Source organism: Tachysurus vachellii, chromosome 12, assembly GCF_030014155.1.
Source record: "Tachysurus vachellii isolate PV-2020 chromosome 12, HZAU_Pvac_v1, whole genome shotgun sequence".
NCBI classification, from domain to species: domain Eukaryota; kingdom Metazoa; phylum Chordata; class Actinopteri; order Siluriformes; family Bagridae; genus Tachysurus; species Tachysurus vachellii.
Genome location: NC_083471.1, coordinates 12,606,200 through 12,750,378, shown reverse-complemented (window position 1 = coordinate 12,750,378; position 144,179 = coordinate 12,606,200). Strand labels below are relative to the sequence as shown.

At 38.7% G+C, this 144,179-nt stretch overlaps 4 protein-coding genes across 11 annotated transcripts; 3 read left to right on the top strand and 1 right to left on the bottom strand.

Moving 5' to 3' along the window:
- Positions 1–28,827: 28,827 nt before the first annotated feature.
- carnmt1 (carnosine N-methyltransferase 1) lies at positions 28,828–35,774 on the top strand. Of its 2 annotated transcripts, none has more exons than XM_060883759.1 (8): positions 28,828–29,037; positions 30,530–30,725; positions 30,888–31,054; positions 31,692–31,832; positions 32,666–32,844; positions 33,120–33,233; positions 33,413–33,516; positions 33,598–35,774. In XM_060883759.1, exons 1-8 carry the CDS (start codon positions 28,886–28,888, stop codon positions 33,790–33,792), a joined length of 1,248 nt encoding a protein of 415 aa, XP_060739742.1. In that variant the 5' UTR covers positions 28,828–28,885; the 3' UTR covers positions 33,793–35,774. The 2 variants fall into 2 exon arrangements, with proteins under 2 accessions (XP_060739742.1, XP_060739739.1); XM_060883756.1 differs by having other exon boundaries at positions 30,530–30,750; positions 30,835–31,054.
- A 525-nt stretch (positions 35,775–36,299) lies between these two features.
- Positions 36,300–39,064, top strand: wu:fa19b12 (uncharacterized protein LOC560551 homolog). The gene is made up of 2 exons (XM_060883161.1): positions 36,300–36,783; positions 37,862–39,064. Exons 1-2 carry the CDS (start codon positions 36,385–36,387, stop codon positions 38,027–38,029), a joined length of 567 nt encoding a protein of 188 aa, XP_060739144.1. The 5' UTR covers positions 36,300–36,384; the 3' UTR covers positions 38,030–39,064.
- A 436-nt stretch (positions 39,065–39,500) lies between these two features.
- On the top strand, positions 39,501–76,069 carry trpm6 (transient receptor potential cation channel, subfamily M, member 6). 7 transcript variants are annotated; one of them, XM_060882897.1, is made up of 39 exons: positions 39,501–39,569; positions 49,875–49,954; positions 50,046–50,084; positions 50,316–50,490; positions 50,574–50,787; positions 50,886–51,010; positions 51,416–51,587; positions 52,055–52,229; positions 53,120–53,243; positions 54,763–54,835; positions 54,953–55,044; positions 55,132–55,266; positions 56,252–56,308; positions 56,414–56,554; positions 58,084–58,188; positions 59,902–60,167; positions 60,311–60,539; positions 60,870–61,016; positions 62,377–62,508; positions 62,712–62,840; positions 63,920–64,171; positions 64,482–64,656; positions 64,998–65,112; positions 65,969–66,162; positions 66,614–66,746; positions 67,708–68,585; positions 68,731–68,807; positions 68,893–68,992; positions 69,103–69,149; positions 69,596–69,660; positions 69,784–69,809; positions 69,913–69,963; positions 70,092–70,157; positions 70,385–70,674; positions 71,742–71,824; positions 72,408–72,613; positions 72,722–72,773; positions 74,650–74,759; positions 75,259–76,069. In XM_060882897.1, exons 1-39 carry the CDS (start codon positions 39,567–39,569, stop codon positions 75,318–75,320), a joined length of 5,595 nt encoding a protein of 1,864 aa, XP_060738880.1. In that variant the 5' UTR covers positions 39,501–39,566; the 3' UTR covers positions 75,321–76,069. The 7 variants fall into 7 exon arrangements, 4 of the variants coding, with proteins under 4 accessions (XP_060738880.1, XP_060738882.1, XP_060738881.1 ...); XM_060882899.1 differs by lacking the exon at positions 39,501–39,569 and adding an exon at positions 40,962–41,065; XM_060882898.1 differs by lacking the exon at positions 39,501–39,569 and adding an exon at positions 40,977–41,065 and having other exon boundaries at positions 60,870–61,004.
- Positions 76,070–77,390: 1,321 nt separating this feature from the next.
- On the bottom strand, positions 77,391–104,906 carry rorb (RAR-related orphan receptor B). The gene is made up of 10 exons (XM_060884100.1): positions 104,632–104,906; positions 89,936–90,021; positions 88,958–89,099; positions 87,492–87,878; positions 86,661–86,782; positions 84,970–85,102; positions 83,572–83,679; positions 83,374–83,484; positions 82,665–82,777; positions 77,391–82,018 (listed from the first exon to the last, which is right to left on the bottom strand). Exons 1-10 carry the CDS (start codon positions 104,636–104,638, stop codon positions 81,860–81,862), a joined length of 1,368 nt encoding a protein of 455 aa, XP_060740083.1. The 5' UTR covers positions 104,639–104,906; the 3' UTR covers positions 77,391–81,859.
- Positions 104,907–144,179: the final 39,273 nt, after the last annotated feature.

The following is a 144,179-nucleotide window of genomic DNA, read 5'->3' as shown; positions in this document are numbered from 1 at the left end:
TTGACACGCCATGGAGCTTGAGTAGCCTGAGTATGTGTAGATGGAGATGGAAGAGTCTGAGTAGACCTGGTAACAACTGTAGCAGTCTGTGTTGAGACATCAACCCCCTTAACAGCAGACGTGTCGCTGGGTCGACCACGACTCTCCATATCCTGGATATAATGAGTAATGACCTCAGTAAAAAGATCAGCAGTAGGTGAAGGTGTGGAAAGGTCGGTTTCATCCAGAAGGTGTGCGACCCATGCAGAGATTGAAGCTAGAACACACCACAAACAGGGCCTTAGTAAGCATATGCAATACATGGCCATTGGGGTAATGAGTAAACCAATGACCACTGCACACCATATTCACAGAGACTGAACAGTAGAAGAACAGGTTTTAATCATATAGAAGAGAAAAAGTGCTAGAGTACAAGGAAAATCCATACATACCCATGAATAAGTGTGTTATGTTGAGTTGTGTTGAAGAAGACCCCAGAAAAAGAGAATAAGTCAAAAAGCACATGAAACCAACTTATAAACTCCATGGCCTGATGACGTAGGTCCAAAGTCCATGAGACCGGGGCCCTCCGGATGGAAAATAATGGAAAAATTGAGAGGGCCTAAAGCACGGGCAAAACTTTCCAATGTGGAAATAATGGTAATTTCTGAAGCGGGCGAAACTGTGTACGTGAGCGGAATTATGATTGGATAACGAAGGGGGTATGGCAAAAGGGGGGGGCATGTCAGAACTGTATATAAGCTTGTTGCAATCAGCAGTGCTTCGGTGCAAGTATCGTCTACTGGACAAACTTGTATCCCTGGTACCAGCTGGTTAATTGCTGTCTATACGACTGTCAATAAACCTACCTCAACTGAATCCAGTCTTCGTGAGTTTGGCTGATCATTTCTTCTTTGAATTTTTACTTAGAACAGTTGTTTAAACTTATAGTCAGATTGCAGGAGCTAGCCTGGGCCAATGTAGGTTGGAGTCGGTTTTCTACATTGTTTTGGCGAGCCAGCCAGGAGAGTCCGCGGGGACCCCCGAACCCCGGACGTGGGGAGCCATAGCGCCGCCGTCCAGACCAGACAACTTTGGCCATCATAGAAAAAGGTAAGCAGAACGCCTGTTAGATCAAAGTATCTGCTATAGTCTTGTGTGGTCTGTACGGCCGGAGCGGCCCCATTTCTGGGACGGATCAGCTCCGTGACTCTCCTAAAAAGAACCTAGTAAGCAGTTCGATTTTTGTTTGATTGACTTATAGAAAATCCAAAGGATTGTTAACAAGAAATCCTTGATTATTGAAATCCAAAAGATCTTACTAAAAGTTGTAATTGACTCATAAAACCAAAAAAAAAAACATTGCTCGTTTTCATGAAAGATATAAAGACTGGATTTGGGAGAGATTATGTGAAGTTTGCAAACATTGATTGGTAAAAAGTGTATGTGAGACCGCGGGTAATAAATGTTTGTGCACATGAAGGTTATTGTTTCATCTGCGGCTACCGCTGTCATTGAGTAAAGACAGGTCTGAACGGGCAGATAGTGTAAGTTAAAAATTTCCCAAGATACCGCTGGGGTATGTTGCAGCACAAAGGTCAATAGAGGAGAAAAGTAGATTCATTGTCTTTATACAGGGAAGAGAAAGAGCAAAGGTGAGCAGAAAGGAGTAAGTGAAAAGGCTCATTGCGGGCTGTCAAGTGAGACAGCAATTTAAGTGTTTGTTTCTCTGTATAAACAGCTGCCCCAGGGCTGCATGGTCGGAAGGATCTGAGATACCGCTGTGAAGGGCACAGGGCTGCTTGGTCAGATCGGTGTGAGGATATTGTGTTAGAAGCTTGTGAGAAAAGCGCTGAAGTGGAATTCCATTGATGTGTATGATTTTTACGTGTGAAAAAGAAGCTGAAGTTGCTTTGCATTGTGTATGATTTTTACGTGTGAAAAAAGAAGCTGAAGTTGCTTTGCATTGCTGTATGTGTGGTTTTATGTGTCAAAGGCAGATCTGCATTACTGTGTGTATGTATATGTGATAAGAGTGGGTTTGTGTGGCCATGTGTGATTGCTGTGTGTAATTTTCTATGACAAAAAAGCTAATTTTCATGCTGTGTGTAATTTTCCATGACAAAAAGCTGATTTCTCTGCTGTATGTGATTCCTATGACAAAAAGTTGATTTCCCCTGCTGTGTGATTTTGTATGGCTAAGCTGATTTCCCTATATTGTGTTTCCTGATAAATGTTAAAAGTACAGTAGGAATACTGGCTTATCAGGTTTGTAGGATTTAGTGTATTACCAGTGCGTTTCTCAGTGTGTGTAGGAATTAGTCTTATTCACTAACTGTCGTATTTGCTTGTATAACTGTTGATGTATTACTAGGCTGACTGTTGATGTATGTGGACTGTGGACTGTGCACTGCCATAGAAATAGCCCTTAATTTGCATATAGTGTCTTACAGCTCATTTAAGTGCTCAGTAATCTGAGCAGAGGGACTCCGAAAGAGCCCCAGTAATAGATTGCAGGAAAGAAAATAATATAGAGATTAAACAAAGATAAGTGTTATACTACTGTAAAATACATTTAATAGGACTAAGACAAAGTAAATATAGCCCCGAATGACGCTCCACATGTTGGTTCCCTGCTGTGTAGGCATCGAAGAAGGCAATAACGTTAGCATAGCCTCAGAAATTTGTCGCACAGTAGCTCCTAATCATCCAATTGTGCAGCTGTTGTTAGAAAACCCATCTTATGATTTAACAGAGAACAGACTAGAAGGCGATAAGCTACACCTCATAAGATACAGATTAATTAGATCCCACAATCAATATAGACTAGTGATAAGATACGTTGAAAGCCTCATTGAACCAGAAGAAGAACCCCTGAGGTAATACTCCAAAATAAAACGTAGGGTTAAAACTGGACCCACATTGAACATAGAATAATCAAGTCGCTTACGTATGACTACATGGTGGTACACCGTTTTAGCATTATACCCAAGTTTTTTGAGATTTGAGGAAGAATATAGAAGCCAGGTCCCCCCAAGAATATTGACGGTATCTGCCGACAGCCCACTAGTGTTACTACTCCTTACCAATCCAGGTCGTGACTTAATAATCACCCAGTATTACATCGAAGGCCGACGTGTTAGAAGATTTAAGCTCCAGGATTTTCCGGGAGGTTACATAGTGGTAGTTACTGAATTTTATGACTGTCTGCAGTGTAGAAACAGTGAAGCATCAGAAGAAAACTAGTATCTAAAGGACGAACAGAGTAAAAATAATTATCACTTGGTACGGTTGGCTCCCTCTGGTGGTTGAGAGTCTTGTGGCGGACAAGTTGAATAGTTAATGGCACCACAAGATATACTTATAGAAACGAAAGGCATAAGAACACACTTTTGGGACGAGCGCACATTTAAAGATAAGTGTGGAGTTGAAAGGTGGCAGTCGAGAGAATTAATTGCTGCTAAATTGTGGTATCTGACTAAGTGGAATAACTTGTTGAATTTACAGGTTGAGTTTCCTGAGATTGATTGGACGCAAACGTTCAAAAAACTTTGGGAACCCACACTCCTAAGTCCCATATTACGGAGACTAGTGGAAGATCCTAGTGCTACTAAGGCCACCATCCCTTTGTTTGATTTTATAAAGGATCCAGACAGTGAAGAAGACGAGCCTGCGATAGATTTCAATCAAGCTCGACCTATCCAAAACAACTACTGCTCAGGACTTACAGCAATAGTTACTGTAGAGTTAAGGAGTGTGAATTGGGAGAGAGGATTGGCAGTATCATCATTGATAGATAAGATAAACACATTATCAGAGGTATATAGGAGGAAGAAACCAGTCAGACCAGCGATAACTGTCAAGCAGATAAACGTACATTTGGTTTGGTCAAGACACAACCAGAACTTAGGAGAAAGAAGCAGCGCCCACAGAGCGCGACAAGGGTGCGTCATGGGGAAAGTAATAACAACAAGTCAGCCAACACCGGCGGAAGTGGTGATTGCTAAACACAAAACAGATGAAAAGTACATTAAAAAGTGTATGATGAAATGGCATGACAGGACACAGGGAGTGTTGCAATGGCCGAAGGAAGGGACATTTAGGCTAAAAAGGTGTGAAGAAGTGAAAGAAATGTTGCGACATTGGAAAGTAGGGAAAGAAGATGATAAGACGAGAGGAAAAAGGATAAAGAGGCTAGAAATACGTAGCTGTTTTGAAGAAGAAGGCAGAGAAATAGAAAGAAGAGAAGAAGAAATACAGAAAGTGATACAGAAGGAAGAAGAGGAAGAAAAGAGACGACAAGAAGGAGACGGGTGCAGTGAGGAAAAGCTCCCACCCTATATGACACATCGTGGACTGCAAACACACAGGAAGCGATACCCAGGTGTAACACAAATGGTGGTGCAAGAAAACGATGAGAAATGGACGAAAATTGAAGGAACAATAACTGGAAAAGTTAAGCTGTCCGGAGACGTAGACGGAGTGGAATCAACAGGTCATCAGGACAGTATAACAGAAGATCAAGATGCACCCATAACAGCTAAAAGAAAGCTGCAGCTGGCTGGACTAAGAGAAGAAAGCAACAATTATCTGAAAGAAATAGGTCTCTCCACCAGCACACCCTCGGCACCAGAGGAAAGCGAGATGGAAGAAGAATGTCAAGCTAACAACACCCGAGATGAAGAACACTCCGCAGAACAAGGACGATGGAGAGAAATATCAGAAGAGGAAAGCACCAGAATCAGGACAGCACCAGATAACAATGACACAAGAAATGCAAATGGACTTGTTGAAAGAAGAGTGAAGGGGACACTGTACATAGAGCCAGAAGCCACAGCATTGAGAAGAAAAGAAGATCAACAGATGCAGGAAGAACTGGTAAAGTCACTCAACCGACTGGAACAACAACTGAAACACACTGAGGAAATCGATGCATATGCTAAAAGGACACTGGAGAAAAGTTCTGCAGAAATGGAAAAAAGAATGCGACAAATAGATGAAGCAATTCAACGAGAAGATGACAACCTAACCGAACTGGAAAAGAAAGAGAATCACAGACGCTGGGAGAGTAACTGGCCCAGTAGTGGATGCCGGAAAGGTCAACAAGAGAAGCCGGAGAGTCCACAACAGAGAAAGTCAGGTAGACCGGTAAGGGCACCGCGAAGATATGGGACAGAAGAAGACCTACCAGCCACTGTGATGGAAGAACCGGAAGTGAGCCAGTGTCCCTTAATAGCAAAGGGAGGAGAAGTGCGTTATGTGCCCTGGTCATTTATGGATATGACTGGGTTAGCAAACCAACTCCCAGACATATGCCAGGGAGGGCAGAAATGGATAACAAAGTTTGAAGAAAAAACAACTGGCCACCTGCTGGCAGTCGGAGATATCAAGGCCATACTGGCCCAAGTGATAGGAAAAAGCAAAGCGACCGAAATATTGTCCGAAGCAGGATTGAAGAATACGATGGAATCAGAAAGAGATGACGACTTAGCCTTCGGAGCCTACAGAAATCGCGTGTGGGATGCAATACGTGACATGTACCCCACCAAGATGGACCCAGGTAAACTGGAAGCCACAACAATGGGCGAAGAAGAAAATGCCTTAAAGTTCATCCAGAACTTCCAGACCAAATGGCTAGAAGAGAAGGGTACAGCCTATAACCTGAATGAGACAAACCAAGGCTTGTTCAAAATGATGCTAAAAAGATGCATGCCAGCGGCAGTGCAAGAAGCACTAGAAAATGTGGTCGGCCTGAATACCCTACCCTGGGAAACATTTCAAGCTCATCTCCTACATCACATAGAACAACACAGGAAAAAGAAGAGAGAAGCTAAAGATGCAACTGAAGCACTAATGACACAACTATACAAAACTCAACTAGGAGAACTCACCAAAGCCAGAAGAGAAAAAGAATAATCAGGAAAGATACAAGCCTCACTGCAAGCCCCAACAGTTGAAGCAGCAGTACTGGTACCTGCTACATCAAATATAACTCAGATGGCACCGACCCAGGCACCCCAAGTAACGACACAGACATACATGCAGCAACCTACGCTGCCTCCAGCACAAATACCCCCAGGTACTCAACAACAAATGATGTCACAAGCAGCTATGCCCCCAATACATGTCCACCTCGGTACTCAACAAGGGGCACCACAAAACCGCCCTATAAGGGGACCAGGCCCGAGACAGGGGCCAGGACGATGGCAAAGATGGGCCCAAGGCCCAGGACCAAGACAGTTCGGGAATCCCCAGGCTAGTGGAAACAACCCACGAACACAAACCCTTGAATGTTGGGGATGTGGTGGAAAAGGACACACCAGAAGAAACTGTCAGGTCAATGCATGGGAAAATCAACCAGGACAGCCAGAACACAGAGGTCAGCAAGGGATAGTAACTGGTCCCAATCAATGGTCAGGACAAGCAGGACCCTGGACAGGGCCTGCAGCGAATTGGAGTTGAGGATGCCCAGAGAAGCCGGAGGGGGAGAACATGCAGTACGTCACCACACTGCATCCAAGGCAGGAACCAACAACTATGGTGTCTATTAACGGTACGAAATCAGTTCCCTTTATGATAGACACTGGTGCCACTTTCTCATGTATAGGACAGGAAGGCTCCGGACTCCCCCTCTCACGTAACTCGATTAAGACTACTGGCTTCTCGGGGACAACACAGATATTGAAATTCACGGAGCCCCAGACCTTAACAGTTGAAGACACCACGATAGTGGCACCACTCTTATACTCACCCCAATCCCCAGTGAACTTACTGGGAAGAGATTTACTGTGCAAACTAGCAGCAAAAATACACTGTAGCCCAACAGGAGTCTGGGTGACTTTCCCAGATGAAACGTTGGCAGGTCAACACCTACTAAAGGAAGCGGACAAGGGAAGGACACAGGATACAGTGTATTGGCTGGAATACATCACCCCTGAAACATCTGGACTAAACCAGACCTACATGAAATGGAAAACGTGGATACAGGCCATGCGGCCAGACTGCAAGGAACCAAAAAGCCCCTTGCATTGTACCTTATACTATGACTATAACAGCGAGAATGAAGAGTATGGACAACTGTGGAATGGATTGATGGAAACAAAACAGTTCGAAATAACGACAACAGATGTGATAATAGGCCCACAAGGAGTAGCCGCCATGACAATCCTGAAGGATGAGCTAGAAACGTGGCATCACATTCCAAGTGCAGCCCCACATGTCTCTCTCATGGTAGCAGAGGGATTTGAATCGAAAGATTTAGGACCAATGGTTAGGGATGCAGCTCAAGTCAGAGAGTGGAAACCGACGCATAATGCTTACATACACATTTCACCAGATGGCAGGTACACACGCCTCGCACAAAAGGCAGTAGATAGCGTGATAGCTACACACACATGGATAGAGAGGCACATGCCGTTGTCATCGCATACACTAGCACTCAGGACAGAGAATGGAGCCGATGAAGACGAGTCATTGCTAGAAAGGGTACCAGATATCTTGTGGACAAAGCATCAGACGGATGTAGGATTCGTTAAATCAGCAGGTCAAGTCCAAATTCAGGTTAAACCCAATGTTAGGTTACCTTATCAACGTCAATACCCGTTGTCAGTACAGGCAAGAGAGGGAATTAGACCTACCATTCAAGGATTACTTGAAGCAGGCGTCCTAATTCCAACTAGCAGCTCTTGCAACACCCCCATATTTCCCATCAAGGGTCCCATCATGTGCATGACCTACGGGCAGTCAACAGAGTAGTACAAGCAGAGATACCTGTAGTGCCCGATCCGCACACCCTCCTGTCCAATATCCCAAAAGACTCAAAGTGGTATACGGTAATAGATTTATGTTCAGCTTTTTTCAGTGTGCCCTTACATCCAAATTCAAGACATCTGTTTGCGTTCACATACGAAGGTAAACAGTATACGTATACAAGGCTCCCACAAGGGTATTGTGAAAGCCCATCAATCTTCAACCGTGTGTTGGCGGAAGACTTGGCCTCGATTGACATTTCTAGCATTCTAATTCAGTTTGTTGATGATTTGTTGATATGCAGCCCAACCAGAGAGCAGTGCAGAAAGGACTCACTAGCAGTGCTCAACATGCTTGCAGAAAATGGTCATAAAGTCAGCCGAGAGAAATTGCAGTTTTGTAAAGAGAAAGTTGAATACCTTGGTAGGATGTTACAAGGAACAGATAGGTCTCCTACACCAGCTCATGTGGAAGCGGTACGCACCGCCCCAAAACCCCAAACAGTGAAACAAATGCTTTCCTTTCTAGGCATGGTGGGCTATAGTAGACAATGGATCTGTGACTTTGCGTTAAAAACAGCTCCTCTGCGTGCACTGATACATGCAGCCGATCAGAGAAATGAAAAAGCATCTCTTACTTGGACCTCAGAGGCCCTCGCAGCATTTGAGCTGCTAAAAGGTGATCTGTGCTCTGCACCAGCATTGGCTGGACCAGACTATAGCAGACCATTTCACCTGTACGTCTCTGAGAAACAAGGCTTTGCGACTGCAGTCTTAACTCAACAACAGGGCCAGGGAAAGCAGCCTATCGCTTACTTTAGTACGTCACTTGATAACGTTGAAAAAGGAATGCCTCCTTGTTACAGAGGGTTGGCAGCGGCTGCCTTTGCTTATCAAAAGGCATCCACGATAACTATGGGCCACCCAACAACCCTGTATACGACCCATGCACTGCATGCCCTCTTGACTAGCCCAGCATTCGTAATTACCCATGCACGGAAAACAGGATATGACGTAATTCTGTCAGCACCTGAATTAACAATCCAGAGATGTCGTACGGTAAATCCGGCAGACAGAATGATGACCCCTTTAGAAGGAGAGCCACATGATTGTCATGCTGTCTCCAGTGCGCATCTAAAAGCGCGGCAAGATCTCGAGAATCAGCCACTGCCACATTCAACTCTGACTTATTTTGTCGACGGTTCGTGTTTTAGGGGAACGGAGGGGAATGTAGCTGGTTATGCGATCGTGGCCCCCAGCCTTGACCTATCATCCTTCGAAACCGTCCAGGCTCTGCCCGTGAGTCAGCCCTGTTCAGCCCAATTGGCAGAACTAAAAGCATTGACAGCAGCATGTGTATTGGCCAGTGGACAAACATGCACAATTTACACTGACTCAGCATATGCTTACGGAGTGTGTCATTTATACGGACCAATCTGGGCCCAGCGCGGGTTTCATAGGGCAGACGGCTCACCGGTTACGCATGGTCAGGCCATCTCAGATCTATTACATGCCATCAAACTCCCAGCTAAACTAGCTATTGTGAAGTGTGCTGCTCACAAAACGGATGGCACATTCGTGTCCAAGGGAAATGCGGCAGCGGATGAAGCCGCTAAAAAGGTGGCATCACAACGAGTAGATATCCTAGCAGTTACTGTCCCGCATGACACTCCTCCACCAGAGGCCAACTTGGCATCTTTAGCTGCCTCACAGAATACAGCATCAGTCCATGAGACTACACGTTGGGAGGAAATGGGAGCACGGAAACACAGGCAAACTGGCCTATGGCGAGGGCCACATGGACACTTTGTTGCCCCTGTATCACTTTTGACTACCCTGATCAACACTGCGCATGGTTTGGACCATTGGTGGTGAAAAGGACCATTGGTGGTGAAAAGGCTTAAGAGAACATGGTGGTCGCCATTTTTAGGCCCAACGATCGATCATGTATTAACTAGCTGTGAAATATGCGCCAAACGTAATATCAGGAAAAGCTTTACCGCTCCAATAGGGCACATCCCACAGCCCGACGGTCCATTCCGACATTTAGTGATTGATTTCATCGACATGGTTGAGAGGAAAGAAAGGAAAAGATATGTTTTGGTGGTAGTGGACAGGTTCAGTAGGTGGGTGGAAGCCCATCCTACAGCACATGCTGACGCTGAGACGGTGGTGAAATTCCTTTGTAGAGAAGTGATACCTCGATTTGGAATTCCCGATAAGATCAGTTCAGATAATGGTATGCATTTCTTGAACAAAGTTGCCAGCAAAGTGACGCAGGCCTTGCGGATAAAGCACAGGTTTGGATGTGTGTATCATCCGCAGTCGCAGGGTATGGTGGAAAGGGCTAATGGGACACTAAAAGCAAAATTGGCTAAAATCTGCGCAGAGACCAGATTGACATGGGTACAAGCACTACCATTGGCATTGATGAGTATGCGCATGCAGACGAATCGCATCACACACTTGACACCACACGAAATGCTTACGGGTCGACCCATGCCGGTGCCGTACTTGAGAGGTCCCTACAAAGGCCCCCCACTCGAACAATTAGAAGAGGAACTGGCTAGTTATGTAAAACACCTAACCCAAATACACAGAACTTTGTTTCAACAGGTAAAAGGGGCAACAGAAGCGAGATCGATAGAACTACCCGACGAACTACGAAAAGTAGGACCAGGAGACTGGGTGTACATCAGAGCCTTCAAAAGGAAGTGGAACGACGTAAGAAGGACAGGACCATACAAGGTAACCCTAGCCACACCAACAGCCGTAAAGGTAGAAGGTAAGGCTGGATGGTACCACCTCAATCATTGCACACGTGCTCGAGACCCAGCTGCACCCTCAGCCCCAGAAGTATTCACCAGACAGGCACAGGACCCAGCACCGGAGACACCTGAAGCACCAGAGACACCTGAGACACAGGAAGACGAAGACACACCAACAGAGGACCCACCACCAGAGGAAAGACGGCCTGACGAGACCCAAGAAGGGAGGGTGCTGCCAGAAGAGCACTCTGAGCCGTGTCCGGCACCGCCAGAGGTGCTACCTGAAACATCAGTAGGGGCCCCGGGAGACGACAGGCTGGGGCAGCCCGAGGAAGGAACCTCCCAGACAGCGATCAGCCCACAACAGGAGAATCGCTGGAGGGTAGGAGTAGAGCAGGCACTAGATGAACTAAGACGCGAAGTGGAACAGATTCCCGAACTGCCCCAAGCAGCAAGAACACAAGAACGGGCTGACAGCCCAACCCTACCTGAGGCTGAGATACCGTCCACTATTAACAGGGCAGAGTGGGAACAGATACTTGCTGGGTGGGACAGCATAGATCAAGGGATAGAAAATATAGTGCCTGAAGATATAAGGGGTGGACCAGCATCCAGAACAAGAGCAAGAACTCGGCAACAGGAACACAGCCACCGTCGGGAACCCCAGAGCAGCTGAAGATGGCCCCAAGTGGCACCAGAGAACAAATGAAAATGACCCAAAGAGATGTTAGAAGAATAAACGCAATGTCTGCAATATTAATAACGATGGCGATAGCAGCTATACTCATAATAGCAGCAGGGCTGCTGAGAACCATAAAGCGAACAAAGGTCCAGATAGACTGTACTCAAATGTGGAAGATAAAAACTGGAGGCGCAAGAGGCAGTAAGGTAAAATCATACGCCCACAACACGACCAGCAAGAGCCAGGAAAAGAAGAACCCAGAAGGCACCCAGCAAACACGGGTACCGCGTGAAGCAAAACAAACAATACTGGAACACTTGGAAGAAGTCAACCATGGAACGGAAAATCTGTACCTTAAATGGCTGATGTTCACTGCCAAAGAAACTGTGAAAACAGACTGTGTAATATCCCCAGTAGGGCCCCAGTAATATCCCCAGTAGGGCCCCAGTAATCCTGATTGGGGCCCTAAGGGTTCTGCCCATAGGACAGATAGAGAATCCTGTACCGACTCTTCCCCTAGGACCAATCACGAATCCTGTGCCGACTAGATTGCCAAGGAGGCGGAAAAGGTTCAGCTATGATGAGGATAAATCCGTTTATGTAGACTGGGCAGGAATTCCGGTAGGCATCCCGGATGAGTATAGAGCATAGGGACAATCGGCCGTGGATAACCTCTTAGTGTTCTTTCCATGGTTACAAATGAAGAAAAACGCAGAGTGGATCAACTACATATGGTATAATCAACAGCGATTCGTAAACGCCACAATCCTAGCTTTTCAAGGAATCGAGCGACAATGACATGCAGTATCTGTAATGGCATTACAAAACAGACTTGCCATCGATACCATGAGGGCGCCCGATGACGGGGTGTGCAGTCTGATTGGAGATGAATGTTGTTCAGTAATACCAATGCATACAGGGGAAGGAGGTAACCTTACCGTTGCCCTCAAAGCATTGGAGGATCTGCGCATGGAACATGTGCGAAACACCCACAAACCAGATACAACCGGAGGAACTTGGTGGTACTGGCTGTTTTCAGGAAGCTGGAGAGCTATTCTAACACGAATGGGGACGGTGCTAGCAACATTCTTGTTAATACTAATGCTGATTACTTGCTGTGTGATACCTTTGATTCGTAAAATGATTTCTAATGCCACACAATCTATATTTGGACAGAATCTGCAGATCGTAGAAAATATTGAACCAGAGTACATGGAAATGAAAACCTTCGGGATATATGACATCCCTAAAAAGGCACTGGCCTGCCCAGACAATATAAAATTCCTGTAAATAAAATGTATTGTGGTATGTTAAGATGGAAGAAAAATAAAAAAATATATAAAAATAAGTAACATAAAAAAAAAACAAAAAAAAAAAACAATGAAGTATATACAAAGCACCTCAAGTTAAAACCTAAGTAGTACACATTGCGTAGAACTATTTATAATCTAGAAAACTAGAATGGTGTTATGTGTTGTTTGTCCCCGTGTTCTTTGTGTCCTGTAAAGTAACAGGAAGTGTGGAGAAGAAAATGACGAATATGGGACAAAGCAGGGACATCCTGAGGGACGAACTGGGAGAGTGGAGGTTGACCCACTGGGACAACCCAATTCCACAACAGGCAGACTACATCACCATGGACAGAAAGTGGGTAGCAGCACGGGAGAAACAGGTGTACGGGCCCTTGAACGAGGAAGGAGTCCAGATCTGGGTAACATACACGAAATACCACCTGATGCGAGAGGTATCGTATGGACTCAAGGTGGGAAACCTAGAGTGGCATTCTTTGAACACACCAATGTGGAAGAACATGGAAACCATCACGATTTGTGCAGGGACTGATAGACTATGGGGTGACCAACCCGTAAAAGTAGAACAGCTCTTGGAAGCCTTACCAAGTGCAAGGGCTGGAAGGCAACCTAGGGAACGGGGTGAAGTGCTAGTAACCTCTCCCCTGTTCCCCACCAAGCCTCTCTACGTGGTGCAAAGCCACCAGGGGCAGAAGTACACCGTTCTAAGAGGCGACAGAGAACAACGAAGAGAACCCACACACAAAAAGTAATAGATAACCTTCACTTATAATGTATTCACTAATGATGTATGTAATAAGTAGGGCACATCAGTAATCTAGTACTATAAATGATTTGTAATCGACATGACGTGTAATGCATAATTAATATGACATGAAAACATGTAAACGCATATAACATGCTGGGATGTATATGTTTAAGTGCAAGGTCCAGGTGATGAATACACTGTCGAGCATAAAAAAGCTGACAAGGTGAGAATTTTTCCCTATCAATTGGCAAGTATGGGAGGGTTTTTTCGCTCACCTCTGGACCAATGTTTAGACATGAATAATGTATGTATGATGTATGTTGTGCTAGCATAAAATATGACATGCTTCCCTTTGCCACCCATAACTCCATCGAGTTTGTAGCTCTGCAGCTATAAAAGGAGGGAATTATGTGGGATTTTTATAAGATAAAGATACACCACGGCCCAGGGGAAAGATGAGATGAGAAAAACGTGCATCAAGAGTCAAGTGTTATACTGGGCATAGGTCAGGAAGCAAGCAGGTCGTCGAGGTCAGTGATTGATTAACCACCCCTATAGGCTAAGAACACACAGAAACCAACTCACACGCACACACAGGCAGAAAAGACACGCACACACAGCATTAAGGAAAAACTGAGCAGAAGGGTTTTAATAAAGAAATGCAAAATCATAAGGAGTCACTTCTTAACATAAAAAGGTTTGACAGCATAGCGAGGAGGGTGTTGAGTCCTTTTATTGACACGCCATGGAGCTTGAGTAGCCTGAGTATGTGTAGATGGAGATGGAAGAGTCTGAGTAGACCTGGTAACAACTGTAGCAGTCTGTGTTGAGACATCAACCCCCTTAACAGCAGACGTGTCGCTGGGTCGACCACGACTCTCCATATCCTGGATATAATGAGTAATGACCTCAGTAAAAAGATCAGCAGTAGGTGAAGGTGTGGAAAGGTCGGTTTCATCCAGAAGGTGTGCGACCCATGCAGAGATTGAAGCTAGAACACACCACAAACAGGGCCTTAGTAAGCATATGCAATACATGGCCATTGGGGTAATGAGTAAACCAATGACCACTGCACACCATATTCACAGAGACTGAACAGTAGAAGAACAGGTTTTAATCATATAGAAGAGAAAAAGTGCTAGAGTACAAGGAAAATCCATACATACCCATGAATAAGTGTGTTATGTTGAGTTGTGTTGAAGAAGACCCCAGAAAAAGAGAATAAGTCAAAAAGCACATGAAACCAACTTATAAACTCCATGGCCTGATGACGTAGGTCCAAAGTCCATGAGACCGGGGCCCTCCGGATGGAAAATAATGGAAAAATTGAGAGGGCCTAAAGCACGGGCAAAACTTTCCAATGTGGAAATAATGGTAATTTCTGAAGCGGGCGAAACTGTGTACGTGAGCGGAATTATGATTGGATAACGAAGGGGGTATGGCAAAAGGGGGGGGCATGTCAGAACTGTATATAAGCTTGTTGCAATCAGCAGTGCTTCGGTGCAAGTATCGTCTACTGGACAAACTTGTATCCCTGGTACCAGCTGGTTAATTGCTGTCTATACGACTGTCAATAAACCTACCTCAACTGAATCCAGTCTTCGTGAGTTTGGCTGATCATTTCTTCTTTGAATTTTTACTTAGAACAGTTGTTTAAACTTATAGTCAGATTGCAGGAGCTAGCCTGGGCCAATGTAGGTTGGAGTCGGTTTTCTCCTACAGTATACATGAAGTTCAACAGTCTGCCGCAGGGAAAAGTTGGAATGGATGGATGGAATGGATTACTGTGGATTAATTCTGTTATTTTCTTATATTTAAATGGAGAACTTTACACATTACACATAAGATTCCATACCTGTATATCTTGAGTGACAGGTGTCTTGTCCAATGATCGGTAAGTTTCCATTCAAAAACGATACACTACCGTTTCTGGGTTGTCTGACTTGTCGTTGTGTGTTCAGATTTGTTAATGTGTTTTCGGATTTGTTAATGTGTTTTGCACTTCTCAGAAACCATACTCTTACTAAAAATGACGTCTGACCAAATGTTGTTCTACGTTTTGCGGCTATACAGTTTCCACTAGTTGTGCCTCTAGTTCTTATTCCGCTCTTTTCTTTCACTACTAATTGACAGTATTTCTAGTGCAAGGTTGTTCATACACTTAAAAATTAGTTTTAAAAATTAATAACTTACAAAACTGTCAAAACTCAATATATTATGCTTCCTTAGAATAATGCAATAGTGCCATCTTATAGGTTTTTGGTCCATTACTTTTAATGCCTATTTATATAATGACCTAATAGGTGTAATTGTTGTTTGATTGGCCTGACCCCAAACAGTGATGCAATATGATAGATGAGAAAATATCATGGAATGCATAAGTTGCTGTGCTGCCTTAATGGGTATATATTGTCTTATCAATCGAAAGCAGTTTAAATTAGTCTTGACAGTTCTACACAGCCTCTTTACATGACTATCAAACTTAAGATGAGAATCTAATGTAACCCCTAGAAATTTAAATTCATGTACCTCAACTATATCCTTCTCATCAATCTTTATTCTAAAATTTTTATTGATCTTTTTTATTATTGAAAAGCACATATTATTGAAAAGCACATGATGTTATTGCATCATGTGACAAGTTACAATTTTCTAATTTATTTAAAAGAATTTCATGGTTCACATTATCAAAGGCTTTTTTCAAGTCCAGAAATACTGCTCCCACTACATTACCTTCATCTAATGACTCTTTTATTGTTTCAATGAGGTAGCAGTTTGCCAGCTCTGTTGAGTACCGTGGTCTAAACCCAAATTGTTTGGTGTATAGAAGGTGGTTACTTTCAAGATAATCAACAAGTTGTTTGGCTACTGTTTTTTCAAGAACCTTTGAGAGTGCAGGTAAAATTGAAATCGGTCTATAATTCAAGACCTGATCAGGTGCTCCAGACTTAAAGACTGGGGTTATAATAGCTGTTTTCCATTGCTGAGGAAATTCATTTGCTCTAATAGATAAGTTTACTACATGTGTAACTGGTAATAAAAGGAGAGAACTATGTTTTTTTTACAAAAGCAGTATCCAAGCCAAAGTTATCCTTGGCCTTAGATTGCTGTAACTGTCTAAAAACTTCAGCAATTTCACTTTGGTCTACCTCTTTTATACAAAAAGATCTCGTTTGGTCTCTCAGTATGTGTTTTAATTTGGCCTGGTTGAAAATTGTTAGCCAAATCCTCAGATGATTGGATAAAGAATCTATTAAATTGATTTGCAATTTCAGTCCTTTCATTAGTAACGATTCCATTTATATTTAATTACGCTATTAATTTTCGTTGTTTAGGCACTCGATTAGTTAAAATATTTAGATGTTTCCAAAGTTCTGAACTGTTCCCTCCTGAGTCAGCCATCAATAAAGTATCAAAGTATCATAAAGTAGTTTGTTTTTGCTTTGCGTAACTCCCTAACTACTTTATTTCTTAATCCCTTAAAAACAAGTATATCTGTGTTAGTTTTTGTTAATAATGAATGTTTGTGCGCAAGGTCTCTTTTTTCATCAGCTGGAGAATATCCTTATTCAGCCATGGTAAAGCCCTTCTACGTTTTGGATACTTCAATAACTGAGTATGTTTCTGAATCACATCTGTTAGTGTTTTCATCATTGTAGTACAGCAGGTATCTAAATCATGAGTTTGCCTAACATTATTCCAATTTATGTTCTGCAATTCATCTTCAAGTTGAGTTCTTTTATTCTTGGGAATACCTATAAATTCTAATTTATGCCGAATATTACAAAAGGAATATAGACGATTTTTGGAGAGCTTTCTAACAATTAAAATCATATTGTGATCAGAAAGACCTGTGATTAAGTTGTAGGTTTTACTCACTCACCCAGTTCTATTTGTGAAAATCAAATCAATAAGAGTTTTACAGCTTTTTGTTAATCTTGTCGGTTCTTTGATTATTTGGTTGAAATTATGTTTTAAGTAAATCGTTTTTAGCTTTTGCCTATTACTATTACTTAACCAATTTATGTTAAAATCTCCTTGGAAGACAATTTAACTGTTTAAGTAAGTCATCTAGATCATTATAAAATGATACACCATGTGAGGGGGGATTATATAAAGTACCAATATTAAACTTCATTTTTGTCGACAACACTACAGTGATGCCCACACATTCTAAAAGTGTGTCCAATTTAATTTGGACACATTTAAATGTTTCTTTAATATAAATCAACACACCACCATCCCTGCCAGTTAGTCTATCTTTTCTAAAACAAATATAACCAGGTACATCAATCATATGTGTTGGAGTATTGCTATTTAGCCAGCTTTCACTTAAACATAGGTAATCCAAATTAGAATCTATCAGTAAATGTTGAATCTGATCTATTTTTGATGTAATACTTTGAATGTTCAAATGCCCTCCAACAATGCCACTTGGTTTAGTCTTCGGGTCACATATAACCTTTGCATGATTCACAGTCTGAAAGAATCTAAATTGTCTTTGTTTACATACCGCATGACCAGTAGCCCTGGTGGTAACTACACTGCAGCAGTTACTAGGCCCAGAATTGTGCTTGTAGTCTGGCCCGGTGGTAACTGGACTGCTGCTGCTGAGGCCTAGTTCTGGCCTAGTAGTTGCTGGGCTATTGCTACTACTGCCTCTGCTGAGGCCTGAGCCTATCCTGCTGGTAGCTTTGCTGCCGCTGCTGAGGTCTGAGCCTGTCCCGGTAGTAGCTAAGCTATTGCTAATGCTGTTGCAAAGGCCTGGCCCAGTGGTAGCTTGGCTCTTGCTGCTAATGCTAAGGCCTAAGCCTGGCTCAATGGCAGCTGGGCTGCTGCCACTGAGGCCTGAGGCTGGCCTGGTGGTTGTAGATCTTCCGCTGCTGAGGCCTAGGCCTGGCCTGGTAGTCACAGACAGTTTGCTTCTTACATCCACTGGTTCATGTTCATATTGTTGAAGAGTAAGACCATTAATACACACAAATGTATCTGTTGGTTCCTTCCTTCCAGTTGAATCGTCCCAAACCAACACTGCTTTCTGTAAACAGTGTTTGGACAAGTCACTGTTTTGGTCTGGGTTAAAATTTACTGATGGGCCAGGATTTAATTGTATATCCCCACTTAGTAGCAGCAAAACCAGTAGAATCTTGTAATCATGCCATTTACTTCTCTTTGTATATTGTGTTCTGTCTTTAGTAGCAATTCCAGTATAAGGAGCTTTCTGACAAAAAATAGTATAAGCAATATAATGTCCATATCCAAAAAAATTTTGTCTTGATATATCATTTAAAGGTACAGAATGTGCAGGAGCAACTAATTGATTTCTAGTCGAAAAAAGGCCTTGAGCTGGTGAAACAAGCAGGAACCACATACAAAGCAACATTGTCCAAATACATCAATTTTCTCTGTACCTTTTGTTAGTTCTCGTCTTTGATGCATGCATTTCTTTGAGCTGAAGTATCTTTGTTGAAAAGCATCGGCTAAAACTGTTACAATCTGATGTAAAATGCTGAATAAAAGGATAGGTGGGGAGCCTAAAAACCCACACCTGTCCTTGGCGGCCATCTTCCAATTTCCATTAAAGTCCACTCAGTGTTTTTCTCAGTGAAAGTGACTCTTTTAGATCTTCAGTAAGAACTGAGGAAAGTCAGCCAAGACTGGAGTAAAACAGTAAGCTTTAACCACTGTGTGATATTATTCAATTACTAATCCACATTATTAGGATCATTCATTAAATTATTTATCAAGTCAATTATATGGCAGCAGAACAAAGCAGATACAGTTAAAGTGCATCAGTAAATGTTCATATCAAACAGCAGAATGGAGAAAAATCTCTGAGTATGGACATGACATGATTCGTGGTGCCAGATGGGCTGGTTTGAGGATTTCAGATACTGTTGATCTCCTGGGGCTCTCTCACACACACACACACACACACACACACACACACACACACAAAAAAAAGACTGTGTTTGACCGTGATAAGCAGAAAAGCATCTCAGAGCCCACAAAACCTTAAGATCACACCAGGTTCCATTTATTTCAGCTGACATCATAATAGATCTTATTTGGACAGGAAATATGATCCTTGCTTACTTTATGAACATTTTTCTGTGGAGGAGGAGCAGCAGAAAGAACAGTTAATCATGGATAATTTATAGCAGATAATTAAATTTAAATCTAATAAATTTCTGCAAACAAAGCCAATGTAAAAATGTGTGTCTATGAACCATTTCCACTGGCAGATATTTCGGAAGCTAGAAAGAAAGTTATGTGAATTATGGCATGGATAATGTTCGTAAATAAGAAAAGTGTAAGCAGCATGGTCAACTTTTTGCCTGGGATAAAAACAAGAAAAAATGTGAAAAAACACTTGAGGGTTCATTTTTGGGGGTAGCTTTAGGTGTTTTTATATATTGTTTTTTAAAAAAGTAGTTATGACAAACAAGACAATGAATGAGGTAACAGTGAAAGATGTAGAATTGTTCAGATATTCAGGCTCTGTGAGATGGATTGCAGCACATATGTCACTTTCAAAGTTGAAACTACTAGATGATGGACCACCACACCAGCTCAGGTAATGGAAATCACACACACTTTATCAAAAATAGGTTCAAAAACGCAAACAGCACTGCTAGACTGTATGCTGTGTGATAATACATACAGCAATATGTAATACATAATAGTATAAGTGAGCTTTGTGAAGACATGGAAGACTTGGATTTGGTTTATAGTTTAATACATTTTAAACTAGAAATGCATTTTTAATGTAATTTAATGCTTTTTATTTCCAAGAGATACAATTGGATTCACTCAGTTAAATGCCTGAAAATGGAAAAAAGTTTTAGAAAAGAGGTTCTCCATTGTGTTCTCACATTTTCCTTGATGTCTTTGATGGTGAATTATGTTTGGTTTCAGCATTGGCCTTCCCAAAGGCATAATGGACAAGAAAAGCAGGTCATAATTTAGCATACTTCAACATTTACTTATTTGGTACACATTTTTTATTAGAATTAAGGTGATGAAATGAGAGTTAGATGGGGTGAAGGCCTCCTAACTGTGAAACCTTGGTGGTACCAGGATTCTACCTCACAGCATATGTTTGATTTTGTTCAGTCAATGAGCAGTATTAGAACTAGTAATCTGCAATTCTGTTTAAACAAATGAACTGTTCAACAAATGTTCTTACCTGAATTTGATTAGCATCTAAGAATGCACTCAAATGTCCCTTTTGTGTAACTGTGTACTAGTTGTCAAGGAAAGGCAGACAGTTCTCAACCTTATGTTTCTTGCACTTTCCCACTTTTCCTCTGAAACTGTCAAAGTGTCTAAAGAATTTTTGTTTATTGATCCCATTATTTTGCCTAATTGTCTGAATCATTTTTTTGATTCATAAAAATTTTGTTGTGACTTCACACTGAGTTTTTATGACATGCCGAATATGATCAATAATGGCTTTACATGACATTTTGCAGACACACAAACGGGGACGGATTTGACAAGTCAATTATAGGCAGAATTATAATAGACATTATAAAAAGAACAGGAGAGCAAATTCGGACAAATTCGGACAACCCAAAATCTGTTCATTTTAGATGCAGGAAGGATGCTGTTGTACACTCAGAGGGGGTGCATATGAGTTATGAGGGCACACCTATACCACACTGACAAAAGGAAACCTCAATAGCTCATTTACATAGTGGTTTTTACACCTACTATGCATGTGACATCATTCGCACCATTATGCTTTCTAAATCGACACCCTGAAAATCTCATTAATTCTTTCATTTTAACTTCTGCTTTCACGTTCTGTGGGATACCACAAGCTGAGTGTGGGGTATAATCTCTCCAGAGAATCCTAGATCTGCCCTGATGTCTCCATCTTGTGATATGTGCTTTACAGAGATCTACCAGGAGCTGATCTTGCGGCAAGATGCCCAAACTGCATCAACTGGCTCCTCTTGATATGAAAAAGCAACATCTCTAAGACTCCAGACTGATTTCCAGTCTGTTGAGTACTTAAGAGAAAATACTTCATCATAATCCAGTAAAGTATCAATAGCACTGCTGACATGCTTGTCAACTTCCACAAGTTAACACTTCAGTGGATTTGCTTACCAAAGATTGTCCATGGCCTGAATTACTTGTTACATTCTCTCATATTTGAGACCAGAATTGTTGTTCCATTATTTTTCACTTTTTCTTCTTCCTTCACCAATGCTGCACAGTGCTTTGAATAACCTTTTGCTGTTGACACACCATAACTTTTTCAATTTAACTTTCCTCTCAAATCCCACTACTGCTAGTATGTACATCATTTTCCCCTAAGTCCCCTATGGAGTCAAGAGAAGGTATCCTCCTAATTGTTGGTCTCTCAGCTAGGGACTGATGAGTATCCCCACACCTTCATAAGGCATATCTCTTGTGGGAACTTTGGAGTATGAGTAGCAGATCCCTTACAGTAGATATGTAGGGGATGTAGCTCAGTGGTAGAGCGCATGCTTTCCAATCCCCAGCATCCCAACTATGTTTTTGGGAAGTCATGACGTATTGGTTAGAGAGTCTGACTCCTAACCCTAAGGTTGTGGGTTCGAGTCCCGGGCTGGCCACGACTGAGGTGCCCTTGAGCAAGGCACTGAACCCCCCAACTGCTCCCTGGGCGCCGAAGCATAAATGGCTGCCCACTGCTCCTGGTGTGTGTTCACGGTGCGTGTGTGCACTTTGGATGGGTTAAACGCTGTAGCATCTGGTACAGGTCATTTAGATTTCCAGTTTACAACTTATTGAGGGTCTGCATTCCACAGTGTCACACACACACAACTGGCTCCAGAATGGCTGGATCCTACACAAAGACCAGATAACCCTATGCCGCTTCTCTGATTGAACTCATAGGCGCCCTCAACCAGAACACACACACACACACACACGCACCCACCTACAAACGCATACACATACACACTCACACAACACAATGGGACATTCCTTTTACTAATAAAACGAGAACACAACACACATGTATTAACATCAGTTATACTTTAATTACTGACCCTGGCATGTTAAGGTATACCTGTTCTGAGGCTGTATGTCCTTTTAAGGTCTGATGTCAGAATGTATACAAAATTATCTGTTTTTCACTTCCCTAATGCAAATGCATTTTGTTTTGCGTTTGATTTTTGTTTCTTTTTCCTTTATCAGAACACAATATCGTAGTAACATCAGTTACACTTTGATTACTGATCTGTGTATGTAATGTACCGCTGCCTTTATACCATCACTCCCCTTCATGTTTAGTATGCAAATGACCACAAAATTACTCGGTTACTCATTTTTCAAACAATGGTGTATTGTATTTGCGCCATACCGTCTTAATACACCTTGGATAAAACTTTAAACTCCTCTAAAGTTTTATAGCCCAAAACATGCCCACAGACACATGAAACAAAGGGAGTTTTTCCCTCCGAAATTTCAGGCCGTAGTATTGGCCATCTCCCCAAAGATGGGTGGAGTTCGGGACCTTTAAATTGTCACAAACACCACCAATCCGTGGTCAGACTTTCGGAACAGCTTGGAGACGACTCCATCTTCCTTCAAAGAACTTCCAGCAAGCTTCACTCCCAATAACGACAACTGCTCTGATCTTCAGGAGAACTTGGAAGAACATCTGACCCCACCCTAACTGACTCTTCAGAGATTTCTGAGGAAGGAAAAACGGTTACTTGCGGTTAAAGGAAACGGTTACTTGCACTGGCTTGCTGCACAAGAGTCGGACTCTTGTGCAGCAAGCCAATGCAAGTAACCGTTTCCTTTACCAACCAATTTAGATGCGTATTTTAAGTATGAACCTTGTATTGAGTCTTAAGGTGAATTTAAGTTTCCGGTGACGATTTCCCAGTAAGGGTGTGATTAATTTTGAAGTTTAAGCTTGCCATTCCTTTCCTTCCTTTCCCTAATTTCTTCTTTCCAGTCTCTTCCTCCCTTTCCCCAATTTTAATTTCTTTTGTGTATTTTTATTTTCATCTTTGTTTTCTCTACTTCTTTTGTTTGTGTAGTTAGCTTTATGTTGTGTTTGTCTCATTCATTAAACGCCATATTTTTGTTCCACAAGTGATTGTCTCTGAGTATCACTCAAAAAAGTAAGGTACCTGCAATATCTGGTCTGAACTACATGCTCTATTAAGTTAATTTAATTTATATTACGGTATAAAGTAAAAGGGAAGTGCGTCTTTCTCGGCCGGGAAGATACCGCCTTCATAGAATTAATAAAGTTACACGGCCTGTTCGCCAGACGAACAGACCAAATAAGTGTAACCTTAATTCCATTACTATCAATTTCAACTTAGGTTAAAATATTTAGGAGTCACTATAAGACGTTATAATTACTTATAAATATTTAGCTTGCTTCGCGAGCCAAAATCGCTACAACGCAGAGAACAAATCCTGAGTATGGGTCACCATACTTAGCCGTATGTCACGTCACTTTCACTTTAAAGGATATTGTATTTGAATATTGTATTACTAACTAAACGCAACCTCTTCACCAACTAAATACATGCTGTATTTTTTCTGATTGCATGTACAAATCAGTACTTTTTAATTGTGATATTTGCCAAAACAGGGTCGAAAGGTCTTTACTTTGGTATGCAAACCTTTGCACACACGTTTTTTGCAAAGCCTCAAGAAGTCAGATAAAGGAAATGAACTGTGTTTTCCCATCTACTTTACTGTGTGCTGAGTTTTACTGAAGAGGAGCAACAACATATAATGATCACTAGCCAATCAGTCCCAGAGAAACTTGTTTCTTGTCTTAAATGGTGCCTTACCCCTTATTCATAAACCAATTCTAAGGTGAATCATGGATATTCTGTATCCTCTAGGGAAGAGAATTTATACACTTCACAAAATCTCTCATTGCAGTGAAATGAAAACCTCGGATTTTGTCCAATTTGCTTTTAAACATGCCTACAAAATAACAAGGCTTCCATAACAGTACACTAAATATTGAATTGGGGGAAATTTCATTACATTATGGACAATTTCCTTGTCAATGTTTGCCGCATCTTCTCATTGCTCAGAGAAAAGAAAAGAAAAGAATCTCCATTTGTAAGAGCATGACAGTGGTGTGGATGAGTGTATGAGGCAGAGGAGACAAGGCCAATTTGGCTGATGCATCAAATGGAGTGAACAAAAAGCTAATCTATTGAAGGGGAACAAAAAAAGCCTAAGCATGAGGTAGCAGAGATAGAGATAGAAAGCTCTGGAGATTGCATTGGCACACAGAAAATTACTCTGTTGAGTTGGAACAGAACAGGAAGCTAGAGACAAATGGTTTGGCACTGGGACACAAAGCTGAATGGCGCTGTGTGTGTATGTGTGTGAATTCAACAGTGTTGTTTGATCAGGAGCCCTGTGTGTACCTGTAACTGTGTGTACTTGTACTGTGTGTGTGTGTGTGTGTGTGTGTGTGTGTGTGTGTGTGAGTTTGTATGTGTTTAAGGAAGGATTGTACTCAGATTGCCGCATTAAAGTTTGATCTCAACACTTGTTATCCTATACAGAATTATCTAAATATGCACAAGGCTGATTGTTTTTTTTTATAATAATTGTATGCTAGGCTACTAAATGATAAAACAAAAAAGTGTTCTCCTTGTTGTTGTTGGATCATGAGTTCAAATCCTGAAATCTGTGGCCAAGAGCCAAGGGAGAAAATCTGATATAGGTGAGAGGGATACTATCCAATCATGGACTAGCCATCATGTGAACTCATGTATGTGGAACACTACACTACACTGTGATGCAGTTTGAAAAAGTGCCATTGGTTGGCTGTGGCATGATCGGAAAGAGCAGACTATTAGGTGGGAAATGCCTGGGGAACAAATTAAGGGAGACAACATGGGTAAATGCTGGCTGTAGTGATTCTTATTAACTGATCCTCTGATGCATACAGTACACTGTAATCATGACAAAGATACTGCCACTCCTTATCAGTACCAGCAAACTAGATAACAAACTTATAGCTTTGTTATATTTATAGCTTTGTTATATTTTGATAACAGCATTTAGATTTGTTCTAAACAAAAAGATCTGGCAACGAGGAGGATTAAGTTCACGTTAGCTATGTACAAATAAAACAGAGAATTTAATTTACTTGTGAGACCTAATGGTATGTAGTCACAATTAGAGTCAGATATCAGGTTGCACAATTTGGTTGAATATTTGCAAATATTCTATCTTTACTCATGCTGCAATGTTTTTAATGATTGCCACTGAGCTGCACCCTGATTGGTCAGAAAATTCAAAACGTGTTTAATCTAGTCACTTTTTTGATATGTTCATCCTTGATATGTTCAACTGTGGAGACTATGTCCAACTCCAGAACCATTGCTATGAACAAAAATAAATAAATAAAAGAACAAACTACACATGAAAGCAAACAAAAATGACAATCATATGTTGTGTATATTAATTACAGGAGACAATAGGCACAGGCCAAATCTCTCCAAAAGGGTAGGAATTGTCTGTATTTGACCATAAGTTCAGAGCATCTATTGAGCCATACTAAGAGCTAGTAAGAGGTTATGTAAACAGCTCTGTGTGTGTGTGCGTGTGTGTGTGTGTGTGTGTGTGTGTGTGTGTGTGTGTGCTTTCTGTCCTTATGGAAACCAACTGCTGTGAATGGAAATTGTGGAACAACTGAATATTTGTTTGGTCAGTGTTGGGTCAAGGTCAGGGTTTAGGTGAGGGCATATCAGTGTTTAAACTACAGTACAGTTGTTATGTAAACTGAAACTGTGTGTGTGTGTGTGTGTGTGTGTGTGTGTGCGTGCACTATCCCAGTTCCCTTTGTAGAGGCACTGAACTTATATACGGTTCATTTTCCACAGGAAACTGGGAGGTCATCCACAGGACCTGGGAGGATCTTGTCAGACCTTGCATCTTCCTGTTCTGCTTATGAGCCAGAGATGTTTGATTACCTGATCCACCCAAACAGGGAGAGAAAGAAATTGGCTTAACTGATTTTATCCACTTCTTGACATTTAGTTACTTGCAAACCTTTTGGCACGGTGTAAGTACAAGACAAGAGAACATCCATTTAACACTCTTTATTCTTCTACACTTGTATAGGGTGATGATTTATAATCCCACTATCTGGTGTCCAATCCGATTTAGTCTAGTTTCTGTCTTGCTTTTGTCATCTCATTGAGGATTTTTCCCCCCTTGCCTCTATCACATCAGACTCTGGTCATCAACTATGTCTGGATTTGTGTTCTGTAACAATGAAAATTGTTAATATCACTATGCAAATTAAATTGTATTAAAAAATGGAATAAAGGAGCTTACTGTAGTTTTTCTTTTGGATTTGGGTTTGTATTTTCTCATTTTTTACATATTATAATTTTTTATTCTATATTTTATCCCATGCAAGCTAGGTTTGTAAAGGGGGAAACTACAGTTTGGGTTCTTCTTTATACTCCAGTTTAAAAAAAATAAAAATAAATAAAAATATAAGTGTCTCATTTTTAACTAACCGAACTGAACGTGAAGAGCAAATTACCAGACGTGCCACACTGACATCTAGTGGTATCCCACCTTAAACGGTAGTTTAGCACTTTATCACTGTCTGTTTCAGAAATTTTCTAAATAACTATATGATTGAAATCAGTCCAGTTCTGATGTATAACGCACATCCTTTACAGAAGATTTACAAAATTCCAGATGAACTGTAGATGATGCAATGTTCAGGTGCTAGTGGAATGAGATCAATCTCTCTCTCTCTCTCTCTCTCTCTCTCTCTCTCTCTCTCTCTCTCTCTCCCTCTATATATATATATATATATATATATATATATATATATATATATATATATATATATATATATATATATATGTATGTATGTATGTGTATATATATTGCTGTTTTACTTCTGCAAAGCTGATTTGACACAATGTGAAATTCTCCTATCATTAGACTTAAAAGTTAAGATTTACCTCAGATTGTTACAAATTGCTAAATCTGAAGACTCCTTTCAAACATCTCCTTGCATTTGAGTCAGGACCACTTGAGTCAAAATAAAGACAATTCTTTTAGACATATATTTAAATTTTTATTTGCAAGATTGTTAAAATTACATTTGGTGGTATGGCTCTGTTCTGAATTCCCCATCCTTTTCATGAGCTCCATGAAAGCTAGTCAGGGAACAGCAGCAGCTTCTGGGGACAATCTCCCATTTAAAACTGGGAAAGCAGCAAAAAAAAAAAATCCCCCCATTTAGAACAGAGAATGCATCAGTGACAACAGAATGACATTGATTAAGTTAAACAAAAAGTTTCAAGGAGGAGCTAGGGGAGGAAATGGGTTGCAGCAATGCAGAGGAAACAGCCAAGCAGACAGACTGAAAATGCATTTAAATAGGGTGCCCTGTTTGAAAGGGACCAATTGAGCACTTAGGAATCAGATCAGCTGATGGGCTGGGTTAGAAATTTTTGATAATCAGCTGATAGCCGAGCTTGACTATGCGGCCTGCCTGAACTGACGCTGAACGCTATATTTAAGAGCCTATGATACTATTCACTGTTATAGATTGATTCTGTGTTTGACTTGAACTCGTATGTGTAAGTGTGTTTGAAGAAAATAACTGTGGGGGTGTTTTCTTCTTCAAAATTATCAGCCTGCATACTGGATCCCTTACCCACATGTTTCTTTAAACAGATACTAACAGTAGCTATGCAACCCGTTCTAAAGATAATAAATTCTTCTAGTCTTGCCAGAGTCCCTGTCTGCACTTTGCACATAATTTACATTGTCCATCACCTGATTTCAATCATACCTAACAATTTTCTCCCCTCTCTCTCTCTCTCTCTCTCTCTCTCTCTCTCTCTCTCTCTCTCTCTCTCTATCTCTCTCTCCCTCTCTCGAGTTATATATACCACTCCCGAGCTCCCAGTGTTCTGAGTTCCTAGCCTGATCGTCTCTTCTTACTGAGCTACTTCGTCAATCCTGATGTTCTACCCCTGGTTGGAGTCTTGTCACCCGTTGGTCACCCTGCCAGGAATTGATCTACATGGTCAGACAGTGTCTCATGGGGTTGCTATGGATGAAGCTGCCCCGAAGACTGTCATGCCTTCTTTTGAACCAATATTGTGTCAGTCAGCTGTATGGTCTGGTCTTTATCAGCAATCAGGTCTGTGCTGAACTCAGAGTTCACGATGACCCATTAGTTTCTCAGGAGCTCTCGGTTGCACTTTTATAAACTGTTGTAGAAAGGACATTATTACATTTACATTATTACCTGTCTACTGTCACCCAAATAAGGATACAAACAAGGTTTCTTCCTCTTATCCTCTCAGGGAGTTTTTCCTTGCCACTGTCACCTCTGGCTTGCTCATATATAGTATATTAAATTTTAAATTCATATTTTAAAATTAATTTTAAACTTTAAATATATGTATACATTTATTTATTTTATATATATTTATATATATAACTTTTTTCTCTTCTGTTTCTATACTTCTGTAAAGCTGCTTTGACACAATGTGAATGTGCATGTGAAATGTGAAATCACTGTATTTGCTTCTGAACAGTCAGTCCATAGCGTCGCACATCGATTATCTCTGCTATCGATTATAAGAGTCTGCTGTGTTTATCCGTGTACAATGGCCGACGGCAGCATGGGAACTGAATCTGCAGAACCAAACCGAGAGGAACCTTATCTTTACCGAGGAAGAACCAAATGTTCCCCGGAGGAAGAGGCGAGACTGGAAAGACAACACTTCTGGAAAATTATCAACGCGTTTAAATATTACAGGTACCGCCATTTTATTAACCCCTCAAGTCTTTGCTAGGCTGTTAGCTAGTAAGCTAATAAGCTAATCAAAACCCTCCTTTATTTATATATTTATAATATTAATAAAAAAAAAAAAACTTGCTGCTTTTTTTTTTTAATCAAATGTTGGGAATATTTGTGAATATTTAACAGCTGTAAACGAACAGACTAGGCTCATGATAGCATGAAACCGGGTTTAGTAAACTGCGATTTAGGTTTAATATTAAACGGCTCCATTCTCCCTACACAGGTTCACTACTCAGGCTGTAAACCAAGGATCTGTGCAGCCTATATAGTGGCTTTGAGCTTAAATTGAGTTTAATTTGTGATCCGTTTTACTTTAAGTTTGAAGCAATCTTTATTAGTAAGAATTAACTTAATAGTACTATAAAAAAAACTGGTATTTACACTGGTAGTAATATACTTATTATTAGGGGTCAAGCCCCGAAGCGGCGTAGACCCCTATTGTTATCGTTAGTTTTCTTCTTCTTCTTCTTCTTCTTCTTCTTCTTCTTATTATTATTATTATTATTATTATTATTATTATTATTATTATTCCTCTTCCGTCATTGAAGTCAATGGCAGCCCATAGAACCGTACGTAGGAAAGTTATGAAATTTGGCACACATGTAGAGGCCAGTCTTAGAAGTTACTGTAGCAACTTTGGTGTGTCTAGCTCAAACCCTCTAGCGCCACCAACAGTCTAAATATCCAATTATGTTCATGTTCATAACTGCTAGAGGCCTAGCACACACGCACTCATTCACACTCGCACACTTACTCGCACACTCACATACTCGCTCGCACACTCACACTCACATACACACACTCACAGTTACACACTCACTCACACTCGCTCACACTTACACACACTCACACTCGCACACTTACTCACACTCACACACTTACACACACACTCCCACACACACTCACTTACACACACACACACTCACACCTACACACACTTACACACACACATTTAGAATTTTCACGTTAAGTTCAGTATTTTACCAATAAAATGCCATATCGCTACGAAACTTGGTATGGTTCATCAGCAACATGTTCTGAGCGCATCTGATCGGCTTGACCCCGGTATCGCTGCTTGCAGCTATATTTATTATTATTATTATTATTATTATCATTATTATTATTATTAATAATAATGATAATGATAATATAAATATTATTATAGGGTAATTACGTTGTTGATAATTTATTTCTTCGTTTTGATAAAAAAAATAAAGTATTACAATATAATAAAGAACCATGCTAACGCCATGTTGAGTTCTCAGTTCTGATTGGTCAGAAGGTGTAACAGTTACTGCTCTGTGTGTCAGTCCTCATCATACCATCTTGTTGTTAATTAATTTCTACAAATCTACAGAAGCAATAAGATCTTGTATTATTCTTTGTATGGTGATCCTGCCCTCCCTCTCTCTCTCTCTCACACTCACTCTCTCTGTCACTGAAAAAGGACCCATGTTGAGGAGAGTCTGAAGCGGTGCGAAAGGCAGTTCCTCAGTCTTCCTCTGCGCCATCAGCAGCTCCTCTCTGGCTTTCTGGATAAGCTTGGCGAGATCCGACGCTGCATGGAGTGCAACCACCAGGTCCTTAAAGCCATCGTCAGGAACTGCACGCACATGTTTGAGAACATGGAGTATGACGAGGATGTAGGTGAATCCCAGTCAGAATCAGGTTAAGTAATATGTCAGTTACAAATGGCTCACTCTGACACAAGCAAACATTCGCCACTGCTTTCTCACACGTTCATTTCAACAGGATGCATCAAGCGTAGTGCTGTGCTCAGCGTCAGTGTTTTCCCTGTTGGACAGGACAACGTAAGGAGAGCTGGGCCTTCTTCAACATTCGACATGGACAAGCTGAAATCCACCATCAAGCAGTTTGTGCGTGATTGGAGTGAAGCAGGCAAAGCAGAGAGAGATTCCTGCTACATGCCCATCATTGAGGAGATACAGAAACAGTTTCCTCCTGAAGAGTGGTGCGTATTTGTCACGATATATCTGTGGCTCAAATTAACATAGTAACATTTTAATTCAAATCCATAACACAGGGTCGAGCCCTTAGTTTATTAAACATTCGTGAAGCAGCTGCAGCATCACTTTTAGGGGATCAAGCATGAAACACAGAAACCCTATTGTGATTGTAGGGATTATTAATTGAACTATTTTTTTTCTAACTATTTGTCTCCAGTTTCTTTTTCTTTATGAAAAAAAAAATATTTTGCCATTTTTTTAATTTTAAAAACTGATGTTTGTGAATTCCTCATAGACTATTCATCAGAATCCCACAGTTTCATGCAGATCATCTTCAGACAATAAAAAGCAAAAGTTATTCTGAATTTTGGTTGGAAACAAAAATAATTTTGATGGATCACACCATTTTAGGTACAACGTGTCAGCAAATATGGGAGCGAGTACACCAAAATGAACATGGGGTTATATCTTTGCAATGATTCAGAGAAATGGCAGCAAACTTTTGTTGTTTTAATAACCATAATTGGTTTTGTGACACCTTTTTGTTATTAGAAGTGATTTAGGCATTATTGGGTTCCAGAGGTCAGGATTTACACATGCTCATCTCAAGATCAAATAATAAGACGAATCCTTTCTCCCCAGCGACGTCTCCAGGGTGAAGGTACTGGTGCCTGGAGCTGGCCTGGGTCGTCTTGCATGGGAAATCGCCTGCCTTGGTTACTCCTGCCAGGGCAACGAGTGGAGCTTCTTCATGCTTTTCTCCTCCAACTTCATCCTTAACAGGTACAAAAACTTCACAAAACAAAAGTTTTCTTTTGGAAAAACCTGACCTTTCTGAAATCAGTCCTCAAACCTGTTCACAGCAGAGAGACACTCTACTGTTTTTATATATGTATATATATATATATATATATATATATATATATATATATATATATATATATATATATATATATATATATATATATATATATATAATGTGTTACACCAGCTATGTTAATGTCTTCATTTTGTTTGGTCAGGCTTCCAGCTATAAGTTAGAGTTTCTGTAATAATAACTTACACTTGGACCTGCATGGTGGCTGCTCCATAAAAATAGATTCAAAAACAAAGGTGAAGCAGCAACTTTGATTGTTCTCAGTAACCTGACATGGCGTGCGTCTCAATCAGCTCCCTCAGTCAAAGTGGCTGTCAATTGCTAAATCCTTCCAGTGCCCTTGAAGAAAAAAAATCCCAAAATGCACTGAAAAAAACAGGGAGCCTCAAATGCTCATTGTTTACTCATTTTCTGAAGCCTCTCAGCTTGAAAAATAAAATGGTGGACAAAAATCACAGCCAGCAAAGCAGCTTGTTATTGTTGTCCTATTTCGAAAACGACTTTTAATGATTTTCTTTTAAATCCACTAGCTAGCCTACGATCATGCTTGAAGTGCCTTGACAGAAACGTTAAGTGAACCAGGCTAAGCCCCAACACAACATACTGATTCACCACTTAGGGAGCTAGGAAACTGATTGAGATGCATCCATGGATCATACTACTAGCTGTAAATTAGTCTCTTTTTCATTTTGCTGCCTGAGGAAATGAACTTGACCCTGAACTCTCCTTTAATGTTGAGATGCGAGAAGGAGAACTCCATGACGTTGTACCCTTGGGTTCACCAGTTCAGTAACAACAAGATGTCTGCAGACCAGACAAGAGGTGTGACCTTCCCAGACGTTAACCCCCAAAGTCTCCCGCCTGATTCCGACTTCTCCATGACAGCTGGCGATTTTCTAGAAGTGTATACAGATCCAGGTGAGGCGTAAATTAACACTGATCGTCTGTTGCAATGCTGAATTTATCATGGTGTCTGCCGAGGTGTCATGCTTTTAGACACTAACATTTAAACTAAATAATGTAGGATATTTTAAAGGTATGGAATATTTTGTCATTATCAGTATATCCTAATAGCATAACATTAGTGATGTAATTATCTCTGAATATACAACTTTTCATTACATTTATCTATCCACTCTGTGTCTTGGTGGTGTGGAAGTTAAACGCAAAAAAAAATCACATTTTTCCTTCAGACACGTGGGATTGCGTTGCTACTTGTTTTTTCATCGACACCGCCCACAACGTCCTAGAATACATAGAGACCATCTGGAATATTCTTAAACCTGGTGGTGTGTGGATCAATTTGGGTAAGTTCCAATACATATCAAACATTAAACATTTGATGATTCAGGGCAGGTTAAAATCTCTGATTACTCTGACTACTGATTTCTAAAGTAGGTAAAAAGTATGAAAATTATTTACTCGTAAGTAGACCGATATGACACAATATGAAATGGCAAATCAAATATCAAAAATTCTTGATCAGGGCCTCTGCTGTACCACTTTGAGAACATGGCCAATGAACTGTCCATCGAGCTGAGCTACGAAGAAATAAAGGAGGTCATGTTGAAATGCGGCTTTCAGCTCGAGGTATGACTACAATCTAAACCAGTGAACAGCATGTAAACAAGCATGAAATGCTTTTGTTAATGCATGTTCTCATCTCACCAGATGGAGAGAGAGTCAGTGCTCACTACATACACGGAGAATGAGCGCTCCATGCTGAAGTACTTGTATGACTGCGTGTTTTTCGTGGCGAGGAAACCTGCTCCACTGCTCTCCAACACCCAAAACTGTAAAGACCTTGAGCTTAAAAACTCAAACAACCACTACAACGATGTGACGTCGGACACCGGGAGCCTTTAGACTTTTAGTCGTTTTAATGTCTAGAATATTGAATTAGACCCTGTTCCATATTTTTGCAGGATTTTTTTTTTTATGTTGCAGTTTAAAAACCCCACCTTTGTTGACTCCGCTTCAGTATGAGGGTTACTCAAGATTACTAATAGGACAAGATTATGGAAAAAAAAAACAAGCAAAAGCCTGGAAACGTCAGCTGCTCCTGGTCAGAGATGCCTGTGGGGTGTTTGGGATTTAAACTTTTGATGATGCAAAACTGGCTTCCTGAAAGGAACTGGTAGGCCAAGTCGACTAGTGTGTGTTCAGAATATGATTGGACACAGCTCTACTGGCAAAACCAGAAATGCCCGAAAGATACCTGGATATGAATGCAGAAACTGTATATCTCTCTTTATATTATAGCAGTTATAGTTCAAACCCACCACTGCTGTGTTAACCAAGTCCATAAATCAGCATGTTTAGCACATAAAACCTGGCCATTATACATTACACATAATAGCGAACGTTACTCTTTACATTAAAGCGACTCGCTATTGCAGCTATTTCCCTGAACTGACATGTGAATGCAATGCATTATGGGTGTGCCCCACAATCCACTCTATTCTGCTCCATGAACCCTCTTAAGGCTGCTTTAATAATATATTTGTATGTATATAGTCAGTTTGAATGGAGCCCTGGTACAGTTCTTCAGGAAGGAGAGTCACAGTATGGTGTGGACTAATATACAGCACGGGTGTTTAGTCTTATCCAGAAAGGGTGTGGGTGCTGTTTTTTCAGTCCAACCAAACAGAAGCCAAACTTAAGTCTCTTGAAAACGAAGATTCAACTGATTAAACAGGCAGAAACAGCTGTGGCTCCTGATTTATTGGTATGAAAACCTGCACCCTCACTGACCCTTTATGGGAAAGATTGGAAACTCCTGAAGTACTGATGCACTGTGAGGAGGTCTTTGGTGCAGTCTGTGTTCCTGTTCATCCCAATGCTGGGGGTTGAGGAATGTGTTCTGTGCATAACACGAGTTCTTCTCAAAAAATGTCTTTATAAAAGACACATTGTCCTGCTAGAACAGAATTGGGACAATTGTGTGCTTTGTACTTTGATGCTCTAGTTCTCACAAACCTTTGGTCATATAGTGTAACTAAAACTGAAAGTATCTATGTGGTGGTCTCAGTCTGCTTCCAAGTAATGATTTGCAGTGAAGTGAGTCAGACATGTAATTTGTTCATGTGAGCCAAAGGATAGAGCTGTAGTGCTTCAAAAATGGGATTGACTCCGGAGATTTGGACCGATGGTCAAAAAATAAATAAACAAATAGAAATGCGACAAGCAAAAAAGTTTAAAGTAGTTCTTTCTACAAGTATAAGACCAGCTATCAAATACCACCTGTGTGTTCTTTCTACAAGGGTGATTTTTCTTTTTAAATACCCTTACTGTTGTTTTATTTCTGACAAATGATGTAGGACACCTTGAAAAAGTCTTTCCGTGTTGCTCAGCCAACTTTTGATCCAAAAGTATCAAATTCTATCTTATTCACCATCAGGCTGGCTTTACACCTATGGAAAAGACTCAAACCTTCCATAAATTTCTATATAATCCTAGAAATTTCTATATAAGTCAGCAGGTGAGTTGATTCTCACTGCAGTCAAGCTCTCATGGAAATAGACTTACCACTAACACTTCTGTAACTATTAGACATTCTTTTTGAAGGATCTCACCTAAATATCTGTCATATTGTTGAGTTTTTACTGTTTTTCAGATTGAAGAGTGTTGAGAGCTGATCCGTGTTCCATCATGATACTCATGTTCTAACAGCCTATGTTGTATTTTTAATAATTTATTCACATTTCTGTTAGATTTGTCATTGGATGATTGTTGCCTTGAGAACATTTTGGCTGTCTAAATTGGAACAGCTCTAAGGAAATAAGTTGTTTTAAACTTACTGTATCGTATCTTTTTTAATACAATAAAGGCCTTTTTTTTCTTCAAAATGTGAAATAAATGACAGCTGTCATGTCAGTATATTTTAATAAAATGTTTTTTTTCCTCTGGGAATATTTTGCACTGAAAATTCTTATTCAGAATTCCATGTTATTAAAAGAAAATTTTTGGGAAACAAACACTAAATAATATTTATCTGAAATGATGAGGGATTTCATGTATACATCTGTGAATTTGGGTGGGAAAAGGTGATGGGAATTAATTGAGATTGTTGAAATCTTTATTTGTAACTACTAAAAATAATACTACTAATAGTAATAATAATAAATGAATGTCCTGTTATTTATGCAAATAAATGCTAACCTCACAGGAATAGCAGAAATACAACACACACAGAATCACCGAGTAGGTTTGAATATTTAAGATAAACACTAGATGATCTTTATTGCATTTTAAAATTAAGATAAACACATTTAATGTATTTAAATGTAACGCTTTCCTTTAAGAGACTCGGTTTGTTTGCCGTTTTGTTCTCTGGTCCTCCGGACACACGGTGGCGCTGCTCTGAATTATACAGTGTACATTTTGTCTGAACAACTTGATGTGAAGTTGCGTTTTGAGCTACAGTCTGTTTACGTCTCTTGAGCTTTCTTTCAGTCGATGCAACAAATAACGGGAGAAGTTTCCAGAAACCTCTCACCCATGATGAGAAAGCGGAGAGCCGAGAGCTCGTCAATCCAGGAGTCTCCTCTTCCTCTTCATCCTCCTCAGAAGAAGAAACGTAGCGGTGTGTGTGATGCAGGACGAGAGCTGGAGCCTGCACTTTTCACCACTGTATACAGAGAGGGCTGCAGAAAGAGACCTGGATGCTGCGAGGACCACGAACAACGCTGCAAAATAGTGGCCCCAGGAGGAAAACTGAGCAACGTTACAGACGACGTGAAGAAGGAGACAGAGAACGAGCGCGTTTCTAGAAAGTTCCGAGGCGCGTGCGATGCGTGCACACGCGAGATGACGTCAGAAGAAAGCACGAGGTCAAACGTGGATAAGCGTACAAAGGTGACTTCATACGATGTTTGGTAACAAAAACGTGCTTTTCTTATTCTTCAGTGTGTCTGTTACTTTACAACCCGCGGATTTATAACAGGAAAACAATAAACGAGCCTGGGATGTTAATGCAATAAACATATAACGTTAGACCAAAGGGCTTTAATATAAATCTGTTAAATTATAGACTTCACTCAGGGAACTGTTTTATTTCAGCGGGAAAAAATACCCTGGGTCTCTATCATCACATGCATTTAGATTAATTTGACTTTACTTTAGTGTTTCTAATTAACTTTGGTATATTTATAGTTTTTGAGATTATTATTATTATTATTATTATTATTATTATTGTTATTATTATTATTATTATAGGACAGATTTGATTCAAAGGATCAGCCAGTTTAGCCTTCAGCTACCATGACTAAAACAACCTGTGACCAATCAGAATTGAAGATTAAAGTTCTTTGTACACTTAATTGCAGTAGGTTTGCTGAATTTACACAAAAAAAGTGGTTGATTTGAGGTTTGTACTCAGCAGTGCATTGTGTAATGTGGTTCTGCCTAAAAAAGTGACCAATTCTTTAATAACAAACAACAGTTTAGAGCGCTCTTATTCTAAATGTAAATCTATACATGTGAAGGTGCTGTTAAAGGAATCCTTTTGAACCACAACATTGGTACAATTTGCCACGATAAATTATCACGTTTATTATTAGTTCCAAAGGGACATTTTTATCCGTTTATAGTTACATCGACGGTTGTGAAACAGACTTTCCCGTAGAAGAAAAACTAAAGTTATGGCTTTTATGTTGACACTGGAGACTCCTTCCCTAATTGTTACATAAGCAGGTCCTTTGAGAAACCTTTCTGATATGAATAATGATGTTTTATCGTTGTTATGTAGTTGGTTTATATTATTAGGCTTCAGTTACCTAGAGATTTTGCTTTATAATTCTCTATTGATTTGTCTTTCAGAGCTGTTGTTATGGAAAGTTATTCCATACTGCTGCTATAAAAGTGACATGACTATGGTTTGTTGAGTATTGACCATTTCATGCAAATTAATTCCATTGCATCTCTGGTGTTACAGGTAACGCTTCATGACGAAAACAAGGATGAGCTTTGTGCATTTAACTCCTTCCAGTTCTGGAGAACTCCTCTGCCTGCGTTAGACCTGTCACTCCTAGACACTCCATCCACCACTGTGCTCAACAAAGACATTTCTCTCAAAGATACCTCGGAGGAAATGGAGACATGATGCAGCAGCATCACACCTTATAAAACTCTTGTGGTGAAGTGATGCCTTATAAACTCTTGTGGTGAAGTGTTTTGATTAGAGGACAAGTGAGCTCCAGGAATTGACTCTGTAAAGAAAAAAATAGAGGGAATACCAATTCCAACTCCAGTATAATATTCCAGTTTTGCTTTCAATCTGAGTTAGGGAGAGTTTTAAAATTTTGCCACTTGTTGTTTTTTCTCTCTTTCTATTTTCTCTCCAAAATGTAATGTTCTATGATTAGAGTCATTGTTAAAGCACAAACTGGATTAATGTTTGTTAATGGGACAATGTGCTGCTGTCTCAAACTTGAGAACATCTCAAATTCAAATCCCAGGACTGAGCTTGTGGATCCCGAAACCATCTGGGAACACAGGTGTTCAGGTGTACCGCCTGGATGGGACACCAGAGCATTATAAATACACACACATTCACACACTTGCTCACACCGCAGAGCAGGTAATCATAGCCACTGTATCTACATGTTTTAGAGAGGTGTGAAACCAGAGAACCTACAGTATTATGTAGAATTCCACACAGACAGGAAGCTGATGATGACGATCGAATCCTGGAGCTGTGAGGTGGTGTCCTTATCGAAGCCAAATGTACACAATACTATTATTTGGTAGCTACATTAGCCTTGTAAGTCTGCATCAAACAAATTTTTGTATCCGGTTTTCAGAAGGGAAGTCTTAGGTGATTGAAGACTTTTCTCAACACTGTTGCTTCCAGCCTGAGCAGCTTAGTTCTGTGCTTGAATGGATGCTGCCTTGTGTTCGGGTTGCTTTGTATATAGGCAGCATCTGCAAAATTGTAAATATAATGACTGTGAATCCAGATTTCTAAAATCAAAAATTACCTTTTGCTTTGGATATTTTGGATTATTTCTTGTTATCTTTTTGTAAGCTTGACCATTCTAAGTACTTCTTTTCATCCAATTCTTGTGTATTTAAAAAAACAACAATGTCTATTTGGTCTGTCTACTGTAGCTGTAATAAAATGTGAACTTTATTCCTATGCTGCTGTACTTGGTTTATGTTCATGCCTTAGTTTGAGATTTTTTTAAAGCTTAAAGAAGCCACACTTGGAGATAAATGCCTACCTTCTTGAAATCTGACATTGTATAGGTGAGGGTTTCTAATTGAGAAATAAAGATGATCAGCTTATTGCTTTAAATGGAGTTTATTTAGAAGCTGCTCATGACTGCAACACCAATCAGCTAGTTGCTTCCAATGTATCCAACTCCTGTTCAAAGTTTAACAAATAGTTATGTTAAAACCACTTAGTGTTTTGCTTTCAAACGTTAGCACTTTCACAATGAAACAAAATAATTTTGAGACTGCCTCCGTGTTGGGTCAACCTCCAGAGACCTTTGAGCCGAGCAAAGGAGGAAAAACGAAGTGGAAGTGTTTTCTCTGTTTTTCTTTTTTTTTTCCCCATTGAGTAACAGCCAGTGATAAACCAGACATTGTAACTATTGCACTTTTGTAGCAAACCTGCTTAGTAAACCTTGTCTAAAATGGTAAGCTGCATTTTAATTTGTTGCTTTAACACTAAATTGTAGTCTAATGGTAGGATTGGGGAACACTTGAACTCATACACTGCACATCTACATTGTTACTCTAAATAATGCATTAAATGCTGAGCAACTGGAATCAAGTTTCACAAAATTTGCACAGCCATAAAATGTAACATTTAGCATTCATTTACAGAATACTGTTCTCATCAATATCTGTATTAGATATATAATGCTTGTAGTCTATCAGTATTGAATTATTCTGTTGAACATTCATAGCAATACACTATTAAATTACCTCTTAGGATATTGAAGTGTTCTGTTTGAGTAACGGTTGTGACTGTCTAAAAATGTTTTTACATTTTATGTAAAAATGTTTTATAGATTTTTTGCTAATTCTGCTAACAAACATCTATTTAGAGTTTTAGGATGTTTGTGTGCGTGTGTTGTGTATTACATATCACAATTTTGGTGATTTTAAATATATTATATTCTTATATATATAATAAACAATATAAAAAATTTTTATCATGCAATAAAGATCATCTAGTTGTAAAATGTAGCACTTTATTTGTTAAAATATTCTTAAGTGGGTGCATCAATTTTGTACAAACCTTTCTAGGAGGGAAATATATTTTAATTAAGCTTTATGTGCTATGTGTATTTATTTGAAATAAGTTATTATAAAAGACCCAACACTCAACCCAGCATAGTGAACTATAAATGTTGTAATAAACGTGAATGATGTGTTTGTGTATGAGAGAGAGAGAGAGAGAGAGAGAGAGAGAGAGAGAGAGAGAGAGAGAGAGAGAGAGAGAAAGGGAGACAGAGAGACAGATAGACAGACAGAGTGAGAGACAGAGAGAGAGACAGAGAGAAAGGGAGACAGAGAGAGACAGCGAGAGAGAGACAGAGAGAGAGAGAATTTGCTCCACATCATACAGATTATGTCAGTGATAATGATTAACTTTTACACTAACTATAAGGTGACACTTCTCAATACTGTCACTATTAGTGCTTGATTAGTGATTTGGAGTAATGTCATTAGTTAGTTCTGTTTAAAGTAAATTGGGGCACAACCCATGAGCAGGTTTGTTTGTCACGCTTTCATGCTAATCTTCACCTTTCCACCACTTGTCCTTTTGACCCTAAGTCATCTAGAAGCACCAGGGCTGGGCGCGTTCAGTCAGTCAAGCAGGAAAGTCTTTGTTTTCTTTAAAAACAAAGAAAGAAAGCTTGCCGACTTTTTATGAGGGCGACAGTGAGGTTGTTCTAATAAACAAAAGACGTTTTTGTATTAGATGTTGCATTAAAAACCCAGCTACAGGATTAATGCGCACACACTACAGCAGTACCCAGTGTCTGACTCAGAGCTTCAGAGCCACGCCCATTTTCGTTCCTGCTCTCCTCAGCGCGAGCTCGTGCGCCAAAAGCGCGAGCGCCGCATTCGCGTGAGTGGAGATGTCAGACTGAACGCGCGCACTCGCTCTGTCAAGATGCAGGTGAGAAAATAATTCTAAATAAAAGAATTAAAATAAACAAGAACAGCTCTGGATACCACTAGTTACGCTCGTTTAACTTAAATTGAGTGCTGAGGACGCCTTGGAAAAAAAAGAAGAAAAAAAAAAGTTCCGGTTGAGTTTCACTTTGGATCCTCAAGTGAAGCGTTTTTATTATTTTTTATTTTTTCACATTAAGTATATAGATAATGCACCATTATAATAATAATATAAACTATTTTATAAATTGTATTATAAATTATAATAATATAAACACCATTTTCCATCTTTACTAATCTATCTATCTATCTATCTATCTATCTATTTTTTTATTTGTTGTTTATGTTATTTTGAACTTTTAGTGATATTATAATATAATATAATATAAACTTATAGTGTCTTTATAATAATATATTTAATATCTTATTTGTGATTTTGGTACTATCGGAAGTTGCACCAGGGCTTGTTGGATTCTGTAATGACACTTGTTGTACTCTTTGTGTTACCATTCTTTTATTGCTTGTTGTTTGAGTGCTGTATGGCCATATTTCTAAAGCCAGGTTAAACATTTGGGTCATCGAAATTTGATTGATACAGCAATTGAATCAACTGTTTGGACATTTGATGGAAGTTCATTCTAACAACTGTATGCCAGTTCAGAGTACAGAGAAGAGTCTTGATACACGTCTTCCTTGTGTTTTGAGTGATGCCAGAGCCATACTTGTGGCTCAAAATGAGTGGTGCAGAGTGCATTTTTATACCCAATTTTTATCATGTTGGTGGGGACTTGTCTGATTGTGGGTTTGTAAGCAAGGAACAGTTTTTTAAATATGATGTGTTCAGCTAAGGGGGTTATGTGGGACAACACAGTGTTCAGCTGCATACTGAATCAGTTGCTGGGATCTGATAACACATTTGCCAGCAGCAACAGACTGAACAAGCCGCTGAGGTCAGTGTTTAAAGCCTCCTGGTGTAATGGAATAAAGTAGAAGAGCAGAGAAGGATCGGTAGTTGGCCACGGAGGTTGCAATGAAGAGCCAGAAGCTCCAAGAAAATCTCCTGGAAAGTAGCTATGCTGTCTAGAGCAGACACAGGTTCACTTTAGGCAGGTGAATATGTGTCTTCTTATCTGTTGGTCGGTCTAAGTCACCCAGGAATGGACACAGTAATTAGATTAGATTAAATTAGATTAGATTAGATTAGATTAGATTAGGTTCAACTTTATTGCCATTGCACATAGGTACAAAGCAACAAAATGCAGTTAACAAGTAGTTCAAAGTAGTAGTGCAGTACAGACATATAGTCATGTGAAAAAGTTAGGACACCCTGTTAAATCGTCAGTTCTTTATTAAGAAATGTGAACATGTCATTTTCTGATCTTGTTTCAATCTGTTTACTTTGTTTTCACTTATTAAACAAAAGAAATTGACAAAAAAAATGAACATTTCAACGTTAGGACATCCTATGTCCTAATAGCTAGTGTTTCCCCCTTGGCTGAAATAACCTTAATGAGAATTTTATTGTAGCCATCTACTAGATTTTGACATTGACTGGAAGAAAGTTTCCCCCACTCCTCAATGCAGAATTATTTCATCTGTATGATATTTCAGTTGTTTCTTGCATGTACAGTCCATTTCAAATCAACAAACAGGATCTCAGTAGGCTTTAAATCTGGGCTTTTTCTAGAATTCTGTTTTTTCAGCCAGTCCTTTGTGGGTTTACTGGTATGTTTTAGGTCATTGTCATGTTTCAAGGCCCACTTCCACTTCAGCTTAAATTTTTTAACAGTTGGTCTCACATGTTCCTCAAGCACCTTCTGATACAATGCAGAATTTATAGTAAATTCTATGATGATGAGCTGGCCAGGTCCTCTTGCAGCAAAGCATCCCTAAGCCATTGCACTTCTACCTCAATATTTCACAGATGATATGAGGTTCTTTTGCTGAAATTCTGTGTTTAGTTTACGATAAACGTGCCTTCTGTTATGGTATCCAATTAATTACATTTTAGACCCATTTGTACAAAGCACATTATTCCAGAAGTCTTGGCGTTTGTCTCTGTGTTCTTTCACAAACTTCAGTCTTGCTCACATGTTTTTCTTAGGCAGCAAAGGGTTCCTCCATGCACACCGCCCATGATAATCAAATATGTGCAGTCTCTTTCTGATTGTAGATGCATTTTGACATCAAGCACTCTGTAGCAAGAGCTTGCTGCATGTCCCGTGCTGATCTTTTAGGGTTTTTTGGAGACTTCATAAAGCATCTTGTGGTCTGCTGTTTTGGCAAATTTGCTTGTATGGCCATGGTGGCAGTTGTTTTAAATGTTCTCCACTTGTAAATGATTTTCTGGGCAGTGGAATGGCTGATTATAAAGTCTTTTGAAATCTTTTTATATCCCTTACCAGACTCATCAACAATCCTCTTTCTTACTTAGAGAGCTCTTTGGATCTCACCATGGTGATGCCTTACTTTAACAATTAAGAGCAGACCAAACTAAATATCTGATATTTAAATAAGGCAAGTCTTCTTTAAAATGTTCTGTAACAATTTTCTAGTATTCTGCACCTGATGTGATACACTTGTTGGTAATTTTATCCAATTTAAGTACAAATAAATGTGGGGGTATCCTTACTTTTTCCAGAAATTCCAGAGAGTTTTTAATTACATTTTATAGATCATTTAAAAAAGACCTGTGGTTTCATTTGTTTAGTTATATTACTTCAATCTTCCAATATTGCTAAAATGAACATGAAATGCCCATAGGTATAACTCTTTTATTATACACTTGTGTATATTCTGTATGAATATACAGAAAACAGTTATACAGTGTCACTTGAAAGTTTGTGAACCCTTCAGAAATTTCTATATTTCTGCATAAATTTAATCAGATTTCATTTCATTAGATTTCAACACAAGTCCTAAAAGTAAACAAAGTGAATGCAATCAAACAAATGAGCAAAAGAAAATTATACTTCTTCATTTATTAATTGAAAAAAAATATTGACATATTTGTAATCATTACAAAAACATTACATATCTGTGACTTGCAAAGGTATGTGAATCTTTGTTATTTGCTATGAGCCCTTCTGCTGTAATAACTGCATGTAAAGTTTCCGGTATCTTTTGATCAGTCCTGCACAACTACTTGGAAGAATTTTATCCCATTCATTAGTACAAAAGAGCTTCAACACTGGGATTTTGGTGGGTGTCCTCACATGAACTGCTTGATTCTTGGTCCATCCATAATTTTTCTTTTGGATTAAGGTCAGGACTTTGACTTGGTCATTTCAAAACATTATCTTTGTTCCTCTTTATTCATTCTGTGGTAGACAGACCTGTGTGCTTGTTATCGTTGTCTTGGTGTATGACTAACCTTTTTTTTTGAGATTTTCTTGTTTTGCCATTTTCCTTCATAATTCACTGGTATTGTTCTGAATTCATGGTTCCATCAATGATGGCAAGCTGTTTTGGACCTAATGCAGCAATAAAGGCCCAAAGCATGATACTCCACTATGTTTCACAGAAGATATAAGGTTCTTATGCTGGAATTCCTTTCTCCAAAAATAATGCTTCTCATCATACACCAAAAAAAGTTTTATTTTGGTCTCATTCATCCAAAGATTATTTTTCCAATAGTCCACTTCATGGGCAGCAATGTTATTTTCAGAGAGTAGTGCCTTTCTCCTGCAACTCTGCCTTGCACACCGAGTTTGTTCAGTTTTCACCTGATGGCAGACTCACGAACAATAACATTAGCCAAGAAGCCTTTATATGCTGAGATGCTGATTTACCCTGGGTTTCTGTTGGAACTCTGAGCACTCCTCCAAGTGGACACATCACAGCATGAACCAACAGACTATTACAGTACATGTCTTGCTTTTGGAGTGATCTTTGTTGGTTGACCACTTCTGGGGAGGGTACAAGTGGTCTTAAATTTCCTCCATTTGTAAAGAATCTGTCTGGTTATAGATTTTTGGAGTCCAACACTTTAGCAATGATTTTATAACCTTTTCCAGCTTGATGAGCAACTATTTTTCTCAAATCCTCAGAAATCGCCCTTGTTTTTTTCTATGATCTAATTTCACAAACATGTGTCATGAACATGAGACTTTGATATATCTCTGTTCTTTAATTAAAATAGGGTACTCAGGGAGACTTGATTTTCATCCCATTGACTGAAATTTGAGTTTCACATAGTTTTGCCTCTCATAGATATATAATATTGGAATACTATAATATATTTGCCTGATTTGTCTGATATGTGTAATTGTAGGCATATTTGTGCAAAAATATAGAAATTTCTAAAGGGTTCACAAACCTTTGTACAACACTGTATATGTGAGTATACAGAGAATATATATAGAGGAATATATTGAAGTTCTGTGGGGTTTTTCAGGGAGCAGGGGGAACATACTGACATTTTGGGGTTTAAGACTTCAGAAAGAAGACCGCTGTGGGGTAAACGTTGTTCCTTAGCATGCTGGCCTTGTATTGCAGGCATCTGAATGTCTTTCCAGAGGGTAGGAGGGTAAACAGTTTATAGACTGGGTGAGAGGCATGCTTGATGATGGTGTGAGCTTTATGCCGATATTGCTTACTCTGGACATCCTTAGTGGCAGGAAATGGTGTCCCAATAATGCACTGGGCAGCTTTAACCACCCTCTATAGTGCTTCACAAAGACATGACAGAACAATTCCCATACCAGACTGTAATACAGCTGGTTACGATGCTCTAAACTGCACAGTGGTAGAGGTTTTTTAAAAATAGCTCAAGAAAGGTGGTTCTTCCTCAATACTTGCAGAAAGAAGAGTTTCTGGAGAGCCTTCTTGATCAGTCTGGCAGTGTTGGTGAACCAAGAGCAGGGAGGTGGATCCCCAGGAACTTGAAACTGGTAATGCGTTCAACAAATCATCCCATTGATATGAGTAGGGGCGTGTGTTATCTCTATATTCTTAAACTCCACAATAAGCTCATTGTTCTTGCTGGTATTAAAAAGCAGGTTATTGTCAGTGCACCATACAGCCATGTGCTTCATCTCCTCCCTGTAGACTCTTATCATTGTTATTGGTGAGGCCAATCATTTACATTTACATTTGCAGCATTAAGCAGACACCCTTATCCAGAGCAACATACAAAAGTGCTTTTAAGTCTCTATCATTAAATACATTACCTCTGGTTCACTAGGGATTAAGATACCATGAGCCTAAAACACTGCTCAATTTGTTTTTTTTTTTTTTAAATACACCATACAAAAACAGGAGAGAAAGTGCTAGTTCATGTATTTCATGAAGAAGTAGGTCTTCAATCGTTGTTTGATGATAGCCAGTGACTCAGCTGTCTGGACCCCTAGGGGAAGTTCATTCCATCACCTCGTTGCCAGATCAGAAAAGAGTCTTGTTGTATACCTACCTCTTACCCTGAGAGATGGTGGGACCAGTTGAGCAGTGTTGGTAGCTCTCAGGTTGCGAGGTACAGTGGAGGAGTGATAAGGGCTTTGAGGTAAGTGGGAGCTGGTCCATTTTTAGCTATGTAGGAAAGCATCAGTGTTTTGAATCTGATGCATGCAGCTGCTAGAAGCCAGTGGAGGGAGCTCAGCTGGGTTGTATGTGAGAACCTAGGCAGGTTGAAATCAAGTTGTGCATTTTGAAACATTTGCAGAGGACGAATTTGCTTTCATAGGTAGACCTGCCAGCAGTGAGTTGCAGTAGACCAGTCTTGAGATGACAAGAGACTGAACAAGTACGTGAGCAGCCTGTGTGGACAAAACTGGCCGAATCCTTCTGATGTTGTGGAGAAGAAACCGACATGAGCATGTCACATTATCAACATGCAAGGAAAAGAACAGCTGGTTGTCCATGGTTACCCCAAAGTTGCGAGCTGTCACTAAAGGGGGAGCAGATCGTTATGCAGGGATATTTCAAGATCATGACCTTGAAATGAATCACCTGGGATGATCAGCAGTTCAGTTTAGTTGGGATTGAGCTTCAACTGATGAGCCGACATCCACGATGCTATGTCTGCTAGACATTCTGAGATCCGAACAGAAGCTGTGGTATCTGAGGGCAGGAAGGAGAAGATAAGTTAAGTATCAACAGCATAGCAATGGTAAGAGAACCTGTGTGAGGAAATAACTTTACCAAGAGAGTGAGTATACGGGGAGAAAATGAAAGGACCAAGTATGAGCCCTGTGGGACACCAGTAGAGAGTCTCCATGGAGCAGATGTCACTCCCTTCCATGTTACCTGATATGAGCGTCCTACCTGATGCTCAAATTTCAAGACTCCTGAGGGTGGACAAGATAGTCTTGTGGTTGACTGTATCAAACACTGCTGAAAGGTCGAGGATCTCATCAATTGACAGCTTGGCTGATATAGCAGCATGTAGTTTCTCAGAGACATCCATAAGGGCTGACTTTGTCGAATTTGCTGCTTTAAAGCCAGACTGGTTGGGATCTTGGAGGTTGTTCTGTGAGAGATTATAGACTATAGATTATAGATTATGTGTTTAAGAATTTTTGAAAGAAAAGAGAGAATTGATACCGATCTGTAGTTACTGATGTCTGATGAATCCAGAGCAGGTTTCTTCAGGATGGGAATAACCATTGCTCGCTTAGTTGGTACTTGACCAGATATTAGGGATCCATTGCTGATCGTAGTGATGAAGGGTAGAAGGTCATGCAAGAGGGTCGGGAGCATAGTGGAATGGAGTGGATCCAATGGGCAGGTGGAAGGATTGCAAGGCTGGATGAGTTGTAAAATCTCTTCTGCCACTACGGTTGAGAAATAATACACTTAAGGAGTAGGGGAATCCTGACTGTGAAATGTAGACTGTGCAGTGGTTGTAGAAGTGAAGGTCCAGCAGATTTTCTTAATCTTGCAGCGGGTAAGAGAGAGATGCTGAAAGTTGGTTTTGGGTAGCAGAGGGAAAGTGATGGTGAAGGATACTCTGTGATGATCAGAGATGTGATGTGGGGTAGCAGTCATGTCTGTAGCTGGGAAAGGACGAGAGAAAACCAGGTCCAGGACATTTCATCCCTTGTGTGTGGGGAGGCAGCTGTTGAGTGTCAGGGAGAATGAGTCAAGAGGAGTCAGGTGACAATTACTTTGGTGTTGTCTGCATACTTGATTATGGTGTTAGAACCATGCACAGGCCTGCAGTCATGGATATAGAGAGAGTACAGGAAGGTAATCAGCACACAGCCTTGGGAAATGCCAGTGTTTAGTATGATGATTGAGAAGGTGATGTTATTTGACTTAACATGCTGTGGTCTGTTGGTTTAGAAGTCCAGTAACCAATTGCAAAGGAATGTGTTGATGCCAAGTTTAGCGATCAGCTTGGAGGGGATGACTGTATTAAATGCTGAATTGAAATCAACAAACAGCATTCTTGTATATGTGTTCTTGTTTTAATGCTGTGTGATACACCACAATACAGTAATGGTGTATTAATTGGAACCTGGTAATGGTATATACGATCTTCCAGGTCACCAGACACTTACTGTTCTAACCAAATCTACAAGCTGAAATCTGCTAGATTTAATGTGACTGGCTATAACTCTCCTTTTCCTGATCTTGTACCAAGGGTCCAATTTTCCCAGCACTGTTGCATTTGTCAAATGACAGATACATAGAGGGACAGTTGCGTCCACCAGGCTTCCTTAGATATGTCAAGCAGTCAGAGCAGCTTTGGTTGACATATTGGTTGAATTGGGCATCACTCATGAATAGCAGTGTAGAAAGCAAAGACCTAAAAATCCTTGGCTATCACACTTCACTGCATTCCATTTAAGGTGCGAATGGGATTGATGGATGGAGGTAGTGCTGACGGTATAGGATAAATCTCACACTCTAGTCATACTTCTGGAAGTCATAAATGCTGTTGTTTTTGATGTGTAGTAATCCACAAATTGAGATAGCTTAGTGTACTTATTGCCCTTTCAGCACAACCCTGATCTTGCCAAATAGAGTTGCACAGAGAGCCTTTGTGGCTGCTGTCCTTAGTGCTGATTCTGTGCCACCGTGGATTCAAATGTGGCCATACCAATAACTCCTAATGAAGTCTTAGGGCTTTCTGTATATGTGACTCTGAGCAATATTGCTGGTCTACCAGTAATTTTTTACATTTAATTCTTATTATCATTTGCAACAATGTGTATTAGGTATAAGAGTGTTTTCATTGTTCATTTATGCAAAAAGGCAGAAGATTTGCAGAAGATTTGATGTGTCAGAAGCCTGTAATGTGTGAGTCTGAGAGACATTTTGTCTGTAGGCATTTTGTCTGAGTTAATCTGTAGGCAGTATTTTCTTCACTTCACACCATTACATAAACATAAATATAAATAATAAATAAATAGCTTTATGAGAGATGAAAAGCCAGCCAAAAGGAGTCTAATGGAAATATGACAAAGAAAAGGAGGCTTTATCCTCAGAAATGATAGAAATCTACAAGACTTAATAAATTGTTCTTAGTTAAATATGTTTTTTGTGCATACTGCTGTTTTAAATGTAACTGCTATTTTATTCTTTCGCAAACAGTGTAAATTGTCTCAATGCCATAATTATTAAGAGAAATATCTCATATGAATAGCCAGATAGCCAGATACCTTTTGCATTCCTATTGAATTCTGAAAGTGGTAAGAAAACGATTCCAAACCTGTTCTAGCATGACAGAGCCACTGTGCACAATGTAAGCTCTATGAAGACATGATTTATCAAGTGTGTGTATAAGACTGACTGGTCAGGTGTCCACATATTTTTGCCCATATAGTATATAAAGCACTGCCATTTAGATCATCTGTGTTTCCTTATTCCAGTCTGGAAAGTCATGGATCCAGATGACCTTTTGTAAGAGGGAGTGTGTGAGGTTTTTACCAGCATCCAGGGACCACCACAGGTACATTTCATGTTTTGCTTCTTTGTTTGACAGTTCCTCTGGGGTTGAAATTGTCTTTCATTTTAATTAAAGGCTTTCCTGTATTTTTCAGGTGTTTTCCTGTTTGTCATGTTTGCCAAAACCTAGTCAGGTATGAACCTTATTATTGGTTAATAATACCTTGGAATTATTATTTTTTTTAAAGAATTTCCATTATTACAATTTTTTTTTATTTCCATGATTTTATTTACAAGCATGTGTTTTGCTTATAATCTCTGTTGGTTATAATATTTATATTTATTTGTAGATGATAGCTTTATGCAAAAAATCATAGAATAAACAGAAGTGTTTATGTATAGATTTCCATCTGTCACTCTCTCAGGTGCTGCTGTGGGAGGTTGATCAGTGAGCATTCAGAGCTTGACTTCAGTACTTGGCTTCCTCCATCTGGGGAAGAAGAGGTGTGGTGTGTTGTTCAGCACACCAAAACCAGCCCCACTGATGCATTCGGCTCCATTGACTTCCCGGGCAGAAACAAGTGTTCCTACCGTGCTAAGGTTTTCTAAGCTTACAAATGAATTGTGTGTATTTTTTTTGTGTGATATAATTTGTGACTTACTAGATGTTGTTTTCCTCTCAGTATCTGCGCCTGTCTTGCGATGCTAAACCTGAAGAACTTCTCTGTTTAATGCTGCAAGAGTGGAAAATGGCTCAACCCAAACTGCTTATATCAGTGCATGGAGGAACAGACAACTTTCCCTTACCTCCAAGAGTGGGACAGGTGTTCAGCAAGGGCCTCATCAGAGCTGCCGAGACTGCAGGAGCCTGGATTTTCACTGATGGCTTCAATACAGGTTTGTGTGTGTGTGTGTGTGTATGTGTTTGTGATTGTCCTTCTTAATACATTTATGTGTGTATGTAACTGGGTTCATTTTCTCTTTCCTTTACTTAGGAGTATCAATGTATGTTGGCGACGCTGTAAAACTCTACAGTATGCATGAGCGCAGGAAGAGATCTGTGATTGGAATCACACCGTGGGGGCTTATTGAGAACCATTCTGACCTCATAGGACGAGACGTGAGCTTTTTACAAACTTATGATCATCTCATGACAAAAATGCTGGGAGATGATAATAATTCAAAATTTGAATTGGATGGTGTAATGTGGTTTAATGTTACCTGACAACTGTTACTACCCTGAAGTTGATTATTTTTCTATCAGAGCATGTCCCAGTATGTTTTATTCATCCTGTGCTACAGCAATTTTCAACCTTTTTTTTTTTTAATTTGTTAAAAAATGATTGAAGAATCATTGGTAATTTTTGCATGTTACAACAAAATACTGTTTGGTATACCTTAAACATAATTAAAAACTGGCAAACCCTACGGTAAAGGTTACCTTCATAACATTGACTGAATGTCTGAATTTGCACTGGATCAATTGAATCACTCTGTATATTATTACACCTCTGTGAAACACCAGGTCCTGAGGCACTACCAGACTTTGGGGAATCCACTGAGTAAGCGCTCTAGTCTTAATGGCCTGCACTCACACTTCCTGTTAGTGGATGATGGAACTCTGGGTAAATCTGGAGGGCAGCAGGAGCTGAGGAGAAAGTTGGAAAGGCATATCCAACGACAGAGGATCCACCCCAGTGAGTTCTAATAGGGAAATACTCTGCTATAGGATTATATACAAAAACATTAATTAGCTCAGCAAGTACAATACTTAAGAGTTGAAAAGTTTTAAGAGTTTCCAAAAAAAGAAAAACAATCCATACATTGCTTAAAATGAAGGTATACATTAACTAAGAATTCTAAATAGTGAATCTGTGCATGTTAAGGATTAAACCTGAATATAATTTCAGCAGGAACAGATAATGTGTCCTGAACTGAGGAGTCACTTTCCCGCTCTGTTCTGTTTTTCTTCTCTTTGAGAAAGTTTGGCAGGATTGGAAGGTTTACAGGGCATGTGGTTGAGCCACATGTTTTTACCTAGACGGAACATGAGGGTTATTCTCAAGCAGGATTGCAAGATTATACTGTTCTTTAAATCTATTATCAATGTAAAATGTTTGGAAGATCTGATGCATTTACATGTATGTTTGTTTTATTTTTTCAGGACTGGATCAGAGAGTTCCCCTGGTGTGTGTGGTGGTTGAAGGGGGTCCCGCTGTGCTCTCTACAGTGCTGGAGTATGTGAGCAGGTCTCCTCCTGTGCCTGTGATTGTGTTTGAGGGCACCGGCCGGGCCGCAGACCTGTTGTCTCTCATCCACAAACAGACAGCAGCAGACAGGTGGGGTTAAAATAATGTTGCTCTTTGAAAAATAACTTAAATATTTAGTAAATAGTTTACAAACTGTATTAGTAAAGGTAAAGTAAATAAAAATTTAGCAAGTTGGTCTGATAAATGATCTCAATTGTTCATTTACATTGACCAATATAATATACTGTACAGTATATATACTGTTTCAGATAATGCACTGAATCATTTAAGATATTTGAGTTTTGCTCTGTAAATGAAATTAAAAACAACAACAACAAAAAAAATCCAGTCGAACAAAATTGATGTTTATACCTGTATTTAATTCACCTTACATACCAGTATGTGTGTTTTGAATTACACCTGTCTCTGGGGAGTGTGTATCCTCTCCCTGAGGGATAATGCTCTAATTTCTTCATGTTCTGCAATCCTGCTGGAAGAATAGCCGGTCTGATTGGTTTTGTAAACGTAGAATAGACAGAAATTTATGCGAATGCATGCTGAAAACATCTCCAAAAACAAATAGTTTTTGGAGACAATTTTATTGTTTGTATTTTGATTAAAATTATTTATTACTCAATTGTAATAGCAATGCAGCAGGGTTTTAATCTGTCCATCAGTGTACTCTGCTCTAAGAGGTCAGCTTCTAAAACTTTCATTTTCATGCTAATATCAACATTCTATATACACTAGCTAGCAAAACGGAGTCTCTGCCATGCAACAAATAACAGCATTGTATTCAGAGGTCTTCAAGTCTAACATTTGCCATCTCCATTACTTCACCACTGTATGTTTCAAATTCTTTAATGTATGAGCAATACCCAATTATTTCAACCTTACCTAAAAAAAGTAAATGTTTTTTGTATGCATCTACCTACATAGTGTCTCTAAAACATTCTCTAATGTTTGTTTATGTCCTGTAGGGAGCTGGATGTAAATATGAAGGAGGATTTCCTGAAGCGCATTGAGAATGTATTTGGTGTTGCAAAAATGAAGGCATATCAGCTTTTCACTCTGCTTAAACATTGCATGGAGCACAGAGATCTGGTAAGTATCTAGAAAAATTCATCCCACTATTCATTTATACACACAGTTTATACACACATTTTGCAAGATTTTATCTATTTTTCCTTTTTGAGCTCACCCCTTTCCCACATAAGGATACAAATCTCCGCACTTAGAATCTGGTTCAAGCATGCTAACTAGAAATAATAAAAATTGACTAATGCACTATTAAATTATAATAGAAAATAATAATTTGGAAATTTTCTATGATATAGGTTTGTGTGAAATTTCAAATTTTACTTATCTTTAAATCTTGTATATTAGGGTAGACATACAGTCATATAGATACTAGAAATTACTTACAAAGTGACTTTTTAGTTTCACTCCATCGAGGGAATAATTTTATTTTTTAAAATGTTTTAATTTTATTTATTTATTTATTTATTTATTTATTTATTTATTTATTGATTGATTGATTGATTGATTGATTTTAAGTGCTGTTATTGTTAACAACTGAAAATGATTTTTTCAACCTTTATTTCAGCTGCTCTGAATCATTTCTCTTAATCTGTATAAATGATCTCAGCATATATTATTTTCTCTGATTATTATTATTAAAGTCATTAAATTCAGTGATTTCTTATTATATCCGTCTGACTGTTTTTTGTTTCACTATTTTCTTTTGTCTGTCTGTGTTTTGTTGTTGTTGTTTATTTAATAATAAACAGCAGTTGTGTCTTCATGTCACCAGGTGCACCTGCACAGCACCTGTCTTTTTCCCCCTCAGTGTCAGTGTAAATATTACCCTGTCGATTGCATAGACACTTGTAAAGACGACTCTACAAAATCTCAAACTCTAATGTGACAGTTATGTTAATGTAGGTTGGATAAATTAGATTTTTGTTTAAAAAATTTTTTATAAATCACAAAGGACTCCAGATGTTACGAAGCTTCTTTTGAGTTTTGTGGCTCTTCAGACACAAAAAATCGCTGGTTGTAATTCAATCACATCTCTCTCATGTTTTATAAACTTCTCAAACACCTTGCAGTTTCGTTGTTTCACTTGCTTTATCAGTGGTTTTGCCTTTTCTTCCCGTCACTCTGTGTGTGTTGGTAAATAGTAACTGATGTTGGGATGGCTGATCTATCTGTGTCAGCTTTAAACATAGTTCTCTGGTGTCTGTGCTGTGGCTCATATACATCAGTCTCAGAGCAAAACACCCAGAGACTTGAAATTTGCTGACTTACAAACTGAACAGAAAACACTTTATATGCAGTATCTGTGTGTGTGTGTGTGTGTGTGTGATTTGTAAGCAAAAAATTCAGACCTATATGCATTGAGTCACACATTTTTTTATTTTAAGAAAAAGAAACAAGATGATGAAAAACATTTTGCTCGTGTTTAATTTACCATACAGTATTCTTTTGGTCTACAGATTATAGATTATAGATTGACTATAGATAATCTGGAGGATTATCTCTAGGCTAGAACCATTAATTGTTCAAAACCTCTCAAAACCCAAATCTATTTATTTATAAAAGGTCTGGTCTTTTTTTTTAGATCACGATTTTTGACTCTGATTCAGAGGACCATTTGGAAGCAGATGTGGCTATTTTGACAGCTTCACTAAGAGGTACAGGAACCAACAGGAACAGGAAGTACCTGTTCAAAAGTAAAATACTTTTGCATAAATGTGTTTGATTGAACTGTTCATTTGTTTTTATTATTCATGGTGTATTCTGTCCATCAGGCACACCAGCAGAGAAACTGAGCATGACACTGGCCTGGGACAGAGCTGACATTGCTCAGCAACATGTATTGGTGTATGGACATCACTGGAAGGTGCAGTATGATATACAGGATCAAACGTAATAATAACATGATATGCTCAGGGTTGTTCTAATGCAGTGCCGTGGCGGTGTGTTTAAGGTGGGGGATCTGGAGCACACCATGCTGAACGCTTTGCTGATGGACTGTGTCAGTTTTGTGAAGCTGCTTATTGAGAACGGAGTGACCATGAAGCACTTCCTGACAGTGTCTCGCCTGGAAGAGCTCTATAACATGGTAATACGTCCGAAACATTTCAGTTACCTTATTGCAACTATTACATAGGGGTTCTTTCGACTAGCTGAATACATTCAGTATGAGGAGATACAGTTCAAGGAAGCAGCTAAATGTTTGTTAGTCTTCTAAGTCTCTATGTTTGTTAGTCTTCTTGTCAGTCTTCTGTTATATGTCTTCAGACTGTCTGTCTTCTGTTTTTAGATTGTTTTGGTTTTCATTTACAGCTAGACTCATTTTAGGATGCTACAGATTCCAGACTTGAGCATAGTGTTACAAATCTCATAATGAGTCTTTATCTGCCTTAAAAAAACAAAACACAGATGCTGCTGTAGCTACTTGTATTAGCACATCTATCCAAGAAAGGCTGCTTATTAAACTATAATAGCAGGGTTTTGACATGAGCTACCATGCTGTGAACACTAAGTTTTATAATGAACAAATACATTTTTTTTTCCTTCAATAGTTTTAAATCATACACTGATTGATTTTTTTGGCATATTGCTATGATTTATGTGCCTTAATCAATAAAGCTGAAGTACAAAATGAGGTTTAACATGTTTACTGTTGTTTATCAAAATTTACATGCACTAATAAAATACCAGGTTTTGCTTTAATAATGGAATAGAAGACGATTTAATTTTATTATTATTATTTTTAATTCCTCTTTATACTCCTTGAAATATTGCAGTACATAAACTTGAGTTGTCTTGCATGTTTTGCTGTTCTAATATTCCCCCAGTTTCCCTGTTAAGGGCTGTTTTTAATGTTTTTAGCTGTAATGACATTTATTTGATGAAATTTTGTTTCACTCATCTGTATACATCTGAAGGAATAATTGATTTGATTATTTTTGTATGGAAAATACTGATCTTTTTTGATCAATAATGTATAATATTTTTTTAATTACTTAATGTTATATAGACACAGAACCTACACATTTTTGTTCACCATGAAATTTAGAAAAATTTGTTTCTTCCCTTCACAGCGGCATCAAGGTTCCATAGATCACTTTTTACGCCATATTGTTGAGGATGCCAAACAGGTAGGAGGAACTAGGTTAAAAGCCAATTAAAAAAGGCAAACAAGATTGCTTAGTTTGTGTTAGAGATTACATTATATGTTATTTTTGCTTTTGTGTCATCTCCAGTGTCGACTTCCTAGGAGATATAAGATCTCTTTGATCGATATCGGCATGGTGATCGAATATTTGATAGGTGGAGCTTATCGGAGCACATACAGGAGCAAGAGCTTCAAAGCTGTATATAACAATATTCATAGTAAAATGAAGGTCTGTCCATAAACATCACATCACTCAACATACTCAACATTCAGAAAAGGCATCAAACTTAGTAAAAACTGCTGTTGCACACATCACAATTTAGAGCTTGGTGACCATACTATAAAAAACATATGTAATGGCAGATAGTTCCTTCGCAGACTTCTCAGGAGATCTGAAAAGAACAGTATTACATTGGTAACCTTGCATTCTATTTCAGCCCTATGTCAGCAGGTGGGGTTTCACCTGGACAACACATATTTGCCAGGGATTCACTCCCCAAATGTGTCTCTCTGTGTGGCTTCCATTCCAGCATCTAATGTTTGGCTATTTGTTCTCTTTAAGACACATCTCTCATCTTGGCAGTTTGGTCTAGGTATTGTATGCCGTTATTCCTGGACGATTTGGCTGTGGCACATGGCTCACTTTTGATTCCAGACAAGTATTTAAATTCACTAGGTGAGTTTTCTAGGGCTCTGAGTGTTGCAGCAGAAAAGCTTTCACCCTAACTTCCAGAGATGAAAAGTTTGAATCCTAACAATGCCACAGTGATCCGGGGCCATGGAGAGCAAAACTGGTCATGCTGTCGGGGTGTGAGGGGTTGCATACTCTGTCCTCATCAGTCACAGCTACACTATAAATCATAGGCATCTCTGAGCTGAGTGCATGCAGAAGTGGGCAGATAGTGTACTTCATCGGTGTCCAATCTTATCCACAAAGGGCCGGTGTGGGTGCAGGTTTTAATTCCAACCAAGCAGAAGCCACACCTGATTCCACCTGTTTAATCAGTTGTTCTTGGCTTTTAGTAGACTCTGTTGTGGCTTCTGTTTAGTTGGAATAAAAAACCTGCACCCACACCAGCCCTTTCCGATTAAGATTGGACACCGTTGGTGTACTCCAAGTGTTTTACACCAGCCAATGATGCAGCATGAGAAGCAGTTCAAACAGATGAGGCTGGCTTCATGTGTCCCAGAAGAAGCATGATAATATATATTATAATAGGTGAGAGTTAGCTAGTGTGGGAAATTGGATAAGACTAAGTTATAGAGAGAAACAGAAACAAAATTGATGTAAAATGATAACATGAAATTAATGTGAAGTTTTTCTGCTGAACAACCACAGTCGCAAGTTGTTTCACATATAGTTTCAAACGTGTAAATAAGGCCAGAATAGAAACACAGAACACGGTCTCCTATTTCTTGCGTTTTATAGTATGATCACCATGTGACTTAGGGTCCAAAGGTCTTGCCGTGTGTGTGCATGCATATAAGAAGGTATCCAGGTGTTAAAACATCACTTCTGGCTTAAGCTTAAGCATTATTTAGGATTTAGGCAAGAGTTATGCATGAGTTATACACTAATCACTACAGAGCCTTGACCCCCGAGAAGTTTGATGTCCTTGATTGTTACCGATTTATTTTTTGCTGCACTTTAATTAATTATAAACATTACGTTTTTTTTTTATATGACGTAAGTAGATTTTAAAATTTATAATATGACAGATTTAATAGAACTGTTTTATTGAGCTGTTGCTATGCTAGGAAGGCAGTGAGGACCATTCAGTATCCAGAAGAACTGGCACAGAGACATCTGAGACAAATAAACAGCCTCAATTCTACAGAACTGCAAATCCTTACAGACGCCAGGTTAGTCAAATACAAAGAAAAACATCCTTACTGTAAATCACAGCAATATTAATCAAATGAAATATGTATTATTATCAAAAGATCTTTTTATTTATTTATTATAACACATAACAGGGTGTCAGTCTGATAAAATATAAAATGCTTCTAACTTAATGAGGACCAAGAGAACTAGTACTAGAATAACTACCTGATGTCATAACCGACAAAAAGACAGGGTTGTGAACACAAACAGATGGATTTAGAGTCCATCAGGAACAGGGCCTAATACCTGCATGGGAATTAGTAACTGGGAAAAAACACCTAGCCAGGTTGAGAAGCAAAGACTAATATGATCACAGGAAAGATTGACCCAATGGTCACATAATGGAAAATGGGCAAAAAGCAGAGACTTGAGAAGAGGATAAAAGAGACACCAGACAGGTGCTTGAACCATCTTGTCTATTGAGACTGTGGTCCAAACAGACTGGTTTATGTCACCATTCTGGAGGTCTGAAGGTTTTGAGGTTAGGCTTCAACTACAGAGGCAGCATAATAAAAACTTTCAAGTGACAGATCATTTGTGGGTATCCACATATACTATGTGACTTAAATTTAGTGGACACCTGACCATCACAATTGTTGTTGAACATCCTATTCCAGATTTACTCCCCCTTTACTCTTTTTTTTTGCTCATTCCAAACATTTTTTTTGCTCATTTCAAAACACAAGAGCATTAGTGTGGTCAGTAACTGATGACAGCATGGAGTTCTGAGGTGCATTCAGCATATCGTGCATCTCATAAATGATCAATTGGAATAAGGGCAGGGCTATGAAGCCACTTGAGATCTTCCAAAAAGGTCTTTAAGGAGCCTGCATTGTGCACAGAGAAAAAAGCTTGGAGAAAGCCTAAATATGGCTGGAAAGGTCAGGTGTCCACCTACATATTATTCTATATGGCCAATTGCATGAATATAGGATCTGGCTTCAAGGTTCTGAAGCTCCAGATTAGGTAGCTACAGTAAGTACAATGTCAGGTTGAGTGTGCTGGAGATGGTAGGTGCTTAAACATCAATTGCCCCTTTCCACCAGAACCGGGTGCTGGTTCAGAGCTAGTGCTGGTGCTGGTTCAAAGTTGGTTCCAATGGCGAGCCTTCAAAGCACCGGTTTGCCTTTCCATGGGCTACAGAGCCATCACAAATCCAAGTCTTACGTCGCTGTATACAACGTTATACAGTAACATTAGCGCAGCAGCGGCAAACAAAAAACACAACATCAATGGCAGATGTTGCTTTACTGTTCATGCTCATGGCTTTGCTAACCTACATTGACATCCAAACGCGGCAAATCCTGATTTAAAATGATTAAAAATGGCACTAAGGAAGTTCTCTTTTGTCTTGTTGGTCACAGTAACCCTGCTCCCAGCCCCTGGCACAAGTGGTTCTTAAGGCTAGACCAGCAATGTTTTGGTGCTACTTAACAAACACTTTTCCTGGTTCAGAGCCGGTGCGGTGTCGAAAAAGAAAGAACTGATTTTAAATTACTGATTTTAAAAACTAATTATTAAAATAATAACTGATTTTAATGAACCAGCACTCAAACTGCCTTGGTGGAAAAGGGGTAAATGAGTTAGTAATCAGAAGTCATCAGTGTAGTAGGGAACTCAGAGGTCAATGCAGGCAGAAGTGCTGCATGAATAAAATTTCATATGTACATATTTTTTATTTTATGCTCTAGATGAAATCAGAATCAGTGCCTAGTACAGTGGAGGCAGTAGAGGCAGAGCTCGGCGGCTCGTCCCTGTTTGTCTACAGTTTCAATGACCTGTTTGTGTGGGCAGTGCTAAAGCGGCGGCAGCAATTGGCACTCTTCCTCTGGCAGCATGGCGTGCAGGCCATGGCCAGAGCTGTGGTGGCATGTAGGCTGTACCAGGCCATGGCTAGTGAAGCCAAGGAAAGCAACATGGATGACAGCATTACTGACGAGCTCAGGAAATATTCTCTGTTAGTCTTTGTTTGTTTTTTAGACTGTATACAGAATATATAATAAATAAATATTATAGTTTTTTGAGATTGATAAATGAAACAAGGCTAAACTCTGAAGATTTTTCATAGTGTTATGTCTGCATGTGTTTTTTTTTTTCAAGAGAGTTTGGCCAGCTTGCTGTGGATCTACTGGATAAGGCATTCAAGGAGAATGAGCGTATGGCCATGAAGCTGCTGACCTGGGAGATGACAGATTGGAGTAACTTCACTTGTCTGCAAATGGCTGTGGCCTCTGGCCACATTCCCTTTGTGACCCACTCATGCACCCAGATGCTTCTCACAGACCTGTGGATGGGTCGCTTGAACATGAGGAAGAACTCCTGGTTAAAGGTGTTGACTGTTGTGTTGTACTTTTAATTGGCTTTAAAAGTAATGTTTTAAAGGTACACTAAGTAAAAGATGCACAGTAAAGATACAAAAGATGTTAAGAAAGGTACAGTTTAGTAATGTTTTTACTGCTAATGAAGCATATCAAGGCCACCAACAAATGATTGTGTTTATCTAAAAACAAATCCCAAATATCAATGCAATACACTGTCAGGATAAATTTATTTTAGTGCTCTTCTCTTATGAACGAATTTGAATGTCCTGTACTTTTCAGTGTCAAATATATTGTTTGCACCAATAACTAATCACCATTATTCTGCTACTATAACACAGATCATTGTGAGTATACTGATTCCTGTGGGCATCCACCTGCTAGAGTTTAAGAGCGAGGCCGAGATGTCCCATGTGCCTCAGAGTCAAGAAGCTCTTCAGTTTGGGAGGGACACTGGAGATCCAGGAGGAGAAGATGTAATGCAAGCAGTGAGGCAAACATCTCATCATTGTTGTTCATCAATTTCTCAGTACTGCTTTGAATACTGAATGATACCTCTGTTTCATTCAGCTAATTTAGTTTGTAAAGACAGGCTGATAATTGGCTGTACAATATACCACAAAATCACATAGAGATTACAGTATATTCAGGTAAAATTGAATGGCTGATCATGTTGCAGCATGCAGATGCAGGTCAAGGCTTTCAGTTAATGTTTACATCAGACATCATAATAGGGAAAAAGTCTGATATCTGAAACTTTGATTGTGGTATGGCTGTCGGTGCGTATTGAGTATTTACTACTGACCACTTGTGATATTCACACAACTCTTTATAGTTCACACAGAATAGTGCAGAAAAGAAAAAAGCTTTAAGTCAGCGACAGTACTGTGGGTGAAAATGCATTGTTGATAAGAGAGATCAGAGGAAAATTGCTTCCAAGCAGGATACAGTAACTCTTAACCATGGTGAACAGAAAAACATCTCAGCATTAACATACATCGAACCTTGCGGTGGGTAAACTACAACAGTAGAAGACCGTATAGGGGTTCCAGTTCTTTTCACCAAGAACAAGAATCTGAGGGTATCATGGGCACAGGCTTACACCAAATAACCCAGACTTTTTCAGTCTTTAAATGTCCAGTTTTAATGAGTGTCTAGGAGATCAGGTTTCTGAAATACTCAAACCAATAACTGGTGCTGCAGGACACCAAGAAAAAAAAGACAAAACCGGTCTAGTGACGTCCTCTGAGGAGCAGAAGTGAGGCGACATCCTCCACAGGATACCAGAAGTGGAGCAACGTCCCTCACCGGAAAAAATGCGGAGCTGATGTCACTTTTTACTGATGTCACAGGAAAAAGAGCGAGAAAAAAAACAATTGTTTAAGGAGGATCTACTGGATGTGCTCCCACAACAAGCCGGTCCAAGCTGGAAGCTATCCTGCTGGGTCTGAGTATAGGCAGAATCCTTCTGTCACATCGGGAGGAGGATGACAGACCCAGATTCAGGATAGTTCAAATAAACGGGGTTTTAAAAAATAATATACACAGAACAGGAACACAGACAAACTAGACAGGACAAAGGATGAGGAAACACTGTTGAGGATTCTGCGCAGCCAGAGGCATGGTTAAATACTATTAACAATCAACACATAGGGAACAGGTGTGCAGAGACGGGAAGGAGTAAACAAGGGCGGGGCAGACACGACACAGAAAATAAACAAAAGCACGTGGCCAAAAGCCTGGGCTGAATCCCGACAACTGCATGATTGTGCATGTATACGTGTGTTCTTATTAAAGTGTTTAGTGATTGTAAATATGTTCTTCAATTGTGTTTGATCTTCTCTGAAGAATGAGAGTGATGCTGAGAGAGGGAGGAGCCATGTAAACCACAGGCCAAATCTCAATGCATGGTGGTTACCATGGTCCAGGAAGGTCTATGACTTCTACAATGCACCAGTGGTCAAATTCTGGGTCCACACAGTAAGTCTCCTGCCTCCTGAGCTCCCAGTCATCTACTCTATGTCCATCTTATTTCTTCTTCCTTTTTGTTCTTTTTCTGACCCACACTATTAACTTGTGTATCTAAGTCTTTAATCTTACCTTTTTGCTCTTTCTCTGTCTATATCTCTCTCTAACTTCTCTATCTATAACTCTGACATGCAGTATATTCTGTGTGTTTGTAGATGTCCTACCTGATGTTCCTTGCACTTTTCTCCTACACGGTATTGGTGCGGATGGAGCCGAGACCCAGCGTCCCCGAATGGCTGGTTTTTGCCTACATCTCATCCACAGCTGTAGACAAGATCAGGGAGGTGAATCTGAATGCTCAGAATTTACCTGGGATTATTGCTGTCTCATTGCTTTAATGCACAATGTACTTGCTGGTGATATTATGCCTTCTTTCTATAGTTCATCCACAACTCATGTGTGATACAATTAGGCTTAAAATTTCTTTGGTAAATGTCCATCATTCAACATCACTGGGTCTTGGAATAGCAAACAGCATGCAACTCATTACACATGTGGAAAAACTTTACTAGTTCTGGAATGTAAGGAAGTAAATTATATAAGAAATTATAAGATGACTCATCTGACAATCTGACTATTAATTGACATTTAAATCTTCAAAAAGTCAGGGCAAGTACAATGTTTGAACTTTCTATTTTTTATATATATATATTTTCTTACGTAATTGTGTGAAAAATCTCAGGCATATTCACTGTCATGCAAGTCGCTTTAATTATTATTACAAATTCTGACTTGAAGTATTCTGTCTTCGAGGGCCAAGTAAGAATTAAATGTATTTTACTATCGACCTTCCTTCAGTGTCCTAAGCTGTTAAAAAATAAACTGAAGGCCCGCTTTATTAGTTTTACTGGAATCAAAGTTCTTGTCTTATCTCCATACCAGTTTTCTTGAAGAGACCGCTTTCTTTTTACGTCTGTTTGTCTGTCTTTGAGTGTAAATTAGCAGCTGTGTTGCTAATCATTCACCCAGTGCAGTTGTTTACAGTACGCTTCAAACGTGACAAACACTATAACTGTTTAAACTTAAATATGCATTGGTCAGATGTTATTGTGAGAAAAGCAGTGAGAAGTAACAAGAAAATGAAACATTTATCTTGTATGCGGGAACTGTTTAGCTACATCTCAAGCCAGTTGTCAATGTTTGATGACATTTTTCATTCCATAACTTCAGTTAAGACACCAGTGAGAGAGAGAGAGAGAGAGAGAGAGAGAGAGAGAGAGAGAGAGAGAGAGAGCATTAGTGTACACAAAACACAAAAATGTAGCTTTTTCAGCCCTCTCGCTGCTTTTGCTCACAGGTATACATGCTATTAAAACCTGTTAAATGTTTTCTACTATCTGAAAATATGCTCCCTCTTAACCAGGTGTGGGTGTCTGAGCCTAGTCAACTCAGCAAAAAGCTGAAAATGTGGTTCAGCGAATACTGGAACATGAACGATTTTGTCGCCATCATTCTTTTTTTCACGGGCATGGCCCTGCGCTGGTACAAGGGTCTAACACACATCACAGGACGCATCATTTACTGCCTGGACATCATTTTATGGTTTGTGCGTCTGTTAGACCTGTTGGCTGTTAACCAGAAAGCTGGACCCTACCTCACCATGATCTCCAAAATGGTATTTCATTTTTGTTTTATTGATACTGTCTAGATGCATCAGTACCAATATCAGTGATGTAAAATCAGACATCTATCAATATAAAGATCAATAGATATTATCAGTTACTTATTATCAGTTACTTTTCCACCTGGCCTGAAAAAATGGATTTGATGCATCCTTACATTTAAGAACAGATTCTTTTTTTTTTTTTTTGGAAAAAAAAAAATTCTTTGGTCAGGTTTTATCTCATGGTGATGGTTTTCTATGTGTATTAGCTGAAAACATTGTTCTCATTTACATGAAATTTGTGTGTCTGAGCATGTTACAGATGAAGAACATGTTCTACATTGTGGTCATCATGGGCATTGTACTGGTGAGTTTTGGTACACCACGGTGGGCCATCCTAAATCCCCACGAGGGACCATCCTGGAACCTGCTGAAGCAAGTGCTCTTCCAGCCCTACTTCATGATGTTTGGGGAGGTCTACGCTGGAGAGATTAATCGTGGGTAACAGAAATAAAGACCTCCTTCCTGAGAGAGAGAGAAAGAAAGAAGGATATTCAGACAGAAAGACAAACAAACAAATGGTTGGAGCCTACACCTCTCCAAAGGCACATACATTTATATCAATAGCTCAAGCCTGCTGTGAAACACATAACATTTAAATACAACAACATTCATTCATTTATTTATTCGTATTATTTAATATAGACATAATTTGTGGATTTCTACGTTTTCCCTATGAGGGCCTCATCCTACTGTGTATACTGTATGTAGTAGAAATATGTATACTTATTAATTATGGACAGAATAAGAATTTGATTCTTTATACATTTTTTTATAGCCTGTGAAGAAAATCCCAACTGTCCTCCTGGATCATTCCTCAACCCACTGCTTCAGGCTGTCTACCTCTTCATGCAGTACATAATCATGGTCAACCTCCTTATTGCTTTCTACAAGTAGGCACCAGCTGTACAGCATACACTGGCTTACAGAAACTTTCAAGCCCAGTAGGATTAATCAGACTTGTCCAAGTAACATATGGCACATATTATGTATATTCTTTTGATTTTGGCAAGTAAGTGTTTAAAAGTTGATAGAAGCGTAGAAGTGTTAACAATGCCAATAGAAACTGCTGAGTATTGTAAGCTAAATGAATACAATTTTATCATTAAGGATTAGGATATAAATTCTCAGAGTGTGGAAATTCCAGTAAGCAAAGTTGAAACATCTGTGAGGAAGTGGAAGCTGTGTCACACCACCAAAAGCACTACCTAGACAAGGATGTCTGTCAAAACAAGACCGTGACTGGTGAGGGAAGCCATAATGAGCCCAACAGCCACCATGAAGGAGTTATAGAGTACAGCAACTGAGAGTGGAGCACCAGAAATTTATTGAGGACTGTGTGAAAGTCACCATTGCTAAAGAAGATATATATATAAAAGCACAAGAGTGATGAAACCAAGATCACAAATATCAAATTTCTATGTTTGGTTTAAACCAAACACAGGCCATGCCTCAATTACCACCTGTGCTACAGCAAAAAAATACAATTGCAATACAGAAAAAATTCTTAAACAATCTGTTTAAATAAGACAAATCTGGAAACCTTTAAAGGTGGTTTAATACATCACAAGGCACTGTCAATAAAACAGATATCACAATGCAGCTTGCACTCTGTTTCCTTCATTAGTGCCAACAGTGAGAACACAGATCGAATGATTTTGATTTTGTCAGATTTCAATTGAAATTGTAAATGTTGGAAAAAGAGTATAAACAACTCTCTTCTCTTTTCTATGTTTTTCCTCCCCATAGCAATGTTTACATTGAGATGAAGAACATATCCAACCAGCTTTGGAGGTACAACCGCTATCGTTACATCATGACCTATCATAAAAAGCCGCTTCTGCCTCCGCCTCTGATCTTTCTGAGTCACACGGCCTTGTGCATCAATGCAGTCTGGCAGAAACATAGACGGACATCTACACATGACCAAGGCTCTGGCCTTAGTGAGTGTGTGTGTTTGTTTGAGAAGCATTTTTCAAATGTCCCCACATGGACAGGAATTTCTGACTGGTTTTAACTTCTAGATTGTTCATCTTTTGGTTTGAACCTCTAGGTTGTTCTTATCTTGTAGAAACACTGTTGCCTTTATTTGATGTGCCAAAAGGTTTCCCTGTGATTGTTGAGATAAATGTTAGACAGATTTAGGTACAGCATTAATTCAATGCTTTAGTAATTATGTCTGTAGAAGGTCATAATGATAGTGAGACAAACATCATTACTAAAAATCATCAAGCATCATCATCATTTTGAGATTAATATGAGAAAGTCCATGCCATAAAAATGTCTAATGAAATTCTTATGAGTCACTATTTATTGAATCTCTCTCTCTCTCTCTCTCTCTCTCTCTCTCTCTCTCTCTCTCTCTCTCTCTCTCTCTCTCTCACTCTCTCTCAGAGCTGTTCTTGGCTCCTGATGATCTGAAGAAGCTACTGGAATTTGAGGAAAGATGTGTGGCTGGCTATTTTTGTGACAAACACGAGAGACAGCACTGTAGCGAGATTAACCGGATCCGCGTTGCTGCAAACAAGTGTGTTCCCCCCAAAGAACACCCCTCCCCGAACACTGACTTGACACAGATCACTTATTTACCTTCAACATATAGACATATTTTTACTTAAAATATTTACGTGAAAGTGATGGATGACCTTTAGAGGTCTCCAGTCTGAACAGAGAGCTAGAGGTCAATGATCATGTGGTGAGCTAGCTCGCAAGTACACATATATAAAGTGCCTGTTTGCTGAATCACATAGACGACACTAGACGACACAATATATTTATAAAAAATACTTGGGAAGCTACTTTAAATTTGGTCACAATCAAAATTCTAATTTTAATCTTTACATTTTACATTGCTGGTTCCTTCACTCACTTGTTTTTTGTTGATTCAAATTATTTTAGTAATGTTCATTAATAAGTGGATTTAGTTGATTAATTTATGTTCAATTATTTACAGAGTTAGGTGTTAACAAAGCATTTATTCCACAGTATCACAACTATTAATTAATGCATAGTCATATTTATACTCAATTAATAGTTAATGCATCATACAGTATACAAGTGACTAAGTTGGGTTGTATTGAAAAGAAAACAAGCCAGCTACAATTAAATATTTGTTTCTTAAAATAGTTCAGAAGCTTTATGCCCATTTCAGTACGCCACATAACTATCCAAAAGACTAGCTCACGAGTCAAGGTGCAATTCAAGGCACTTTGCACTGATTTTTAACAGCCATGCTATGCTGATAGTCATGCTCATTTTAAATAAAACATTAGCAGCACTTACTAACATGAACTGAGCTAAACAAAATGGAGGTTACTCATGACTTGGTATTGGTATGGATGTGTACCAAAAATAATTTAATGATACTTTATCTAAAAAAAGATGGTATCAGTGCTGTTGCTCCTTAGGACCATTAAGTATTAATAACCTTAAAACAAGTCTACTAAAATACAGTAACCACTCCTATATTCTGTGTGTGTGTTCATCAGGGCAGAGGAGATGATGGATACATTATCTGAGGTATCTGAGAAGGTCCAGTTCATCCAGGAGAGCCTTCAGACGCTGGACGCTAAACTTGGCCAGCTGCAGGACCTGTCTGCTCTTGCTGTGGACACCCTTAACCTCCTTTCAGCATCTGAAAACAGGCAGCAGGAAGCTGTCCATCTTTGTCCCAGCCCCCGAATCACAGTTACACCTTATTCTTCCATTGGGAACGTCACCCCAAGCCACACCCCTCTGTCTCCAAAGGCTTATTGGAGCAATCCACCATCCCTACTGCGTATCTCAGCCAATAGCAAGTCATACAGCACTTCAGAGCATCCGCCAGGGAGTACAAGCAGCTTCTTTGACAGCAGGCTCAAGTGGGTGCTTGGAAATTTGGAGGCAGAGCACAGCAGTTCAAGACAGAGACTTGGCGGAGACTCGTCCATAGGATTTCGTCTCTCACATGGATCTCTGACCAATTTGTGGTCAGACCAGCATGGGTCACCTGGACCTTCATGCACCAGCTCTCTCACCACAGTCTGGGATCATGAGCCACAAATTCCACCCAGCCAGGAGGAGTCCATGGAGGAGGAAGAGGACAACGACGACGACAATGACAACGACGACGACGACGATGTGTTTATTGACACCAGAGCCACGAGGAACAGTGTTCTGGGCATTGTGAATCCAGCTTTCTGTGGCGATAGTGATTTAGCTATGCCCAAACAAGCTCACTGTGGCAGGAAGTTGCCATTTGCAATAGACAGCGATCTGGGGCATAGCCGCTCACTCTCTGTTAGTGTGGAGACATTGGCCACGCCCACAAATAGGCACAGTGTTTCAGGAGAACCCATACCATTGCATCCAGGCCCGAAGAACAGAGGTACTGTGTCCTTGACATCAGATCTGAATTCTCCAATTTAAAAAAGCATGATGTGACATTCATTCATTGTTGTCTTACTAACTGAAACTTGACAAAACACTGAACCTGTTTACATTTATTTGTATTTTTTTCTTGTCACTGACAGATCTTTACAGAATCTTAGAAAGGAAGCGATCATTTGGCCGAAAGTGTGTCAAGATCAAAGAAGGAGAAGCAACCGATGTAAGAAAAGCCATTTTTGATTATATATTTTTTGCCTTTATTTTCACACCAGATCATAAACTGTGTAGTAACATTGGCTTTGCAGGTAAGAAGACTGGAAAGGGATTTGACGCGGAGGAGCAGACGAAAAGGGAAGGGATTGGCTGGACGCAAATTACGATCATCTGTCAGTCTGTCTCAGCTCAGTACGCTCATTGTTTATTCATTACTAGTATTTGATTTAATGGAATTACTAGAATTAATGCAGTTACTTTGAGTCATGCAGCCATTTGATTGTGATTGTTTTTATTTTTAGCTTTCGATCATGTGGATTTCTTGCAGAAATCACTCAGTTTGGCTCAGGTAAGATGATTTTCTAGTATGTTTTGCTTAATATTTTTACTGAATACGAACAACGTTTTGTGAAGATGGTTTATCTGAAGGATTCTCAAATCAGAATAAGGATTTTACACATTGACTGGAGAGAATCTGGATTAAAGGGCCATTGAAAGAAGACTGTAGATATCCTGAACATAAGAGCTAAGAATCTTATGCAAACTTGCATTTTCTTCCTGTGCTTTGGGGTCTGCAGTTTCCTTTCCAGTCCAAAAACATGTTATAGACATCTCTAAACTGTCAGTAGTGTGGGAATGTTTGTGTGAGTTGGCACCCCATCCAGGGTGCATAACACCTTGTGCTCTGTGTTCCCTAGGATAGACTTCATGTTTCGTGTTCTGTGTTGGATAAGTGCTACAGAAAATAGAGGTATGGATTGATGGACATTTAATAACTCAATTTGTTTCCACCAGAATACAAGAAGCCCCAGCCAATCAGTTTGGAACAGTTGGGTGCACTCAGCCAGCCGTCGTTCCTCGTAAGTCATAAAAAAAAATTTACATACACATTTCTCAAATGTGTTTTTTTTTATACATCTCAATTTCAATTTGATTTAACTGTCCTTAAAAAATATGTCCTATATTTTCTATGTGTTGTACAGGGTGCAGAGCTGGGCAGCAGTCGAATGTAAGTATACAGTACACAAAGTTTCTTTAGTATTGAAACATTCAATTTAATCATAGAGTTTGAACTTCACCTCATCTTTGTCTTTGTTCTGCTGCTGTTTCAGCTCGAGCTTCATTGTTTAAGTCAACTGAAGATTTGGACCCACATTACTCAGGCAAATTTGGCTCAGTTTACACTGTATTTATTTTTTCATGCCTGGCTGTCAGTCATGAGAGGCCCTTTTTGACTCCCCTGGTCTTCGTATGACATATGGTCTATTTTCTGTTTGATTTGATTTTGCAGCTATGGAGAGAAACAACCTGATGAGATTAGCACACACGATCCCTTTCACACCGGTGTCCCTGCTGGGTGAGTTACACGAGACTGTTTTCTCTGAGAAAATGCACTGATTTGTTATTGTACTTTATATTCCACCATGTCACTGTTGTACTCTCAAATTAGATTGGTCAATTTTTTATTCTATAATGAAGCGGAATCAAATGAAAGAACTCAAAATATAAGAGGAGCTTCATTTATTTACTCATTCTTGGATCTGATTTTAATGTTAAATCTGTGTCTTTACTTTGGCTGTGTAGGAGGAGAGGAGGTGTACATCTACACTCTGGAGGAGTCAGATCCAGACTCCATACTCTCCAGCACCTCCTCGTGGTGTCAGAGGGGTCATGCGGCCGTACTGCAGCCCGTGTCGGAGCAGGGAGTGCTGGATGGTGGGCTGCGCCGTGCTCAGTGGGTACTGTGCACCTGGGCCGAGGAAGATGTGCTAAAACCCGGCTGTGTGTACGTGGTTAAGTCTTTCCACGAGCAGGTTGTGCACACGTGGCAGACACGGTTACCCCACAGCACCACCCTAGAGCTCTGCTTACGGGTAATAAGAACATCTATTTATCTGGTATTATATATTATCAATCATGTTGTCATCTGTACCCTTTCACTTGGTTTATTTTAATTCAGTTCAGTTTCATTTGAATAGCACTTTCAACCATGGACATTGTCAGCTTTGCAGAAATATATCAATTCAGGATAGAGAATTTTAGGAGGTTAATGTTTCCTTTAAAGGCAACATTTAAAACCTCTCGAATAATATGTGTGATTTCAGTTTTATCAGTATTTTTCTGTTCTATTTATTCTATTCTGTTCTGTTTAATGTATTTAATCTATTTCTATCCATAAGGTAAGTGGTTTTATTCTCTTCTGTCATATTACATTGTGTTGTCTTATAATGTATTCCATTCTATTGTCAGAATAGAACAGATCATAATATTCAATTCTATGATACGTTTTCTATTATACGTTGTCATTATGTATTAGATACCCTGTCCTCTCAATTCCTTTTTAATGGTACAATGCATTCTCTTCTTTTATGTTATATTCTGCTCTGTCATAATGCATTCACTTCTAGTCTGTTATATTATCTTTAGTCAAAATGAATTTTCTTATAGTCTGTTGTATTTTATTGTGTCATAATTCATCAGTAGGTCAATTCCATTATTTTCTTTTTTTATTCTGCCATGTTCTATTCTCCTTAGTCATAATGTATTCTATCTTCTCTGTCTTGCTCTCTTCTATTCTGTAGCAATGCAGTCTGTACCTTATATATAGTCATATTATATCCTAGGTTATTCTATTCAGTTCTATACTGTTCCATACTGTTCTCTTCTCTCTTTTCATTTTCATATTTTTTACACCACTCTGTCATTCCATTCCATTTCCATTCTGCTCTCCAAATGAATTATTTTATAGTTATTTATTTTATACTTATTATATATTCTATTCTCTCGTACTGTTTTCAGTTCTTTTTAGGCAATAATGTATTCTCTCCCATTCTGTTATGATCTATATTAAATCTGAATTCATTCTAATTTATGTTGAATTCTGTTAATTCAATCTTTTATCTAATTCTATTCTATGCTATTCTATTGTTGAATCCTGTAGGAAATCCAGCAGCAGAGGGCAGCCCAAAAGCTCATGCAGGTCTTCAATCAAGTCAAGCCCAGCTCTGATGCTCAGTCCCTCAGGTTAGTTAAAACCCTAAATAAGAGTGTATATGTAGGTGCTTGTAGAGTGTATATATAAATATGGACTCAGAAAGTGCTTTCATTTGAATAATAATGTGCTGTGGGTCTGTAACTGACAGTCAAAGCTTTTATTAGGCTTTATAATGAAAATACTGAAATAATGATAGTTTGTGGCATTTTATATGTGTGAGAATGTGTGACTATGATATGTGTGAATATGTGTGAGTATATGTAAAATGATGTCCAGGCAGTAAATGATGCGCCCTGTGATGTGTGTTAGACCCTTGTACCAGCGCAGGGCCATGCCCGTGAAAAAAAGAATGATGGCGACAAAATCGTTCATGTTCCAGTATTCGCTGAACCACATTTTCAGCTTTTTGCTGAGTTGACTAGGCTCAGACACCCACACCTGGTTAACAGGGAGCATATTTTCAGATAGTAGAAAACATTTAACAGGTTTTAATAGCATGTATACCTGTGAGCAAAAGCAGCGTCTCTCTCTCTCTCTCTCTCTCTCTCTCTCTCTCTCTCTCTCTCTCTCTCCACCCCCTCTCTCTCTGGCTCTGTGTTTTCCCTTCTTTAGATTTCTGGATCTGTCCCTGGTGTCCTGGCAGGCTAAAAACCAGTGGCTAACCATAGAGAGGAGCATGAATGGTGACTTCAAGAAGTACAACAACAATACAGGAGAAGAAATCACGCCCTCTTGTGGCCTCGAAGAGATGGTGCTGGCTTTCTCACACTGGACTTACGAGTATACAGAGAGAGAGCTGCTGGTACTGGACTTGCAAGGTCTAGATATTGTACTATATCTATATCTACATCTTTCTATGTACAGAATTCCTGTCATATGATGTTTAACATGAACTTCATAAATCTTCATGTTGTCCCTTTTCTCAGGTGTGGGAGCGGAGCTGACAGAACCATCTGTGATCAGAGCGATTGATAACAGGTTCATTTTCGAGAAAGCTTATTGTGTAACTTAAGTAGAATATCTTATACGCATGTTCAGGGTAGCTTTCTTTTGATATTTAACCATCAGCTTACATCTCATCAACTCAGATGTTGAGCAGATGTTGCTCAACATATTCAGATCTATTCCTGTTAGTTCCTGACTTTTCAGAAAAAGTGTATTTCACCTCATTAAAGAAAAATGAGCTTTTTGAACGCTTATTTATAGCCACATAGTTCTCCTTGAGATTGTCCATAGGTTGTATTTTGCTTAATAAAGTTTATCATAAGTAAGAAAGGACATTATTTACATTTACATTATTTACTGTAGAGTGTCACCCAAATGAGGATGGTGTCCAGGGCTCTCAAGTTTTGAAGACAGGCAAGAGTGACATTTCCAACCCCCCAGCAACCCCCCACCCCACCCCTACACCGAACACACACAAAAAAAAGGTTTTTACCAGGATCACTGACCACATTTTAACCAAATACAAAGTATTTGTTCAATTTCCATTTAATAATGTGTGTGTGTGTGTGTGTGTGTGTGTGAGTGTGAGAGTAATGTTGCTCCCATTTAAAACAGTTCGGCTCAAGCCCAGCCATTTTTAGGGTCATGATTGAGGACAATGTCCCGTCCAGAGACAAACTGTTCCATGTTGAGGTTTTGTTCAAACCGACCATCGAAAATACCCTCGCTAATGAATATGTTTTTTTTTTCATTGGTTGTTGCGTTAAATCTTACCCAGATACAATAGTGCTATTTTCTGTTTGGCTATTGTGTAACCTCGTTTTTTTGATTGGCTGATAAGTGTCAGGCTCGACTAAGAACTCCAGGGGAGACACGCTTGATTCCTGCTTGGTTCCATAGAGACAGCAGTGCAGACAGATACATTTTGGGTGCTGAGGCATATTAAATATATGATAAATAGTCAAAAAGTTTTTCTGCGTGAGAAATACGATGTATGGCGGGAGAACGTTGCAAAAGACCAAAATGCGTGACTGTCACTGTCAATGCGTGACACTTGACAGCCCTGATGGTGTCCCTTCTGAGTCTGGTTCCTCTCAAGGTTTCTTCCTCCTGCTATCTCAGGGAGATATTTACTCTGGCTTTTTAACATTTTTATTCTGTTTCTGTACTCTTGTAAAGCTGTTTTGAGACTATGTAAATTGTTAAAAGCACTATACAAATAAATTTAATTGTACACCAAGTAAACACCAAGTAAATCCAAAGCCAAAGAACTTGCAAAAGGCACAAAACACATAAAGCAAGCCAGGTACCAAACTCACACAAATGAGAGGTCTAGTCCATATGCTTTTATTCAATTTAAATTCTATTTATTTGTAAAAGGATTTTAACAACTGGCATTGTCTCAAAGCAGCTTTACAGAAAGATCGAAACAGAAAAAATGACTATTTATCTTTAACAATTACCCCTAATGAACAACCTGGAGGTGACGGTTCCAAGGAAAAACTATCTGAGATGATATGAGGAAGAAACCTTGAGAGGAACCAGACACAGAAGGGAACCTCATCCTCATTTGGGGGACACTGGAGAATAAATAATATAAATGTAAATAATGTCCTTTCTACAACAGTTTGTAGTTGAGTGGAATTAAGCAACGAGGAGCTCCTGAGGAAGTAATACTGTACTTTTATATTGTGGAAGCAGGAAATTGGTGAAGAAGAAATAGCTAGGGGAAACGTCTGGCCTTGGTGCTGCATTTAACAAATAAATGTTAAATGTCACCTGGTCATAGATTATTAAGTGTTTGATTCCTGACTTAACTATTACTTTCAGCTGAAACATGCAAAAAGCACAAGATTATCTGATTTTGTGTGTTTGGTATAGTCGATGAATATGATCCTTTTCTTTGCAGCTCATCCAGTGATTTGGCGTTCGGCACAATCAATTTGGATGAGGATGCAGTCCGGAGTTTTGTCCACAATCATACCTGCAACTCGTGCTGCAGGAAGCTTGGCCTTACAGGTGAACTCTCTCTCTCTCTCTCTCTCTCTCTCTCTCTCTCTCTCTCTCTCTCTCTCTCTTTCTTCTCAGAACAGCAAACTTTATTTCAAACAAGTCAAAAAGTTCATTTTGTTTCTAAAGGAGGTGAGAAAACAACAACATAAAAAAGTCTTAATAAACTGGAAATCATTGCATCAGCACGAGTACAAAAACACGCAGCGTGGAGGCGTGGCTTCCTATGTTTGGCATGTCGAGAGCTTTCTTTGATTACATATTTAATAGCCCTTTGTGCGTTCACTTTGATTAGATATTAATCACAGTCTTGAAGACGAGACAAGACGACGAGTCTCGTACTGAGAGAGCACACTGTTCAGAAGTGAGGGGGAAAAACGGGAAACAAATAAACAAGCACAAGAAGCTGAATCAAAACAAATTATTTATTAGAAATTTTGGTATTGTATCTCAGAGAGCGTCATTCATTTATTCATGCTTATGTTTGTGTGTGTTTGTGTTTGATTAGATTTGTGGAAGAACAGCAATCTTCACAATCCAGCCTCCGAAGACTGTGTCAGCACAGTTTGACCTTTACCCCAGATGTGTTTATATATTTTTTTCCTCACCTGGTGTGTTCATTCTGGCCCTTTAACACATCCCAAAACACAAACTGTGTCTTCTGCCACAACTTCATTACTCGAGGATGTTATTAATATCTGGATTTTCTTAAAGATAAAACTGTTCTAATATGAGTCCCTCCAGTATATTACCAGAATTTCAAGCAAACTCCATGGTATTCGCAGGAGCCTGCAATGTTTCAAAATGGCTGCAGATTTTCTGCAGGTTTGGACTTGACATCAGAGCACACGTTTAGTCAAAGATTTCTTCGATTTCTGTGTATGAACATAATTACAGCTATCATAGAACATAATTCCATATGTCTTTACTTAGAAGAAGAATCCCATGTTTGCAATTTCACCAAATCAAAAGACACACAAAATGACAGAAATATCAAGCAATCCTTGAAGGACTACAGTTTATTATTAGTATATTAGATCAGCATTTCTAACCCTGATTTTTGTATGTATTTCCACACTGCCACATAATCGGTTTATTGGATAGCTATACACCTGAGCAGCAGTGTAGGTGTTCCTAAAGTGTTATTAAAGTGGTGTTATTAAAGTGACCTGTAAATGTGTAAGTCCTCTCAACTATTATGCTACATTTATTTCAGAACACACATGATATATTAGGTACATGATAAATTCTTTGTGGATGACTCTGTAAAGACGGCGCACTGTGTGGAATAAAAAAGTACTAATAAAAAAAAAAAAAGAGCCGGAGGTCTCAGTGTCCGTAAAATTGTCTTTAATTCTGTTCCCCAACAAAGAAATGTATACAAAAAGCGATAAAATATCCTTTAACAAAAGTCCTGTGCCTGCTATGTACAAGTCAGAGGAGGAGACGGTTTAAGAGCTCAAACCGAGCTTCGCTTGCACACAAGCTGTGGATAAACCCCATAAAACACACAGACACACAGCCACACATCTTAGTTGAATCATCATGCATACAGAGCACATACACGCACACATACACACTTGGCAAGTTACCCTGTTCTTCCTGCCCTGATCCACAACCTATGTCTCTGCAGCGTTGTGTCATCAAAGATGTGTCATTAAAAACAAAGACAAAACTTTTTTTGTCTTTCAAATTCCCAGTTGCTAAATGGTTCTCAAGTAAATGATGCATTCTTCATATTTATTCCTCAAGCGCCATTTAGCTTCATTGCACCCCAGCTATGGCACTTCAGAGAAAAAAAAACATCCAATGAGCAGCACGTTATCATTTACAAATTAACCAGTGATTGTAAAGGAATTGTGGTTTTTCCTTGTAACTTCCAGAGGTATACAAACATAAGCATATACATGTGATATATTTCTTCCTGTTGGGTTTCTGTGTGTCAAAACATTACAGTCGCTTTGATTTGAGCTTAAACAGACGAGTAGCTTCCAAAAGTCACGTTCAAGAACTGTTTATATATTAAATCATTATTATTTAAGAATACAGAATGTGTTTAAAAATGAACATTAAATCAAGGACGGAATCGTGGAAAAAGCCTACAGCAGTTAAGATGATTTAAATCATTACACAAAGTTCAATGATGTGTGAGAACATACTCATGTCTGACAGTATCATTGGATTAAACTCTAATCTTATTGTGTACAATTGGAACCAGTTATGTGTAATTATAGGGAATTTTCCTGTTGTAGCTGTTACTGTTAGACGCTATTAGTCTCTCTCTCTCTCTCTCTCTCTCTCTCTCTCTCTCTCTCTCTCTCTATCTATCTATCCATCTATCTCTGTAATTATTCACACTGCCTGACTTTGATAAAAATATCATAGAGTAAAATATAAACAGTTCTCAATGACTTTTGGTTCTCTTTGTCGTAACTGTTAAAAAACACATTATATTATTAACAGAAAAAAGTTAATTAAAAGAAAAAAGTTTCAAGTCCTTCATAAAATGAACTAAGTGCCTGTTATGTGTGTGACAGTAGACTCAGCAGGGTAACATGTATTCATTCTTACTATATAACATTCACAACAACACCCCACCCCCAAAACCCGCCCCCTGACCCCAACCACGCCCTTGACAGTATCACGTAAACCAAACACAAAATCCTGACTGTTTTTCCTTCCGTTCCATCGCCATGAAACAGCATGCAAGGATAACCGAACAACAGGCTAGGATTTAATAGAAATATCAAAATCAGGATAACAACAAAAATAAAAAATAAAAATAAATCCAAATAACAATGCAAATGGGACAGAAATTCAGAGTTTAGTTATTGCTACAGTACAGTAAAACCTAAAACAGTGTTGAAACTGTTTGTTTACAATGTGATCGCTTCTGTCCTAAACCAAGAAAAAGAAGAAAAAATACATTGTCGCCACATTTACTGAGCGCTGAAATGGATCTGGAGCATATTCAGCATAATTATACACTCTATAAATAAACTAACTTACATAGAGATCGTAGGAAAAGCATAATAATAATAATTAATAATAATAATTACAGTGTTCTATTTTTTCAACCTCTCTTTTCTCTGTATTGAGTGATTTCATCACTTTTAACAGTATTTACAGGCCACTAGGCCTTTCACGAGTATTTAGTAAGTATTTACCCTGTCAGCATTACACACACACACACACACACACACACACACACATTCACATACACACACAAAGCCTTGTCTGGGTAGGTCATATTTCAGGCAGTATTTCAGAAATCTTAAAGATTTGTTATTTTTTTTTTTCTCGAAAGTGTCCATTTTCTTTTTAAAATAGGAGACTCTTTCTATTGAAAATAACAAATGCTGAAATCCCTGAGATGGATGCTTTCCAGGTGGCATCCAGAGATGATTGTCTTGAATAAGAAAGAAGCAGAGTGTTTACAGAAAAACCAATCGGGTGTCGGCATGGACAGTGTGTGTAGATCCTCAGCTTTTCTTGTTTTGCCTTTCACACCTGATCTGTACTGTAACTGCTTTTTTATTCGTTTCTTCCTTCATTTTCATCGGAATTTACTGATTGCACGACGCACTAGTATCTGCTGAGAGTGGAGAGATGGACCAGTGGTTCGGACGACTAAACCTGGTTTGGTGGCCATTGCAAAATATCAGAATCTGTATGAGTAATCATATACAGTATGTAAAGAATTTAAAAGAAAAAAACTACAGGTTGTGCCGTTATAGAAAAATAATCAACTATGGGGTTTAATTCAATTTACACCATAGCAATTTCCCAGTGTTGCCAATTTTTTATTCATTAAAATGGTGGATCTTATTGCCAATGGGGTCCAAGCACCAAAGTGAACCACAGAGCTTTTCACACAGTGCAAATCCTGGGTACAGGAACGTTTCACACTTGGAGTTTAGAAGCAGTGTACAGTGTTTTCTGGCTAGTTGCTTAGCAACAAACAGAAATTGAACAGTGCATGAAAAACATATCATGTGAAAACCAGGAAGCAGCAACACTTATTGTCAGGCAGCAGAAGAGTGCAATGTAGCAAAAAGGAAATACATGACACTGAAAAATTACCAGAAGCTGGATATCATCAAATGCCTGGTCAACTAGACGACAAACTTGAAAAGACCAAACAAGATAAGAAAGATGTGAATGATAAACTGCTCAGGTCCCGAACGACAGACCAGATCTTTTTTCCTCACTGACGTGAAAGCATGAGACGAGCCGTTATTTAAAGCGGCCATGCGCTTGATTTATCCAATCCTGGTTGTTGATGCGCAAATATGCAAATAAGAATGCGGAGTTTAGGAACGAACAGTGTGAAACCTCAGATTATGAAGTGCCAGGATTAACTGTTAACCCCAGGTAAAGCGTGAGCTTAGTGAAACAACTAACAATAACCCAGGATAATGTTATTATTGTTGATAAATTATTAAATACCCAGAGTTCACCAGGACCCAGGAGATCTATGGAAAGCTCTGTGGTGGGAAATTCAATAAAGCTCAGTAATCTTCATGAAAATAATCCATATTTACTGAGTGGGGCAATAGAACAGATTTTACAAATTAAGAACCACACTGTATTAAAGTATCATGATGCTTTTACTGGAAATGTAACTGGACGGAAGGAAAATCTTTTCAAATGGCTGTCTGAGTGGTGTTTGATTGTTTGATTTAACTTCAAGGTACTAAATGGGGTTGTTGTTAAACTGCTTTTGCCTGAGAGAATCGTGAAAATTGTAAACTAAGAAAGAACAAATATATGCTTGACACTAGGACCTGCTCAGATTTGTCCTACTGGAACTGTTAAAAAAATGAATAGTAGAATGCTACATGATTGTCAAAGCTACAATATTGCCACTGAAGAGCGTCTATTAGACAAAAATGTCTACACAAGACTCGACAAGCATGTTCCATGTGAAATGCCTGAAACGACGGTACCATTTTTTTCTTTCAATATGGAATATTCCTGGCCATATTATTCTAAAACATTAGATTAAATATTCTTTATCACACTGGCAAAATAAACACGAGCATGGTTGAGACGTATAATTGTGACGCAAATGAAATAATTACATACATTTCATCATCATTTACTTGCAATCTAGTTGGCAACTATATACTTAGCAAGCTAGTTAAAGAGTTAATCCTTGGAGGCATTCATTATTTCCATTTAACTTAATTAAAATAAAATAAATAGGAAAAAATACCTAACAGCATGTTCTCAATGCTGTGTTTTTTCAGCAGTTTTCTTATGGGAATATTATAGTAGAATAATAGAAGTTAAGAAATAATTGATTGGTCACTGCTAGTTTTATCTTTAGCTTGAGCTTGATCTTTAGCTTGATCAGTATTAATTCTCACGATTTGGTTGCCTGGAATATTGTGTTTGTATGCAATAGCATATTGACTGCTATGTTAGCTAGTTTTGTGATCTTAGACAGTGGGTGCATTCCAAATCTCATACTTATGCACTATTTGTCGGCATTTCCTTCTAACTGTTTTAGTGTCAACACACTCACAAACACACACAATTTTAAATATCGACACTTCAAGTACCTTGATGATGCACTAATTTAACCCCAAAAAACAAGCGTGGAATGCTGATAGTCACAGCTTTGCTTACATAGCGGGAGAGAGGCAGGGCTACTGGAGGAGAAAAATTGTTCAAGATGGGAGACGACGCTTCGCTGGACCAGACGTCTTGTATTTTTAAAAAGTGATAATTTTAAAATTCATCGTATACTGCTGAAGCTAGCGGCGTCCCATTACGTGCGTTAGATGTCATTTACAATCGACTGGGTAACAACTTAAACTTCCAGTTAGTAAATAAAAATGGGTTCCAGTGTGTTTGAGACAATACTACTCTTCTAAAATTCATACACTTTACGCTGGAGTACATAGTGCATAGTGTTAGTGTGTAGTACATCATTTGGGATGCAGCTCTTGTGTTTGTGACCGGGAAAAATAGACTTTAGTTTAAAACAGTTAAATGGTCGTACTTGGCCGTGGTTGTTTCGGTTGTCTGATAAAAGGCTTGTGATGGTAGGCGTTTCAACTAGTGTCTAGCATGAGATTTTCTTGCAATTTTCAAATAAAGACATTTTTTAACCTTTTTTTTTTGGGACAAGTGTGCTCAAGCTTGGAACAATCCTTGCTGAATAAATACTGCAGTGCATCTTTAAAGGGAATGTTTACAACCATTAAAAGTGTGACGACTATCAGAAAGTCTTTCTGCTTGCGTCTCAGCAGAAATAAAAGATCTAATTTTTTTCTAAATTTAAGATCTAATTTTTGGGGGGCTTTTCATAAACTGATCTTGAATGACTAGTGCTTATTGACATTATTGCAGAGGTGACTGATTGATCAACCATAAGCATTTGCAAAATATATATCAATATTTTCATATGGAAAAAGATCAAGAATTATTGTTCTTCTATTAGAAAATCATTTACATTTCCGTAACATTTCTAAACATTGTTGTAGAGTCTATACATATCTACATGGCCCAGACAAGGCTTTTTTTTTTAACCGTACCCGAAAGGAAATTGTCTCTAGTATAGTTTTACAAGTTGCTCTCAAATTATATACATGTAAAACTACAAAAAAGAAAAGATTTACACAAAGTACCGGCCTGTTGGGTTCTTGCTTATAAATTATGACTAGAATATAAACAGAATGTGGTTTAATACTGGAATATATCAGAACTAGGGAATTACTATGAGATACTCTGTGTTTGACCCTTGTCCCCCTTTTTCTTTTCACAATTCTGTATAAAAAACCAAACAAATAAACTTACCCAAATAAAAGACAGCTTATTAAAGGCTCTAAAGTCTGTACGTTTCTGGTCAGATCCTCACTAACAGGCGTGTATATACATTCTTTTGACTGAATCGGTGAAACTGAAGTCGAATGTTTGAAGTGCTGGTCATTCCTGAAGTCTTCTCATTGTATCGTCGCCTCAGGTTGCTGTATGCTGCTGTCTGCTGTGTCATGGTGACCCAGTTAACTTTGCCTGCTCTGCCTCAGTGGCTCAAGCCCCTGAATGTTCTGCCGTAGTGTTCTGCCGTCGTGTTTTTCTTTTTTTTAAAAAAGCATTTGTCACTTGGACATGACATTGGCCACATCAGGATTGAAAAGCTCCTTGTAGAGTGGAGGGAAGAGCATGTTGACTGTTTCTGGGTGTAGCTGCTGGAAGGCCTGAAGCTCCTCTGTGTGCAGGGTGCACAGTGCCGCAAGTGTAGGGATTCGACCAACCAGCTGTAAAGAAGGGACATTGTTATAAAAAGATGCTTTCACAACTTTCAAGGCAATCCCAGCACGTGTGGGTGAACATGGAGCCACAAAGTTTAACATCCATGATAAACATGTAGTGATTAATAAAACTGACAAACAGACTGTTAGTGAGGCTGGGGTATGGACATCAATGACAAATATGCATAAAAAAATGTGCAGTAAGCAGTGCTAGGGTGTTAGTAGTTCAGGGGTGATTTCAGCATTACCATGGTAATTGGCACAACACAATTTATCCTGTGAACTGTTCTTTCATGTATTCTATCATCCTTTGTCTCTTATCTTTTCCTAGTCAAGCTAATATCTTGGTGAAAACCAGTTTGGTTTCTCGTTTTGTTCGAGAAAATGTCTGGGGTGCCAAAATATCTCGATTTTTCAACCTCTGTTTCGAAATGATTTTACATACCACAGATTTGTGTTTTGATCGAACACCTGTCAACTGAGGTGATGCCACTTGATGCCAGATAGACTAGAACAAGTGTAATATAACAAGTGTAATTAGAACAAGTGTTCTAGTCTAAACAGGACAGAGCACAAATGTAGATGGTTTGAAGACCGCTGGGTTAAAACTATCAACAACAGCGAATGGGTAGACAATTGAATGCAGTGGTACCTTAGTCAATGCATCCTCGTCCATGTGGTTCTTCTGCATAATGTGCTGGAGGGCCAAGTATATTTTCTCCTGAAGCTTCTGGACTTTCCTTGGTTCCATTAGCCAAGGCCGATCTGACAAAACATTTTTTTTTGCCGTTATTTGTCAATCCATCCATCCATCTAACCATCCATCCATACATCCAACCATTAAATGCAGGGTCATGGGGAAACTGAAGCTTATCTAAAAAAAACAACTAACCAACAAACTATGCATCCATCCATCCATCCATCCAACCAACCATACATTTAACCATCCATCTTTCCATTCATCTATCCATCTAACCAACCAACCAACCAACCAAACAATACAGGGCTATGGGGAAACTAAATCCTATTTGAGGGTATTTGGGACACAAGGAAGGTGAGGATATGGAATACCCAGAAGAAACCCCCAAAGCATAAGGAGAAAATACAAACTCAACACAGACAGGGAAGAGACATTAATTGCCCCACGGAGTTGCAAGGCAAACAAATTAACCCAAACTAAGCCACCATATCCCTTGGGTTTGGAAAAATAACTTCATTAACTCATTTTCAGTAAGCAGTGTACTAGGACACTGGGCATGAGTCCATTGGGTTGCTAGCAAATCAGACAAAGTTTCAACATTCATACATCCATCCATGCATTCTGACTCAGTATCATCTCCTACGCTTGAATGAACACTGACCTGTGGAGATAAGCACAGCTGCAGAGAACAGTGCAATCTCTTCCTCTGTCAGCTGTAGAGAGCACAGACTCTTGGCAAAGTCGAACATGGCGCTGACGAGATCATCGCAGCCTACAAGAGAGAGAAAAGCAAACGCTAAAGTGAGACACATACAGGCTGAAATTAGGCTGTTAAAAGCATGAAAGTGAATGGACTTACCGAGTGCTTTGAATATCTGAATGCCGCCGTATTTGCCCTCGAACAGAACCGTGTTATTGAGAGGGTTAAATGCTCTGCACATTCTTACCAACACCACCTCGAGACAACCTGAGAGAAACAGATTATAGTTTATTACTCATTAATGTCATTTTGCATCCTCGTTAATACTGTTCATGTGTAACGTGTCAATATTCATTTAGATCACGGTGTGGGATTCTCAGTTCTGAGTAATTAGAAGGTGTTTCTTAATTTTCTGACACAAGAAATTGTGTTCCTTTTAATACACTATAACAAATGGAAACACGGCCCAAAGAACATAATTGTTGATACAGAGATTTCTATGAGAGATATAGAATAGGAGCCTTTATTTTGTCACTTATACAGTACATTACAGCACAGTGAAATTCTTTCTTCGCAAATCATTGCAGCTCATTGCACAGGGTCGCTTGAGCTACCACATTCAAACAGACATTCTGTTTGATAAACTAAAACCAGTTTGGTTAATTGCTGTGGAATACAACACTCTGATTCATAGTTAAATGGAACTTCAGCTTCACTTCATTGCACCACCCTGATATGTTTTAAATGTACACCTAGAGGATTAGCTGACATAGCATGTTAATATTAATTTAAGGTTAAAGGATTACTAGCTTTTCTGGAAAACTGTTTCTTTAATCTCCCAGGAGCTATGGGCAGACCCAGACTAACGTCCCACTCCTTCACAAATACATACTTTCCTTGTTAGATTACTGCATATACTGAGCAATTTGTATCTGTTATAGAATAATAGGCTTTAAACCTAGGAGTAGATTAATCTGGTGTTTGTGTTTTGCTAGATATATAGATCTCTGTAATTTAAGACAAAGTGCTACATTTTGGCCAGATGTTTCACTGAGACAGCTGTAGCAGTGTGGAAGTGGTATAAAAAGCACCAATAGGTCTCATTTTATTTGAAATTATTATTATTATTGTTGTTGTTGTTGTTGTTAATAATAATAATAATAATAATAATAATAATAATAATAATAATAATAATAATAATAATAATAATATGTACAACCTTAGGCAGAAAATACAGCAACTTCAAACATTAAAATGTATTTTAACAAAAATGACAACACTGTTAAGAAAAAAAATTGTCTACAGAATTGATAAGAGCAAAACCTCTCCCTTTTATTTAAATGTTTCTATCATTTCAGTTTGAAAGATTTCACAAATGTAATCAACTAAGATCTTTTCTAAAATCTGTCATTCAGAAACACGTCCTTTCTCGAAAAAATAATGGCACCTTGTGTTTTAATAGAAAAGGGTTCATTGAGCTCCCAGAGTTATCCTCTGAACCATTTTTTCAGAAAGCCCCAAGGAACTTTTCTTTATTTTGAGTGTGAAGGTACAGACCTGATTTGAGCAGCAGTATCTGGTCGTTCTGACACAGTTCCATGAAGCCGGTGATGCGCTTGGCGAACTCCACCACGTACTGAATGGCGTGAGTGATCTGAATTGCACACTGTTGCCATAGCGCCTCCCTTGACTGCACGCACACACACACACACACACACAAACACACAAAAATGTAGACACAGCATTGGTTATTATCTCTTGTCTATTATTAAGTTCTATAATGAACAAATAATAAACAAATAATGAGCAAATTATTAAGTGTCTAAATCAAGGCTGCAATGCTTATACTTTAAAGCATCACTCAAGATATCACATATTTACATTTCTTATAACTAACTTATAATTCACAGTGGCTGGTTTAATGCCCGCTCCCTAATATTAAATGTACAAATAAATGCACAAAAATACAATATTTCGTTCTTACATAAATAAAATCATTGCTGCAAGAAGATGAAAATCCACTCCACATCACACCACCCTCCTGATGCAAAAGATTAAGTACTGAGATCAGACTCTGACTGTCCTTGTTACTGTACAGTATATGCAATTTCTCCCCCGTTTAACGCCTTTGGACTGCAAACATTACATAGTCTTAAAAGAATAGTTTTTATTTTACTTGCTAGAATACATTAATAACACAGAATACTGTTTGTGTAACATTTGCCAGTGTTCATGCACATGAGATTAAATCTGAAACTTATCACTATGCAAAAATACACAGAAAATATTCTTCTATTAAAAGAAAAAAAATGGTTAAAAGCAGAATTTTCAGAAGTACTGTGTGAAGCAATAAGACAAGAATCGTTGAAGTGATTATTTAAGTGATTATTATTGAAGTGCTATCTAATTTCAAGTTGCACTATAGCTATGTTTCATAAGATTACTTAGTAAATAAATAAAAAATCTGTGATTCCTTGATGCTGTATAGCGCTTTAACTGAATGTAGGATGCTTTTTTTGACAAATTGTCCCTTCGTGCACCAGAGGAAACTGCAACAAAAGGAAAAGTTTGTGAAGTTTGCCATTTATCACATGTCCGGAAGACAAAACTGGAAATGTTCGTGTCAGCAAATTGCTTCTGTGCACTCTGCAGCTCTCTCCCTGCGCACTGAATCTTCATAAACGCCTTTTCAAAGGACTGCTTGATAATTACCCATAATCCATTTGATACAGGGCAAATGAGAGAGGTTTCCGATATGTCTTCTGCCTTTGGCTTCTTCTTCTCTCTCTTTCTCTCTCTTTCTCTCTCTATCAGTAACAGAGAAGAAACTGGTTGTTGTATAAGATGTATAGATGTATTAAATTTCTATCTATATCTATGATAAACTTCAGAATAAAAAGATTTCACTCCACTTTTATTAATCTAATCGTAAACTATTTGTCTTATATTCTGTGCTGCATTCCTCCATGGAGAATGTCAGAGCTACTAGAAAATGAATCAACACCATCTGACCAAAGAGAATTCAGTTGGCATATATGCTTTGTGACTTTGTGCAGCACCCTCTGGTGGCTTCACCTTTCACTACCAAGCAGACAGCAACCATGAAAAAAGTGTTGCTACATGGCTTCTAAATATCAGTACAGCTATCTGGCATTAATTATCTCGGAACTCTGAAGTGTCTATGTTGTAGATATCAGCGTGATGGGAAGAGATGATGAAAAAAATAAAAGTAAGACAAATCTCCTCACCTTGCTTTGGTACATCTTGACCTCCTCGTATGAATGCGTCTGCCAGGACAGCTGCTGCAGCTCCTCGCCCGTGTACTGACAAGTCTCCATATGAGACTTTATGATGTTTTGTGCAATTCGGTCTGGAGAAAATAGAGACAGATCTCAACTCATTTGTTTACGGATCTACAATCAGACAGATGAAGATCATTCTCCCAAACATTTATAGTGTGTACAAATAAAGATCGTATTTACGAGTTTAACACATACGGACAAAGTCCATAGTGTGAAAGTCAGGAGATTCTTTCAGCTCAGTTTCTCACTTTTAACTCAGTTTCTGAGTTAATGGCGGGTCAGTATAACATTGTGGATCAATGGATGCAACTTCAAGTTGCAAGTTATTAAAATACAAACAAACTGGTGAATGTTTATGGAAAAGAAATGGTTTGAGCACAATATAATATGTAATGATAACGATTATACACTATAGTTTAGCAGCTTCGAATAAATTTATTAAAAACATCAAAAAACATCACACCTGATGCACATTTTTTGTTCTTTATTTTCTATAAGTAGGCTTAAATTTTTTTTTCTATTGTGTATCGTTTATTGTAACAATCTTAAAACAATCTCAGAATATCTGGAGTGCTTGTGTGAAAATGTCCTTAAGCTACTTCCCTGAGCTGTCAACTATGTATAATTGTAGTACTTTTGAATATGTAATCCTATTAATTTGATTGGGTAGATACAAGTGGCAATTAATTCATTCTGATCTTGGCTAATTAAAATTAAGATTTAAGATTAATGAAAAATTGTATAGTAAAAGGCAGAAGCAGCGAGGTTCTGGCATACCGAGCTCCCCCATGGACACTCCAGGTGCTAGCTGGCTGTCCTGGTATGAGTAGGTGAATAGGTCGGGCACGGGCGTCAGGTCATAGACAGGCTCCTGTTTGATGGGCTTCATTCCTGCCATGTCCAGTCCGGACTGGTCCGGGCTCGGCTGGGTTGAGTCCATGCTGTAGTAGGCAGCGGGATTTCCGTTAGCATGCGTCTTGGCCATGTCAATGACATGTCCATTGGTGTAGGCGCCAGCCAGGTCGTGTCCGAGAGTGCTCAGACCAGACGAGTAAACGTCACCTGTCTGCTGCTGCCGCTGTTCCTGTAGCCGCTGCTGGTGTTTTTGTACCTCAGCATATAACGAGTCACGTTGCTTCTTTGACATGCGGCCGAACTTTACGGCTGAAGACAATGAAATTGAGGAGACAGAAATGAGCAATGTGTGAGTGAAAATAAAAGCTAAGGATTAATTAGCTGTTCCTATTAGACATAATTAAAGAGGTTAATGACATGAAAATTGCCATTTAAAGGATTAAAAATATTGTTACATCTGATAATAGAGCTGCCTTGGGTGCTTTTACATTGCCAAAATTTTGTGTGTCCAGCGGAATCAGGAAGATTCTTCCCTTCAGTTTTAAAGGCTGGTAGGATGGACACAGCAGTCACACTCTGGAAACAACCAACGTGGTCTCGGCCTGATTCTGAGCAAACTAAATTGCAGAGTTGAAAACTTACCCGACTACCGGAAGTGAATTACAAGGGTGTACTAGTGTGAATGTAACTTTGCATAAAATGTGTGAAATTGCCGCCCATCTGTACAGTTTGTAGGGCCAAATTAAGAACTGTAGGGTGCACAAAGACAAATCATCAACTTTAGACTTCATAAGACTAAATCATCAACTGAAGATTGCATATGGTCAGATCAACAACTGTAGGGTCAATATCACCAAATTAACAACTGTAGTGTCCATTGGGCCAAATCAACAACTGTAGGGACCCTAGGGCAAAATCAACAACTGTAGGGGTCTTATGACCAAATCAACAACTAAACGGTCTCTAGAGCCAAAGTAACAACAGTCGGGTGTGTAGGGCCAAATCAACAACTTCCGGGTGCAAAGGACCGAATCAACAAAGCTGTATCAATAAGACCAAATCAATAGCTGTAGGGTCTACAAGACCCATGTTGGTGTGCAGGAGCAAATCAACAACTGTAAGGTTCATAAGGCCAAATTAACAACTGTAGGGTCCATAGGGCCAAATCTGTGGGAGCTCTTAGAAAAGTTTTGAATGAATCACTGAACTTCAAAAACTTGTGGGAATCGTAGGAACCAGAGTTCAACACCACTTGCATGACTGATCTTATTACATGTATAGACTTATTAAATCAATATTGTTTTAATTCTATTAATATAAATAAGTATAATTACACTGAACATTTTCATTAGTATTAGTAGCAATAGTGATAGAAGGGGCTACCTTACCGTCACGCGACATGCCCAGAGCGAGACACTTTTGTAGGCGGCAGTGCTGACAGCGGTTACGGTTGGTTCTGTCGATCAAGCAGTTGCGCTGCCGAGGGCAAGAGTATGAGGCGTTGTTTTGTTGACTTCTTCTAAAAAAGCCCTGCGGTGCAACACAAGACGATAAAAGATGTGTCTTTAAAACACCTACACTACCTTTATTACGGACCATTTGAGATCATTCATGTCTCTTCATACTGAGTTTCAAGGCAAAATAAGAGCACACTGAAAAAAATAGCAATGACAAATAAAAACAGTATTATAATATTAATTACATCACTACAGAGTGCAACCACATATGGTTCAAAATGTGAACATTCAATTTATTTTAATATTGTATAAGCCACTAAGATAACCTTTACTTATGATGATTTACTTATATACCTCCTAATAAAGAGGTACACTCAAACTCCACTTTATTAGGAATACTTATTTGTGCAGTGTAACGACCAGCCAATCAGCACAATTCCTAAAAATCATGCAAGAGCTCCCTGTTTTCTTGCTGACAGCAGAGGAACCTGATGTGTATTTCTGTTGTTTTAGCTCATACTTTTCAGAGTTTGATGTGTTGCATGTTCTGAGATGCTTTTCTGCTTTTTCAAACCGTGGATGTAATGAGTGATCCCATGAGTTCCTTGTACACAACTCGAACCTGGCCTTCTTCTCTGAACTCTCTTATCAACCTCCACAGAACTGCATACTAATGTTCGATATAATCGTTAACCAATACTCTGCATTGCGCTGCTGCTACATGATTGGCTGATTGCATAGCTGGATAGTAGAACAAGTGTAAAGCTATTCCTAATCAAGTGACATAGAGGTTATATAAACATACAATACATGAAAAACAGAACCAAAAGTTAACTAAATAAAGATTTTCAGCCCATGATAATCAGACCAGGGAAAACCTGCTACGAAACAAAAACAATGCTTTCTCACCTTACACCCTTCGCATGTGATGACCCCATAATGGATCCCTGAGGACTTGTCTCCACAGATTTTGCATGGTATAACTTCAATTTGGGCTGCCGAGAGAAAGACAGGGAAAGGAGAAGAAAAGAGAGAGAGAGAGAGAGAGAGAGAGTTATGCAATCGCTCGTGGTTAGATAAAGGCCGAGATAATGAAGGGCCACTTCACACCGAGACACTGCTTCTCTAATAATTCTGACACGGGTGGCCCTTTTCACAAAAGCTGTCGATTTTGAAGCCCGCTGCGAGGAGAGCAAAGAGTGAAAAGGTTCCTTGCATTCGCTACACATGTGTACACAGACCTCTCCAGCATGCGGCTGGAACAGACTGTTCTAGGGAAAAAAAAAAAAACAACAGAAGGAAATACAAAGATCACCTCTTTGTTTGGTGCCACGGTTGGCGGTCTTTGTTGAAAGAAATTGAACAGAGAGAAACCTCTTCAGTTGTTATGTAATGGAGCACAGTGGCTGATGAAAGACAGAACTAATTAAAAAAAAAGGCAGGCTGAAATACACTATTTATTTATTGTTGTATTGTTGTTATTGTTTATTTGTTTGTGTGTTTATTTATTTAGACATTTATAAAACTTATCAGATATCTGTTAGAATTATATTATTAATAAATTAATATTAGCATCATCAAGGTGTTTTATTTTATTATTATTATTATTATTATTATTATTATTATTATTATTATTATTATTATTATTATTATTATTTAGCTATTGAATGACCAGCCATTTTGGAATTAGAATGCTGACTGACATTCAGCTTTTCAGTGCATAGCCGTTAATTTTTTTCCTCAGCCTCTTGCTAATGATGGATTCATGATTGTTGAACTCATCTCAGGCAGTAAAGCGCGTAGCTCCTCAGATGTTTTGTGACATCCTTGATGAAAACTCCAGGGATGATTCACCACTGTTCCAAGTTGCCTCCATTTGGAGACAATGGCTCTCGCTGTGGTTCAATGGTGCCTCAGAAAATCGTTTTCTTAACCCTTTGTCGACTGACATATTTCAATAACATTCTTTCTTGTGTCTAATGGAATTAAAACTGAAACCAAGTGTCTGCTTGGTGAGAACTTCACACTGCTGGCAGTAATCAAGCCTCTTTCTGTATGTGTGTGTTTGTAATATAACTGAATCCAATTATATTCTTATTATTAATTGTCTGTGTGAGTTACTAAGAGTTAAAATGACATTTTTACACAGCACTGGTTGGTGTTTCTCCCTGCAATAGTTAAAAGATCACTTAAAAATCTCTATTTTGTGTCAATTCTATCTCGTGTTAAATTGTGCGTAATGATCCAAAACAATTAAATACAAACAATGAAGAAATCAGGATAAACTTTATCCACAGCACTGTATATTTCAAGCAGGAACCAAATTGGAATCAGCCAAAAGATTATTAATTTGAAACGGAGGAAAGGGGGAAGTGGATATGGAAGATTGCAACCTGCGCACCTGTCAATCACTTAGTGATTCACATGCTGAGTGCCACGTGTGCTGTTTTAAATATGTTTTAAATATGGAGCTCCTTTGGGAAATGCTTAAATGTTCTCTGGGCTGCGAAATGAATATTTACTTCTACTTATGAAGGAACAGTTTTATAGTAAGGCGTCAAGTGTTTGGAATCTGAAAGAGAAAGACTGAAAACTACAGTTCCAATTAAGGTTAAAGGACTTGCAATGACAAGGAGATACACAATCCAGAAATTTCTTCCTTATCTGAGAGAGAAAAATTGTATTTAAAATGAGGAATGAAAGAAGACCGAAGACAGAAGAGTGAGTGAGAGAAAGAGAGAAAGAGAGAGAGCAAGAGAGATGCATGCTGAGGCTGCACGCTCACAATAAAGAGATTAGCAACCCGTTCTAATCCTAAATCATTTCTACACATGTTCTTCTACACAGGCTTATCTGATGCAATGACTCTCAATTAATTTCTCCGCACATTCCACCGTACCTCAGAGGCTGCATTGCACGTTTAAAAAAAATAAATAAATACAAAAAACAAGGCAAAACTTTTCACATACAGAATTAGGTTCATTAGTTCCTGCTGAAGCATGAGTAACCCTCATGTTCCAGATCATGTTCACTTCGACAGCAGAACGACAAGTTAGCTACAGTGTAGAAATGTCTAGAACTTCCAAAGTACAAATATAGAAAAGCGGAAAAATACATTTTCTACATGCAAAAAGGACAAAGTCACTTCCACTTACCAACGACATCCGATTTCATTTTCACCTTAAAGCACGGCAGACACACATGCGCACATGTACACACACACCCTGTATGAGTGTGTGTGCGCATGCATGTGAGTGTGTTTGTCAGCACATGGATGTGTCTGATAATCTGTGTCTGTAAATACATGCTCAGAGTGGCTGGTGTGCGTCCTTGTGTCTGTGTGATGTGTATATGTATCTTTATGCACATCTCTTGAAATGTAAACAACCTGTGTGTATTTGTATTACCTAGAGGTTTGTATTAATATGCATGTATTAAATATGTATGTGTGTACACTGAAAAATCTAATGAGATTAACGCACACGCACACGCGCACACGCACACACACACACACACAGATACTGCATATTAGTCTGTGAGCTGCAAGAATGTGTGTGGTAACCTGGGAAAACCCTTCATTTGAGTATAGGGATAATTAACCATACCATAATATGTTATGCTTTCTATAGTACCAGCTCATTCACAGGGACTTGAACAGTGGATGAGGCACTTGATCAAGGACTAATGATAAAAAGCTTAGAAAAAGTAGAGAAATGTAATCACTGATATGCTGTCAGAAGATGCTCATTTACACTATATGGAAGGATCTCCGGTATCAGTGCTTTGAATCACATGCACACGCACACGCACACATACAAAAAAAAAACAAAACAAAAAAAAGAAACCAGAGGCTGGTATCGGATTACTAACTGATTCGATTAAGCAAGTAGCTTTTCAGAAATGAGAAAAGCCAGACATTTGCAAATCAGTTAACTCTGTAAGGAAACAACAACCGTGTCACACTGATCTCTTTACCCATTAGGCCACAATGCTTGGTTTGCCCTAAAAACTTGAGTTCAGTCAAATTGGTACTGCAGTCAAACCCAAATACAAACAGAACAGCAATTAAATCGATTAAATCAAGCGTCAGATCAAACGCTCATTAAGATTGCTGTGGTAACTGGAGTGCTGTGAAACCACTTAAGTTATTCAATAACGTATCCATAGGCTGTAGTGTAATCACTGATTTGTACAATTTTGGCAACAGTTAACAGATTGAACAGTTAAATACATGGCTACAACAGAATGATGAATATCTCAGACTAGCTGTGGGAGGTGGTGTGATTTCAATGGCACTGAAATGGTCAGGTGACTCGCGTGAAGGTGACGCAGCTCGTACTTGGGTCTGCAATTGTTCAGGGAGTTAAGTATCCTGCATGAGAGTTTTAACCCAAGAAGACATCATTAGTTTCCACAACATGTGTGTACCATGAGTGGCACAGGAACGTGGGATACAGAAGAGTGCTTTACTGTGCATAATAACACCAAAATTAAAAAACATATAGTGATTTGTTATGGTTGTGTTCTGTATGTGTGTGATAATTTAAGATAAACAGGGTTCTTTGAAAAGTTGAACAACCATAAAATGAAGGTGGTGTATATTTGTGTAGAATGTAAGCATATTTAGTCAATTTTGTGTCAAATAAGTGGCTTGGATGATGAAAGTAAACAAAAGGAACGAGACTCATTGCAGTGACAGTAAATGATTCAGATTCCATTCGCTGAATCAGTGAATCATTTCACGGGTCAATTACACACAAACACACACACACACACCAGTTAATTTCAGCTGTCTGTCATCTAGAAGCACAGTTTGTCTAGTACCAGAACAGGGTCAAACAATGTAACTAAATGGATAACACACGCACACACACACACACACACACACACACACACACACACACACACACACACAGGCTCAAACTGTCCAAACGCAGGCCTTTATCCTTATAAAATCAGGACTGTCATGCATGTGTCAGCACTCTGTGATGATGTAATCTTTCGATCTTTAAGATAAGCATTTAAATATAAAGACAAATTGCTTTGGTATACAAAGAAACCGCCATTTTGTTTAACCCTTGATGTGTCAGTTGGTTGGTTTGCTTTCACAAAATCTCTGAATTCAGTTTGTAGGATGCGTGTGGTGGAGAGATGCTGAAGAGCGTGAAGATGCTCTGTAAGGGTGTGTGTGTGTTATAATGGCCAGAGGCCCTACATGCGTAGGCCTGTCATAAAAAATAAGGAGATGTCCGTGTCTGTGCCTCGGTTGCCAGGACGACCAGCGCCTCCCTGGAGTTTGTGGGTAGGAGGTGCGTTTAGTCGACCTGTCACTGCGATCATCCATGCCACTGTCACGTTTGGGCAGGATGTGATGTCAACACGACCCCCAAAACACTCTGAATGTTTCATCAGTAATGGTAAATCCCTGATTTACAGACACCCGCATTAAGGAAAATTTAAATCACACACCAAGTACATTTTTGGGATATAACATTTGGGGCAAAAGGTCACATTTTGTTTAATGGCAAGTAATTTCTTATATGATACAAAGACATGAATTTCACACAACAGACATACTTTCTCTCTCTCTCTTTCTCAAACCTGCTAACAGAAAATGAACAAAAAATGCTAAGAGACTGCTGTGTGTCGATGCGAATAAATGCGGCGTCTGTATGTGTTAAGGCCTATTAGCCATGAGGGCTTCTTTATCTCTAGATTATATAAGACAGGGAATGCAGTGCTGGCGATTCCATGCTTAATTCAGCTTAGCCTAGGACAGACGACACTGTAATACCTGTACACCGGCTAGCCTAGCCATATCATACATTAATATAAATGTGATTTCAGGGTGTTTTGTGCGCGCGTGTGTGTACTTTGGTAATTGAGTCCTAATGACAAGACAGCATTCATGTCTCGGGAGATACCTTTTCTCTCTATAGTTTTATTTAATGAGAGTCATTAAAGTGGCTAGGAGTACCTCAACTTAAGAACAAACACACGTGTGCGCGCACATACTGTACACACACACACTCACACACACACTACGTGCCATAATAAGCGTTAAAAAAAACATCACTGCCATGTTGTAATGCTAATACAAATGATTAACACGTTAATAATAATCACTACTGTTAGCTTTTATTTATTATTATTATTAGCACACATGCTTAGAAAATAAGCTTTTTAGTATGCGAGTCAACATTTTCAAGAAAACAGATTTGAAGCTTACGTTAAAAGAGGTTAACAAAAATGAAAGCTTTGAACTTGAGTTAGCTTTCTCAGGAATTTTTCTCAGCTTATTTCTGCTGTTGTGTTATTTGGCTGTTTGCCTGGTGACATGCTAAAGCCACGGATGAATATTCTAATCAGAGGCTCAGATTTGTGCTGTGTAGGCGAGGAATTATTTCCACATACTCACAGCAGCACATATGAACAAACAACCAATGCTGTGAAATCATTTATTCTGGTTGTGGGCCGCGTTATCAATGATTTAAAAAAAAAAAAAAAAAAAAAAAAACTGCACTCAAGATTCAAACAACAGCTTTGTGAAAACTCCCTAAAAGATACTGACGCATATGAAAATTGAGACACCCCTCATGGCTTTTCACATGCAACCGAGGCCTCAAGCAGACTTTATTATTTGTAAGTGAACTATGTTTATTTTAAAATTGATTAATGTTTGAAAATTATTTAGTTGAACCATATTCAATTCAACTTATTTGTATAGCTCTTTTAGCAATTCACATTGTCTCAAAGCAGCTTTACATATGTATAGAAACAGAATAAAAATGTTAAAGTTTAAAGCTACTGTATATCTCTAACATCTATCCCTAATGAGAAGCATAGACACATTTGAATCAAATAATCAGCTGAATTAATTAAATCCAATTTACTATGAAGGCTCTGTAGGGGGGATCCCCCATTTTGAACGCTCTTCAACGTTGTTTTGTCAGTGTATTTATTATACGCATATTGACTGAAATGTGCGTAAACGTAGGCAAACTTCCCCATGTTTTTGTTCGCTCGGGGTCGTTTCAGCTAATAATCAAGAAAGGTTCCTTGTATTCAGAGTCAGGATATGTGGCTGCTGAAAGAATACAGAAAGATTATGTTAATCATCTGTTTAACTTCTGATCTTAGGTGTGCAAATACAAAAAATGGTTTCTATTTCCTTTGCCCTTGGCTGAAAACCTGTGGAACAAAGTGCTCCAACTGAATGGTGTGGAGATTTAAAGTAGTTCATCAACTGGTTGGACCCAGATTGGACAGGCATGTGGTGCTCATCCATGTTTCACATCTTTTGCCTTGGGGTAAGATTCATTGACACACGCTTAAGGGCGGTCAGATATGGATGACGAATCCTCAGGCATTACCAGTAATTAAATTAGGAGTGTAATACATTGTTACAGCTCAGACAATTCAGCTGTGGTGGCTAAAAACCTTTGAGTTTCTGATCAGAATAGTTCAATAACATTCTGGTTCAAGCCCCAGCACTGCCTAGCTACCCTGTGAGCAAGGACCTTCATTCCCTCTGATGCAGGGTCAATGTATCTATGTAGAACCCTCAGAAAAGGCTGACACCATGTGAACCACCTTGAGAAAATGACAGAAAGAAATTAACTTGCAGTTCCACAAGGCACCAGCAGAGCGGTGGCTTCAGTCATCTAGTACAACCCTGGCCCCTGGCTAATACTTATGTACAGAGACCGCTCTGTATTGTGGGTAATTGTTGACGAGGCCGGGGACATTCCCCCGCTGGCCCTGGCATCATCTGTGCCCAACTGCAGCACTGAGCCATGATTGGCTACTTCACTAAGTTAGCAGAAGGGTGTCAATGGCTGGAGTCCAGGATAGGAGACGCATATGCAAATGTTAGGGCTCATTAGGGCTGTTTAGATGCTGATATACAGAGCAGAGATTAGAAAGGAAAATAAACCAATTTCTTTCTTTAAAGAAGCACAGATAAGACACATTAATCTCACACACACACACACACACACACACACACTTTATATATATATATATAAGTTTGTCTATAGCTGCGTCCCAGATCCCATACTAATGCCATATGAATAGTGTGAGTAGTGTGTTCACTCTAAAACACTTTTCTAAAAATCTGTTTCAAACATTCACTTTATTCCACGTCATTTAGAATATTATTTGTAACACACGCAAATTTTATCAAATCCCACATTTTGATTTCAGATGCTCAGTGCACAACATTGCAGTCTGTGTGTGTGTGTTGCTGGGGGGGGGTTAAACAGTTTAAGTAGGTTAGTAACACACTTGCCTAGGGGTGGTACAACAGTGTCATAACTGGCTGTTTGTGGGACAGCGTCCTCTCTCTCTCTCACTCACTCACTCACTCAATCCCTCTGCCTTAATCTCTCTTTCCCTCTCTCTGCCTCTCATTCTCTCTCTCTGTCCCGCTTATCCTCTCATTCTCTCCTTCTTTTATTCTCCCTCTTGCTAACTGTCTAAGTTTCTTATTCTCTCTACTTTTAATTTGTCCTAACTCTTGCTAACTCTCTCTCCCTCGCTTCCTCACATGACAACTTGAAAACTGACACATTTCAAAAAAACATTTATTGTGTTTAGCCATCTAGAATAAAGCTAGTTTAATTGTATAACTGATTTTATCTGGCCTATTGGTCCCTACAGAAAACTGAATATGATGTAACACTCCATGTTGATTCAGCTCTGTCCTTCCTTACTGAAATCTCTGAAGGACACGTCCAGCTTCGTCCAGGATCAAGATGATTGTGGTTTCTTTCTCTCCTCTCTTTTATTCGTCTTCATTGTCTGTTTGCTTTTCCTTTCCTTTCTGTCTGTTTGTGTTTGTTTCCTTCTCCCCATCTGTTTTTTTTTCTTTCTTACTTCCTCCTTGTTTCTTTCATCTTTCATTGTTTGCTTTTTTCCACTTTGTTCATTTCTTTCTTTCTTTCCTCATGTTCATCCTTTTCTTTGCTTGTTTTTCTTTTCCTCATTTCTACTTTTTGTTGTTACTTTCTCTCCCTTTCTGTTTGTTTTGCTCTCTCCTTCCCTCTCTGTTCATTTCTTTCACTTTTTTTCTTTCTTTCTGTACTTATTTCTACTTTGTTTGTTTATTGTTTGTATATTCTTTTTTCCGGCTACCCTTTTTGATTGTTTTTTCTCTCCATCATTCTCTTCATGTTTGTTTATTTCTGCTTTCATCTTTGTTTGCTTGTTTTTCCATTTTTCTCCCTCTCTTGATTTGTCCATTTCTTTCTACCTTTCTTTGTATTTATTTGTTTGGTTGTTTCAGTTATTTCCCCCTTTCTCTTCATCTTCACTTTTTCACTGGTGTCATATTAAAGCGTTAGGTGTTAAATGTCACCGTTCGTTGCAGAATATCATCAACAGTCATCAGCTCCAAATGCACCTGAACACCGACCTGTCTTGCTGAAAGTGTGTGTGTGTGTGTGTGTGTGTGTGTGTGTGCGCTTTCTCTCCCAGGGCAGAATGTTAATAGCTCGCCTCGGGCCACAATTTGATTCAGGATAACGAGGTTTTTCCCCAAAGTGGCCCCATGAGCCTGACGCAAAACGATCACAGACATCTCTTCACCCGTGAGCTGTCTCTCTCTTTCTCACACACACACACATAGGTTTTTCTTACCATTCTCATCTATCTTCTTTGTCCTCTCACATCGTTGGCTTTCTTTCTCTTTCACACACATCCTCGTTCTACCTGAACACCCTTATCTCCCGAGCGTTTCTCTAACATCTTTTTCTTCCTCCTCTCCCTAGGCTCTGCTTATCTATCCCTTTTTCTCACATCGTTCACACCCTTCTTTGGAATCTATTTGCCGATCTCACTTTCACGCAGACAAAAAAATTAAATAATAAAGTGGACACACACCCTGGCTGAGAGCAGTACACTTTTTCCACCTTATAGCATGAGGAGACTGAAACATGTTTTATGCCAGTAACTTCTTATTAAATACAGAAAGGTTTAGCCGTGTGTGTGTGTGTGTGTGTGTGTTTGTGTGTGTGTCCCATGCAATCATGATGAAGAGTCACACAATGAATGATGAGTGAAATTTATAGAGTGTGTGTACTAATGTAAATAAACCCAATAAATGAAATAAGAAGTTACAGTGAGAAAGAGAAAGAGAAAGAGAGAGAGAGTGAGAGAGAGCGAGAGAGAGAGAGAGAGAGTGTGTGTGTGTGAGTGTGTGTGAGAGAGAGAGAGAGAGAGAGAGAGAGAGAGAGAGAGAATGATATGATGCTTTTTATAAGTATTAACCCATCTTTGATATGTTTTGTGTTAGACCCTGGAGATTCTTCAGTGCCTATGTTGAAGCATGGTGGTGGAAGCATCATTGTAAATGTGACTCTTACTATCTTTGTTTGTCTGATTACTTGATCACCAAATTTTGGTGGACAGCTTCCTCTATCGAAAATCTCTCAGCTTCACAAAACTCATCATAGCTTTACTAGCAAATCCAAAAAGAGAGTCATGTTTTGTTTTTTCTTTCACGAAGAGAAATGAAAAATCTAGTGTTTCTACTTGCATAACACAAACCACTTTCCTTCAAGCACAGGCCCTCCCCTCTCTCCTTTTCTCTCTTCACTCATTCTCAGCTACTCCTGTGGTTATGTGGAAACTTTAGCCTGGCTGCAGAAACCGTAGAGCGCTCAGAGGTTAACACACAGCACAGGTATGCATTCTCCTGTATTCTCTCTACAGCCCTGAAATGCAGCTCCCACAGGTGAAACCCATCCTCCCAGAGCATCGCCACTAAACAATCATGCGTGTACGGTTCTGTGTTATCAGAGGAAAGCCTCCGTCATGCCCATCTGCTCACTAGGAGCAGGACAAAGATGTAAGCGCGTCTTTCTTTTACCTCTCAAACATAACATGGACCTCGTGGAAGGTTTACAGCAGACAAACATTTACATACGAGAGAAACATAAGCACTCGAGTATACATGACAAAATAGATTTAGTCGACTGATGTATGAGCAGCGACCGAATGTGGAAGAAGCTTCAGAAATGTTATTTGGTTTCATGGAGGATCATATACCTGTGAGCAAAGGTTTGCATCCCTGTGATTTTTGCCAAATCTAAAAAAGACCATGGGATTCAAAACCACAAGCTTTTGGAATTTTTTTTAAACTAAAATCTTTGATCCCTGACACACGAAATGTCATTATTTCTTTTGTGGAAACTGAAGTAAAAGTTTTGAAGTAATTTTGCTGAGACAAAAATATATTGTTGAGGTCATCAAAATGTAAGGTGTTTTAGACACAAAGTTTTATTATTTTTTAGACACATGAACTGTAATGTATATACAAAGTAATGCTCTAGATATTTTTTACAATACTAATAGAAAATCTCAGTAATATAAATGTTCAGTCTGGTTCAATTATCAAAGTGTTTAGTTTATGCACGTCGCTCCTTATTTTAAAGCCACATTTATATTTAAATGTGTGCTACACCTTTGGCTTAGAACGAGCGCCATAATTTGAAAATCGTCAGTGTTCTTACATGCGACACCTTTTTCCTAAATCCATAGCTACTTGAAAAAAATTTTCATTAGATTCTTTATTAAATCAATATGACTGTCAATATGAATCTGCCAAATGATGTAAATGTAAATGACAAAAAAATTTCACAACCATAAACAGTCAGGACCTCAAACAAACTAGTTCTTTCTGTCAGGAAAGTTTTCCTTTTAAACAAACAATCTGCAACAACTTTCCAGCACTTAAAAAAATCACCAATCAGATCAGAAAATAAATGAACTGAAAATAAAGATTAGGTTTAATTTCTGAAAGGAATTATTAGTCACCTTTTGCTGTATGACTTTAGCTGTATGTCCATCAATAATCAAATATTTGTAAGAGTCAAGTGCATTTAAAAGAAATAATGATCTATTGTCACGTGCGTCCTGTTTCCACACCTTGCTATTACACACTAATACACATTACAACAGCGAAGTGCTTAAACTCTTAGCCCTGATGCAAAGATCCTGAACCAGGAGCTAGTGTATTATCTAGTGTAGTGTTCTTTCTAACTGCACACATTTTATTTTTGTCTGATCTGCTCTTCATTCGTTGTGTTGACCAGATGAGCTGGGTTTTGATTGTGTTATAGTGTTTAGGGGCTAAAAGAGAAGGATCTCATAGGAACTAGAGGAAACTCTGTACAAAGTGAAAAGCTTGCTCTTTTTCTTCCCCTGCAATTATTTCCAAATATCTCTCTGTATCTCTTTCTGTCTCTTTCTCTTTGTTTGTGTGTGTGTATAAGCAATACATCCTGGTGAAATGGAGAGAGGCCTTTGGAAGGCAGTCGGATCTCATGTTACCAGATCGGATGCTTTGCCGGTGTACTTTTAATCAACCTGGCAACCAGAGAAAGCTTTTGATTCCTGTAGAGCAATGAAACATGCAAGTCTCCAACAACACACTCAAATGGCTGCGGCATGACTGACAGGCAAAAGATTTCCGGAGAAACACTGTACAGGTTCCTTCACGCAGAAATGCACAACAAAACATACGTACAGGTTTAAACACACGGCTACAAAGAGTCTGTTAACAAGCACACCAAGACGATATGTTGAAATAAAATAAACCTCGCAAAAACTCTGCTTCCTACAGACAGCCATGAGGTAATGTCAGTTTTTAAATATAACCATAAAATTCAATATAAAAATACAGCACATGCCAATGTTAGGTCAAAATCTTACAAAGAATCCATCTTCATGTCGAGTAGTCATGTAATATCTAAAAATCTCCATATTCACATACGCTAGAAGAGCAAGTGCATAACGAAGCTTTATACACTGCTAGCTTTCTTTTCTCAGCTAGATTTCAATTTGGATAAAAATGTTTGGCATTTATGCGCTTATTATGGAGCTATTCTATAAGCCCATAAAATTAAATCACTGAAATATATACAAATTCTTTGATTATTAAATAAAATGAATACAATCCGAAATAGCACCATTTAATAGTATTCATATATACATAATTAAATTTGCTTTAAGAAGCAGGAATTAAATGGCCTCCGCAAAGAAAACTGAACGCAAACTGGTTCTCTCCATGTGTCAGAAAATATTTTTTTAGGTCTTTACTTTTTCTCGCAAAGTCTCTAGAACTTTTTTGCACTATTGGAAAATGTTTTCATTCAAAATGAAGGCTGAAGAGACTAATAAAAAAGGGGAAACAATAGGGCATTTATCCAAGTTAGCTTGTTTCTGACAATCTAGTCACCTTCAGTGTTGACCCATATTTTATTTATTAAAAGAATATCTCTTTGTTCATTTAAAATGATCAGCTTTGTGCCATAGTGCCGTAAACCTTTCCTGAGGTCACTGAGGTGGTCTCATCACTTGTACATCATTTGTACCTTTAGTGTTTATCTTTTTTCCTGGAAACAATCACAGTGTACATTTAAACTGAAGGTACAAAAGAGGCCTTTAAGGTCCGAATATGCAACATAAATCATTTAAAGCACACCATATTAACATCACTGTGTAAAAGATATGCACCCCAGGTACAGATTCTCTCCAGGGTTAAGGAAAGGGAAAGTTTAATTCAACTCTGTCATTTAAATGAAGTTCTTTATTTTTCTTTCCCTTTTGTTTGCCTTAAGAGAAACCTGGAGCTGTTGTGCTTTTGACTTTCCCTCCCTAACACCATGCATTAGCATATATAGTATTTCTCACCTGATATAATGAAATCTGGGATAATATGGAATATATATTGTTCGGCATGTGTAAACTTAACCAGTTCATTGATGTTTTTTTTTTTATTTGATGAAATGATATTTTATTTTGGTACTTCATGAATTCAAACTTACATTTTATTTAAACTGTATAAACTGGGTGAAAAAAAAGAAAATTTCACTGTGTGAAAAATAAATAAACCGAATCACTCCTATGTTTAATCAGGTATCCTTCCGAAGTTACTGAAGAAAGTGACAGAGAAACTGATTAAAATGGACCGGAAGCTGCAGCGAGAAATTTGGGCGCGAAGCGGCGCCTTGTGGACAACGTCAACACGTCAACGTCGTTTCCCCACATTTAAGGTCAGTTTTTCAACATTGAGTAGAGATAATAAACAATGTTATTTTACATTTCGGTGTCTTCCCTCACAATTATTTGTTTGTGAAACAAAAATGGACGTCAGTGTTGATTTTCCATCAGCGCGTTCGGACTGACGCTTCAGCTAACGCAGCTAACGGTTACGTCTTGGGCTTAAAAAAGCAAAAAAATATAAACACTACGGAATAAAAATAATAACACTGGTTATCGTAAAAGTATAAACAACTGTATTAATCCTGAACAAGTTTATAACTCCATGTGAGTAAGCCGTGTACAGTAATTAATCTCCTGAGACCCGTATGCTACTGTTGTGTACATTACAATTTCTACTGACTGTTTCTCTTAATCCATAGCTGATAACTATAAATTTAATCAGTGTTTTCAAGGAAGCAGTTTGGCAAAAGAATTATACCTAAGAGTCCTCATATAAGGTTGGTACAATAAATATATATAGACAATGAAGTTGTGAGAAAATGTTATGTCCTCATATGAGGACATTCGGGTCTCAAGAGGTTAAGCTAATAACGGTTAGCATCCGATTCTCACTCTGAGGTGGATTTATTTACATCACAGTGTGAAAACTTAGTGAGCGATTAATTGACTTTTAAAGCAATAACTGCTTCCAATCACCTTGTAAACCCAACACCTTTCCTTATACAAGCGAAAGTAATACTTCAAAACTTTTATAAACACTGACGAGAAATCTATTGAATATTAAACAGTTTACTTTCTATACGTGACCTTTTACTGAAATACACCTTAATAAAGAAAATAAAACTATATTCAAATTACAGGTTATATAGGGTTTATAAACGAGGATCAAACTTCATTATTGCTGTCTGATAAACAACATAAACATGAAACGCGTTTAATTAACTGTTAAAGTGTTCAGTTGCTAAAGTGTGCAGTATAATGAACACTGTGTTAATGCGACGGTGACAAAAATAACGCACTAGAGCTCAGTATATAACTATAAAACTCAATATTATTAACAGACAGTCAGTGTTACATGTATATGAGAATATGACAGTTACTCACACTGCAGGATCATTAACGTGTTTACAAACAACAGACTCACAGCGTCTTATAAGAGGAAAAAACAAACACTGTGCAAATTAATCATGATTCATTTGAATCTGATCTATAATGAATTATCCATTAACACACACACACACACACACACACACACACACACACACACACACACACACAGAGTCCAGGTTCTCACACACACAGAGTCCAGGTTCTCACACACACACAGAGTCCAGGTTCTCACACACACACACACACAGTCCAGGTTCTCACACACACAGTCCAGGTTCTCACACACACACACACAGTCCAGGTTCTCACACACACACACAGTCCAGGTTCTCACACACACACAGTCCAGGTTCTCACACACACACACACACACACACACACAGTCCAGGTTCTCACACACACACAGTCCAGGTTCTCACACACACAGAGGCCAGGTTTTCACACACACAGAGTCCAGGTTCTCACACACACAGAGTCCAGGTTCTTACCTCGCATAGTGGTGGCAACTCGCTCCCGGACGCGGCAGGCATGAAGAAACACACACACACTCACTATCTCTCACACACACACGAGGGAAAAGAAAGAAGTAACAACAGAAAGAAAGACAAAACCAAGATCCTCGGATATAAAGTTTTTGCCTGGTGTCACTTGGCCGACAGAGAGACGAGAGAATAGAAACATTTCCCAAACACTGCGCCAGTCACAGCGAGCATGCGGCGTTTCACATGACACCTGCGGCCGGGAGGTTTTCACCGCGCCTGGCGCGAGGCACCGCGCGAGCGCGCCGCTGATTGGACCGGCGCTCTCGTCCCCGCCCACTCTCCGATAGACACTAAGCCACGCCCCTCCTCGGTCTCTGGTGAATTACTTCCGCAAACTGCGTCCCAAATTAACGCACAGCAGTTTTTGTTTATTTTGTCGTATTTTTGTTCTTTCAGGCCTTGTTTATTTATCATTTTTACTGCACGTATGCTTCTCATAAAAACATTTTACTCTTTAGACTTCAAAATGTGTTGCCATTAAAACTGTGACATAACTTTTGCAAACAAAGATGAAATATTTATACAATTTACTGACAATCTGATTAATTGAGATGTCACGTAATAATGTTAATCCAAAGAGAAAGGAAAAAAGAAGGGTTATTTCTACAAATGGTTTTTGTCATTCATTTAAAACAAGATTTTCATTCACTTCCGTTCAGCTCTAAATGAGCACTGTTTTTAGATCATTTGTATCTTGGCAGCCTTAAGAAACGTGCTTTCAATTGTCCCCATTACACGCTTTTCATTTTTGTGCTGTCTGCTCTGTCACCGTTTGACCCGATGTGTTCACGCCATCTATGCAGTGCCTCAATTGACCTGCCTAAACTCTTGCTGGGAAAGAAATCACTGTTTCCATAAATAGCTGTGAGATAAATCAGAAAGAGAAGGTTAAGTATTGTTCATATTTAAAGGTATATGTAAAGGAAGCTACCACTGCTGGACCCTTGAGCAAGGCCCTTAACCCTCAATTGCTCAGTTGAATAAAATGAGATTAACTGTAAATTGCTCTGAATAAGGACATCTGCCAAATGCTGTAAATGTAAAGAGACGTGCTTTAACACATTGTAATACACGCACCTTTTTTAAGTAAGTCATCAACATGGCTGGTAAATTAAGAGTCATCTGTCAGTGCCACATTAAAATTCAAGCCTTGTTAACATAATCTGCACATCTACACTTTAAACTCTCAGATGACTTCTCAGTTATTCATTTATAACAACAGCCACTTTGAATTATTTAGTAACTGCACTGAAACTAATACAAAATAAATGTATTTAACTAAAAGAATGAAAGTTGTATTGTCTTGACACACTGGAAAATTCACTTTCTGTTTAACTCTATTCTCTGAGGCAAGTAGACTCTGTAATTTTTTTAAGGTAAATCATTTTACAATGCATCACATGTAGTTATCATATATCAAGACTTATAATCAGCTAAATCTCATTATAGAGGACGCTATACAAGTGAATGACCCTTCTCCCACGTGTGCATGTGCACATATGTGTGTGTGTGTGTGTGTGTGTGTGTGTGTGTGTACACTCCTCCCGTGGTAGACAGATCGCCGCAAGCTCATCTCCACTGACCTAAATTTCTGTCTTTTCCCTCTCTCTCTTTTCCATCCGTTTCCTTTTTTCCCCTCATAATTGTGATGTAATGACCAAAGCAAACAGGCAGGACAATAAGCCAGAGCAGACAAATAGACGTGTGCTGGACAGGGCAGACGGTTTCACACTGGAAAAAAAGAGCTTTTTGTATTCCTATTCAAAAGGCCAAAAAAAAAATCTGTGTCAGCTCACCTGCGAAGTCAGGTAGTTATGTTTTAGATGGCTGTGTGAATTTGATGTGGTCTTTCAACTCTGTAGGTGTATTCAAGACAAGCGTGGGGACAAATTACTAAAACGACCAAAAATTCTATATGTCCAGGACAGGAGCTGTATGAAAATATGTTTGTCCAATGTTGTGTACGCAAAGCAGAATTATAGAATTACAGTGAGAGATGAATGATTCATCTCCCAGCGCCATATGGTGTCTAAACACCCTGAAGCAGAAAGAAGTCTGTAGTGGCTAAAGGCTTTACTGTACTGACTAAAACCCAAGCCCTGCCTCCTCTCCTCTCTTCTCTTCTCTTCTCTTCTCTTCTCTTCTCTTCTCTTCTCTTCTCTTCTCTTCTCTTCTCAGTGGTTTGCAACGATTTTGTCTAATATTGTAATATTATTGTATTGTCTCAAGCTTCTCCATGATCTTACTTCTCACATCACTATTCAGTCTTTTATTCTTTACTATTCTGTTATTTTTATTTTTTCTCAATCATGTTTTTTCTTAATTCCTTCATCTTATGTTGAGTTGACTGTGCTATTTTCTCTTGTTTCCTTGTTTAATCTCATGTAAGGGTCTGCTCGTTCAGCAATTGTACCACCATGTGCTAAAAATAGCAGTGGAAATATTTCTCCTAGCCCTGTTTTTAAGGGTAAAATCACACACACGTAACTCCTTTGCCCTTGAATCGACCACCAGGAAGTTAACTTCAATATAATTAGAGAAGTTTCTATTGAAAATAAAATGAGGGCACGTTTCCTCAGTGGAATCAGCCCGTAAATCTCTAATGACACAACCCTTTTTTATTTTACACCGGAAACAAGCAGGTATATTTGCAAGCAAAGGGGTTTTTCTTTTCTTTTTTTGTGAGATTTGATGTGACATATATGACTTTTTTAAGCACCTTTCTGGTTATTTTTGATTATCAGTCAGTCATGAATAATTGAGCTATTTAAACTCAGTGTAAAGACCCATAATGTTCTAAAAGCTGCATGATAAATCAACTTATCTCGGGCAACATCATACTAAGAATTAATGAGGAGAAATGAATTGCCATAGTATCTGACAGAAAGAGAGAAAGAGAGAGAGAAATCCACTTGAGAAATATATAGAGATACCGACCACAAGTGACAGAGGCAATTTTCGGTGGAAAAATTACTCCATCATAATTTCAATCCCAAAAAGGATTGGAAAGAAAGCCCTGAAGGACCCTGCGGTGTCACCTTGAAAAATGGCGGAAGAAAAGAGCACCAAATTACACACACACACGCACACACACACACACACACACACACACGCACATACACACACCAATTAAAAAGTGGGTGTCGTGTCTCATGGAACTTTTCAATAATGGCCCTTGCTTTTATGTGTTTATGTAAAATTCTACCAGTGCATAAAGGTCCAGTAAATAAGCTTCAATCGACATGAATATAAAATGAATTATCAGATGACTCCAAACTACTCACAGAATGAACTGCAGTGTATTTTGATTATATACTTAATCACATGATAAAGCAGTGATGATGTTTTATGAAGTTTTTATTAAGGTACACTGATTTCATATATCACATATAGGGCTGGGCGATATGCCTGAAAACTGTATCACGATATCAGTGTTTCATATCGGTCGATATATACACAATTATTGATATTTTTTATGACCCATTTAAAATAAGGACCAGGAGAAAAATATATTATATTTAAACATTTTTATTTTAAATTTAACCTTCCTTTGATCATAATCCCCTCAGTTATTAAGACAGAAATGTCAACAACCATGGAAAACGCAAATAATTAAAATGTAAACATAAGTCTAAAGTCACAATGAACAGTTAACAATTATCTCTTAAAATTTAAGGTGCAAAATGAAAGAAAATATAAGAAATGCTTAATAAAGTAATAAAATATTGCAAAGTGTTAAATATAAACATAGAGAAACCTGAGAATTTAGTGAAAGTTTAGTGCTAGGAAGTTCACTAGCTGTTCACCTTCTGGTGAATAAAGTGTTTTAAAATATGTGCAGTGTTTTTTAAACAGAAATAAAACTGAGGTAGACGGAGATACATCTGTAATATAAATAACAAACCCGATACAGTACAGTAACATTGTTTGAAATATAAAACCTTCAGAAATATGAAAAAGTAGCTGGTTATTTACAATTTCCTCGCTCGCTGCAGCGCTCATTTTTTGCTTATCAGTCGCCGGTTACTGAAGAGGAATCCAGCAGACCAGGACGAGACAATGATATGGCGCAACAAAAATGTGATATTGTTACATGATTGGCTGTTAGCGTGTCACTCCCTACGTTGCTAGGTTACCAGAGAGTGAGTGCCTTTGTTAATGCAACCAAACTTGCTTTGCAACCTTTGTTTTCTTTCGACGAAGAATAAAAAATATCGAACATTTTATCAAACACATTTTTTATTGATATAGATCACGTGTCTATCGCGATACATGTCATTATCATTTTATCGCCCAGCCCTTATCACATATCAGACCCCTTCCCAATTCATGGCCTTTTAGATTATAATTAAAATATACTTTTTTGGCCATTAATACATGCACTAAATCTATATTAATCTATAAATTCACCTTAAGTTCAAAGCCAATTTTTTTATTGAAAAAAAAGTTCTATTTTTTTTTAACTAAAACTGAAAACTCATTTAAAAAAGACCCTTATTCAGTACTTTGTTAGCCCTTTCTGCAGCAATTACAGCTTGGACTTTTCTTGGGTAAGTTTTCACAAGCTTGGCACACCTGAATTTGGGCAATTTCTCCCACTTGAGGACATTTAGAGACTTACCACTCCAGTGATGCCACTCCAGTGATGTCTTGGCCATGTCCTTGATGTTGTTGCTTTCCCAAAGCTCATTTCTATGGAGGACTTCTGAAGCTCTGTTGATTTGGCTTTTGGGTTCTTGTGCAGCTTCCTGATCAACGACTTTCTAATCAAGTTACTAAGTTTGGACAGACGGTCAGCTCTGGTGGTCTCTGACAGCTGTGGAGAACTCTGTGCTCCAGAAACATACAATGACTTAGACATGACTTTATACTTTTGCCCTGATCTATTTCAATTATAGAGGTCAACAAACAAAAGAGTCATACTGTGGCTTGTTTTTTTGGTCTGATGTGTCAGACTTTATACAGAAATAAGTCAGAACACATAAATTTGCCACAGTTAGATTCCAGTCAAGTTCTAGAGACTTCCCAAGATAATCAAAACAAGCAGGATGTATCTGAGCTAAATTTGATGTGCTTTAGCCAAGGGTTTGAATCTAAATTGCTTTTCAATTTTTGCTTTTTTAAATACATTTGCAAAAAAACAAAACATTTGAAAACACACTGTCATTATGGTTTATGATGTTGAACAAAAGATAAAATGGAGTACATTTTAAAAATGGTTCTATGATACTATTAATTGGTAACAGAAACTCTTTAACCTGGAAGGGTATATAAAAATGATAATTTGTGAGACCAGTAAAGCACTTTTATTATAAAAAGTGATGTGACACCAATCCAGATTGCATGTCCAAAAGTGTACATTTTTTTATTTTTGTATACATTTTATACATATAATGTTGTGGAATAACTACAAAGGTTATTGCTGTTATCACTAACATTGGAGCAGATCTGAAGAGTTATTATGTCACCATGTTATTAAAACAGAAAGATGCTGCTTTCATGTTGTGAGAAACCATAATTCCATGACCTATAGATCTTCCTGCAGCAGAATGCAACGAGACTGGAGACTTCCTCTGGAAATGTTAAAAGTAAAAATCCTGTGGCTCTCTTTGTGAACGTATTTTATTTAGTTTATTATTAGGTATACAGCTGTGAATAAGCTATAGACATGATAACATGTTAGAAGAAGAACATTCATTTAACTTGAGTTAACTTCATTTAACAAAGTGATTTTCTTTGCAACTGGAGCTATAGTCAGAGCTGCTGTTATAGAAACTTCATCAACACCTTCTGACCAGTCAGTTTCAAGAACCATGCTGTTGTGTAACTGGAATTATATAACACTGTAGACTTCAGATTTCCATATTATGTCACATTGCCCTTTTTTTTACATTTTGAACATTTTCTTATTATCAACATACCTAATAAATGTAGTCCACTAATTATAGAGTTGCCTCAGGTGTGCAGGGAATAGGGGAATAGGCAAAACCTGAAACAGCCTTCCAGTGGGTCTAGCACTGGAGTTGAGGACCCCTGGGCTGCAAACTAGTAAGAAGCATTTGCCTTTCCAAAAGATCTCTGGGTTCTTGGAGAGCAATGAGAGCTTTATAACATAGTGAAATAATGAAAACCCTTAGGAACATTTTTTAAGTCAATTTAAATCGATAAATATCTACTGGCAAGATCTCATGCAAATTTTTAATTGTTATGGGATTTAACATTAGCCTGTGTTAATTCTTCTAAATGTGTTGAGTTTTTGTGCACATCTCTTTTAATCTGTGATTGTTAGCTTCGCCACAGTGTCAACATCAGCAAGAATCAGCAAGTGTGATCGCATGAGAATGAATTAATTCTATTTGTTCTGCATGAACTCCAGTGACAAGTTGAAGACTTTCTCTACAAAGAAGAAAACTCTACAAATGTATTTACTGAGACCTGAGTATTTGCAGTTTTACAAGACTTGGTGTTTTAGCACTTCTATGTCAAACCTACTAGCTAATGTGGAGTCGTGCTCAACATGTACGACTTTATTCCTGAAATAAAAATTCAATTGAGACTCACATTATTACCTCATTATAATTCATAGCTTCTGAAGCTATTTATTCACTCTGACTGTGACTAGAAAGGGTAGATTTATAGGGAAAACTGAGTATTTAAAAAAAAAAAAGGCATGTTGTACTTTGGAATCCGTGATTGCTTTTAGGAATCCCATGTGTGGAATCATTTTAGGAATCATCAAGGAATAATTTCAGCTGCTTCTCCCAATGCAGCACAGCCGAAGGGATAACATGATTATTAATATTACAGGAAATTAATAAAGTTAGACTCCATCTCATCTGTATCAAAACAGAGTAATAAGCATGCCTCTCCTCAAAGCTTTTTAATAAGGGCAATCGCTCCAAAATTGAACTGCCTCCTCTTCATCAAATTATTACTACAGACAGCCAATCAGTTGATTATAATTGGATTTCTTCATAATCCATGTTTTTTGCATATCAGTTTTTTTTTCTTTCTTCCCTTTTAAACGAGGCCATTAAGATATTAGTGTTGCTTTTACTGTAGGGAGGATTTTTTTTTAACAAGCATATTAAAATATGCTCATGTGGCCCGAGGCAAGTTCTCAAAATAAACGTACCACTGATTTAGTTTCCAAAGCTTAATAAATGTTGATGTTGTATCTTTGATAATCAGACACTTGTATTTTCACAAGGCCTTTCTTCACATGAGGCTGTTTTGAATAAATGGAAAGAGAAAACATGGGCAGCATTTGGAGAACACGGATGTCAGTTCAGACACTAATCATTATTGGCTTTTCAACTGAAATGATTCACTTAAAGTGTGTTCACGTTTGAAATGTATTATAATACTATTTTGAGGCCACTTCTATGAAATGTTTTATTAAATCATTCATTTTTTCTTCAGTATGTATTTATCCTGGCCTGGGTTAGAGTGCCTGTCCCAGGAACATTGTGTGCGGGGCAGGAATACACCCTGAATGGGACACCAGTCCCACAGAGTAAAATCGTTTAGTAAAATATTTTTTGTAAGTCCATATTTAAAATTGTAATACTGAATATCTAAGCTCAAACTATCTTGTCTTTTTTTTATTTCTTGAAATGGTAACCAAGCATGGTGATAATTATCACCATCTCTCTCATAGCTCTACATGTGCTTCTGACTTTGTACTGTCCTTTTTTTGTGTAGGTATTATCATCACTACTACTTTCCGAGACTAAGAAACGTTCTTTTATCTTTGTTTGATCTTTACCTTTTAGAAGGCAAAGTTCAAACATCAAGAGGTGCTTTTGAAAAGTTCCTAGCCTTGTAGAACTTGGCAATCAACTTTCAGTCCCATATTCATATGAATATTTGTACTTAATGATTCACTCCTATTTGATCAGTCTAGTGATTTTCATGGCTTGTCATTAAAAAAAAAAAAAGAGGCCTGGCACAAGCAGTCTAAAGGTAGCTGAAGCCAACTTGCTTTAAAAGTTCTAAAAGTTGCAGACAATCAGAGGAAGATGTTCTCCTATAGAGTATTTATTAATTACTTTTTACAATTGCTTTTTAACTTTATTACAAGACTTGAAAGTCTAGACTAAATGTTTTAACATTTGCTGGACATGAATAATGAATGATCTCATAACTTACAGAAAATAACAGCCATTGACATAAAAAATGGAATATCTAGCTCCATGGTCTCTAAAGAGCTTGGGTAACTGTCTGAACAGGGTTTCACATGCTTTTCCTGTGTTTACATGGGTTTCCTTCAGGCTCACATTCTCCAACTATTCCACTATTCAGGTTTGCCCGAATGTGGAATGGCTGTGTTAGGTTGTCACTAAGTGTGCATAAGTGTGTGAATGTGTGTGCATCTTAAGGCCATATTCAGTGTTACTGACTTAAGGTTTGTTTAATATTTAGGCAAATAAACCTTGTTTTTACATTATGTACACAGCTGTATGGCTAAATAATTGCACACATAGTAGATCCAAGATAGTTAAAAATAAGGCTGAGGTTAATGGGCTTGTGGTAGGTCGAGCACAAGAATTGGAAGATTCTACAAAGTGCTAAATATTAGAATACGTTACTAAGACCTATGACAGTAAATTGGATAGCTAAATAATACAGCCGTGTACAGACTGCTCTCAGATCTCTTCATGTTGCTGATCTTTCTTTTGTTTATGCATGTATGCAGAGCAATAACAGCCATGTCCATTGAGTACTGTAGTCCATTATCTCTAATTCTTATCTTATGTATCTTATGTAATCCTTTTACATAAGATTTTACTGTAATAGTAGGTGGTGGAAGCACACATTTGTATATGAACGAAAATGTTTCATTGATTAAGACTGATTTCCTGCACTGATAACTACAGGCCTTGGTTGAAACAGTAACCTGTAGTCCTGCAAGACTGAAACAAGAGGCTGAGGTAATGGAACAAGCTGCTGCGCTGACTAAATTATTCACTTTGTCCTTAAGAGAACTACTGACAATGCACATACACACTCACATGCTCTCAGGCTTACAAAACTCAACATAGTGCTCTTACTTTGTTACTCTCTTTGTTTTTCAATCATCGATCTTTTTTTTTTCTCACATTTCCCTGATCCTGATTCCCTGAAAGCACTGTCACTTTTTTCTCCCTTTCTCAATCAGAAACAGATATACACAGTTAAAATACTGTACCACATCCTCTGTAGTACTGTTGTTGTTTTTTTTAAATACATATCCTAATTATTTTGGAACAGTCAGGGTCTTCATACAGCAAACCACTTTACAGTCCATACTAGCATGTTGTCTCCTCATTCTTGTGAGTAACAGCTTAAGTTAAGGGGTTTCCAGCCTGTGGAAGCTGAAAACTAATGTACCAAGACGATTTCCAAGATCAATTATAGACAGTCCAGTTATATTCTATATTCCAGTCAAAACGAAAAAGAGGAAACTTTTTTTTTTTTTTTTAGCAGAACAAATACATGCACGGGGACTACTGAAAATGTTCAACAATCCAAGATTCTTTCAATGATTACTCAAGATTGGATTTTTCCATACAACTGTCTAGACATTACATTATGGAGTAATGTCACTAGTGTACAAATTGCTAGCCTTGTCACCTGGGACAAGCAGATTATATATCCAGGCTGTCAGCTTTTCATTCACAGTTTCATTTCAAATTTGCAGTTGCCCAGAGGCTGTTGATATAACAACCGGAGAAATAAAACACTTTACTCTTTATTGGCATAAGAGCAAACTTCATGTGATGCTTAAACATATCTCTCCCTAATATGTTCTTATATTTCTTGGTGGTGTAAAGCACCTTGATGCTACGGCATTGGTTAATCCCATCACTTGCTTCTCCTGGCTGCTGTTAGGAATATATAAGAATTTAATCAGGAGTACAAAGCTAAGTGAGAACAGTGACAGAGAGCACCATTTTGGCCATTGCAAATTAGAATGCAATATCCTTCTCCAAAGCATCTCTTATAATTACGTTCAGGGTTAAGGAATTTAACAATTAAACCAATGGTGATCATTGAACCATATTAGATGTAATACCAATGAATCATAGCACCTACAACCAGTCAACCTTAAATATTTAGGCTCAGTCCAATGAACGATGCTAATGGTTACTTGATGACTTGATGTTTAAGCTATAAGAAATTGGTGTGATTTGCGGTTGTAGCTTAACAATGAACAAAATTTCTTTGAGCTCTCAACTCAATTTCTTATAAATTTTAAGACATTTTTTTGCAATCAAGAGTTCCATAAAAGCAGGACATGATGTACTGTAGTAACAGTAAAGGCATTGTGACCCCTTAGAATATTTGTACTGAGCCTCCTAAAGTTGAGGATTTTAACTATCAATTACCATTTCTTTGGGTGACTGCAACAGTGATATAGGCAGACAGGTTCAATGTCAAGGGACAGCCACTTTAGTACCCCAGCGCTAGGCTTTATTGTTATGCCACATTCATCATGGTGAAAATTAAATCCTCTAAAATTTCACTGTAACATGCAAAGCCCAATCTCACCCTGGCAATTGTAACAGTTAAACTCTAACCCTTGCTTTCGAGAACCTTTCTCAGATGATGGTGAAAGGGAACTATTACTCTGTTCTCTTACTCTCCTCACCCACTAACACACTACTAAGCACCTTAAATCAGAGGCACATCTACTATTGTGTGTGCATGTGTGTATGCGTGTCTGTGTGTGTGTTTAGGGAGGGGTAATAATGATACTGGGGGGTTATGAGACATCCTCTTCACCCCTCTACACAACTCTCCTTCCTGGCTTTTGTTGGATTTAATCCACGTCTAGGAGTGGGATTAGTGCTGCACCCACCACACAAACATATCACAAAAAGCAACAGTTTATACGCCACACGTGCAGGATTATCCTTATGTTGACTCAAAGAGTAGCATATAATATTAAATGCTGTATGAACAGGTTATTAAGATTTATTTTGCAAAAAAAAAAAAAACAATCCCTGAACAATATTTTGGTGAAAATAGCCTTTTGTTGTAGTTCAGCTTTTCAGAACCTACAGTATGCTTAACAAAGACGGTGCTTCAATAAAGAGTGTCTTTGACTGTAAATTAAAGGCTAAGGTGATACTCAGTCAACTGTGTCCAGTCTCATGTTTTATGTCATATATCTATATATATATAGGCCCAATCTATGGCTTTTGGCAGACACCATTATCCAAAACAGCTAATACTTATCTCATTTATACAGCCGAGTAGTGGCAAAAGGGCCCAACAGTGGCTGCTTGGTGGTCCTGGGATTTTAACTCACTACATTTAAATTAGTTGTCTAAAATCTTAACCATGGAACTACCACTTCCCACCACTTCCAGCAATGTTTTCATTGTCTGATGTAGTGTGTAGTGCAGCAGATTGTTGAATTTAAAATGTGGGGGCTATAGTTACAGCATTGCGGTAATTATTAAAGATTTTTTTTTCTGTGTGTTACGTATACATATTATTTATAATCACACCCTCCAGTGTCACCTATATGAGGATGGGTTCCCCTTTGAGTCTGGTTCCTCTCAAGGTTTCTTCCTTTCAAGGGAGTTTTTCATTGCCACTGCTGCCCGAGTCACCTCAGACTTGCTCATTGGGGATAAATACAAACACATTTAAATCTAATATTGATCTTGAATTTTGTATTCTATTAATCTTTATATTATTCTTTATAATAAACTTTTGTTCTATATTTATGTTCTGTAAGCGCTATACAAATAAATTTGAATTGAAAAATTGAATTGTATACATGTCTGCTGGGCAACTATGAATAAAAAATACTGGTGACAAAAATGTGCTAAATAATCATGTTAAAAATCTTTTTCATGTTAAAAAATGTTTTTTATCTGAAAGGAGAAAGTATATTTATGTATTATTAGGTGTTTCCATTAATATGTTTGAGAGGGAGCTTTTAACTGATCAGATCCCTTGTCATCACTCTACATTCTAATCAAAGGGAATGAAAAAGCCCCTGCCCCTGAGACACCATACATATTTGTGTAGGTGTGTGTGTGTGTGTGTGTGTGTGTGTGTACATTTGAATGGAAGCTATAATTGAATGGAGAATAAAGTGCAAATGGGGCTCTGTGTCAATTAGCCTTTTGGCACACATCAGATGATTCTTCCTCCTGTGAGTTTAGACATGTCCAAGATTACACATATTATCAAATGACAACATTGCACAGGAGAAATGTGGTTGCAGGCTTAAGTCTGTCATAAAAATAAACATTACTATGTGTACAACAGCTGTTATTTATTCAGCATTCGACACTAAAGAACATTTATTCAAACAAAGTTGATGTTAGACGTTACTTCAATAATTCCAGATAAAGTGTTGATACTTTACAGTAGTTACTAAAATGGCTGTAATTAAGTATTAGTATTTTCTTTCTGATCACCAATCACACAATCTCTATTATCATTTGCCCTCTATCTCTAATGTACATGTAAACATGTTCTTTCTTGCATTCTTTTTTATGTGTCACACATTCTGAACATTCTTCTCCCTGACTTACCATCATTTGCCTCCCTTTGCTTTCTGAATGGAGGAAGTGGTGTAGTAAATGCTGCATGTAGGTCAGCAGGGCAGCTTTGCCTGCTGGTGTCTAGACTCAGGGCAGAAAGTCATACATTTATTCCCACTGACCAGAATGCATGGCACAGTGTTTTCACTGCCATTAAACTACAGTGTTCTATTAGACATTGTAACCATGACCAGATTCGTCCCCCCATTGGTCTAACCTCTCCCCAATGGTTCAGCCCCTTAGGCAATGGTCCAGCCCCCTCCCAAGTGGTTCAGACGTAGTCAGCTTTGAATAAAAATCAAATAAAAATAATCCTGTACCGTTATAAAGGCAAATCAAGATATTCAAATTTAACACCCATGGTTATTTTGCACATCTTGTTGCTGACCAAGAAGATGAAGCTGATTGTTAGGCTCAGCTGGTGGGTACCTGCAAAATCCTAGCTTGGAAAATGTTAACATACAACTGACACTGTAGTCATTGGGAATTTGTTCCAGTAATTTGTAACAAGTTTACAAAATTTGTTGAAAAAAAAAGTTTCCTTTGATTAGATATGTCAGACATACATCCAGACACCCACACAAGGATGCACTCACAGAAATGCATCTATTCCTATGCTCTGGTTTCCCCTGGGTTTGGGAGCTGAAAGCCTAGCTTTTTTATGTTGTACAATATTTTATTCATGGCTATCAGGCTGTCTGTTGTTTCACTAATGCTTAAACCCAATATGGCCTTTGACCTTTTTACTTTTGTGAGGCTCTGAGCACTTCACTCTGTATGTGGGAACACATTCATATAACCAGACCTCTAAGACCTTTATAAAGAGCTTTTAAACAAGTTAGCAAATCCACTATAATGGACCAATCAGACAGTCAAATAGTGTAGTAATTCATTCATCAGTCCTTTAATGTTCAGAGAAAATTTAAAACACATTACATTTTGGTATATTTATAAAGATAGTGATCAATTTTAGTGCAGATACATGACTTTCTACAGATCTCAGGGGGAGCATAGTCATATGTACAGTTTAAACAATTCTGTCTGAGAAACACTAGGTACATTTTCTGCAGCATTTTATTTGTGCAGCAAAGAAGACCCCAAACAGCACTTCAGTTAACAGCCACACACATTCTATAACTTGCATTTCCAGGTTCAGGACTTTAAAATTTGAAAATTAAAAATATGTGTATCATAGGACTGTCTTTAAGGATGTGCCAGTTCTTAAAATGCACTTATGTAGATGAGCTGGCAGCACCACTGAAATGAATTGAAATTACAGTAAACATAGAAACAACAGAGGTTTGACAATGACATATCTAAAAACATGGCAGGATTAGCTGGATTAGCTCCAATTCATAGGAAAGCCTAAATGTCCAAAGGAATAGCTACATTTTAATACACAGAGTCAATGCTAAATAATAAAGTTTGTATCCTGGTAGTGCTAAGATGTCACTGTTGAGCAAGCCCCTCTCCAAGTGGTCTAGCCCAAACTCGTCTGGCCTAGCCCCTTTCCAAGCTTCATGGCCACTCCCCAATAGTTCACCTTCTTATCCAGTGATCCAGCTCTTCCCCAAGTGGCTCCCTAATAGGTTATGCCCTTCCAAAGTTTTATAACCACTACCCAACATTTCAACCCATTACCCAGTGGTTCAGCCCCCCTGAGCTCTCTGTCCTCACCTTAAATGGTCTATCCTTCCTCCAAGTAGTCTTAGCCATCCTCCAAGTAGTCTTAGCCATCCTCCAAATGGTCCAGCCACTCCTCAAGTGGTGGTATAAAATCTAATTTCAGTCAGAATTTTTCTTCATTTCATTTGAATGTCATTGAATCAAATTCTAAAAGGACTATGATAATTATAACAGCAGCATTATAACATTTCTGGAATAGTTATGTATTAAATAGCAAAAAAGCTTATTTTCTGTAAGGATCATTAAATTAGTTTTTGCTTAACCTGATTGCAGACTAGGCAATGTTAAAAATAACATCAAAGTAATGGGGAAAATAAATATTAAACAATATTATTAAAACAAATTCATATATAAACCCACTGTGATATTTACATAGCGTATTACAATAAATTTGAAAAGACTTCAAAATATTTTTCAAGTATTTTTTCATTAACCACTGATTAAAAATAAAAGCTATACCACGTCAATGTTTAATTTTCATCATGCTATGAGAATATTTAGCAATCAGAGTTTAGAGGGTTTTTTATGTGATTTAAAATTTAAAATTTTGTTCTGCTGAGAGAAAAATAATGATATTTAACATATTTGAATTTGACCATAATTTGTTTCTCCCACAGAATAAGAAGTGCCCCGTAACAAAAACCACAGCGACAGACTTGTTGTGTTGGCTGCGTCATAACATTTGACACAGTGTCAGGATGTTGACTTAAAGTGCAGATATTACGGGAAAGAACAGCTAGGCAAAAAAAAGTCACATTGCCGCACACTGTCAGTGATGATTAGGACATGTGGTGCACAATGTGGTTTCCATATTCAGCGTTGTTCCGTATTCACAATGCGTGTGTTTAGGTACACATATGGGTTTGGGTATGCATGCTTTTATACCATCTGTGCATCTGGGGACCTTCAACAGAGATACAATTACACACCTGTAACAAAATACATCTTTGTATGTACAGTACAAAGTAGTGCATCATAATGCATGGCTTCTTTATTAGACATATAAATGCTGATGTGGTAGTGTGTTAATATTGTTTATACTGTTATTAATCTTACACAATTAATCGCAGGATATTATCAATCCAAATAGTACATTTAGTTGTATAAGAGCTGATCACTAAGCTGGATGGAACAGCAGCAGTTGCTTTGCTTTCCCTGGCCCTCTGCTAAGCTCCGCCCTCTCTGGGGAAGCCCTGGGCTGTGCTGTCACTTCCCATCATGCATCAGCTCCAGCGGCATACACTGTTGCCAAGGACTTGGCCGTTAGTGGCCAAATGAGTGTGTGTGTGTGTGTGTGTGTGTGTGTGTGGGGCAAGTTTAATTATAGATTACAATGAACTTCCGCGCTCTCTCCCGCTGTGTTTTTTCAAGCACAGTGAACAGCAGAATTTGCGTAATTTTCCAGTTGCTGCAATTTATCTACACCGTTCTACACCTCAGGGACATTTCTGTGTACCGAATATACCGAATATAGGGTTATTGTTGTCTCATTTGTATACACCTATAGACTGAGAGGAAATATCAGCTTCAGCATACAACATATGAGACATTCCATCAGATGCATGCATACTACTTCAAAAAAGAGACAGAAAGACCTGCATAAGCTCAGGACAAGTGCAGCATGATATAATGATAACAGATGGGATTGTTTCATAGCATGTTTGGGAATGAATTACTGGTTTGCTTCACAAAGCAACGTGGCTCACAGTTGTGAGAGGTAAGAGTTGAGTAATATCAGGTGAACTAATAGGGGTTTATTTCCCTCCCTCTGTGTAGCCCAGACTCTCCGGATTGAAGCTTCACTGCTCTCCAGCTGCCAGCCTAATCCTGGGTTTGATGTGCCTCTACCTCAGCACCAAAGGTACCTAAAGGCACCTTATCACCTTTTCCTTGCTGCACTGCTACCACCTCCACCTTTTGCACAAAAAATAAAAGCACTAATTTTTCAACTTCATTCCCATCTCTGTGCCTTGTCTCTGCGTCCCATCTCACAGCATGAGACGCTACACTGGTGAGGGATGCAGGCAGGGGACCAGGTCCAGGCACCACGGATATGCATAACCTGCTGCGGCTGATCTCTCCTCAACGCGGCCAGTGATGTTCATCATTGGAGGTACTCACCGGAGTTAAACTACCGCTCCCAATTTGAAGAGCTGCTCTAGATCATGCACCACTGGCTCCAGCTAGACATTCTTGGTCTGAAGAAGATGGTGGAGTGAGCAACTATGGATCGGTTCCTGTGGGCACTTTTGTCTTGGGCTCAAGATGCTCCATGCCATAGCAACACTGGTGATCGGCCCCGATCACCAGTGTTGCTATGGCATGGAGCATCTTGAGCCCAAGATGCTCCATGTCATAGCAACACTGGTGATCGGCCCCGATTACCGGTGGGAGTTCCAGGCCGCACGTCACCAGCCGACACCCCTCCGCCAGCTTGAAGCAGGACCGATTTGGGAGAGGAGGGGGCTCAAGCACCGCTCTTCCCTGGGACCCGCAGATGAGCCCATGCCCACCATGCCCTCATGCTCCCACAAAAAGCCAATAAAAGCTAGCTGGCTGCAGGGTACACACCCCCTGAGCTCCCCACATTAACATAAAGATCAATGAGAACAGCTGATTACTGCTCTGCAAGACCCTGGGATCATGGTGACCTCCTTCCTCCACACAGCACAACAGGTCCGCATCTGTGGCCCCTTAGGGGAGTGTCTTCTGCTGGTGGGAGTCATTCTGGACCTCCCGGTGCTGCTCCTGCTTGCACACCACTGGAATAGGGTTCTCGGTTGCCCTCGGAACCGCCTCCTGTACTCCGGCAAGCCTGAAGAAGAGGACATAGCGCTGTAAGGCTTATCTGGTTTAAAACGACAGGGACAGCAACACCTCCTCCCCAGTTGAGAACTCAATTTCCCATAACCCTTTGTCTTCTGTGTTATAGCAGGCTCACCTGGAGAGGGGGTTTGGAAAGGAGCAGAAGATACCGAAAGACATCCTCACCGACTAAGGTAGTTGCAGGTTAAACGCCTTAGGATGATCTCAGTCTACCACCCGAAGACAGATGTGGAGTGGAGCAGTTCAACCAGATGCTGAAAGAGGATGCTGAGAAAGGTGGCAGATGAGGAAGAGCAGTACTGAGATTTCCTCTTTCCCTATGTCCTGTTTGCTGCTTGAGAAGCTGCGCAAGCATCAACAGGCTTCACCCCCTTTGAGATACAATTTGTGTGGGGATGTAGGGGACTGTTGGATGTGGCCTGGGAGGCGTGGATCAAACAACCATCTCCCTTCTGTCCAAGACATGCAGAGTTGCATCAGCAAGGTAACCCCAGTTTGGTAGCACATGGAGGCCACTGAGCAGGACCAACAATGAGCCTATAACCAATAAATCCAATGAAAATATGGCTTCCACGGTGCCAGTTGTGTCTGCACAGATCCACAAGAGTGTGCCCTGATCTCACCAAGCTCATGGATCAGTTTTCCTTTTTGTCTACCCCTGGCCATATGCACATCATACAGCATGGGTTGGTGGTTTGTCAATGGCCGTATCTGGTCACAGAAGCCCCCCATCATGCTATAAAGGAGGAAGTGGTGAAAATGCTCCAGGATGGCATCATAGAAGAATCCACCAGCCCATGATCTAGCCCTATTGTTGCTGTGCTCAAGCCAGATGGATCCCTCCTGCTATGTAATGACTTCCGGAGGCTCAACCAGGAATTTGACTGTTGCCCCCTTGCCTGGGTGGATGACCTCATGGAGAGACTGGGGATGACTCAGTACATATAAATTCTGGGTCTGACAAAGAGGTATTGGCAAGTGGTGCTGGCCCACCCCAACTTCAACTTCAGGCAACGCTCAACTTCAGTGGACACTGGATAATTGGTGGCCACTATTTTCCAGCAGCTAATGGATGTTCTCCTGTGCCCCTACTTGCCCCACCTTTGACAAAGTTGTCATCCATTCTGCCACATGGTCTGACCATTTGTTTCATCTAGGGGAGGTTTGGGAAAATATATATATCCCTGTTCAAATATTTGCATACTTTTAGTTCTTAATATCGTGTATTGCCCCCTTTAGCATTAATGATGGTATGCAGTCTTTTGTAATAATTGTGCATGAGGTCTTTAATTCTCTTAGGTGGTATAGCTGCCCATTCTTCTTGGCAAAATGCCTCCAGTTCCTGTACATTTTTTGGTTGTCTTGCACAAACTGCACATTGAGATCTCTCCAAAGTGGCTCAATCATATTGAGGTCAGGAGACTGTGATGGCCACTCTAGATCCTTCACCTTTTTCTGCTGTAGCCATTGAAGGGTCAATATTGCCTTGTTCTTTGGATTATTGTCATGCTGGAAGATCCAAGGCATCCCATGCACAGCTTTCATGCTGTAGAATGCAAATTGTCTGCCAGTATCTTTTGATAACATGATGTATTCAACTTGCCATCAATTTTGACTAACCTCCCTGTGCCACTGGAGCTCACACAGACCCAAACATAAGAGATAGTCTGCCGACCTTTTCATCATAGGCCTTGTTGATACCTCTCCAAACATAGAGTTTATGGTTGTGACGCTGTCATCACTAAAAATGACTCTGCTCCAGAAGCTTTGAGGCTTGCTGTCTGGCGTATTGAAGGCTGGCCTTTTTGTGGCATGGGCGCAGTAACAGATTTCTCCTGGCAACTCCACCATGCAGGTCATTTGTGAACAACAATAACACTTTTGCGACGGCGGAGCATGCACCGCTGCCCCAGGCAGCCAAAATACCGCTCCTTGCCCCCGAAAGGCTACAAAAGCGATAAAAGGGCATCGGTTCAGCACCATGGACAGTGCCATTGACAAAGTGCTAAAAAGGATTCAGCACCAAATTCAGTGCTGCTGGATCAGCATGCAGGGTGGGGCGGCAGAATTCCCGCCTGGGCAATACCCTCTGGCTGTGCAACACAAGGGAGAGCCAGGCTCAGCGGCTAGATGGAGGTAAGGGGGCATGCCTAATGTAACAAATGGACGTTATCCCTTTGATATTCTTTTTTCAGAAACCGCCAGCTGATCCAGAACTTCAGATTGCTGAGCCCACTCTACGCTCCTGGAGAGGACCGCTTCACCTTCACCCCCCCTCCTCCTGCTGCCAAGGTTTGGAGCCTAAATTTCTGCCCAAGCGCCCCTACAACCACTTAAAGGAAGGGACTGGTTATTTTCTCTTTATCACTGACTTTCTGCTGCACTAAAATTGCACTACAAACCTAAAGAAAAATAAAACCACGACACTGCTTGCTCTAATCCCGTTTCTGTGCCTATTCTTTAGTGTCCCATCTCTCTAAGTGACCTACACTTTTTACCAGGGCAGCCTGTATCTCTCTCGAAGATTTTTTGGGTTATTCTTTGTGTCTTGAACAATTCCTCTGGCAGCAGTGGGTGAAATCTTTCTTGGTATACCTGACCGTGACATAGCATCAACAGAACCTCTTATTTTCCACTTCTTTAGTGGATTTTGAATAGTACTGACTGGCATTTTCAAGTGTTGAGATCTTTTTATATACTTTTCCTGTTTTATAAAGTTCAACTACCGGTCCATTGGCAGTTATTTTGTCTTCCCCATGGTGCAGCATCCAGTCAAGTCAGTGCATCACCTCATGAGCTGAGAAATTCACTGACTATTTATGCACAGACATTAATTACAATGAAAACACCCTTAAATAGCTATTTAATCCTTTGTGTGTCAACCTCTGTGTTTGTGGCCAAACATTCAAGGATATGGTAACTTTTGATGAAGCTTATTTAAGCGATTTCAGTTATCATTAGGTTTTTAAAGAGTCAAACAACTATGTGATAATTATTGACTTCATGTGATCACTATCTTTAAATAAGAAAAATAATTTTGCATTATCAGTCATATTTTCCAAATAAATGACAACGTTTGGTGTGAAAAAGTGTTTTCTGATTTTTGTATGTTTGTTACACTTTAATGTTTTAGATCATTAAGCAAATTTAAATATTGTATTAGTCAAAGATAACACAAGTAAACACAACATGCAGTTTTTAAATAAAGGTGTTTATTATTAAGGAAAAACTAAATTCAAACACACATGGCCCTGTGTGAAAAAGTGTTTGCCCCCCCTGTTAAAACACAACTGTGGTTTATCACACCGGAGTTAAATTTTTCTAGCCACACCCAGGCCTGATTACTGCCACACCTGTTTGCAATCAAGAAATCATTTAAAAATGACCTGACTGATAAAGTGAAATAGACCAAAAGATCCTCAAAAGCTAAACATCATGCTGAGATCCAAAGAAATTCAGGAACAAATGAGAGACAAATTAATTGAGATCTGTCAGTCTGGAAAAGGTTATAAAGCCATTTCTAAAGCTTTTGGGACTCCAATGAACCACAGTGAGATCCATTATCTACAAATGGCAAAAACATGGAACACTGGTGAACCTTCCCAAAATTACCCCAAGAGCACAGCGACGACTCATCCAAGATGTCACAAAAGACCCCACAACAAAATCCTAAGAACTGCAGGCTTCACTTGCCTCAGTTAAGCTTAGTGTTCATGACTCCACCATAAGAAAGAAACTTGCATGGCAGAGACTTGCATGGCAAAATGACCTGCATGGCAGATTTCCAAGACGAAAACTGCTGCTGAGCAAAAAAATAAAGGCTCGTCTCATATTTGCCAGAAAACATCTTGATGATCTTCAAGACTTTTGGGAAAATACTCTGTGGACTGACAAGACAAAAGTTTAACATTTTGGAAGGTGTGTGCTTTGGTTTGTGCTGCAGGACAATGATCCAAAACACACCAGCAAGTCCACCTCTGAATGGTGAAAGAAAAACAAAATGAAGACATTCGAGTGGCCTGACCTGAATCCTGTTGAGATCCTTTGGCATGACCTTGAAAAGGTGGTTTATGCTGGAAAACCCTCTAATATGGCTGAATTACAATTCTGCAAAGACCAAAATTCTTCCACAGCGCTGTAACAGACTCATTGCAAGTTATTGCAAATGCTTGATTGCAGTTCTTGCTGCTAAGGATATATATATATATATATATATATATGTCTTGTCTGTCTTGTTTGAATTGTCCTGCACTGTCTTGTCTATATATATACTGTATATATATGCGAATACAGTATATATATATATATATATAATAGAATAATGGGAAAGAAGATATGTGAATTAAGTCATATGAAACGAGTTGCAGTTACAGCAATGCAATCATCTCTCTTCTTACACACCATGAAAAAGTCCTCTGATAAAAGACATTCAGCAAGAGAATTAGCATTAACATACCACCAAAATAATTGAACATGGCCTTAGACGTCCCCGCAAAACTAAAGACTTCAATGCCATTGAAAATTTATGGAGGATTTTGAAATTTTGAGTCTTCAGTGGAAGCCTTGTAAGCTTAGAGAACTGGAGCTCACCAAAATGTAGTACCACAGCTATCACTGTTCCCACTTACCAAAAAGGAATGATGATCATATTAGATGCTACGCCATGTATAAATATCACATATAATTCAGAACTTGAAATATGCAGAAGATACTGAACTGTATGTCACTAGTTGTATATTTAGAAACAATTCTCTACATAAGCATCTCTACTGTATTCTTGTTCACTACTTCTCTCCATTCTCATCAACGAGGCTCGTTTTCTCAGCTAGCTAGCAACATGTGTCCAAGGTCAATATTTAATGTTATGATGGTGTGCATATTTTTCTACTTTTTGTAGGACTTGGTGGGATAATACACAGGTGTGTGGCAGGAGAGCAGTCCGGAAAATTACCGGGGTTATAACTATTATCGATGTTAGATGAAACAGTACAGAATCCTGAGAAAAAGAGATTGATAGAGAGAGAGAGAAATGAAAAAGGAAAGATGAAGCACATCATATTTTATGTTAGCAGGCATGACAATAGTAATTGTCAATAATTGTGATTTTCATTTGTCACTCCATTATTGAACAATTATATAAAGGTGTGTGAAAAGAAGGGAAGATTTTCTGCAGCTGAGGGTAAAAACATCACAGCAATGGCATACCCAGTGATGTAGGGGCTTTTTACTGTACAGACAGTCTATAGCTCCCATAGGCATGCCACATTTTTAAGTGAGGCCCTTAATGCTGAAAATACACAAATTCATCACACATACAGAGTAAATTCAATTCAATTTATTTGTATAGCACTTTTAACAATTCGCATTGTCTCAAAGCAGCTTTACAGTATAGAAACAGAATAAAAATCTTAGATTTACTGGGACGTCTGCGGTCTAAATGGAAATAAAATAATATATCTATATACAGAAGGATCAAATTTGTTGAACTTGAAATTTTCATTCTGTCAATTTAGTTTTTTTAAAAACAGCATTGCAGTAAAGAACTTTTACACAGCCATAATATGCTGTCTGGAATACCTGAAGCTCAATCGATGGAAAAAATCCTGTCATTATTTTGACTTAAAAACTTGTTGTTTTAAGATGTGAACATCTTATTTGAACAATCTTAACAAAAATGTTAATGCACTTTAAGTGGAGATTAAATTTTGAATATATTGCAGTTCTTTACTTTGATACTTATATATATCTTCACACACTATACATGTCTACACAAATAGGAACACAAAACTACCTTCTTTTAATAAGTAAAACCTGAAGTTTTAACGACGTTAATCAGGATTTATAAAGAATACAAACATGTGTTTAACCAATAAAAGTTAATTCTTTTCTATGATGTATGATATTATCCTAAATAAAGGCAAGCTAACAGATCTGCTTTATATTTACAACAAATTTCATTAGTTTCATGCAATTTGCTCCAAAGCGTGAAAAGCTTTAAATGTCTGTTTCTTAAGGAAGCAGGATTTCTTCCCTGAACATTAAATGTACACCAAAAGCCCACCACATTTGGCACCTTTAACCACACACACCTGTATCGATCAGATATTTGCTCATGGCACACCAAAATTCAATATCCTGAGGCCACACTACACACCATCCCAGCATCCTGATCAACCAAAAACAGAGCATTAAAAATTTAGCTGAGCCTGTGCATAATTCACGGCTAAGGGCATACGTTAACGATGCGCTGAAAGAATATGTTTAATTTGCATGCCGTATAAAACTGCTCTTACGTCTTTGACCGTGGGGGGATATTACTGCTATGCTCTGTGGAGTACTGTACATTATTCATTTGTTTCTTTGTAATAGAAGGCTTGGTAATTGTCAGAAGAGATTAGGAGTCAGATGACGCCGGGCTTTGGTTTTCTTTTAGTTTAATTAATCATGAGCAGACACTGCAAGCATAGAGAAAGCAGTGCTACTTCAAACTGATTCTACTTCCATTTACGGTTCATTTTAACACAGATTTCCCTTAATGCAAACACCTGAACTGTAATCTAAATAAGGTGTATAAAATGTCAATTGAAGAGGAATCTAGAAATGTATTTAAAAAAAATACCAAAAAGTGTGTTCATGTTAGTTCTCTTTCCAGAATATTCAACAGTTTAAAAAAAACTTCTTCAGCGTTTCTTATACAGACTAACTCAAAAGCTGAATAGAAAGTTAAGTCTAATCATTTAACGAGTATGTAACTGATTATACCACCCACACAAACCTAACCCTTTTTTACACTAGCACTTTGGTGTTATTGGACTTACGGACCACTGTGGAGTGGGACATGACAAAGACATTCAATGCTGAACATAAATACAAAAAAAGGCCTCTGGGGGAAAAAGAATAAAAACAACTGGAATTGATACTATGACAATGTGTTTCATGAATTTCAGATGTGTGACTTGTAACAGCATCAAAGTCTCAAGTAAGCAGCTGTTTTGACTTAATTCATTACAGTACCCATTCTGCGCTTTAACTTCCTGCTGAAAGCAGTGCAGTAGGATTTACTTTGCATCCATGTGTCTTTGTGTGTACTTTAACGGAGCGATGCAGCAGTGCTTTAGTATTTTAATCTAGTCCAAGCTCCTCATCTATGCATCCTGCTTATGCAGATCAGCTTCCAAAAGCATTGTCTTACCTGCTCATCAACAGCATTACAATCATAAAATCATCCCATAGAATGCTAACTAGCTGAGTCAAGTAATTTTGCTCCAGGACTTGTAAGTTGCTTCCTCAAGGCTGGATTTCTCATTTATCTGAAACATGGCCAGTGATTTGAGCTCCTTTGTTGTTCAGGATCATAGGATCAATCATTGTTCAGGATCCTTTTTTTATATTTATTTTTGAGGACTGTATATATTTTGAGGACTGTATATATTTTTTTTCTCTCAGTATGTGTAGCTAGGCATCTTGTTTTTTCATGCTAATTGCCACAGATGATTTGATGCTGTGTACATTTTGTATGCAAAAGAGAAACAAGAGTGCCTGCTTAATATTATGGGATGTTGGTTACCTGAAGCAACTGTACGATTTTTGTGATTTGTTAGATTGTGTGTGTGTGTGTGTGTGTGTGTGTGTGTATCTGTCTCTCTGTCATTCGCATTCTGATTATCATGTTGGCAGGATCTAAAAGATTAGACTCATCAATAGTTTATGACTCTGTAGAGACTCATGCTCAATTCCCACATCTATAAATTACTAAACAAGGCCATTTACATCTCTGTTTCCCAACAAACTTCTTACTCTTGCATACACACAAACACATGCACACACACAAACACACACGCACACACACACACACACACACAAACACACGCGTGCACACACACACACACACACACACTTTTTCCTGATGGAAGTTTAACACTTAACAGATGATCACCTCATGTGACCTCACACTTGTCTTCTCAACCTGAACCTCATAGACTCTGTGATTCATTATCGCTCTCTCTCTCACCCTTAAAAAAAGGCATTCACCATAAAACAAGCACCTAAAAAGAAAGCCATAATTAATAGATGTGTTCTGCCGATGTTCATGAATTATTCAGTTTTTATTTCCAACAAATTACCAACCAAAAAAAAGATATCAACCCATTGGGAAAGTCATTAACTGCAGACTAGAACCTTTGTGAAAATGCAGGAATAATTTAAATAAGTAATCCATGTAAACAAATAATATATAAATTAGGAATGCTTCAAGAAAGGAAGTGATTCTGCCCCTTACCACCCATCTCATCCCCCCACCCACATGCCACATGTAACTCTGAAGAAATAAGATTATTCACATAAACAAAAGTGTTGCAGAAGCTTTGTCGGAAATTTCCAACTTGTGCACGAAGTTTGTTCACATCACTTCTGTAAAGCGAAATCCTAAAGGGTTTGACATGAGTGTGTGACAAACCTTCTAATAAATTTATTCTCTGAAACTTTTTCTTGTCCCAGAGGATTGCGCTCTCTTTAGCTGAGAGCAGTAAGGACTGTGCTCATGCTGATTCTGTGAGACCGGAGTGGATAAATAATAAATAACATTCTAATAAGAAGAACTTTATTAAACATAGGTTTTATCATTTAAATCTATACTGATCTGCAGAACAAGAGTCAGGAATTCTGGGAACTCCAGATAGCTGGCAATTCCACAATTCAACATTTATAAAGCATTTCATAATGAATAAAATAAAACGCGATGAAGTCAGTGATATTGGTTAAATATCCAATTTTAATTGTCAAATAGTTGCTTTCGATTCCAATCAAATTTATTTGTATAGCAACAACTTAACAATGAATTTTGTCATAGGGCAGCTTTACAGAATTCTATCAAGCCAGGATCTATATTATTTCATACATTTTAAATCAAAATGTATGCCTAATGAGCAATCTTTAGTAATAGGACTTAAAAATACTATTATAAGGGTAAAGTAATTGTTGAAAACTAAAATGAAAGGCAGTTGAATCCAGAAAAAAAGAGAGAAGAATTCATTATGACTGAGTACATTGACTCTTTGATTAACTCTGCTGTGCTTTACAAATAAAATCAATAACTGAACTAAACTAAAAGGCAAGTCTGAGGTGTCCTACCAATCACATCTCTAAAAAGAAATGTGTGTCTGTGTGTGTGTGTGGAGGATAGAGGTCATGAGACTTAGTCCTGTACATCCTAGACTTCATGCTGTGCCTCAGACTCATGGGAAATCAAGGGCGTTCATCATCTGGGGTTAACCACAATGTCAATTATGTGTGTCATCTTTCCTAAGCGTGCGTGTGTGTGTGTGTGTGTGTGTGTGCGTGTGTGTTGTTTTCGGGTTGGGAGAGCACAAATGCTACAATGCCCCAGGTTAACACATTAAGTGAATGGAACTGGCCGATACACACAGTTGATGTGTGTGTGGGTGGGTGTGTGTGTGAATGGGTTGCATTACATCTATCTGCTCATCTTTCCCTCCATCGGAACTATTACATTTATATCAGTGAGGAACGATGATGCTGTCAGTGCTCACTGCCGGGACATTTTTCTACCTGATACACATTTACAACTCACAATAAGAAAATAATCACATGAATACACACAGGCGTTCTCTTTTTTAATAGGCGTTATCTTGTAAGCCATTAGAGCGCCATGATTGTAGAAGTTCTAATTTCCTCACAACTGCATTCAAAGGCAGAGTAATAATCAGTAGAAAAATTGTACACAAGTTTTTTTAACCCTTTCGTGTTTAGTGTACACACTAATGGACAGTTTCTGACTCTTGTTTTTGTTTTTTCAAATACATTATAAGATGCAAATCATCTCCAAATCACTTGAGAGCATTTCTGTAAATTTAATATTAGATTTAAGTCTAAAATAAGTTTTGTTTGTTTTGGTTTTTTTAGTGTTGTCTTACAGAGTTTTTTCCTGCATTCAGTTGTAAACTGTTTCAATTATGATATTTTCCAAAACAATTTTTTAAATATTTTAGACCTATACATGAACAATTTGGACATGAGAACTTTAATTTTTTTTATTCTTATTATTTCAGGCCTACTCAAATCCTCATAATTAATTTTAGTCATTTAATATATCGATATATAGATTTACATTTTAATGTATAGAATATAAAAGAATCTGCATAGGTGTCTAAATAATTTCTGCCTGAAAGAGCTTAATAATGGAATAATGTATGAATATCAAAAGGACTGTTTAACTTCAGATGAGATGAGGCCTTAATTTTCACTACAGGTCTCCATCTATCTCAGTTCTATTTGGCTTTGACTTGGGAGTTCCCTTTTCAAATAAGTCACTTTTTTTGTCTGATCTTTTTTAAACCATTTATTTTAAACACATTGGTTGCTACAAATGACATAATCTTTGAAAGCAAAGGCCACTATCTTCAGAATGTATAAAACTTGCCTCTGTCTTCTGGGGATGACTGGTATCTTGTCATTGTTTAGCGACTGACTGTATTTTTTGCTGAGAACTGATTGACTGCTGGGCAAAATAATAGTTGCTTCACTGGAGACTTTTAACTGTATTGTTTTAAAACTTACACTTACATAATTTGGCAGATTTATCCAGAGTGACTTACTGTATATTGATCTTATTTATACAGCTGAGCAGCTAAGGGATAAAGGCCTTACTCAAGGGCCCTGCAGCGGCAGCTTAGTGGTGCTGGGATTTGAACTCACAACCTACTGATCAAGAAGCCAATGCCTCAATCACTGTGTTACCACTTCATTTCCTTGGTTTTTTGTCCAATTGAAGACACAAGTCGCTTGTGTCCAAGTCTAGTTGCAAGTTTTGTTTAATTACATCAGGAGTCAAAAGTCAGCATATTTATGAATTGAGTCTCAGTCAAGACGCTTTCACATTCTACAGAGGGAATATCAAGAGCATCCTAAGCAGCTGCACCACTGCCTGGCTAATGAATTGGAACATCTCGGATGGCAATGGAAAGTGAGAACAGCTGAAAAGGTTATCAGAGTCACACAGACTCTTCACCTCTTTCAACGACTCTTCTTTGTTTTATTTACCTATCTAGTGTACCAGCTGGATATGGTTGAAATAAAAATACCAGCTTCTTGACTTCTTGACACCATTAATGCTTTCTGCCTCAAACAACTCAGAGATCGATGAGACATATGAGTTTCATGAGTTTCCACTCAATTCCCTGGTTATATAACTTCTGATGATGGTGTCATTATGGACAACAGTAAAATGGACACAGTCATAAACAGGCCTGACCCTGGTAATGACAAGGATCTACAAGGCTTACTGGTAATCACTGTCCACATAGGAAAAGCTCTGCAACTGTCAATGAAAGAGCAAGTCTACAGTAGGAAGGATGTTGGCTTCTCAAAACCGCTTTTGGTACAGCTACTATTCTCAAGCACCCTGACCGTTGACAATCATTGATCGTTGAAGTGGACACTTCTGATGTGAGAGTCAGTGCTGTCCTGTCATATCACCAAGTTACTCATCCACTAATTATAATGGATTGTATTTTTTTTTTTGAAACCGTTAATCATGATGCCACTCCAATTGCTTGAATCCCCCACTTCCTTGATTGCCCCGTTCCTTGACATCTCGATCACAAAATGTGCATATTTCTCTCATTCCATTAGTCACGTGGTTTTACCTTGCCTTTATCTCTAAGCTTTTATTTTTCTCCTCTTTGGATATTGTCAGGATTTGTCTTCTAAGTTTGCTTTTTTATTTTGCTCTGTTAGTGCTTCGCCTTGTGGTTTGGACCCTTAGTGTTACTCAATTTGCTTATTTTTCTTGTGCTTTAATGCACCTGTCATAGATTTTTTTGTAGTAGATTTTCTGTGATATAAATTGTTAACATCATTGCTAAGTCTGCCTGAGAGATTCCATTCTGATGTTTCAATAAGAAATGAGGGCAGGTTTTGAAACCTTCTACTGATGTCAATTAAAATACTGTTTACACATGCAATAGATGAGTTCATTGACAGTGATGTGAAAAATTGTTGGCCCCCTTCCTGATTTTCTATTTTTTTGCATGTTTGTCACACTAATATTTCAGATCATCAAACAAATTTAAATATTAGTCAAAGATAACACAAGTAAACACAACATGCAGTTTTTAAATGGAGGTTTTTTATTAAGGGAAAACAAAATCCAAACCCACATGGCCCTGAGTGAAAAAGTGCTTACCCCTTAAACCTAATAACTGGTTGGGCCACCCTTAGAAGCAAGAACTGCAATCCAGCGTTTGCGATAACTTGCAATGAGTCTGTTACAGCGCTGTGGAGGAATTTTGGTCTACTCATCTTTGCAGAATTGTTGTAATTATGCCACATTGGATGGTTTTCGAGCATGAACCGCCTTTTCAAGGTCATGCCACAGCATCTCAATAGGGTTCAGGTCAAGACTTTGACTAGGCCATTCCAAAGTCTTCATTTTTTTTTCTTCAGCCTTTCAGAGGTGGACTTTCTCGTGTGTTTTGGATTATTGTCCTGCTAAAGATCCCCAGGTTCGCTTCAGCATGAGGTCACAAACAGATTGCCACACATTGTCCTAAGTCACAAGTTTTCCAGGTCCTGAAGCTGCAAAACAGCCCAAGACCATCACACTACCACTACCATATTTTACTGTTGGTATGATGTTCTTTTTCTGAAATGCAGTGTTACATTTACGCCAGATGTAATGTGACTCGTCAGTCCACAGAGTATTTTCCCAAAAGTCTTGAGGATCATTAAGATGTTTTCTGGCAAATCTGAGACGAGCCTTTATGTTCTTTTTGCTAAGCAGCCGGTTTCATCTTGGAACTCTGCCATGCAAGTCATTTTTGCCAATTCTCTTTCTTATGGTAGAGTCATGAACACTAACCTTAACTGAGTCAAGTGAGGCCTGCAGTTCTTTGGATGTTGTTGTGGGGTTTTTTTGTTTACATCTTGGATGAGTCGTCACTGCCTCTTGGGGTAATTTTGTTCGGCTGGCCACTCCTGGGAAGGTTCACCAGTGTTCCATGTTTTTGCCATTTGTGGATAATGGCTCTCACTGTGGTTCACTGGAGTCCCAAAGCTTTAGAAATGGCTTTATAACCTTTTCCAGACTGATAGATCTCAATTACTTTCTTTCTCATTTGTTCCTGAATTTCTTTGAATCTCAGCATGATGTGTAGCTTTTGAGGATCTTTTGGACTACTTCATCAGTCAGGTCTTATTTAAGTGACTAGACTTAAATAATAAAAAAATAAGTGCAAATTGAAATCTGGTGTGATAAACCACAGTTAAGTTGTGTTTTAACAGGGGGGACAAACACTTTTTCACACAGGGCCATGTGTGTTTGGATTTTGTTTTCCCTTAATAATAAAGAACTTCATTTAAAAACTGCATGTTGTGCTTACTTGTGTTATCTTTGACTAATATTTAAATTTGTTTGATGATCTGAAACATTAGTGTAACAAACGTGCAAAAAAATAAAAAAAATCAGCCAATACTTTTTCACACCACTGTATATTAGTTCTTAGTAGGAACAGTTCTTGGTAATTGATTTGAAATCTACAAACATACAGCGCTGATAAATGGAAGACGCTAAGCAGCTAGAAATGCTTATATATAATGGTTCTATGAACTGCTCATCTTTGTGTCCTATTCTTTCTCTCTCTCTTTCTCTCTCTCTCTCACTCTCTCTCTCTCTCTGAGCCTCTCCAGTGCACCATCCACCTTGGCTTTTTGCTTCCACACATGTACAGAGTCATTATGTCTCTAATTGTTTCATTATGCCATCCTTTACCAATTACCCACTACTCATGTCCTCAGCTCAAGAAGTCATTAAGCTCTCCCAGACCTCCTACCTCCTTCTCTTCCCTCCCTCCAATGGATAGAGTGAGAGAAAGACTGAGGGTCGGAAGGTCACAGTCCGACGAGGTCCACAATTCCTAATTGCTGTGGGCCATGGGGTCCTTACAAAGCAATCACGGGCAATCTCAGAAGACGCTTGCCGTTCCGAAGTCTCACTCCGTCTCTCTATTCTTCTCACTGTCTCTCTTTGTAGTACGAGAGCTGGGATAACCCAGGTCCCAGCCGCAATTAATGACCTTGCTCAGGATTGAACTACTATTAAAAAAAGCGACCGGGCCCAGAGAGATTGAGGGATGGGTAGAAGGAAACGAGTGACAGATGTTTGGATAAGCTATATAAAGAAGTGATGCGAAGGTTTTGTTCATAAGATCTCTCACTCTCTCTCTCTCTCTCTCTCTCTCTCTCTCTCTCTCTCTCTCTCTCTCTCTCTCTCTCTCTCTCTCTCTTGTTAACATGATTGAGTCTGCATGTCTTAAAGTCTGGGTCTGAGTGTGGCAGGTAACAGAGTTCACTTCAGTGTGTGTGGAAATGTTAGAAAGCCCCTCTCTGTGTGGGACACACCCCGGCGGGCGTGAGAAAAGCTGAACCAGACCTGAATCAACCCAAAACGGCCGCCTAGAGTTACACCTTCCTCTTCTTCTTGCCCATAAAGTTGGCAGCAGTGCACTCTCGACGGAAGAAAAGCCGCTCTTTTGTCTGACCGTATCGCACACATCGCACCTTTCTTTTTCTCATTGTCAGCTGAAAATGTAGACTAGGGTTAGTTTGGTATCGCTCGCTCCGACTATTGATGAAGCACTTGTTTTAAAAGATTCCCTCACATTCACCACAAAGGTGGCTTTGTACGGTCTCCACTCGAGAACGCGCACCTCTCCCGCGCCAAGGTGATGTGACGGTGGTGGCACGTACCAGCCAAAGTCAGATGAGACCCCTGGGAGCTGCGGACCAGAATTGATTTCCCTTCATTTGTGCTAATCTGGAATCGTAACTCGAGTGTGCACACACTCTTCAAAATGATTTGTGAGTCAAGGTCATGGAATTGTCTGTGTTATTTTATTCACTGCTGTAAAATACACCTTTAAAACTCAGCACAGATAATGTTAGCAGCCTCTATATAATTACCAGAATTATCTAATAATATTGTTTGAAAGATTGACATTACAGATATTCACACCTAAATGATGGATTATACAGAGATAACAAAAGAGCAGGCTTCTGACCATGCTTCATTGGAGTTATGGCTTTTATGGACACCTGTTGAAGAACCTGTTCTCTGAGTTTAATACGTTGAATGTTTAGAACAAATTAATCCTTAAATATCCATCCATTACAGCATTAATGATGATGATGTTGCAATTATTTAATGTCTGTCGCAGGTTTTAGATGTCTCTCATCACTGATTAATGCTTTCCCCATTAACCAGAATGCCACTGTTGATCATACTGTATATCCATGAGATTTAGAAATGAGAATTAAGAAATGCAGCAGTGCTTTAGTCTTTCAATCTCTGCAGCTGTTCTTTTACCTCCTCATACATACCATCTTCTCAAAGCTTCCATCTTCATACTAACATAATCTTATTAGCTGAAAGAGATCAAACTAGCCGAGTTTCTGCAGTGACAAACAGGAACATGTAGTCAGTCAGATTTAAGAAAAACAAATTATGTATGGTTTATAGAAACAGCATAAACTAAAGTATAACTGTAGACTATGTGTTAGATTTAGGTGATTAACACCTGCATGGTAGAATAGCACAGTGGTAGTGGCAAAACAGCAGCATTGTGGATTTGATTCTCCGCTCAGTATTTGAATTTATTCAGGGATTTGAAAATAAACACACAGATGTCAAAAACATTCTCAATAACTCTCCAGTAGAACTATCATTAATATGAAGTTAAACTTCAAAAGAATCTCTTTTTATTTAACAGCAAAAACAGACTGTTATTAGTTATTTGTGATCTTTGGGTCATTTTCTCCTATTATACACTAATTTTCCTTTGACAACAGCACAGCATACAACTGATAATTTCTCAGTGTTTTTCTTTAAGATCGCCAACCTTAGTTTTTTTTTATTCTGCCTCACTTGCGAGTCACTTTAGATAAATATGTCTGTAAAAATGATAAATATACATGTAACAGTCTGCAATGGCCAATGGTCAGATGACTCAATTACTTCCCACGTCTCCTTACACAGCGGGCACTAAATTAGAGATTACACATTTAAATCAGATTAAAACTGACAGGAACTTCAGGGGCAAGATGCCTTTTTAGTTGCATAGCAAATATGTGACAAAAGGGTACACAAAATTACCATAATACCTCCTCACTTGAATAGCCTCATTATGAAAAACCAACAGAAAAGCCAAGTCTGAAACTTAAGGCTCACAGCACCACTGCGATCATGAGCATTAGCTATGCTGCAGGGTATCCTGGCTAGGTACGTTAGCTTGAAGTGGGTTTGAATGCTGTGAGTCAGATAAGATAAATAGTGCTTTATTTAAACAGCAACATTTTGTTGAGTCTTTGTTTTCTTTTCTTTTTATGCTGTCTAGTGGATCTCTCTAAAGGCTCTGGGGTGACAATGATCATTAAACTACAAATACTACGAAAACTGGTATGTAGTTTTACTTTTGATTTTGTTCTACCTGGGAGTGAACAGAGGAACAGAAGAAGCCATTGGATTATCTTAATCTGATGATGGCGGATTTTAGAGATAAGTGTACTAAATTTAATGTCTAGCTAATTTTTAATGACGGTATAAACATTATATGTGGCAACTGAATAAAAATAAATGTGAATCATTGAATTGAATAGTAAAAGGTAAAGGTGGAAAATGTGGGAAAATAAACATCAGAATATAGTAAGATGCGTAGGTTCAAGTCGGGAGATCAAAAGTGATTTTAGGATAAGGAATAAAACAATTTAAATAATAGTTACTGTTACCACCAAAAATGTCATTCTTTTCCAATAACACATCACATCCTGAAGACTTTCACTTGAAGGAATTCTGTTGAACCCCCATATTTTGATCATCCTTAAAACTTTATTCTTTTTTTATCCTTATTATGTTTTAAACAAAAAATAAGCCACTTACTCATCTCATCTCATTTATACAACTGGGCAGTTGTTTGTCTTGCTCAATGGCAGTTTGATGGTTCTGGGGTTTGAACTCACAACCTTCTTATCAGTAGTCCAACATCTTTCCACTGAGCTTCTACATCCAGGTGCAAAATATTAGGATAACTACATTAATATACATACAGTAGAACCTCTACAAACGAGAATAATATCAGAGCTGCTGTTAAAGAAAAGATATTCATTACCTCTTTACCAATTCATACCAAAGAACATAATCAACAGCACTATGATGTCATTCTGTTTCATTTTAATGTTATACGAGAAGCTGATTGTGCCAAGCTTTTTTTGATCATCCCAGTTTGTAGTAAAATGTTTGGACATCCGGCAACTTTGTTCAGCCGTGTCGATGTTCCCATCTGCCCCCCTCCAGTGAACCTCGAGACCCTGCGTCAGTGTCCCACGCCAGTCCGCAGTTCTCTTCTCCAGGAGAAACAGACCGTTGTTTCCCAGGATGTGCAAACACTTGTCATGTAAATGAAGAAGTCACAACCAATTAAAGTAATTGCAGCGCGTCGCTTCGTCTTCGCCCAGTGAGTCCAAGGGGAGAGGAAAGTGGGGAGGACAGGAGCAGGAGCTTCTCTCTCCCTCCTTTCTCTCTCTTTCTCTCACTCTGTCTATCCCTCTTTCTTGCTCAAACACACACACACACAAACTTCATGTCTGTACTTGAAGACGGTTTAAGGCCAGAGGTAATCAGAGAGCTGTGCTGGTTTGAGGTAATACACTGTCAGATGAGGCAGGGAGACAAAATGCACAGAGAGATGAAGAAGGGTGTTACAAACCAAACGAAGAGATAGAAAGAGGATAAAAGATAGACAGGACAAGACTGGGAGATGAGGGAACACAGTTCAGAGGGGTTTTGCTTTGAGACCTGCATAGAGGTACAAAAGAGGTATTGGGGGGGCACACACAGCAGGTGGTCAGACTAATGGAAGCCCTCTGGCTGTGTGCTAAAGAGACTGAAAGAAAAAAGAGAGAGAAAGAGAATGAGTGTAATCGGTGTATCCTCTATGGACTGATGTATCCTTATGGACAGAGTTGCTGGAGATCCACTGTTCATGGTTTGCAGAGTGAGTGACTGGGGGAGGGAGGGGGGTGGGGGTGGGGGGGGTTAAAAACAGAGTGGTATTGAATGAGATAGAGAGAGAGCCAGAGGGCAGATTTTTAACACATCACTGTCATCATGTCCTGCAATGTCCCTCGCCTAATCCATTTCCTCTCCATGCATCCCAACAAGGGAGATCCTGCTTATTACACACTGCTGCAGGGAACCCATACACCTGACACACACACACCAAATAAATCGCTGAAGCAGGGAGAAAAAGGAGCAAACCTTTTACAATCCCTGTTACCCAAGCAGAGACATACAAGTCCTTTTTATGACTGCTGTTCCCAACACACACTCTACACACATGTCCTATTGACTTGGAGTATTCTATTTTCATCTCTCTTCAGCATTAAGCACAAATAATATTAGCAATATCTATACATTTGACCTTTTTAAAAAAAAAAACCCTGCAACCATCTATTAGGACATTTGGCTGATCTACATAGCGATGCATATACATCCATACTGGAGGCTTCCTGTAACCTTTCTCTAGTTCAAGCCTCTTCTCTCTGGCCCCTAGAGCTTGAATACATAATACGATTAATATGCATTTTGACAGCCTTAGTCCCTCCAGTTTATGAAATAAACATAAATTTGTATGGCCATTTGATGCAAACTGCTGTGTACAGTGTATACATGATCATAGAACTCCGACACACACACACACACACACACACACACACACACACATACATGAAAAAGCTTCCAGAAATATGAGCTTAACGTTAAATCACCAGACTCTCTCAACTCTTCAAGGGGTCATATAGGGTCACTGGCTTCAGCTATTCTGAGTCCACTAACACAGACTGTTACAAATATAATAAACCTTTTTTATTACAAATATATCCAATGACTCTGCCATAATATAATTAAATCAGTGGAGAAAAGACCGCCTGCAGATGAAAGAGGAAAACAAAAACAGAAAAGGTCATGAATATGGAAAGCACAATTTTCCCTCTGATATAAATATTCATTGTGCACGGCGATTAGAATGGAAGAATGCTGTTATTGGTTTGAATAGAGGGGAAAAAATGAAGGAGGTTGAGAAAGAATGTACTTGAATGAGCTTGATTAGTCACATCAGGACATCATCAATAATGGATGCCTCCAATCATCAATTTGGGAAGTTCTTCTCCTGCTGTGTCAAGGACTAACCTCTCAAAGGGAGGTTTCAAACCCAATGCCACAACTGTACGATCCAAATTCTGAAATATCCCGTTACACTTCTTTCTATTACCATTCGAAGACATAAATACCTGGCTCTACACTACAATCATTTATATTCAACCCCTAAATACCATCCACTGCCTTTCCACTACAGTCATTTAGCATATTCAACCCACTAACTCCGTCCGAAATAATTTCCCTCAAGATCAGTAAAGATCTTATCTTAATGTATAGTTTAACTTATCACAGTCATGTGAACAAATTAAGACACCCCATTAAATATTAATTTATTTATTAAGAAATGTCAATATGTCAGTTTCTGATCTTGTTTTAATTTTTACCTGTAGAAAAAAGTTATATAATTGCTTGAAAACAACAACAAAACGATCACTTCACTTTTTAAACAAACGAAATCAACAAAATTAGTATTTCAGCCGAGGAAATGGTTAGGACACTGTATGCCCTCCCCTTTGACTGAAATAACCTTAATGAGAAGTTTCTTGTAGCCATCTACTAGTTTCTATCATCGTCTGGAAGAAAGTTTCCCACACTCTTCAATGCAGAAACCTTTCAGCTGTGTGATGTTTCAGTTGTTTCTTGCATGCACAGTCCATTTCAAATCACCACACAGGATCTCAATAGAATTTACTTTTCAGCCAGTCCTTTGTGGGTTTACTGGTATGTTTTAGGTCATTGTCATGTTTCAAGGCTCAGTTCCGTTTCAGCTTCAATTTTTTTTACAGTTGGTCTCACATCTTCCTCAAGCACCTTCTGATACAATGCAGAATTTATAGTAAATTCTATGACGATGAGCTGGCCAGGTCCTGTTGCAGCAAAGCATCCATAAGCCATTGCACTTCTACCTCAATATTTCACAGATTGTATGAGGTTCTTTTGCTGAAATTCTATATTTGGTTTAAGATAAACATGCCTTTTGTTATGGTATCCAATTCATTATTTTAAACTAATCTGTACAAAGCACATTATTTCACGTTCTGAAGGACTTAGAGAGCTCTTTGGACCTCACCATGGTGATATCTCTCACTTCAACAATTAAGAACAAACCAAACTAAATATCTGGGGTTTACATAAGGCAAGCCTTCTTTAAAGTGCTCCGGAACAATCTTCTAATCATTTGCACCTGAAACACCTGTAGGCAATTTTATCCATTTTAAGTACAAATAAGGTGGGGTTGTCCTTACTTTTTCCTCACAAGAAATTGGATTTGTTTTAACGTTACATTTTGCAGATCATTTAACCTTTCCTTGGTTTTATACAGTATAACTTGAATCTTCCAATATTGTTAAAATGAAGATAAAATGGCCATATGTTTAGCTATTAAAAACAGTTGTGTTTCATGGGGTGTTATATATCTACAAAAATATCCTAAATACCCTCCACTGCCTCTATGCTGTCATCATCTATAATTAAACCCCTAAACATTCCTATCATCTTTATTTTGCAACCTAACAATCTATATCCAAATACATTCAACTCCATTTATTAGTCAACTATATCCAAACCCCTAAATACCCCATCTAAATACCTGCATCTACACTACAACTACCTATATCCAAGCATCTATGTTCCCCTCCCACTACCTCTATACCACAACCATCAATATACAACATTAAATACTGTCCACTGCCTTCATTAGCAATCACTGGACACTCATGTACTGTAGATCTATACCTAAAAATACCATCTGCTGTCAGTACACCACGACCATGTACTGTATATATACAATATATATTTTTACCTGATTGGTGGACTGACTGATTGAATCAATAGATAGATATAATCCTCTTCCAAATATTTTATTTCTCCCTTAGCCACATTATCAGCATGACTGTAAATAAGTTTAGATTACATGAATACCTCAGTGATACCTCAGTCTTTCAGTAAACACCTGCCACTCAATATACTGTAAGTCTGAACCAGAAACGATCTCCACCTTCAGCCCAACCCTGTAACAGAAGCCTTAGGATTCATGCCTGAAGATTATGAAAGAGTACAAAGCAGAATTTAGGATGAGGTTCCAAAGTGCATACAAAGAGGAAAGGTCAGCTGGTTTTAGGTTCAGATGGATATTTATTGTAGGCCAGCTGATCTGTACTACAAGTAGCATGTTTATGTAGTTTAGCTTTTTTTTATTATTTTACGTGTTGTATTCCTTGAAAAGCTGAAATTGACAAGATTTAAAGTCTGCTCATGTGAATTAACCATGCTGTGGCAGTTGAGTGTGCCTGCAGGCCGTGGGGTTAAATGAGAGACGTGGCAATGGGTTTCTGAGATAGGCAGCCATGCTCATAAAAAGCACTCTATTCTACTCTGGGTCGTCTAGACATTCCTGCATGCACAGCTCGGTCTGCTGCACTTAAAAAGCCTTACACACTCATCACACACACACACACACACACACACACACACACACACACACACACAGACAAACACACAGTATCTCTCTTACTCATGCCTTTCTTTCATTGGACCACTTTGCCCTGCAGGTTAGAATCAGAATGAGCTGCTTTTATAGGTGAATTGTGCTTCTGCACACCTGCACACACACAAACACACACACACCACACACACAAATGCAGAAACACATTTGCACATCTGGAACTAGCAAGAAACTAAAAACAGAAGTGCAATCACCATACAAGCTTTATCAGGGACCTGGATACAGTAAAATACACACGCTACAACACACGAATAGTCATTGTTTTTATTTCACGCATACATAAATCAGTAATAAAAAGAGCTACGAGTGAGTGCAGCACGCAGATCTCACTTTCAGCTCTCAGCGCTGTCGCTTTTGTTTGTTCTGTGAACGCATCACTGTATCTACAGATGCTAGAGTTTCTTTTTCTTCAGGCGAGTGGGAGTGCACGAATATCAGACGTGAGAAGATCAGATGGCACTTCAGGTGCTAAGAAGATTAGAGGACAACAATTGACAGTACATGTGTTATTAATTTAAATGAAATTTATTGTCTCAGAGCAACGTGGGAAAATCTGGGGACAGGAGAAACTCATATTTCAGTTACACTGGAGCATTTCTTCCTCAGTTGCAGTGTATTATTCAATAAGTATTAGCAAAATAGTGTTGTGTAATAGTTCTTGAAACGGGTTAAAAATTTTACTTTGCGCAGTGTGGAATAACGTAAC

What these genes read in the sequence shown, in the direction of transcription:
- carnmt1 (XM_060883756.1), top strand. Translation starts at nt 28,886, where the DNA reads ATGGCCGACGGCAGCATGGGAACTGAATCTGCAGAACCAAACCGAGAG. An exon ending in CAGTTTCCTCCTGAAGAGTG is followed by an intron (nt 31,055 to 31,691) that starts GTGCGTATTTGT and finishes CTTTCTCCCCAG; the next exon opens with CGACGTCTCCAGGGTGAAGG. An exon ending in TCCAACTTCATCCTTAACAG is followed by an intron (nt 31,833 to 32,665) that starts GTACAAAAACTT and finishes TTTAATGTTGAG; the next exon opens with ATGCGAGAAGGAGAACTCCA.
- wu:fa19b12 (XM_060883161.1), top strand. Translation starts at nt 36,385, where the DNA reads ATGCAACAAATAACGGGAGAAGTTTCCAGAAACCTCTCACCCATGATG. An exon ending in ACGTGGATAAGCGTACAAAG is followed by an intron (nt 36,784 to 37,861) that starts GTGACTTCATAC and finishes CTGGTGTTACAG; the next exon opens with GTAACGCTTCATGACGAAAA.
- trpm6 (XM_060882899.1), top strand. An exon ending in TGGAAGAGCTCTATAACATG is followed by an intron (nt 55,267 to 56,251) that starts GTAATACGTCCG and finishes TTCCCTTCACAG; the next exon opens with CGGCATCAAGGTTCCATAGA. An exon ending in CAAATCCTTACAGACGCCAG is followed by an intron (nt 58,189 to 59,901) that starts GTTAGTCAAATA and finishes TTTATGCTCTAG; the next exon opens with ATGAAATCAGAATCAGTGCC.
- rorb (XM_060884100.1), bottom strand. An exon ending in AGTGTCCATGGGGGAGCTCG is followed by an intron (nt 86,783 to 87,491) that starts GTATGCCAGAAC and finishes TATTTTCTCCAG; the next exon opens with ACCGAATTGCACAAAACATC. An exon ending in GATACTGCTGCTCAAATCAG is followed by an intron (nt 83,680 to 84,969) that starts GTCTGTACCTTC and finishes TGTTTCTCTCAG; the next exon opens with GTTGTCTCGAGGTGGTGTTG.